This window comes from Ammospiza caudacuta, chromosome 6 (genome assembly GCF_027887145.1).
Source record: "Ammospiza caudacuta isolate bAmmCau1 chromosome 6, bAmmCau1.pri, whole genome shotgun sequence".
NCBI lineage: Eukaryota > Metazoa > Chordata > Aves > Passeriformes > Passerellidae > Ammospiza > Ammospiza caudacuta.
This window is the reverse complement of record NC_080598.1, coordinates 27,488,005-27,605,703: the sequence shown is the minus strand read 5'-3', so window position 1 is coordinate 27,605,703 and position 117,699 is coordinate 27,488,005. Positions and strand designations below refer to the sequence as shown.

General features: G+C 41.5%; 1 protein-coding gene across 3 annotated transcripts; it reads right to left on the bottom strand.

Moving 5' to 3' along the window:
• Nucleotides 1-2,397: 2,397 nt before the first annotated feature.
• AMBRA1 (autophagy and beclin 1 regulator 1) lies at nt 2,398-117,492 on the bottom strand. Of its 3 annotated transcripts, none has more exons than XM_058806323.1 (18): nt 117,271-117,492; nt 116,964-117,022; nt 116,044-116,227; nt 115,208-115,380; nt 114,372-114,438; nt 113,665-113,811; nt 112,352-113,436; nt 95,663-95,749; nt 91,151-91,333; nt 78,596-78,676; nt 77,945-78,045; nt 53,673-53,783; nt 44,692-44,880; nt 44,116-44,270; nt 30,640-30,779; nt 14,361-14,453; nt 12,627-12,820; nt 2,398-3,948 (listed from the first exon to the last, which is right to left on the bottom strand). In XM_058806323.1, exons 1-18 carry the CDS (start codon nt 117,403-117,405, stop codon nt 3,458-3,460), a joined length of 3,675 nt encoding a protein of 1,224 aa, XP_058662306.1. In that variant the 5' UTR covers nt 117,406-117,492; the 3' UTR covers nt 2,398-3,457. The 3 variants fall into 3 exon arrangements, with proteins under 3 accessions (XP_058662306.1, XP_058662307.1, XP_058662305.1); XM_058806324.1 differs by having other exon boundaries at nt 112,352-112,506; XM_058806322.1 differs by having other exon boundaries at nt 112,352-113,811.
• Between the last annotated feature and the right edge of the window lie 207 nt (nt 117,493-117,699).

The window sequence follows — 117,699 nt, the reverse complement described above, 5'->3', positions numbered from 1 at the left end:
TGAGGTGACTAAATTTCTTTAATAGCCTCTTGTGAGGGACTTTACCAAAAGAGCCTTTTGAAAGCTAAATAAAATTCTCTGCACTGTATTTCTCGTTTTCCTAGGATTTTGTTAGCACATTTAAAGGCTCCTGACAGTCTATGGCTGAGAAAAGCTTTCACTTTTTAAGATCATTTCCTTCTCCTACGCAGCAAAGCTCTCACTTTGCCTCCTAAATTGGGCCAGCAAGTATGCATAGCTCTGGTTTGGTTTCCTGAAGCAGCTCTTGTTGAATTTCCATGTTGCTCCTGGCACTGCATTTGCCTCAGTGCTGCATTGTCACACTGCAGTGAGCAGGTAAAGGTGCAAGGCTTGGGGAAGAGCCCTGAGCTGCTGTGCTGCTGTCCCTGGTGTGGGCAATCCCACTACCTGCTCTTCTCTGCAGGGCTCCAGGCCTCAGGTCACCACACAGACTCAGGGGTGTTGCTTGAGGATACAGTTACATCAGCCCTGCCTGAAACAACTGAGGAAAACTGCTGGGCTGGAGCAGGGTAGTCCAAAGCAGATAAAGACTTTTTTCCCACATGAAGCATGGGAGGCAAAATAAATAAATTGCATTGGGCTGGGTGTGGGTGAGCTCATTGCCTAAGTGGCTCAATTTTGCCTCCTGTCCCCTCCTCACCCATTCACCCACATAGCTCCATCAGGTCTCAGGCAGGGATAATCTGGGCTTTCTTAGGTCTGAAACAGAAAAGAAAAACACTGCTCTCTGTACACATAATCCCATCACCACTGAGGGCATCTACTCAGTTGTGTAGCAGGTCAGCCAAAAAGCATGTCTGAGGCAGCACCATAAGATTAAGCCTGTCCACACCCACTGTGCCCACGGCTCCTGCTTAAAGCCTGTAGGAAGGCAGGCTGCAGTCAGGCTCAGCTGATAGCAGCCTTTTGCCCACAGCTACAAAGCTGCCTGCTCTGACCAGGACTCCACTCTTACCTCAGGAAGAGCATCCCCTTCAAGTCTTGAACAGAAAAGTGCTTTAGAGCTTCAGAGACGTCCCATGCCAATGGCAAAGACAGTGGCTGTAGTTTGCTCTGGCTCCCACTGGAGCTCACCCCCTGCTCTGCCACAGTCTCCAGTGGGGGCAGGTCTGGACCAAGGGGAAGCCATGGGCAGAGCAGGCTTCAGGGCTCTGCACAGCAGCCCGGCCACAGCGCCCAGCAACAGCGCATGCCAGGCTCTGAGAATCTGCCAGCACAGGGCGAGGCAGCCCACAAGACACTTCTCCAACTGAGATGGAAATTTTTCTGTAGATAGCTTGGCTCATTCTGAAAATGGATATCTATAAATGCTCTGCAACACATCTACCAAGAATGGGCCTCAAGGTTCTTCCAGGAATCATGCAGGGAGAGGGAAGAAGTGATGTCAGGCTGAGCTGAAGCAGGTTTTTTTCCAGGTTCTGTTTGTTTTCAAGCAGAGCAATAAACAGCTCTGTCTAGACCTGCACTGCCTTGTCTGTCCATCTGAGACATAGCTCTTCTGGCTCCCAGCTGCCAGCACATCCTCAGGCCCCTCCACAGTAAGGCAAAACAGGGATGCATGAAACCTTCCTTGCCACACAAGGGAATCCCATTTTTCAGGCTGCTCTCCTGTCAGATCAGGGATGTGGTTGGCTTGGGGCAGGTTTTAGAGCCTCATTAACACTCAGCAATGAGGCCTGGCAGCAGCTGATTTGATTTAAGGTTCATCTCCAGGCTGTGATTTAAGGGAAGATTTGCTTAATGTTCTCTAACAGACTCTTCTGACTGGGAGCTTGAGTGCTGCCTAATGACAGACTTATTTATTGTAATGTCTTAGGAGCAGAGAATCTAGAGGAGCTGGGCAGGAGCACAGCAGCTGCTGGCAGGTGCTCAGACAGCACTGGAAACATCCCTCACACCACAGTAGTAACAGAGGACTGTGCATTCCTCTATCCAGAACAGCCAGATACTGCAACCCTCTTCTGCATCAAGGGGTCAGCAAGACAGACCACTCCCTGCTTGCCCAAGATGTTCAGTGCTGCACCTCTCCACAGCTTTTTACACAGGATAGGTGAAATGCTCTTCTTTCTCCTTAGTGCAGGACTTAAATGATGGGAAATGCAGAGGCCTGCTCATCTCCAGACTGGTTAAAATGTGATTTGCAAGTAAGACTCCCAAATGCACCTCCTTGTTTCCAGTTTTGGAGTTTCAACTCACAGGCTGAGTCTGCTTTCCTCTGGGGAAAGGGGTGGTCATCATCTGACATTTGCATGCTGCCTAGAGCTTCATAGATGAAAGTATCTGTCCCCAAGGCCAAAGACAGAGACAACCATCACACAAATGAAGACAGGAGGTCAAGCAAGGGTTTGTCATATTTTAATGACATTGATCTTTGGTGTTTCCCTCGTCAGCACTCACACTTTCCCCGTACTTCCTCCATAAGCCTGCTAGGGATGGAGAGTTACAAACGAAAAGGAAAATCACATTTGAGACTAAAAACAAAGTATCAGAGCCTTGACTTCTCCACTAGAAACTACATGTACAAGGTCAAGATTTCACATGCAACACCTTACATCACAGACCCATACCTCACACCCTGGCCTGGAGCTGAAAAGAGACTTCCTGCCCCCTGTTAAGGATGTGCAGCTCAGTCCTGGCACCATGAAACCACTGGAGTGGCTCATTCATGTTAATATTGGCACAGCTTAGAACATCCTTGTGAGAACTGCATCCTGACTAGAGAGCAGTAGCCCTTGTCCCTCTACCCGTCCATACGGCATCTCTGCTTCGGTTCCTGCCAAGTTCTAAACTAACTCTAAAAAGGAAAGATTCCACCTGTGAGCATATCCTGAGCCATGCATGTTCTGGTGAAGCCCAGCTCTTCCCAGAAAAGACCACAGCATAGGCAGGACTGGTCTCAGAACACCACACTCTGGGGGAGCAGTGCTGTGCTATGGAGAGGGACTGCGGCCTGGAAGACCCCTCCACTCCAGCAACAGAGCTGGAGCATCACGCCTGGGTTTGCCCAGTACTGCCTGTCTCCAGAAGGATGCTGCAGGCCCCCTTCCCTTTCTTCACTCTACTGATCAGCTCCATGGGTATAAAAGGGCAGGAAAAAGGAAAACAAAAAGGCTTTACAAAGGATGACACACCAAGTTGCAGGGCTTAGCTCTGGAGATGCCATGGGGCTTCAAAATTTGGCTGATGTGCAGCAAGTGTGGTTTGTATTCCTGTTAACTCTTCAGCAGTGGGAATGTTGGAAGTTAAGTATGCTTTCTTTCCCATGGTTTCCCCTGCAATTCTTATCCCTTCCCCCATCACCCAGGATAGAGAAGCCCTCTGAACCACCAGCATCCTGTAAGAGCCACCCATCCCTGCTCTTCCAGCTCCTGGCCAGCTGTGAGGTACAGGTCTCTGCTGAGCAGTACAAGGGTAGCACCAACACACAACTCAATCTCTACCTGTTCCGCGACTCCCCACTGGTGCTGTCATTACTATAGAAGTTGGTACTGTCAGAAAGATGGTTATTGTTAGTTAGGTCACTGTATTCAATTGGTCCCTCGGTGTCCATGGAGGACTGGGCCTGCTCTGGCAGATCCAGGTCACCAGCGCTTTGTCCTTCACTCCCACTAGGGGCTGTCCGTGGGCTCAGGCCACGCTCTGGCAGCTGCACGGACTCCGACAGGATCCGTCCCTCCAGCTCTGTGCCCAGCTGCTGAGAGGTGGACTGCTGTGCCGACGTGCCCTCAGCTCCAGTGGGCTCTGTGCCAGTCTGAGAGCTGCGGTGGATCCGGTGGCTCACAATGATGTTGTTGCCAAAGCCACCCATGGATGCCATGGTGGTGCTCTGCTCCCTCTGAACCACGGCAGTCATGCCACCTTCTGCCATCAGCCTTTGAATCCTGCTCAGGGCATCCTCCCCACTGGCCCCATATTCTGGACCTTCACCTGCAAAAGAAAGCAGAAGCAACTCTGGTGCACAAGGCAAACCATGACACAAAATAAAGCATGCTGAGTAGTTGCATCATGCAGTGTGCGTGTGTGGGACAGAAGATGAAGGTTCTATTCCACACAGAGCCCAGTATTTTATTTCCATAACTTGCCACTTGGTTAAGTGTCAAACAAAGGCACTGAATTCTGTCAAGAAAATATTGGTCATTTCCACGGGTAACCCTCAGAGACTTGCATGTCCAAGCCTTGGAAAAGCAGCTCTCATCTAGCCATAAAGATGGGGGAAGGGGTAGTAGCCAAAGAGGCAGGATGCTTTATCACAGCTGTAGAGATTATCTCTACCCACGGGGACAAGAAGAGAGACCTCAGTTTGCACTGCAATAAACCAAACAGTTCACCATGGTGTTTAAGAACCCCATGGCTTTTCCTACTTCACCTGTTTGAGAAGTAGGCAGATGACACACTGGCAATGTCTCCAGTGTCAATCTAGGGAGGACAAAAGAAGCTGGCCAACAGCAAACAGCAGCTACAGAACATGGTCTTCCACATTAGCTATGATCAAGTGTGTAGGCTCCTGCTCCCCTTGACTGATATCTTTCGAGGAATACAAAAAAACATCTCAAGACCTACAGTCTTTGTCTACTCTTATTTCTGAGGCTTCCCTTATTGTCAGGCTGTAGTGAGCTGAGAGAACCATCGTCACATACCTTGGTTGCTCAAGATTACTTCAGGAGAACAAAATCTCACCAAAGAATTGTCCATGTAGAAGATTAAAACACCATGACAGGGAAGTTCATTCCAGTTCAGTTTCTCAACATCCTCCTTTTGCTACAAACCCTACCCGGAGCATTTGGGGATAACAATCTGTAATAATAAACTGCTAGAAACATTCCACAGTGGGATCTTGCTGATTCTTATTAAAGAAATAAATCTCACTCCCACCTCTATGAAGCTATCATAGTGCTGATTTGAGGAGAAAGCCGTGAGCTCTCCTGGCACCAAGGAAATGAACACAAATGTCAACAAGGCTAGATGTAGGGAGGAGTTAGAACACAATAAAAAACAAAATGCCACACTGACTAGGAAAACAAAAATACTTGGGGCTGTGGAGTTTAATATCTTTATAAATGATTTGGATGAGGGGATTCTAGTGCACTCTCAGTGAGCTCACAGTTGACAGTAAGTTGGTTGGGAGTGTTGATATGCTGGAGGGTAGAAAGGGTCTGAGAAAGAATCTGGACAGGCTAGGTCAAAGGCAAAGACCAATTGCATGAGGTTCAACAAGGTACCCTTGAGTCACAACAGTCCCAGGTGGCACTACAGGCTGGGGAAAGGGGGGCTGGAAAGCTGCTCAGCAGAAAAGGTCCTGGGGGTGCTGGCTGACAGTGGCTGAGCATGATCCAGTGTGTGTCCAGGTGGCCAAGAAAGCCAATGGCCTGTATCAGCAATAGTGTGGCCAGCAGGATCAGGGAAGATTGTGTCCCTGTACTCAGCACTAGTGAGGCCACGCCTTGAACCCTGTGGCCAGTTTTGGGCCCCTCACAACAAGAAAGGTCATTGAGGTACTGGAGCACATCCAGAGAAGGGCAATGATGCTGGTGAAAGGTCTGGAGCACACGTCGTAAGAAGAGTAGCTAAGGGAACTGACGTTGTTTAGCCTGGAGAAAAGCAGGGTCAGGGGAGACCTTATCACTCCCTACAACTATCTGAAAGGAGGTGCAGCCAGTCTCTTACCCCAGTTAACCAGCAACAGGATAAGAGGAAATGGCCTCAAGATGCACCAGGGAAGGTTCAGGGTGGACATTAGCAAGAACTTTTTTCACTGAGACAGTGCTCACTCATTTTAACTGCCTAGGGAAGTGTGGAGTCACAATTCCTGGAACTATTTAATAAATGACAGGACATGGCAATTAGTGCTATAATTTAGTTACATAGTGGTGTTCAGCCAAAGGTTGGACTTGATGATCTTGGAAGTGTTCTCCAGCCTAAATGATTGGATGATCATGTATCCAGCATGAGAGCTAAGATACTCAGCAAAGTCCACACCATGCCACTTGAGAGACGCCATGTAGTCAGTCAGTGACAGCTCATTCCCTTTTCTCATGGGCTCAGTAGTACTTGCATCAAGCACTGCCAGCATCCCCTACCACAGGACACAGTTAATTTCATCCTCAAGGAAGTCTGCTGACATATTGTCCTCCTGCAGAAATATTATGGACATTAAGGGCAAATTTACATCTCACCAGTAGTGTAAGTAGATTCCTGCTAGGAATGCAGTAAACCTGCTACATGCACTATACCTTGGCCCTCAATGAGAGCATCAGTGGGACCCCAGAGATACCTGTAACCACATGAGAATCTGCAGCACAGCCTAAGAGGAGTGAGCAAGAATACCCCCTGGACAGAGCCTGACCCACGACTAGCAGAGAAATCCTATTCAGGATGTGGCTGATGCGCAAACTAGGAACTTGGCTGACCAGTACAAAGACTGAGGACAGAGGCAACTATTATATTGGAAAACTGCAGTGTGAAAAACATGCATGCCAAGGGATATTGAAACATTAATCATGAGCAGCACTAAGTGGAAGTTTTGAGAAGCATGGTTTTTGATTCAGTAATCACTTCCTTCTGAGGGCATAGTCGTACTTCATTACCAACCATCTGGCCAGGCTGGAATGGAAGCTTAAGAAAGCCAAGATTTGCAACCTGGTCTAGAGACATGCCAGACAGGCCTATCTACACAACTCCTGAAACAGCAGGTACTGTGCTCTTGATAGATCACTTACTATAAACGAGTCCAGTACAGAAGCACTGGAACAGCAAAACAGCAAGGACTCCCGGCCAGCCAATGCTCCTCAGCATTACAAACATATGCTTCACCACAGCATCCCTGGCTCTTCCCTGCCCCTAAATTACCATATGCCATGGCTGAATTTCCAACTGAGGCATCTCCTTCCTCAGAAGACAGGCAAGGGCTGATGCCACAGCAGGAATCAGTAAGGCATGAGCCTTCAGGTCCCAGAGATACAGCAATGTTGGAAATTTCCAGCCCATCAAGAGCCAGAAGTGAGCCTCACCATTCAAACAGCCAACAAACACCTCTGCTTTGGGGACTGTCCTCCCCTTTTCCTCTCTCAGGTTTCAACGATGACTTGGGCTGACTAGCTCAGAGCAAAGCTTGCTGTGCCATTTGCCTTGAGCTGAGCTACAGCACAGATTCACACACAGCCCGTTCCTACTGCCTGGTGACTCCCACACACATTCTTTCACCAGGCTGCCAATGCAGACTACATTAGTATTCAGAGCAAGTGAAATAAGCTGACTTCCATTTGGTGAAGGTTCAGGGTGGGCACACAGGCACTTACCCAAAACAACAGCAATGCTGTAAACCACACACATATCAGCTTGCTGCAGTGCTGTGCTCCTACAAATGTTTTCTACTGTAACCAAAGTGACCTTTCCAGAGGTCCAAACGCCTGTCTATTCCAAACACAGAACAAAACATTACTCTTGAGAGCAATTATCCCAAAGACCAGAGGATTTCTGTCAATGTAGCTGTCTCAAACATTTAGCTAAATATTCCCTAGCTAATGCATCTGTTTTTAAAAGTCCTCTATGCTACTCCAGCAAGACAAGAATTTGACACAGAAAACTATGCAGGCAAAACATCTTACAAACTTTTGATGGAGTTGGGCGTAAGGCAGGGTATTTCCACTTCTAAAGGAAGTGCACTCTGAAGTACTTATAGGGAGTACAACTTGTTTATCTCTGGGAATGGATGGCACACTCCTGATGGAATGCAAAGTCCACAGATGCAAGGATGAGATCAGACTACCCTGTATCTGTGCAATATACTGACACTGCTCTTGAATTTTCTTCTGTTTTCAACATTCTGCTTTGTAAAACCAGCAGTAGTTAGGAACCGTGTTTGCAAACAAAGCTTCAAAATTAGAACAGTAAGCACTGCGGAGATATCTAAGTCTTCAGAGAACATGAAATAATAGCTCTGAGGTGTGAGCTGCCCCACTAATTCAGATGCTTAAAGATAAAAATATCAGCATTTTTACATTAATTCACCCCTTGCATAAGAATAGAAAAGGGAGGGGCACACCACAGTATAACCAGCTATGAGTAATTATATCTCCCTTAATGCCACAATAATTACTTTTCTTTCCAACCCAGAAACATGTTCACACTTCCTTTCTGAGGTAGTTAATGCAAACAACTCCACAGAACTCAGAAAAAATACAACTGGCTTTAACTTGTAAGAATTTTCTTAGTAATATCTCGTCTTGGCTATACATATGAGTGAAACTTGCTTTTGTAATGAGAGTTTAAAAGTAGCCCACATAATTTAATCCCAAGAGACCCAAGTACTTGGAGTAGATCACGCTGTAAAGGCTTGCATAGTACATACTTCTAGAACCTAAGTCTATTTTTTGGTAGTGGTTTTCAGAGGATTTTAAAGAGAAACCAAAATTTGCAGTTCTATAGGACATATGACGCAGATTTTACAGATGGATGGGCAGATGAAAGGCTAAGGGATCTACCCACGTTTCTACTTGGAGGATGAGAAGCAGATTTGGAAGCTGATCCCTGGTGTCCCAGTTCCCATTTCCACACTAACTACACAAAAGTCACATCACACCTGACAAGAGCATTGCAAGAACGTGTTCAGCTAACATCAAACAACATGTTTCTTCTCCTTAGCGTTCATGAGGCTCGACTGGGGACAAAGTATTCCTGCCCAAGCAGCCCCTTGACACGTGTTCCTAATGTCTCAGATTAAATAAATTACATCACATGCAGGCACACTGATTGCTTCTAAGTGCTCCTCAGGCACTCCCAGGATCCTTTGCTTGTATCAGGAAAGTTTTGCTTGTATGTGCTGTCTTTTCACTACCAATAGTTTGAATCTCACAAACCCAAGCCTTCATGTTACAACCCTCTTCCCTCTCAAATGAATCTGCTGCAACATCTGAAAGCAGTTGGAACTGATGGAAATTTATATTGGCTGGTGATAAACACTTCAACCCAACAAGTTAAAAACTGTATATAGCATGACAGCATATGTTGCTCCCTCAAAGGCAGGCTAAGTAGCAATCCAGTGACAGCAAATATTCGGATGGCTACAATTTCAGTAACTCATGACATGTGCCTACATGCACAACAAGCACTGAGTTTTAAGCCCAAAAGACAATGCAGATGGTAGGAAATCAGATGACATCTGCTTTTCAGTTATTTGTTGTTGTTTTTTTTTTCCTCTTTAAAAACTAGATTACTTGAAAGACAGGTTATCTCCCAACAGCCAGGGGACAGCACGGGCCCACTATCAAACAAGTGTCCTGCAGCTCTGCAGAGGTCCCTCTCCCTCCGCCTGCAGCAGCTTTGGCAAATTGCAGACCCTGCAGTTACTGCTCCTTGCACTGTATTCCAAAGATCCAACAGCCTGAACAAGTGGCAGCCACAGCCTGACCCAGTCTGGACCGGGAATTACAATTTTTAAAGGTTAAAACTTTGGGCCATTAAATCTCATTAGGAATTTTTGTTGGGTTTTAAGTGAGATTCAATCTGCCAGCTGAATACAGATCCCACTCCCATTATGCCTGTCTATTTGCAAGGAAAACATAGTATAACGCCCAACAGATTGTTTCTAATTAAGGGTGCCTCAAAGTTACAACTCTATCACTATTTCCACTATGTCTGTCAGCTTAAAAGAAAATAGGAGACAGTTCAAACACTGTTTTAAGCGTTTCTTGGTACCTCTCCTAGTTTTCTCTCAACTCTAACTACCTTTCCTTTATGTGTGGCGTGGAAGCAGAGTTCACAAGTCCGCTATTAACTGCTGCAAAACAGAGAGATTTAGACATTAGAGGGATTCACTTCTAATAAAGTCATCATATACTCATTCCTCCAAAGAAGGCAGAAAGATAATCAGAGCAGCAAAGTCCCCGCAGAGCTTTGCATGAGAAAAGGAAACTATTTATACCCACACAGAACTTAATTAGATTTCTGCTGCAATTCTGCATACTCTCTTTTTTTTGTACAGTAAGCACATATCTGCAAGAAATGCCCTGAGCCAGAAGGGCTGACAGGACAGAGGACAGAAACCCACTCTCAGGGTGGCATTAGCCTTTCTCTTTTTTTTTTTCCTTTTTTTGTTTTTTTAACCTTACAAGGGGTTTTTTTCGTTTGGTTGGTCACTTGGGGCTTTTTCACCCCTCATGGCAGGGCAATAACTAGACCACTTTCCTTTACATTACTCGGAATCACACTTGATTTATCCATTGTGCTGATGATAATGCTGCTAAGCCTTTACATAGTGATTTCCATCTTCAAAGCCCCATACAAAACACTAATTAATCTCCACAGCCCCTGGTGTGCTGTACTATGGGAAGATTAATTCCTATTTAGTAGATGATTAATAATTTGCCCTGGGTCATACTCCAAGTTACTGGTAGCACATTTCTCACATTTCTTCTCCTTTTTTTTTTTTTTTTGCCTTTTTGCCCCTCACATCTAGATCACACTATTTGGAAACACGGTTTTCCTTCCAGCAGGCAGAGTTACGGCACATATGGTGGGTAAATTAGCCACCAGAAAAGCACCACAGCACCTGGTCTTGCCTGTTGCCTGCTGGAACACACTGGATGTGCATCACAAGAGTTGATGATGCTAGGAAAATGGCTGACTTACCATCACAACCAGCCAGTAATGCTCATGTGTAATGTGAAGCACAAAGATGAGCCAGACCACCAATGCCACAAGTACCTGGCTGACTGCCTAAGGTGTTGGGAAAAGGAGAAGAAAATTTGTCTCTCTGCTTCATGTCAATTCTTTGTACTATTCTTCTGTCATGTATTGCTATTGATTTTTTTGATCCTTCATGCTCCTGACCATTATAGTCTTCACAGTTCCCTGTTTCAAGTTACTTTTGAGCCCTTACACAGTAATTTCCACTGAGGATGCAACTGGCATAGGAACTGACCAACAACAGGTAAAAACACCTTGGCTCATCTCTGAGGCATGTGTTTAAACTGCAGTAGCTCCTTTGTTCTACAGGCCCCGATACAGCTGACAGGAGTGACAGCTCATTTTGCAGGTGTGGCCATTTGCAAGGGGACATGTGGTAAGTCAATGTCTGAGATGGAAATTGCTGATGTGGAACTTGCTGCTCTTCTTCCAAGCAAGAAAGAGAGATGAAGAGAAGTACCTGTCCTAGGCTTGTTATTTACACTCCTTTTCTTCCAAATGTTACACGTTTTTCTTCTTTGTAAAGATATCCTGCCAAGGCACTGGTAAAGAACAGCCCTTTCCCCGTCTCATTAACAGTCTAGTTAAAGCCTATGATCTAGATCTGGAAATTGAAAAGTTAAAAAGAACAAGATAAAGAAACTGTCAGATGATTGCAGAACAGCAGGAGAGAGAAGCAGTGTCAGAGAACTCTCCTGGTTTAACTGATTCCAAAAGCCTGCAGCATCAGCCATCATGGCCTTGATGCAAGAAGGTCCCACACTATCATGTTCTCAGTCTGTTCCACATTCAGTGGAAGAACCAGTTCCCATGAGTTCAGCATTTGTCCAGACAGTCTGTGCTCCAGTCTTATTCACACGCCATCAATTGTACCAACCTTCCAGAGAGGTTAATCTCAGCTCTGCTGAGATAAGCAGACGGAAACCCCAGTGGGCAGGAATTTCCCACTTAACTTTGTACAGAAGAGCTGAGATCAGAGAAACACAAAGCCATATCACACATGCTGGATACTACACAGCAGAAACCGTGGAAGAGTCACATACCAAAATGTAACTTTCAGAATGACAGAGAACAAGCAGGCATATAGGCACACACAGGCATGTTGTGGGCTACTTCCCAAAGCCAAGGAGGTTTATCATGAACCAACAACTTCAAAACTGTCTCCTTGATTTTCTCGTCTTTCCTATGTATATACTGCCCAACCCACACCTAGCCAAGCCTTCAGAGCTGAATGAAAGCACGAAGTTACAGTATTGAGACAAGAAGCTTGGATAAATCAATGTTTTCAACAGATTAGTGACTTTGTACAGGAATTGCACAGTAGCTGTTTCCAGCTCCTTACATATTGGTAAGTTTTCCTGGACTGCTAACCACTAGAGACATTTTTGTATAGCTGAACTGGGCACTCATCACGTACCTCATCAATCAAACTAAACAGTATTCTCAAAGATGCTTTGTGAGAAGTGATTTACAATGATTTACAGAAGTGATTTTATTTTGTATCAAAATGTTGAGCTTGTGAAGGCTGCAGACCTTTGGCATAAGTTGGAGGATCAAGCTGAACTCTTAAGACAGAGGCAGAAAGGATAACTCTGCAGCTTGCAGCCCTGCTGATGGTTAGGAGATCAGGACATGTGTGAGGAATGAAGGCAGTACAGGTGATTCTACAAAGAGACAATGATCTGGAGAAGAATGAAATTTCCTTCCTCAAAGCATGTGAAAAAGACAACTTTTCTATTCATATGGCCAGAGATTCACTCTCCTGATCATCTATGCCTGGCTACAGGCAAGTTAGGTGGGAGAAATCTTTGTTGAAGAGATAAAAGGAGTATCCAAACACACTGACAGGATGTGGACCATATGTGGAAACTCATAAATCACGAGGTAAACTCTGTCAGATGAACCACTGATTGACCTCCTACCTTCACCAGTCCCTGCAGAGGTGGATTCCTGCTCCTGTACCTCCCTCTCTGTCTGAGTCTCGGCATTCTGCAGCTGAGGTGCCAAGGTCTGGGTACCCTGTGATGTCACAGAGGTGGGGGGATTGCGGGGTTGTAGGCCTATGGCATTCATCAGGCCCATGTCCCTGTCTGTCCTCCACGTAGCTCTGCTGGTTCTGAAAAGAGAGAAAACCAATTAAGACCAGGATCACTGGAGGCAACATGCCCAAGCAAGATTGAAACACAAACGAGGGGCTCTTCTTGCCTCCGCTCCAACCAGGCACCTGCTTGCCAACATGAGGATGGGGATGACAGGAATTGTGACCTGCACTTATTTACACGCACTGGTCTCTTGAGTTTCAATGGAGTCTTAGAGTCCACTCACCCTTCCACAGAAGCAGCAAGTCTTACAGGCACTGAGAGATATCCCTGCAGCATCATTAAGCCTGCAGAACAACTGTCTTGGAGTCACTGCATTGAGGAGGCCCACAACGTGCAGTGTAGAAGCACAAACACACACAAAACCTTCTGCACAGCAGGGCAGTTTTAACTTCCATGGATGTGGCCTGTAGCCTTTCCCTCCTCAGGACTTCCCAGGTTGCCAGCATCGCACACGAATGCACTCCAGCAGGCATTTCTGCCCATTCCAGTCAGACAAGGGAAATCCTGTGTTCTCAAAAGCAAACAGGAACCACCTCAAGGTTCACTGGCTTCTCAGACTCAAACAGCTGAAGTGTACAATGCTACAGCTGAATCTTCACAATGCCACAACCCTGTTTTCTAAACTGACCCCTCAGTGCTGGGAACAGTCAAAAGATTCAAGGAAAGACTGCCTCATTTACAACCTTTTTTTCATAAGGCTTGGAAACCGGCTACACTTTTTTTTACTCTCTGTTTGACCTAGTTCATTCGGCACCAGTATTTCTGCCTTCAAGCTGCCATTATACCAGACTGAGTATGTACTGTCAGAAACTTAAGTAGTGGCAATATCCACTCATACAGCAGAGTAAAGAATCACTACTGCTTATTTTTCACCCACAATGAGACCAAGGCTGTAGGACAGCGCAGACATTTGCCCTGTAAACAAGCTCACAACTTCCTTGGTATGCTGAAGCTCACAACTCAGAAACACAACTACCACCCTCTTGCTGAGAACAGCTGGCTTACAGAGAAATACTTGTCACTATGGCAAGAAGCAATGGACTGCAGCATCACCCTTGTGCTCAGAACAACAACATGGGCATCACTGGACAGACTGAAACAGCCAATGGGGACATTAAGGGATTTAGCTTTATTTTTACACTTTATTACTGAGAAACAACTGTCCCATGACGAGTAATTAAAAAGATGAAAATCAATCACTGGGTAGGCACCATATACGTGCCCTTTTCTCTGCCAACTCCCCTGTTCTTCAGTTACCTTCCAAAGGCCATTTGCTTCACATGGTGTTGTTGATGCATCAAGCCCCACATGTTCCTCTCACAGCTGTGCTATGGGGGCCCTGAATGACACATGTACTTTACTATCACTGGCAGTTTTGGGCACTGAATGTCACTTCTGGAAGAAGGCCAGGTGACCCAAGCAGGCAATACCAAAGAGGGAGAAAATCGCCTACTTAAAGCTGCCAGTGGTAAGGGAACAAAGAAATGATGTCAGAGCTAACAAAAACAGCAAAAAGGGTCAGATCTCTCTAACCCAACACCCAGGAGGACTCACCCAGGCCGCTCAGTACTCCTGCTGCTGGAATGCACAGTGAAGACATTCTCATTCAGCTGGTCCCAGTGGTACTCAACTCCAGAGTTTAAGGCCCTTAAAATGCCAAAGAAGGAAAAAATATTAGTATGACAGGAAAGTGTTCAAGCCAGCACACATTACACACCCACAACATAAATAGTCTTGATTCCTGCCCTACAGAAACTGCAGATCTAGCTCACAGTTCACATTTTCATTAAAAGGATTCATTACCATAAACCACCTTGCAAACATAGTGTGCTGTATTACCAGATTACTCTGGAATATTCCATTCATTTCAATTCATTATTAGCACCAAGCCACAGCAGAGAGCAGAGAGATTTTCAGGAAATGAAGACATACAATTGTGCGTATAAAATCCAGTTACCCTAATTCCAAGTAACTAAACAAAGAACTGGAATGGAAAGGCCAATTCTCCCTGTGGTGTCTGCAAGCACCTCCTGCACTAGGTAATGGTCAGTAAGACACTGCCCTTATTCAACATTTAATTTCTTTGCAAATAATTCTCATTCTACCTATAGATAATCTCTATGCATCCCTCCCACTGTGGAGCAAGGACAGATGTAGAGGATATTTTAACAACTTTCCACAGAAGAGCTTGTACTGCATCAACAGCATGTGTGGCTGTTGATGAAAAATCCAAACTTCAATTTTACATTTAATGCTAAGTATAATGGAACCACCAATGCTCTGGAAACCTCTCACACAGCATTTCCCCAAAAGGTACACCAAGTCAGGGCTTACTACTCACAGGAACGGACAAGGGTATCAACCACTCCTGAAGACAACAAGCAATCACAGAAACATAACCACCATAATGCTGCAAGTACACATCCCACCAAGAAGAGGGTGAGAGCAAATCCAGCTTACTCTGTGCCATACAGGAATGTCACAGGACAGGCATTCACTATGCAGTCCCAGGCAGCATAGAGATCTCCCACCTACTGATGTGTTCCACCTTCAGAGGCACTCTGGGCTGCATTAGCATGGAAGGCACTTCCTGCAGTTTTTTTCCCACACCATGCTGACAGCTCACATGAGCTGCCTAGGAGTTTTGAAATGGTGCTGTGCACCACCACATGGTTGCTGGACTGCACACACCTGATGGTGCTGGGTGGAGAATCAGCAGTGCTGTGTAGTGGTCACAGAAAGGCAAGTGGGGGGAAAAAACCCGCAAACCAACAAAACAAAACCTGTGTAGACACAAGGGAACTCTGTCTGAAGAGCTGGACTTCCATCACCCTGCAGGCAGGCTCAGAACTAGGGGTAGTCCCATAATCTGAAGAAAGGATTCACGGCAAATAGTTGGTAGCTGGTTATGGCTCAGGCACAAACGAGATGTTTTACATACACATAAAAACTGTTGTCCCTGTAAAGAGATGCCTCAGCAGAATTGGCAAGAACCCCAGCTTAGAGGATGCTGCAGGTCACATATGCTGCAATGGGAAAGCAGTGTGTACTGGAGGCCTGGGGCTAGACTGCCAGGATGACAGCACTCCAGGTTAGGACCCAGGGTGAGAGATGAACAAAATTACGTCAACAAAATCACACATGGAGGCCATAAGAAGTAACCAGCCATTGCTTTTTCATTTTTTTTTTTGCATTATAACTCATGAAAGCAGCTGCCAGTGAGATGCTGATTTACAAAGGTTTCTGAGTTTACTGACAGATGGTAACTTGTCACTAAAACTGTGCCAGTCCCTCTGGCTGCTCCATCCCCTGCCTAATATACTGGCTGAGGATTAGCTGTCACACTTTGCTGTCTGCGAAGCAGCACAGTCCCTAGGCAAGAGAGACTTTCTGATGTCCTAGTCAAAATTTCCATTAAAAGTCTAGTGTACTTGGTATCTACAGCTATTACACAACAGAGCCAAGCTGACCTGTGCTCTTTTCCCTCTTCTTCCACACACCTTCATGTTTCCTAAAGAACAGGCATGGTCCCTCACAGCTACGTACATTATTAGTATTCCTTGTCAATGTGTGCCTTACTTGTCTTTGCCAGCTTGCCAGCTCTCAAGACAAGAAACCAGAAGACCACAAAGCTTCCCGCAGGCCAAGATGGGAGCTGACAATATCATGTTTCCTCTCTTCCCCCGAAACACCACGTTCCTGTAATACACAGAAAGTCCAGCTCCTACATACACTTCTACCTGCACTTCTTTGAGTGGATCAATTTTACTTCTACAAAAGCATCATGGTAGCAAGCTGACATGCAGTACACTCATAAAAAGCTGCTGACCATGTTCCTACCTATTCTGCAGTCTCACTACTGTACAATTAGGTTGTTGGACTGCAAAGTCCATTCCAACTTCATGCTGTCAGTTTGCACATGGTTAAATCAACAGGCATTCAATTTAATGCGTAACTTTTCATATTGGTTTTAAACACTGCCATTTATCAGCTGAGCTTCGCTGCCAGGGTCCTGTTAGCGATTTCTTTACTGCCAGAGAATCAAGGGCTTTGCCTTCCTTCCCTAGAAGGAGGACCTGTAGCAGATGGTGCCACTGCTCTGGCCGCTGACTCTGGGAACACCTACAAACAGGCTTAGGCCAAGGTCACTACACTTGGCCACGATGGGGGCTCAACATTCTCAGCACCACTTTGACCTGGCTTTTTAGTTTGGTGTGTCTCCCTGCTGGGCAAAAGAAGTGGCTCAGAATAAACAGCTGGCACTCCCTGCAGCAGTAAGCACCTTCACTGCTACCTTTCAGGAGTCTCTTCTTTGGCCAGCTACACAAATTACCCTTTCCCAAATCTACCTCTTGCAAAAGCCATAAGGCCCTCAGCACCATCTCTGTCCTCTTTTGTATGCATCTGGGTATCTCTGAGCTGGAATCTACATTGGTCTCTTTACAGCCCTAAGATCTGTATCATGATTGCTCCTGATTATGTTTTTCAGCCTTTAGATGACTGATTGAGCCTATAGAAGAGATGTTTCAGACTGCATCAAGATACAGTGAGGAGAGCATACACCTGAACTTACAGAGGGCACTGTTTGGGCACTACCTTTTATATGAAGATCATAATGTCTCTTCTTAATGAATCAAAATTTCATCAAAGAAATACTGCTATTGTGAAGGCTAAATGCCAGTTTTAACACCATGTTTGCATTAGAAACTTGATCACATAATCAGACCTTAAACCAACTTCAGTACACAACAAGATGTGTACAACAACCACAATTACCTTGGTTTAAATCAGATTTTCAATTAAGCTTACGATTTGCTCTGGTTTAGCCACACCTATTTAAAATAGTGCAATCTCCCTTCTCAGAAAGCCTAAAGGTTTTTTAGCTCCCATTGCAAAATACTGCTTGAATTTTGTAAATGAGTAGCCTTTCACAGTACGTTTCCCAGGAGATTTGCAAATCAAGGCCTGACGATTCATTCCAAAGAAGCAGAGCTTACACTGGAGAAATGAATATTTTCAGGTAATGTAAGCATTTAACTTTTGCTTCATCAAACTCTAGACATAGAAATGCTAGAAGCACTTTACATTTTCCAAGGCATAAGGTAGAAGCTCTGTGTAGCATGGAGCCACTTGGATGTGGATGCAGTAAAAAGGACATTTGTTGCCCAGGGCTTTAGGGTGAAAAATTGCAATTCTCCACACTGTGTCAGTCATGGACAGTGAAGTCCACTTAGTCAAGTTCTTACTTTCTTCCCTTTTATGGCTGTCACTAAGCTCTCTAAGCCCTCCCTGGAAATTTCCATTAGCTTTGTTACATGCAGAGCTGCTCACAGCCTGGATTTCCCAGCAGGGATCTGTTCTAAGATGGACTTTTCTTCACGCTTGTGTCCAGCTCACATTATTAACGAGCTTGGAGAGGATGAAGGGCACAGACTTGCAGGCTTTGCTGAAAGTCAAATAAGGATTCAGAGTGGAGCCTGTTAAGTATTAAGAGCCAACAACTTAGCACGCCTCTCCCTCTACATAGGGGTATTACCTAAACAGCTCAGTTATGTCTCCAGGAAGAAATTAGGACAAAGTACTAGGAATTAATGACAACATTATTAACAAATTACAAGAGAGCTGAAATGCAATTTAGTGCACTCGCTTAACCAGTACTTGAAGGGTAAATTGACAAAGCACAGGTCAGCACAACAGACTCAGACATGTGGGTAACCCCCCAGCTGGCATATCCAAAACTGGGAATTGAAGAGGAGAAAGGATTAGGATTAAAATTCCCCAACTCTATCATAACAATACAGTCAGGAGCATGACAGCAAGACAAAACAACCCATAATTAGCAAGTGCTGTATGCATGTCCAGGAAGGCATAAATAGCACTTACTACCTTTTCACTTGTATCATCAGGGGATGATTTAAGTGAAATCTGAAGACAGCAGCAATGAGCAAATGCACTGCTCTCCTCCTTCAAATCCTGCCACATGGAAAGGCCCAATAGCAGCCCACTTGTTTGCTCTTATACCGAATTAAATTTTGATTACAACATTGCTGCCTGCAATCCCATCCAAAAATATCAGCACAACCTCATTACCAAAATGTAGACTGTAGCAAGCCCAACACAGAAAGGAAGCTGCCTTTCTGATGTCATGCAATGCACCTAATTTTCATGCTGCCAAGTTTGCTTTCTCCACAAAAGGAAATATTCCTTAAAGCTGATTTCTCAAATATACTGTCCATTCAAGATCACTAAATGCAAGCACACAAAACCAGATTAGTTACAAAGATTTGAATTTCCCAAGACATGCTTTCTTCCCTTTGTGTAAACTTGTCATTTCTAAGCCATTCAAACTGTATCAAGGAAATAGAGTGAACTACAAGAGGGCAAGGTGACACTATGCTAAGGAACAGGAATCTATTGTCCTGGTTTGGGAAGGAAGAAGCAGCGCACAGTATCTCATGCAATGCAATGCAATACTGGCCATATTCCAGATGCATCCTTGTCAGCAGCTCATTATCTCTTCTGCCAGTGTGGTGATGATCAGCACAGCAAGCCCATCCCTAGCTCCCATGATTAGCTAGGCAACGGTATTGTTAGTACAAGGCGAGGTTTGGCACTCCCAGCAGCTGCCTGGATGGGAAAACAATAATTTCTAACGCCCTACTTCATAAATATTTAGCTTTCTGTGCAGGCGATGAACCACGTGCAGAGACAAATCCAAGTGAAACTGGCTGCTGTGCAAACTGTATGGAACCAAAGCAAAGGGGATTTCTGGAGTAATTCTGCAGGGCAGTAACTCCCTTTGACCAAGAAGAGGTGGCAGCTTCATTGGTGCCAGCCCATGTGTAACTAGCCAGGGGAAGGGCACAAGATCAAGTACAGGAATTCAAGGAACACAAGATCTGCAGTTTATGATTGACAACCACAGATATTAAAATGATGTATGACATCATCCTGTCCATCACATTGAGATGAATGATGCATCTAAGAGCAGCCTCATTTTCACTCCTCATACTGATACAACCCACTAATTTTCCAGAATCCTGCAAGTTTTGCCTGTGTGAAAACCAGCAACCATGCAGAAACATACCCTGATACCTACTTGAATTGTCCAAGGTGCTGCAGAAGCAGGACAGCAGCAGCTTGTGCAGCTGGTAGCTGTGTGCCTGCTTCAGGGAGGGTGCCAACTCAGCTTGGAACACTTTGCAAACAACTGGTCCTGCCAGCAGTCCTGCCAGCCAGGTTAAATATTTTGATTTTTGAAGATGCTGTATTCAAACACACCATTTGTATGAGGTCAGCCTTATAAAGCTGGTGGCACCAGTAGCTAATTCAGCAGCTCTTCTCTCTCAACAATGTAAACATATATGAGTTTGTTCTGTCTACCAGTGGACACTTAAGGCTGGATCCACTTCATGATCTTGTGGCCAGTGGATAGGATTTAGACAGAAGGCACATCCCTAACAGCCATCTTCCCTCAGTAAAATTTTGGTATCTCAGCTAATGAAGAGAGTCATCAGTCAGCTAAGCTCACAGATACTTCAGAGAAAAAGAAAAGAGAGATTAATACAATAAGAAGAACCCAAACAGAAGAGTTTCTTCTGATCCACAGGACCAGTATAGCTAAAAACTAAGTGACTTCCAGGAGTCACCATTTGCAACCTACCTACAGATTGCATGCAGAAGATAAGCAGACTCATAAAATAATTTGAAATGGATGAAACACACCACCAGAAAGCATTAAGAGAAATTTGTCTTATATTCTATGGGAGAAGTCTTCAATTAAGAATCAGTCTTCCAACAGATCCAACAGGAGTAACAAATGGAAATTTAGCACCAAGACAATGACAGAGCAGAAAGAAAAAAGTTTAGTATGAAAGTGTGGACATTTGATTATCTTAGGACTCAAGTAAAAATACTGCAGTTGAGAGTGCTGCCCATAAGGAATGCAAGGTTGAACAGAAAAAACAGTGTTGAGAATAAGGACAAGGAAAGTCCCTCTTAGACAGCCTTCATTCTTTTGCCAAAACACCAGAACAATTTTTAAAAGTGATTTTTTTAGAAATTTTTTATACTACAGTCATGTAAACACACTGTGTTTACACAGTGTGACATAGGAAGTTGTAACTTGTATCATGGTCATGAGAAAAAGAGCACAGCACCCAAGCCAAATAGCCGGGAACAAACAAGGCAGAAATAGACCAAATAAGAATTCCCTGAATTTTCACTTTCTTCTCACTAAATCTTGCCAGTATGCCACGGTATCCTTTACTATCTGGCTCCAACCACACCAAGTACCAGGTAGGGACACCTCTGGAAGGCAAATAACAGATTCCAGAAGACACAGCTTAAAGGTCTTCAAACAAGCACAGTTCAGCTTGATATTATCATCCACACAGCTCTAAAGATGGACAATTTACTTAAGTCCTCTAAAAATCTAAAGGCTCGTTAATTGCTTAAAGTGGTTACAGGCAGACTACACTCCAAAAAAGCTTTGAACCCTCAGAATATCTTAGGCTGTTTATGATCTATCAGCTCTTCCACTGGCTTAGACAATTTAGGATGCTAGAAGTGTTTGGAGGAGTGCAAATTGTTTATGCCTTCTAAGGCTTTAAAACATCTTAAACTGCTACAAGAGAGCTAAAGTCACTCTTAAGTCATATTTGAACTTTCATTACTGTTTTAGCAGAAGCTAACATTGATGAAATAGGGTTGTTTTGTAGATATTATGCCAGTAAACTAAACCATAAAAATACATCTAGAATGAGAGAAAGTAACATCAAAATAAAGTGCTTAAAATTAGCAAGCATAGCAAATGCTTATTTTTAATAGAACATTGGAATATGCACACACCAAGTTGCCAAGCTCCAGAACCAAGATCTTGGTTTGGTCAAGCCTCAGTGAGATCCACAGGGCAAGCAAAGTTTTATATTTTTAATCTTCAGCAGCTTTGAAATTATCCAACTAAAAAGTATTCTGTTTAGCATACAGGGGAAACTGCCTCCAAAAAAAAAGGAAAAAAAGGAAAAAAATCATCAAGAACCCCACATTGCAATTATTACTCCAATTATTCATAGTTTGTAGACATGAAGTTAAAATTATTGGCAGACAGATTTAAAATAGGGAACAAAAATGAAAAAAAAAAATTGGCTGTTTTATTTGCTAGCTGGATTCATTAGCAGAGTCCTGCTGGAAAAAAACAGGCATAAGGGACACCAAATAAAACTCCTCAAATAATATGGATTAAAAACTGGAAAATTAAAGAAAATCTTATTGGAAAGCCAAGGAAGTAAACAAGTGAACACGGAAGGTCTAGTACAGATCTGTGGAGTAAAAAAAGGTTATAAGGCAGGCGGGGAACTCGTGCTGCAAGGGAGGGAAAAGACATTCTAAAAATAAACATGAGGAAAATGGCATTAAAATGAAAAAAGGACTATTCGTTAGTGAGGCTAACGACAAAAATCAATGGTGTTTCAAAGTGGACAAGATATTGAACTCTCTTCTCTGAAGTCTCCACTTCTAAAATATCCAAGGGTACTTGTGTAATTAGGGACTAAGAAATATGCCAGACATAGCAGCTAGTTGCAATCATTTCAATTTTTTTAAAAAGTTAACTTTTTTGAGTCATTTGCACCTGTTTTTTAATACATTTCAAAAAAAAAAAAAAGAGGAAATGACAAAAGGGCAAAAAAGTCAACTTAGCAGCACTCTTCAAAAAGAAAGTCACACTTAAAACTGACTATTATTGTCTTCTAAGTGTAACTTTTATCTTTAAAGAGAGTAATATAACAAATAGAAAAAAGAAGATATATTGAAACAATGAAAGAGTGAGCCACATGCAGTAGGCAGTTAGTAAAATAATTGCTTGCATGAAATTTAACTGCTTTTGAAGACAGAATTAGAAAAAAGTACAGGAAGAAAAGGTGGCAGGTGTGATCTGAATAGATGTAACTGAAGCATTTGGTAACTGTTTTTACAGCACGTGGCTGTGCTCTTACAAAGAGCTCTACTGAAACTGAGAACTAGTTCGGGCCTGCAGATGACCAGTGATGCAGAGCACAAACTGGTAAATACCAGGCTATGATTTCTTAACACAGAGCTCTGTACCAAGTTCCCTTTCTCATGGTGCAAAATAAATGTCATTAAGGAGTCAGTCCTACAGTATTTCTTGAAGAATTGGGGGAGGGAAATGAGCTTGCTAGTAACTGAAGACTTAAAGCAGCTTTCAAAATTTATCTTTAGGAATCACAGATGTATTTAAGTGGAATTTTCTGAAGGCAACTTTCGCCTAATGCCATCAGTCATCCTGGATATCCCATTCACATACAAAAAGGGAAAAAAGAATAGAAAATGGTATTGGAATGGAAATACTGTTTCAAGCCTCCACATTAGCAGTCTACTTCAGCAACTGCAATGACCAAGCCTCTTGGCACTGAGGTTACCTAGGCTTCCTTGCAGAATTTGGAAATAATTAATTTAGTTTATCTTAAATGCAAGAATGACAAAATCCAAATGTATGCTTGCAGGATGCATCTATAATGCAAAATGGGCCATCTTTCCTTCTTTTCAGTCCTTTTATCAATCAAAAGCATCTTTTATCCTCCTTTAGATAATTCAATGTGTCTTTTGGTTAACAGGCAGCAGAAGTGCAGGACACACATTCACTTCCTTGTTAAAGGCCCTGTGCAGATGCTGCCATTCAAAAGGCCATTTGCTGGGAGGATGCAGGCATAAATAGTATCTCCAGCTACCCCAGTTATCAGTTGTGAGAACATTTCCTATGCAGGGCTGCTAACATTCCTTGGTTACACATGAAGGAAGACAGTTCCTCCTTCTGTCTCCTTGTTTACTCCATCCTCCAGAAGCTATTCTTAAGAGGCAAAGGATGTAGATTATGCTGCTGGGAGCATCATGGCTGGAGGCTGCAGAGCCTGAGGAACAGAGCCAGCCAGCAGGGAGACATGATGTGCCAGGCAGCTGCATAGATTACCATCTCTTTACCAACACTGATAACTAGATGTAGACACATTGTCCCCATCAGTAGATGGGAGGATATGCTATTCTCAGAGAAAAAAAAGATTGGCACAGACAGACAAATGCAGTGATCACTTGCAAAGCATAGGAATTTATCATAAAGATAATTTTCCTGGAATAATTTCATGTGAGAGAGATCTCACCCCAAAGAATTAAAATATGCACACTGCATCAGTTTGAGACTCTCCACACCTACTTCCCAATGAGAGAAATCTAAGGAATGCTGCCTCTGAACCAGATGCATCTTCAGGAGTATATTAATTCCATTACCAGAAGCTCTAACAGCTGAAGAAATCCTTCCTGTCTTGTGAATGCCTGCATTAAAAAGCTAGCCTTAAACAAGGTGTTTCAAGAGCTTGACATTTTCTCAGAACAGTGAGGTTTCTGTAACAGTATTTGCAAAAGCATGTGAGCACTGATCCCTTCCAGAACCTGCTTCTGAGCACAGGAGAGAGGACACTCCAGATGCAAAAACAAACAATTGATATTTGGATCCCCTGCCTTCTTCCCATGGTGTTCCTCCACAAGCAGAGACAGCAAAGGGCAGCATGCAGTCTGCTCCTCACTACTTTTGGTCTCACCTGCTTATGTTTTGCAAGACAGTTCATGTTTGAGATGCCCCACCAGGGATGTTTCTGAAGGGGAAAGCTCTTGTTGGGATGTGACAGGATAGGAAAGGTTGTGAACATTAAGAATCAAGTTCCTTTTTAATTCAGTAGAGGTGCTTCTACCACACAAGACAGACACAGAGGACTTCATTCCATTATGCAAATCCAAGGATTCAGAAACTGAATCAAACCTCGAAGTATGCAGAGTCAAGAAAGGGAGATTTACTGAAGATTATTACTGGTCACAGTTACAAAGGATGTCAAGTAGAATGTAGCAAGAGAAAAACATCCTTGGGGAGGCTAAAAAAGCACTAGCAGCCATGCAGAAAAGTCAGTGTGCAGCAGGACAACAGAGGAGTGGGGGAATTCACACTGCTGTATCACTTCCTGTGATGGACCTCCAGGCCACAGCTTAGTACATAGTAGCTCACTTTCTTCCGAAATGGAGCCTAAAGGCATTCCTGCGTATATCTGACATGGCTCTTCCACTGAATATCACTGTTATCAATTTAGTGTCTTGATTTAGCTCAGTGGTGCCCACCCTTGAAAACATGGCAGCCTCAGAGCCTTTCAATACCACACTTCTGCACTGAACACAAATTCATCTTAAATCCAAAAAGCACAGATTATCATGGGTTAATCTGAGGCCATGTGGAAGCAGACAGCAGACTCATGATCTAATGGGTATGCAAGTCTACCAGTTAGCAACCTTGACAAGAGTGAACTACAAGACCCTTGGAAAAGAAAAAGGCTGTCACAGCCTCATAAAGACTGCAACCTGTTCCCAAGCCACATCTGAGCTAACATTCTTTTATCAGCAGGATTTGCCTGTGAACCACAGACCTGAGTCCTCTTGCTCCAGCTCCAAGATCAGACTTGTGAACAGTAAATAGTTTCTCCTGTTGGTCACTTGTAGAGGAAGTTACTTCCAAAAGCTGGGTTCCTGCTGCAAAGTAATCCAGTCCCCTGGGTTCTTTCACACACACCATTCCTCAAAGACTTAGATTCAGAGGGTAAAGTACACAAAGTTTTTAACAGGTCACAGAGACCTGCTCTCACCTCCCCAGAGCACAACAGCTCCGAGAACCAACTTGTCAACACCTATTAAGATGGGAACCCTGGGTTTAGAATACCAAAACCTGCCTCATGGCTCAGCAGCTCAGTCTCACCCTCAGTCACAAGTATGCCAGTCAGCTTGTCTCTGCAAGCTGAGCTGCATTTCCAAACAGCTGAATCTTTTGCACCCATCCAACAAACATACAGGCTATTGCAGAAATCATCTGGTTGCCACCTTCTTCTAATTTGCAGTCACAACCTAATCAGTCAATTTGTGCCTCTTTGCTCTCTAATAAAAAAAAAAATATTTATTTATTTATTTATTTATTTATGTCTCTAGATCCAAACTGCTAGCCCCATTATCCCAGTGGGGTATGCAGCCAGGTGGCAATATGCTCACCCGGATGACAGCTGAAATATTTTCATTTATATCAGTGTCAGAAGTCACCATGGAACCACCAAAGGGAAACAAACCACTCTTAGCCAACCTGATTGCTTTCTCCAATGGGAATACTGGTTAGATAGGGGAGGGAAGAGAAGTGGATGTTGTCTACCTTGACTTTAGCAACCCTTTTAACACTGTCTCCCATGTTATCCTCACAGGCAAATGGGAGCTGCAGGAAGGATGCGAGGATGAAGCAGTGGATTGAGGTGGCTGAATGACAGGTCTCAGAGTCCTGCTGGAAGCCTGTAACTAGTGGTGTCCCCTAAGGGTTAATACTGGGCCCAGTACTGTTTAGTTTATTCATGAATGACTTAGATGAAGGGACAGATGCCTCCTCAGCAAGTTCAATGATGACACAAACCTGGGATGGCTGATATCCCTGCCATTCAGAAGGACCTTGACAGGAATGAGAGATGGGCAGAGAAGAACTGACTGAAATTCAAAAAAGGCATGTGCAGGTCCTGAACCTGGGAACCTGCACCAGCACAGGCCGAGGGGCTGATCTGCTGGAATGTGACTCTGTGGAGAAACACATGGGGGTCCTGGTGGCCAAACTGCCCATGAGCCAGCAGTGTCCTTGTGGCCAAGAAGGCCCCACAATCCTGGGGTGTATTAGAAAGAGCTTTAACAGCTCTTTTACAGGTCAAGGGAGGTGACCCTGCCCCTTTACCCAGCCCTGGTGAGGCCAAATCAGGAGCATTGTGTCCACTCCTGGACTTATCAAGACAAGAGAGACACGGAGCTCCTGGAGCAGGTCCAGTGGAGGGCTACACTGAGGACTAGGGGACTGAAGAGAGGGTGTCAAGAAGATGGAGCCAGGCTCTTCCTGACAGTGCTGACCAACAAGCAATGGGTAGAAACTGGAACACAAAGTTCCACCAAAACAAGAAGAAGGACTTTACTGTCCAGGTGACTGAGCACTGGAACAAATTGCTCAGTGAGATTTCACTATCTCCTTCCCTGGAAATATTAAAAAGCCATCTGGTCACTATCTGAGTTATGTGTTCTAAGGGATGCTGCTTGACCAGAGGTTGGACTAGATGACTTCCAATGGTCCCTTTCAACCTTGACCATTCTGTGATATACATTTAAATGGTTCTTGCTTCTTGGATATTTATGGAAGGCTATATAACCCCCTCCTTATCTTTCCTTTTTAGCCCTGATAAAGACTCCACACTGCAGATTTTCTTAGATAAAATGTTCCCCTGATCCCACTATCAAGCACTCTATGCTACTGTGCAAGTTAAAAGGCAAATTTTAAACTATTCCAGCTTATATATCTAGCTTCCTCTACACCCATATTAATATTTTGCCACCTCTGCTGTTAAGCATCTTGTATCTCATCCTAGAACAAATTTTTTTCTTACAGCCTCATGTATTGATGGCTTAATCACCTACAATCACCCAAAACCTCAGGTCTTTCCCCTCCTCCGTCATTTTATCTACTGAACTTAGTGTAATTAGTCACTAAGTGCACTTTGTACTGTTAAAGTCTCATTTCTATAGCTCCAGTCACTTTAACAGCAATGTGATTCCTTTGCAATACTTTGATTTTTCTCTGCAGTGACAAAGCTAATGTCACATCCTCAGCAAATTTATTCAGTGCACCCTTACCAGCCATTAATGTAAACAGTACTAATCAACCAGTTCCTGAACTGTTTTTTTGAAGAAGCCAAATGACCTCTTTTTTGACAGAGACCAGCTGTCAATAATGTTGTATTCTTTCCTTTTACCAGGACTTCACCCACTCTTTACCTGATCTTGTTCTAATTCTTTAGAAATTAACTAGATTTATTGTAGTTCCAATATAGGAACTGCCTTACTAAACCACAGATATGTTAGACCTAGAGCAAATCCCTGGCTGAGCCTTTAATTAGAAATAAAACCACAAAATTCTCAAGGACAGGTACACAACCTACTGTACTCTACTGCAAATCACAATGCATTTGATCCCACTTTACGTGTTTGGGGTTTTTTTTTACCTACCTTCAACATGTACCCTATAAATTTGTGTACTGAGATTACAAAAATGGACTGACAACATAATTTCCATTTCAATTTTTAACCAGTGTTTCTTTTGAACACTGGGAGGACTACTTGCATAGCATCCCATTATGAGTCCATGGAGCTTCAAAGTTAGGCCTTGTTTTTTTTCCTTTTTTTTGGTCAGTTTGTACTTCCAGTCTACTCATTTAAATCCTCTACTTGAGGAACAGCTGCTATTTCAATCTGTTTATATGATTCCTGTAGTACTTGGTTTCAAATGCCTCCACTGCATATGTGAATTAAGACCCAGGGAATTATAATAGTATCTGTTGTTTGTTACTGACCACAGCTTTCTTTGCCAAATTAGAACAGTCTGTGTGTGGGGGGGGGGGGGTCAGTAGTACAGTGTTTTCCTGCTGTTTGCTAGACTATCCTCCATATATCAATATATTCTCCTCTATCAATTGCTGAATCCTGCATTTAGTATTTGTCTTCCACTGTGTTACTGTGTATGGAAACCACACAAATATTTTTCATTTTCTCCCTCACTGCTCAAGTTAAAGCCAATATGCATACCAATCTCAAAACAAGTTTATTAAGCCAGGAACTACTGAGATGGCATGTCAGGATTTTTCCTTTCTCTAAGGATCTGTCAAGTAGATCTGGAACAGACACCACAGCTGCAAGCCACTTCTACTCTGATAGAGCCTCCTTCACCTTTGTGTTCTTATGTTAGTACCTCTATGCAAATTATACAGCTCAGTGAGTATCTACACCTTCATGCTGAGGTTAACAAGACACTCTTGACTCTTTTTAGTCTATAAAATGGTGCAGTTGAGAACAGAACACATCAGGTGTCCTGCTCCAGAAAGAACCCACCAGACCATGTGATGTTTACAATTATCACCAGAAGCATACAATCCACCAGCAGGAAACCTGCTGAAGCATTTTTGTCAACCCCCCAATAAATCTCCCACCTAATACAGCCACCTTGTTTCATGTTCACATACAAAACACCTATTTTCGTTGGAATAGTGCATAATTAAGACAGTGAGCTAAGAAGGTTGCACATGGATGTTGCAGAAGGGCTGATTGTGCTTCCATACCATATCATAAAAGTGTTCATATTGACTCTTTAATTAGTGAGGTGCCAAGAAGAGACATGCCTTTCAGCTTTGGGGTATACTGCAAGAACTGGAGTGGAAATCTAATGTGGGCTGCGTGAAGCCAGGACAGCTAGATCAAGCTTGACTGTGCAGCATTCAATCAAAGAATCCATCCTCAGGGAGACTTCATTTCCCTGGGTTCTCATCCAAGTTCATCTCACGAACCATAATCAGCAAACTAAATCTTAACCATTTTTCTATACCGAAAATAACTTAGAATATTCCCAAGTTCAAGAAATGAGCCATTATTCCTGAATAATTCTGCTTAGAAAATACAGCAACTTTTCTTAAAGAAATCCACTTATCCTGAAAGAGAGTGATTAGAGCTTATTCCATAACAGCATCTTATAGAATTTCATGTATAAATAAGGTCTTGATGAAAGATTATGTTCAAGAGAACAAGAGAGCTGCTTGAAAAGCACTGCCATTCTGTACTACCAAAACTGGTCCAATCTGATCTCCAACCAGACTTCACCAGAGGCTATGATGAATTAGTCACTGTTACAATTGTATATATTTATTCTGATTTCAGCTAGTGATTCTAAACTGACAATATGACTCTCCTCAAGCACCACATGCCTGATGTCATGGCACAACAGATGGAGTCCACATGCATGTGGTATGATCACCAGCAGTGCTGTAAGTTCCTAGCTGCCAGCTTTTAAGTTCCAAGGAACTTCAACATGTGAAGCACAACCCAAAAGAACACTAAGGTAGTTTACTACCAGGAAATAACTGAAGCAGAGAAACTTCTGAAGGGTCCCCGCAGCATAAAAGAAATGTGGTCCCAAAAGAACATTTGACCAACACAATGGAAAGAAGGGTTTCAACAAAGTAGGATGCAGACACTCCCCAGGAACACTGAAAGTATGTGTCACTGTCATCATCTGTGTCAGACCACAACTAAACTAGCTTGTGCATAATTGTAAGCTTATAAAAGGGGCAGTACACCTTTAACAGCTCTATACAAATTAAAGGGAACTGAAATGTATATGTCACACCACTGGACTTTAGGTGAGGACACCAAAATAATTCACTGGCTTGCTCATAATCATGACAAAAATCTTTGCAGTTCACAGAATCTCTTGCTTGAATACTGAAAAAAGTATTTGATAATTCTGGGTCAGCAACTTGCAACCTGGCTGGTGGTCTTCAAGAAGACCTTAAAAGCTGAGGAAAGCAAGCATATTACTAACTCAAATTTCCTGTCACTGTAAACCTTCAGAAATCTATAAATCCACAGAGGCTGAAAGACACTGCACTAGTCATTTGAGAAATAAAGGATCCAGAAATCCTAGTAGGACACGGGAAATAACATGAGCTAATGAGATGCACTTCAAACACTCTCTGAAGTTCACCATCAGCAAAACAAATACTGATTGTAAGAGACTCAGGTAAGCACTGTGGCAGTCCAAAGGAAGTATCAGGTATTGGGGTTTCAGGATGCCTCAAGCACAAGAAAAGCCATGTTATCCCCACTATCTGAGAACAGAATGGCTACAGCAGTTACAGCTCTCTGAAGTGTCCCCTAAAGCACTTACTCTGGCCGGCAAATCACCAGGTCCCCTTTGTTGGTGCCGTATGCCAGTCCCAGGCCGGGCTCGGGCAGCCAGCGAGCAGAGTTTATGCTGACGTGTCTCCTCTGGTCGGCGGGCATCGGGTACAGAACGTTGAAAACTCTCTGGAACAACAACAGGAGATTACTTGACAGGACAACATGAGGCAGGAGAGCCAAGAAGGCTCAAATTTCCCCACAGCAGCATAGGTGGCCATAGAGATATGTCACTTCACAGGATTGCAGGCCATCACTTAATCAGCAGTGAGAGTAAGCAGCTGCTAGAAATGCACATACATGTGCCCTTAAATCTTTAATAGGCTGACTGGCACACAGCTGTGAGGCATCCAGCAACCCAAACTGGGTATACTGACAACAACCCATTTAGCCCAAAAATATGACACATGGAAATCATAAAAATGAAGCCATGGGAAATAGAAAAAGCAGTAATGAATCAGTTTGGCTACTTGGAATAGAGAGGGACAAGATGCTTCAGTGTACTGGGCCATTCAAGTATCAGGACTTTGGAAGGGTAGGACTGAAAACTGCATTTACAAGACCAAATCATTAAGAGAATTTCTTCAAAAATTTAGCTAGTACACTGTCATTACCGCAAGTAACAGACTTTGAATCTGTATTTTCAATGGGATAAATCTAAGTGAAAGACTAGATTTTCTAGTGGGCAAGCATCCAACCATCACAAAACATTTCCTTCAGACTCCACAAAAAAGGGGATGGTGGTGAACCAGTGAGCAGAGAAGGGAATAATGTTATGCTGGAACAATAGGATGAATGTTGATCGGAATGCACATCAATCACTACTGCACTGCTGAGGTGACTTGAAGTAAATAATTAGAAGTCATTAGGATGGTACTTATCAGCTGTCTTAACAAACTGGGGCCATTTTACTCCATAGCTCTGTTGCCCACTGCATATCTTGTCTGTTTGACAATTTAACTTGAGAAGCATGAGTCAGGGAGTACTTAACTATGTGCCCTCCAATAGCTAGTACCCAGAACCTTCATCCTGAGCATTCTCTATGCACACAAAGCAAGTTAGAGCAAAACAATATAGCTGCATTATTTCCCATCACCAGTAACAAATTTAACTGCTCCTCTGAGCAGGTCACATTAGACAAGAAAAAAGGATTTCTCTGTATGGCAGAAGCTGGCCACTCTTTGCCTTGGCTGTATCACTCAGCAGTTAGTGCATTCAGAGAAGCTCAGCATTTGGGCAGAAGGAACAGGTCTCTAGGGGTTTAGCTATGTCCTACCCATCTCTGTCATATCAGTCCCATTCCCCTGCCCTGCCTTGCTTGCTGGGGCAGCAGGGAGGGAAGGGCAAGGGGAGAAACAGAAGGGGGGGGAATCAGCTGTACAATGGTTAACACCTGTTACCATGGAGATTAGGGTGCACTCTCAGATGGGAAGATTGGATTTGGAGGAGGAAGGAGGGGAAAGGGACATAAATTCATAAAATAAGCATTCTGAATCTCTCAAGACTGCAAGGGTCTTTCATTATATCCTTTGGCAAGTCAGAAGCAGTCAGTTTCTCTTCTACTGAGAATGACTTTGTCACATCTCAGGAAGCCACCACCTTCCTGGGCTAGCAGCAAGCTCTCCCAACTGGCAGGTCAGCTTGCACAGCTGTTCTCCCACATGCTCCATAACCAGTCACACCAAGACAGGAGACTTGCTGGCTACAGCCGAGCTTTACTGCTTTTACTGCTTTGCAGTAAACAGCACCCCATGGAAAATGCTCCTCTGAGGACATGAGTCTGGTTTTGACAACCTGCAAGTGCTGGCTGAGGGCTGAATCTCAGAGACAAGATAGCTTTAAAATTCTGCATCAGAATAGTTGCTTCATCATTCCACTCCATTCAATTCCAAACAGCTTGTCACGCTGAAGAGCTCCCCTCCCCTGCTGCTTCCCACTCCCACGCTAATGGGACAACTCCATGCAGTGTTAAGGGTGATGACATCCGTGCGTGTGGTAATTAGTACATAAAAAGAGAAAGCAGCTGTACTGGCATAATCACCACTCACAGCAGTAACCAGGACCCAGCTAATCAATCTGATGCAGTCATACAGACTGTCTGTTGCGATTGCATCCATTAACAAGACCCCCTACTCTATACACAGAGTGGAAAAAAAAATTAAATTCCTTCAACAGCAGCAGGTCCTTCTCTTCAAAGAAGGTCAGAACTCTGCCAGGAAGCATTATTTGCCATAGATCACAGCTAATTCCTTTTGGATTTTTTTTCTGTCTTCTTGTTTTGATCGTTAAATCTTATAAAAAGTTACTGAGATATTTCAACCAAAGTAGCCAGCCTGAAAACATACCACAGACTGACCACACCTCTTTGCTGTGGATTGTTCAGGCTTTGTAATTCTGAACTTCTAGGAAAAATGCTCAGGTTACAACAGGAATCCTACATAAACACAACTCTCCAGCTTCTAGGTCAAGTGATTGGTGCCAACCCTCAAAATCTTAAAATTAACAATACAGATGCATAAAGCTGAAAATTCAAGAGTTTCTTTTCATTAGGGCTGGTCCACACATTAATTGCAGGCCACATGTAACAGCCATGTTGTTGGCCAAGGGTTCAGTTTAGAAACACTGTTGTAAAAGTGCAACGATTGATTTTTAAAGGTGCCCACCATACTCCCAGAGTTTCCAAATAGCTTATTTTTAATAGTGTGGCACTTTCAGTTAAAAGATATCATATTGCACCACACCTTATCAGCCCATAATCACCATCAGCAGTCACAAAAAGCTTCCATGCTTTTCACCATAACCAATGTCAGACTTGCTCTTAACATCACTATACTCCCAATTCAATAATACATGGCCACACCATTAGACATGGCAATTCAGCATTTTAGAAAGTTGACAGCTGCCTTTATGTCCAGATGCTCTTCTGAAATAGTTTTGAATGGTATGTTTCTCTAACAACAAACACTGTGAAGTCTGAGGTGAGTGAGCTTCAGAACATACCTATGGAAGCTTAAGCCCTAGCAGGTAACACAAGTATAGCAAGCTGTTCTCTTCTTGCAACAACAAAAACATATAAATATCATTTCAGTACACATGGCAGGTCCTACTCCTTCCCTTTAGGGCCCCATGATCCAGCCTGAATTACACAGAGCAGTTGCTTGACCTGTAGTTATGTTTGTAAAAAACTCTGTCTCTGGTGATCTTTCCACACTCCACCAGGGATTCCAGCAGTCTCCTGTCATTTAAAGGAGTCCATCTCTCCTTGAGTTCAGGGCATGTCAGAAAAGTAAAAAACTTTTGTCTAGAAAAACCAAAACTGTCTAGGTAGCTAAACATCCACACAAAATGCAATTTGTACCAAGGGAAAGCAATAGGCAGTAAAGAAACAGGTTGGTTGCTTCCATTTTACATCCCTGTAATCATGAAGCATGGGGAAAGATTTGGTTGATTTTTGTTTGCACTTTTCTATTTCCAAAAAATGTACTAGAAGCAACAACTTATCCCTTTGGTGCATCTTTTCCATCCTCACTCAACAGGAGTGGGCATGTACATCATGCACTGAACTCTCTAAAGCTGGTTCCACTGCCTCATAGCCACAGGAAAAGACAGCTCAAAGAAAGCAGGGCTATAATGCATGAAGATAAGGAAAAAATAGGTCCTCAAATTATTTAAACAAGCTGCATTTGGAGTGCAAAGGCCACCTCAAGCCCACTGTTGCTGCTTCCCTTCCAACATGTCATTGCTGTCACATCAGTACTGTCACAGCCACTAACTTAGGTATTTACTTATGGCAGAGTGCCAGGAGAGGCTGCATGACAATCAACAGCCTCAAGGAATCTTTCTCAATGATCTCTTCCTCAATGTCAAGCTGACAGGCCCAGGGCACAATACATAAGCATAGAGCTAGACAGTTAATTTATACCTGCCCTGGAGAGGTAAGAAAACTTTTTGCTAGAAGTCTCTGCTACATCCTCATTATTGAGCTAGTTCTTCTGTCTTCCCCTCCCATTCTGTACTAGGGAAGCTGCTGCTTTTTAATAACAAATTAAATTCCACCTTTCCCCCCCGTTTCTGGGATGTGCCAACACTAAAAGCTGGACAGAGCAATTGCCAGGATGCTGTCAGTCACCAAAGCAGCAGCAGGCTGCCCCAGGTCTGCGCTCCTGCTGCCAGCTGGCCACGGTGCTGCACTCGCCGATCCAGGCGGCGCCGTGCCTGGCCAGAGCAGAGGCAGGGCATCATCTGCACAGCCACTGCTTCGCTCCAGGCCTTCCCACCTCTAAGGAGAGCAATGAAAAGCAGGGGAGTGCTGAACACCACTTGCTTGGCAGAGTGAGACCTTTCTTCTCTCTGGCACTCAAGAAAGAACAAACATGTTTTGAAGCTGGAGAAGAGAAAGTTTTGGCACAAGCAGTAGGAAAACTCAGCAGGAACTCTTGCTTTTTATCTTTTTTTAATTCAATAGAGACACTTCTGCTCTCAACTAGATGCATCTGCCTTCGAGATGCCAATAAATTTCAAGCCATTACCTTTGCTTAGGCCAAGCAGTAAGCTGGCTATTAGATCAGCCTTGATAAGGACTCCTGGGGGGGTGGGGGTGCAGCTGTTGTCTCCTTTACATGGGGAGATCTTGCCATCCCTGAAGCAGATAAGGTGGGTTTTTAAAATCACAAAAAAGCCTAAAACATAATTAGGAATTTTCAAATTAATTACATTGTCACCAAAGGCTGAGAGACAATGAAAACACACAGGGAAAGAAATATCTTTAGTTAAACACTAAGGAAACCTCTTGGAGGACTGGTAAAATACACAGTTTTGCAGCTACTCTGACCTGGGTTGCCAAGAAAGAGCTTCAGACCATTTATCTATGCTAGATGAGTACAACTATAAGGGTAGCCAATAAATGTACTTCTCACCTCCACAGATGCAAAGCTTGTTTTGGTAAACAAAGTGCTCTTCATATGAGTACAGGTTGTACTACCAATGCAGCCCTAAAATCACAGTCAATCCACAACACTGTATTAAGTTCACTGAAAGTACATCTCCAAGCAAGTCCTACATACAGTCTGAAACTACTCAAAGAGCATTAAAACAAATGCAGAAAATTATGAACTCTAATTGTATTTGCCAGAGCAGCAGATAAGATGCAGTGAGAGCATGAAAGCATAAGCAGAGCAAGTTTGACTTAATTTTTTTTGATTGCAAGAACCTTGTCAAGAGATAATTTAAATTAAATTAATTATCCTTTTTTTTGCCTCCTCCTACTAATACTGTGTTACCACTGAAAGACCTTACCTGACATTTTTATAATGCCAATGTTTTGACTAGCTTACCTCTGACACCAAGGTATCAGGTAAGTTTCTATAAAGTATCTACCACTCCACTGAATACACCACATGCCCTTGGCCAGTAAGCCTGAATCACTGACTTGTACTATGCATTCAATGAGTTTGTGTTTTTTGAAGGCCCAGAAGCACCATAAGAAAAAGACATTCTAACCTGATCTCCTTAATAAACAGCACAATATTTTGGCTTACATTTTTTACTTTGCTGTCTATTAATGAATTTCACAAAATATGATGAAATTCAGGTTTAAGACTTGCACTGTTACAAACTCCAGAACTCTCCACAGCAAAATTCAAACCTAGCTTGTCTAAAGCAGAGCAAAGCAAAGCAAAACAAACACTCCTTGGGATAACTAATTGATTGCTCAATACATTTATTCATAAGACAATGTATACCAGCATTTTGAAACATAGAAAGTCTCCCTTTTGTTTGGAAGGAGTCTCTGTGCCTATATGCAGATGCAAAGAAAAAGGCGCCTATTTTCCATGATGAGATGGGGGAAAAGATTTGCCTTCTTGCTCCCAGTCTCTCTCTATCAGGCAGGTTGGTCTATGCTGCTCAACCCCTCCCCCAGAGCTGATTCCTGCTAACAACATACACATCTTTCCAATAGACCTTCTCTGTTAAAATGGAAGAAGTGAAAAATAATGCACTTATCTTTTCGGATTTGTCAGTCCTATCCTCAAATGGATTTTATCGTCCAGTGCTCAGCACAAATAAAATTTCTTTCACCTCCATTTATCTTCCTCAGATGCAATAGGATTATATATAAAATTATTCTTCAGTCTTTACCAATATAACAAACCTCTCTCTGCCTTTTTCTGCACCTGTTTTCCATGCAGAAAATCCTAGCTTTGCTTTCTGAGCCACAGCAAATTAAATGAAAACTCTTAATTTTCAACAACTGAAACCTTTCTGTGGATAGTTCATGCAATTCCTAAAACAGGCTAGCACCAGAAAATCCTGTTGGATGGATTGCAAAATTTTCTGCAAACATAAAAGATTCTTGGTTCTTCCTGATCCTGGTTGATTACATAATTTGCTGCTGATATTTCAAATTCAGAGAAGTCTCATTAAAGCTCACCTAATCCTTTCTTTCTTTAGGTGAGTTCTTCGCATTATCAGCTGGTACTTCATTTCACAAGCCTGCCATGCAACTACTACATTTAAAATTAACTAATGGGAACAAAGTCTTACGAAGAAATGGATCATCTTAGGTGACAAAGCTCTCACTCAGGAAAATAACACACTTGCAGTGAAGTGGTTTGTTATTTTACTACCTGTCTTTCAAATGCTGTAAAACCAGGGTAATAGCTCCAAAAACCTCCTTAGGGGACTGGTCCAAACTGGGATCTGAAACCAAGGGTTGAGTAAGCAAGAAATTGTTGAACAAAACAATTATCTTTTCATTTGCACATGCAGATGGTTGGAAAAGATGAAAGAAGAGAAACAGGAATGCCAAAGGGATTGGAGTGGCAGAAGACAGATACACGTGTATGTATACTCAGCACAGATGCACAAAAAAACAGAACTGTGCAAACAGGACTGTATCCCACTGCTGCTCTCTCTTCCAAAAATCACCAACAGCTCTCAATGCTGCATCCATCTAATAGACATACCGCCATTTCTCTGGCAAAAGGAACGGCAACCTTTTTTTATTTTTGCCCTTAACTCAGACTGCAAACCAAAACCAGTATCTGTGAATTCTTCATTAAATGTCATGCTGAGACTGTAACAGCAACATCTACAATATGTTAAAAATCCAATGACAAGAGCAAAGGATTTGTGCACAGCTGCCATTCCATCCGTTCTCTGTCTGCTGAGCCTCAGTGGAATGGCATACAAGATCAAATGTCAAAAATATGTTGATGACAGAGCTACATGCATCCTCATCTAGGTGAAAAGAGGCTGACATCCAGCTGCCTACATGTCTGGAAGGAATAAATACAAGAGGAAAGAGTTGGTTCAAATTTAATTAAATGAAGATGGTAGGAAGAAGTACTGGAAAAAGTTTTTGTGAAATAGCAAACAGCAATTTCTTCTCAGCCCATGCACAGTTCAATACAAATTGCTAAGAATTCACTTTGGCTCCCTTCCAACTAAATTACTTGGGCAAGATGATTGCACATAAATAATCTCATATGTAGAATCATGTTTGCTATAATTTCTTAAATCTAGTTAAAACTACATACCAAACTGCAACAAAGCTAACAGTAGCTACTGTGGGGCAAATAGGCTCAAGGCCTTACCTGAACTGCAAGAGCTCTGCTCTCCAAATACTGGACCTCATACTAAACAAAATGTCTTGGCTCTCAGTTTCACATCCCATTAAGTAAAAACATCCTGAAGAGATGTCATTTGCTTTTTCTTCACACCAGTCTGCTAAAAGGGATGGTTAAACATTGCTCCCATGTTTAACCATCATGTGAGATATTAACACAGTATCTTATGAAGGATTCTAATGAGCTTTTAGCTTCCTCTAAGCTATGTCTTAGCAGACTTCAAGCAGACACAGCTGAATTGGTCAACACAGAAATATATCTAAGTCTTACAACAAACTATTTCCTGCACATTTCCGCATCCATACTCAAATGTGCACATCTCTGCAAATCTTCATGCCATCTGCACCCCCAAGGTTGTGCTGCATTTACCAGTGATGTTGGATACAGCTCTCTTTACAGTATCCTACATAAGCAGTGTTTACCAACATGGGTTTTGGATATTATCTGTTTTCCTAAAGACACCTGACAGAATCTGCCAATACACAGAATATATAAACTACTAGGTCTCAACCAGATAATTATGCTCCACTCTGTTAAAAGGAGGAACTTCCCATTTCAGTCAAACAAGGGCTCTGTTTCCATGTCCTTTTTCTAGTATCAACAAGTGCCTGCAGTCTGTGACTTTGCATGGCCTTTCAAAAGGCTAAAAAAACATCTATGTGGTTTGACTTCTGCCAAGAGTGAAAAATTTCTTTGGGCAGTAATTGGATATATTATTTGCAGTTCTACTTGGAGTCATCAGAAGATCACTCTGTTGACCTGAAGATGTCAAATATTTCTCAAAAGAAGACCCAAAGGACCATAGCAACACATTCTTCAACAACACAGCAAGAAGCTGGTACTTTCTTGAACACTACTCTTGTTCTCAGAAATATGTTAGTTCACATGAACTCTTTCACTGGAGGCAATGTGTTGCAGTAAGCCATCTCCTCATACCAATTTATTTTCACATGACCAAGGTTTCTGATAAAACTAACCTGTGCCCCCCAGTGAAACAGATGTGCAGGGTGTTTGCTTTCAGGATTAAAGTTTGGTTGCTTATGGCTGCAGCAGCTTGCACAGCTCACCCAGAGAGTCAGTGAGTGACCTTTGCAGACAATGCTGGATACATTTTACTGACACTTGCATGAAGCTCAGAACGCAACAGCACTCAGGAAAACTCTGCATCTTTTCACCGTGCATTGTACTCATTAAGAGTTAATATGCTAGAACAAAAAAAGCTTGGCTTTGTGCTAAAACTCTGCAAGTCTTTCTGTTTCAGGCCCTTCTTCCTGTGGTATTTGGAATGCTCCATCTGTTTACAATGGAAATGTACAAATACTCTGTTCCATCCAGGCTATTGACCGACCACTTAATCAGAATGTTTCCCAAATACCAGCAGTCTTGTCAAGAACTAATTCTGCATCTCCACAGCCTGAATTTTTCCACATTCAAAGCAAGTGCAGCACTTGAGATGGGGATTGATTAAGTCACCTTATTATATGTCCCCACAAATTATATGATTTGCCCTTCAGCTCCATGTCAATCAAATTTTTCTATCACCTACCTCACTTTTTGTAGCTCAAAAGCTACTTTCAAGGTTTCACTTTAATTTGGATTCCAGTAATCATGTTTTGCTGATATTCCCAAGTTATCTTCCTCTGGGTAGAATGAAAAACACTAAACATTGCAAGGGCATCAGCATTTGTGAATGCTAGAAATAAAACTACCTTCTGGCTGCCTTTCTCACTAGTACCCACTGCTATCAGATCCAGGGCAATATGATCCTTACTCTTCCCATGTTTCTAAGGACCTTCAGCTCCATACAAGAATCTAATTTCACATTCTTCTAAGTCATTTAATGTCCATATATGCTGGGAAGCACGTGGAATTCAAAAATCACTCTAAACCAAATAGCTTGAAAACAGACATGCTTTATTTAGAAGCAAATTCCACCTATGTTTTCAAAACAGGCTACAAAACCTATCCTTACTCCACATTTGGAGTTCTGTCTCCAAGCTTTCTATCTCTGAAACTCAAATTGCAGACAATTGCCAGCATCACTGCTATCTGTACCACCCCCAAACTAGATATCTGCTAAAAGCAATTCCTTCCCTGTTCTCTCCAGCTACAGATACATTTCAGAGATTTGGAAAAAAATCCCCCAAGAACACAAGCAACAAACACTTGATGTTCATGCATATCCCTCCTGTTAAAAGTCAACACTACTAGAAAGATTTTGTTTTTCAGACTGAAGTTTAAAAATTGTTCTTTAGCAGAGTGAGGTTTCCATGTGAAATGCTAATCAGCCCAATCTGAAGGGAGTGAGCAGAAAAAGCATAAACCTCTACCTCACAACTACCACATCTGATGATAATTCATGACTTTATTTCTGAACAAAATTCGTAACTGTCAAATCACGACAGCCCTGACCTGTTGTGAACTCTACCCAATCTCTCTGAAACACTGGCAGCAAGATGCATACAGACAATGTACTCTTGTACCACCAAGGTGCTCCTTAGTACAATCCAAAATAGCTGTAGTTCTCAGAAAATTTCATCAAGAGCCAGTGAATTTCTACCACAATTAAATGTATTAAAGTTTCATGTAATAAAATCAATTAACTGCATCTTCAAATCTCTCTTTTAACAGCAAGATGGAAGAAACTCTCCAAGCAATAGAAATCTACATTCCATTGACTGCTAGTTAAGGATGTGGAAGAAGGGTTAATCTGAATCAGAAATAATCAGAAACAATCATTGCACTGGTCAGCAGCAGCTTGGAGGCCATGTTGCCAAGCCTTACTCTTACAGCTCATTGACTGCAAATCCAAAGCCAAGAGGGAGGCAGGGAGGAAGGCAGGCAGGCAGGCAGAAGAACTGTCAAAATTTATGAGAATTCTCAAAGAATATAATGTAGCATTTCTTTTGGGAGTTTTGGAGTAGGGTATAATTAAAATATCCACAAAATATTGCTTCAAACATGGCTCTGACTCATTTTTAATTAAGAGTTTGAGTAACAAGTACTTTGTATTACAAGCTGTTGGCAGAGAGGCAACAAAAATGCTTTCTGATTCTCTCTAAGGTGCATATTAAATTAGATATTAAAGAATACAGTTTCACCAGGTTTCCTAAACCTTTTTGTTCTGCATGCTGGCCAAACTATAAACAGATTTTTATTCAACTGAATATCAATATATCAGCTGTGGTAAGGTCAGTGTGCTAAGAATATGATGAAGTTTCCTACTTAAAACTCTATTTTCATTTGCATGCCTTGAAAAGCATTACAAACTTATGAAGGAGTCTTACTGCAAAATTCAAGGCAGAATAAATACCTGTGGTGGATGCACTAGTTTTTACAACTAGACATAGGAGCGGTATTAACAAAATTGACAGCTGTATGCTTTCTAAGCTTGGTTCTGTGGACTGCACAAAGACAACCAGCAGCACACCAAAATGCTGAAACAGTATTCAACATCACTCAAGAGGAAAGTTCTTTAACCAAATTAATTCAAACTGATCTAGCTGTGACCCTGTCACACATGCATAAAGCTCCAAGTCCAAAGCTGTCAGAAATAAGATATTTTTAACATCTTTAAACATTATTTGGAATAGGGGAAACCAGCAAAATAGTTAGCAAATCCTGCTAGACTGGATGGATTTCAAAACGTGGGGGAAAGGTTTTGGAAGCTATAAATACATGTGCAAGAAAGATGAAAAAAGCAACCTTTAGAATACATGCAATCCATCTGGAGGAAAAAATCCAGAACTACAGCAGATGAGAAAGACAGAAGTGCAATGATGTGGAGCAAGTCTGAGAAGCAAGAGTGGGAAAAAATGGTAGAAAATTTTCAGTGCACCAAAACAGCAAACCCCCTGAAAACTAACCCAGCCCTCAATGGTTTCTGACTGCATAAATAAAGGCTGCTATCCAAAAGGAAAATAACTACCCTCTGTGGGCTTCTGGTAAAACTATGCTTATCACATTATGTACATTTAAACACATCCCAGAACAAGGGGGGGAAAAAAAGAAGAAAAAAAAAAAAAAGAAAAAAAAAGAAAATAAAGGTTTTTTGGAGAGAGTTCAAAAGAAAAAAAAAGGAAGTTGTAAGATTAAATTACAAGAGAAGATTAAAGAATACAAAGCATTACTTCACTAAATGGTGACTAAGAGCAGGGGTACAAGCATTTGAAGACATGGAGATGAAATATAAATGAAACATTTAGACAGTGAGCTTGCTGATTTAGCTGGCTACAGAAAAATGTCTCCAAAAGACAAGGGCTAGAAGCCATAGCAACTGGAGCTTAGAGCAAATGTAAAGGAGAGATGAGAGGAAGATGTGATTTTTGCTAATAGGACTTCTCTGTCTTAACTTATGATATGGTAAAAAGACTGTAGGAAGGGCTACTCCAGTTTCTGGCAGAAAAAAATATGCATTTCACTAGGATCTTAAAATAGATGAAAAAGAAACAGTACTAGGGCAAACTAGAATTTTCAAATGATCTTACAGGATAGTGATTCCATGTACTTTGTGATCTTATATCAATGCAGCTTTTACCAACTTTACCTGTAAACCAAATTGTACTTTTTTTCTTAAATACATTTTAATTTCTGTCTCTTACTTTGAGAGGCTTGTACCAGAATGGTAGCTCAGAACCACGTCTGAAAAAGTGCTGACTGGTGCACCAAAGAATACCTTCATCATTTATCTTCCCTTGCCTTATAATATGGAGCAGATCATGACAACAAACAAGAGTTTCAGATCAGGTGAATCAAGGTATTTCACCCAGCAACAAGTCTGTCCCGTGTCAGGTCACTAGACAAATGCCTCACTGCAACCCTTGTACACCGAGAAAACAGTGTATGGCCAAAAGTAATAATAATTAGAGAGGCCTTTAAGAAAAAAAGAAAAAAAATTTAGAAAAGAAAACAACAGGAAAAAAAGATTTCTCATGGAATGAGTTCCACAATGGTAAAGTTATCCCTCAAAGTGAAAATTCTGAAGATTTGTTTTTCATCTCCTAAAACAAGTCACCTGAATACATGGTCTAGAACTTGAATCCAACCCAAATTTCAGCTTTAGAAATTACTTAGTTCTGACTCCGTAATTCTCTTTGTGCATTATGAACTAGACACGGCTTTTAGTACCTAGAACTATCACTGAACAGCTGTTGTGCTTCACTTATTAAGAAAGCAAGACACATATGTTCTCAACTCTGGCATTTAGTGAAAAGATGAAGGTTTTCCCTCAGGTACTAAATGAGTCAAAGTGGATCACAGTTCAGCTGCCACACAAAGCAGAACATAAAGATAATTCCATTGCCAAATATCCTTACATATGCATTAAGAGCTAACTTATAAATAGCTGGCAAAGCCTGTTTGGGAAAAGCATGATCAACTTCAGTTTGCACGTAGGATATGAAGCTTGGCCCCCACCCTTCCTGAAACTGTTGATGGCTGCTATCCCAGAGGTCAGTTGCTTTTAGGAATGATAGAAAATGATCCTGAAGCCTCAGCTGATATGCTGCCTCAGCAAAATCAACTGTAGTACTACAAGCAAGATGCATATTACCTGAAAAGGTACAAAAGACCTACTAGGTCCTCTGAATGATGTCTAGCTCTAGGAATGTATTACAACACAGAATGTATTTGTTCATCATCATATTTGAAACAAGAGGAAAGTTTCACAGTTCTGTTGTATTTACATTCTCCTGCCACGTTTGCATACGTCTGCAATAAATTCCTTTGTGTGTTTATTATTCAGTGCTTCTGGAGCGTTCTGTCTCTGTTGTAAGAACCCAACAACTAACTACTAGGCTGGAGCCAAACACACACAAACAGGATACACATATACTCACCCTCATAGAGGTTTCTCCACCATGGGGCTGTTGCAGCCTGAAAACTTGAGCAACCATGTGTTCTGTAGTGGGGTGCAACAGGATACGTCGGGAAGCCAGTCCCACCATAACATATCTGCCCATTGGAGACAGGCTCACAGAAATGGCATTAGGTCCTATGAAGAGAAGAGGGGTTATTTCTTTCATGGGTTAACATCCTGCCCCTTGTTTCATCCTCACATAATGTATGCCATATTAATCTCATTCTTACAAGGGGTAGAGAATAGGGAGACCTGCACAAGTTACAAATTTTATAAGACATTTCCTTGTTGTAGGTGTTCTGTCACTAAGACAATGAAGTCCTTTAAGGAATTAAAAACTATCCTTCAGCAGCTCCCCCATACCAGCACTGTACTTGTCCAGACCATATCACAAGCCTCTCCCCAGCAGTACTGTGTCCGTGGCTGGCTAGACAGCCAATCAAATGTTTCCTGCTGCTACAATTACTGATGCTCAATCTATTGCATTTTTTACTGATGGCTGAAGTTCTGAGGTTGTCACACCCCCACCCACCCTGACTTCTAGCTGTATGCTTACCAAATCGCTTTGTGTATAGCATCTCGCCCAAGTTGTGGGGTGCCAGAGAATATACAGCCAGTATTCCTTCATCAGGGAAGCCTCTCTGACTGCTGGGAATGAAGGCTGCCAGCAGCTGCCCGTCAGCAGAGATATCACAGCTAGCATCATTGTAAATCTTGCAGTTTTGGACAAGCACATTCACAGAGGCTGCAAAGAAAGAAATGAATAGTGATTATAGTACTAAAGTTGAACAGAATACAGTAAGATGTAAACTTAATGTTGGACAATGGACAGTACATGCAAAAGGCACTCAAGACATTTAGCTTCCTCCAGAAGTTTATGAAATGTTAAAACCCTGATTAATGTATAACTTGCTCCAAAACGGAGATAAGACACTGCAACGAGCCCAGGAAATTAAATTTATTCACCTCCTGAAGCATTCAGCCAAGAAATAATAGCAATTGCACTTTATCAAACACTGCCCTTTGTTAAGCATAACAGCATCCTTTGCAAAGGACAGCACAGTTTAAACAAGTCTCAAATCATGACACTGACAAACTCCAGCAGCATTCTCATTAGAAACAGTATATCTTAATTCATTTCCCCTTCTCTCTCAGAGCGCCTACTTCCCACTCTTCTCATCTCCAATAAACAGATGAGTGAAAAACTCCTCCCTGCAGATACAGACATTCATTTCTTACTGCTGATTTCCATACTCATCTTGGATAAAGTCAGTGAGAAAGGGCAGAGACTCCTCCAGCCAGTCCTCCATTTAATTATTCCAGTATCTGAGACACTCATGCATATCAGTGAAGTAACTATACAGCAGATTAGTGAGCAGCAATCCACAAAACAATATTTGATTTTAATCCCTGCTGGTAAGTTGCTGGGTGACCTCATCCAAGTGTTTTCCCCTTCATATCTCACATATGAAGACTACAAGGTCTAGTACAATGAGGTTCCAAGCCTCCAAGTACCATCTACACCAACAGTTCAGTGGCACCTTGTTAAGACATGGCTGGAGTGATGTCTACTCTACCAGCCTAACCTAACTGCAGTTCAGTTTTTCAGGAGGTTTGAAGCTGAACCTATATATACTATTTTTGGGATAGGGAAATTTCAGGTTCTAGTATTTTCAAACTCAAGAGTATAGAGATATTAAAAAATAATAGAAATAAGGCCCACGTTTGCAATATAGAAAGTTTGCATGGTAGAAGATGGAACATCCTGTCTCACATGTTTGAAGCTACAGCACCATGTAGAACACTGTTGATTTCTACAGTCTAGAAATGATCTTCAGATGAAAAAAAAACATCAGACAGACCACGCTTAGCCCAGAAGAGGCCTTAATATGTTCAGCTACAATTGCAAGCAAGTTTATGAAGGCATTTCTTAGTCAAGATTCCTTATTAGTTTAGCAAGGAATAGTACCGATGGCACCAACAGTACCGTTCTTGTACTAACAGTACAAGAATGCTTTGTGCATATTTCTGAAAGCCCAAACTTGTAAATAAAATTAAGGCTGTAACTCAATACTTCGACAAATCCTACCCCTTGTTTCCAACACCTGCATAGAAGAACTCTGCATCAGGGAACTGCTATGAGAAATTACTGATTGCAGTCTAGGACATTTTTTAACCAGAACACTTTCCCAACCCAGTACACCCCATGGCTGCATAGCTGCTTGCAGCAGCACAAAAAATACTCATGAGAGGGAAGCAGACAGGACTGCCCTTCATGCAGCATTGCTGATTTAAAGCATTCACTGAACCTCATCTTTAATTCTTCTGGTCTCAAAGACCTTTCTCCTGGGAACTTCTTTCCCCTGTGGCTGAGTATCAACTTCTATCTACTGCTCTATTTAGGAAACTCTGATGAAAAAGAAGATGAGGATTAAAAGTGGACTATGTAATTACATTCTGTACTAAACCACCTACACCTGTACCCTAAATTTATTCCACCAATTTTTCAGTCTTGAAGCTGCTAAAAACAGTACTTTTCAGCCTAGTATAAACAGAAAGGTGCTCAACAGAAAAAGGTAAATAATTGTAGTCACTATCAAGGCTGCAATACCAGTACATGAAATATACATGGCCCTTAAAGAACAGGTGGTTCAAAAGATGACAAAATTCCTCAGTGCTTAGTCTGAAGATAGTTGAACAGAAAGACAAGAGAATTTAAAGATTAAAGACTATACTGCTTAATTTTAAAAAATGGATAGAATTAAAATGCATCCTTTTAAAAAGAATCTAGGCTTTATTTAAATACTCATTATGTCACCACGAGAGAAGATGGGCATCAACTCAACACAAGAACTGCAGTACGTGCTTCGAACCAGCTAAAGGATACATGACAACAGCTTGTACCATTGCAATCCCAGTCAAACTGGGAGGATTCCTGCTGAGTGACTCATTCCAAAACCAGTCTTATTTATACTCTAGGAGCTCTAGGTTGTGTTGACATTTATATACTTCTGCTTCAGCCAGGAACTTGAAAACATGAGAGAATTAACTTTGGTTATTGTAGCAAAAACTGAGCCATTATCCAGTGTAAGAGTGAAAGTGACAGCAATCCTGAACTGCACTAGGGAGCACAATTCCAGAAGAAATATCAGTGCTGGTACACAGCCTTGTGCTGAGACCACACACAGGACCCCTGGGCACAGTTTGGGCCAGCCACGTTCAAGAGCGATTAAACCCTAACTGATAACATGTCCAGCAAAGACGACTGGGGAAAATGAAACATTCATTTTATGTTCAAACAAACACAAAACACCAACACCACCCCTCCCAAATAAAGGGAGGGGAGGAAATGCAATTGTGTACTGTATTTTCAAAAACTACAGAAAGTAAGTGCCAGAAAAACATCAGTTTTCTACAAATAATGTTGAAAACTGATCACTACTCAGGTAAGTGGGTAAAAAAAAGCATTGAGTTTGGAGATTAAAAGGTTTCAACAAAAATAGCAAGATTCTAGAACAGTCTTTTCAATAGACATTAAAGGACCAAAGAATTTAACCAATCAGAAGACAGAATTTTAGGAACTACAGTATGTGATTCTCTAAGGCAACAGTGAGCTACTCTTCTTGGATAAGGGGTCCTTTCTCATCAATTCCTTTGTAGTGGTACTCTAATCAGCAGTGTTGTAAAAAATTGAGAGAAAAAAAAGGGGGAATGGGAACATACTAAAAAGTAAGTATTGGGACTCTCACAGCCACAAGACTTTACTTAAAAGAAAGCCAAGCAAAAAGACAACAAACAGCAAAAAAACATAGCACACATACATGCACAGCAGTTGCTAAAGATACATCTATGAAACATTCCCACCACCAACCCTGCAAAAAAACTTTGATTATTGGGGGAAAAAAAATCAACATAGTCCAGTCCATTTCTGGGGGTCTAAGAACTGTTCTTATTCCTATTCTGCAAGATACAAAATTTTGTCCTGCATCTCTGGGGTCTGGCTGCATTTTCCATGAGATAGCCAAGGCTTCTCAATATTCTTAATTACTGTCATTTGATGCTCAATATTAGAAGTCACAAGGACATAGACTTGCTTCCTCAGAGCACAGGTATGGGTGTCATTTAATCATAGGATAGTTTGAGTTGGAAGGGACCTTTAAAATCACATCATTTCAACCCTCCTGCTATGGGCAGGGACACCTTTGATGACATCAAGCTGCTTAGGGTCCCATCACACATTGCCTTGAACATTTCCAGGGATGGGGCATCCACCACTTCTCTGGGCAACTTCTTTCAGTATCTCACCACCCTCCAAGCAAAGAATTTTCTCCTAATACCCAACCTAACTATTCCCTCTTTTAGTAAAGATCATTCTCCCTTGTCCTGACATTATCTGCTCAAACAAAAAGTCTCTCTCCACTTTTTTCCTAATATCCATTTAAGTACCAAAAGGCTGCCTTCTCCAGGTTAAACAAAACCAGCTCTCGCAGCCTGTCTTCACAGTAGAGGTTCAGCAGCCCTCTGATCATCCTCATGCCCCTCCTGTGGATTTGTTCCAGCAAGTCCAGGGACAGATCCTAAACAGGACCTATTTAGCCCACGGACCATTCTGTACTAATGAACTCCTGCTTTCAAAGAGGTACAGGAAGTTATAGAGAGGAAAGATACTGATTTCTCTGTAACTACTGAAAAATCATGGTCTAGAGAATCCATGCTCTTCTCAGCTTTTGAAGTTTGTTTTAGTTTTTTAATCCAATGCAAACTTGGATATTCCTAAGATAAAATTCCACACTTTAATTTTTGCAAGTTAAGAAATGTTTATATTCTGTACCATTTACTGATTTGGAGATATTGCCATGTTTTGTATATATCCTCACAGTTCCATGGCCATTCCTTTCATTTCCAGGTTTCTAATTCTCTTCCTCATCTAGGATTTACTCTATGTCTTTTACAACAATGTTGGGTTTGGATCAGCAGTCACCCAGAGTTGATCACACAGCACATGTTCACTCATTTTCTATCTAAAGGATTTTCCCCACACACCTGCTCCTTTTCCAGCACAGCAAAGAGGTTTTTGGTGAGCAGTCCACAATGAAGACCAACATGAATGGATATCATCCTGTTTTTAAAGTTTGTTGCATATATTGAATGTCTCTTAGCAAAACATAATATGTGAGCCCTCCTGCCAAAAGAGAACTGTCCTTCCACCTTGATGTGTGCTGGGAACATAAAACATTACAGATGCAAATTGTGCTTAACAGGAAAGAGTGCTATTTATTTCAGTCTTTCATCACCTGATTCACACTGGCATTATTGTTCTTTGCTTTGCCCTCGTTTACAAAGGATGAGGATTCAAGTAGCACCTACATCTGGAACCAAGAGAGCCTACTGTGCAAGCAGAAAAAGTCTAAATATGACAGGTGGAAATCTCAGCAAGGTTTCATTTTAAGGACAGCATTTACAAGGTTCTCAAGAGATGAGAAAGATAAACATACCCATGCATTCGACAAACCCAGAGGTTATTTGATTTCTTTGAGCTTGCAGCCTGATCTATGAAGATGAAGCCAATAAGGAAGATTTTAGGGGGAAAATTATTGCTATTTTTGGAAAACTACTGCAAGAAGACTGCCCTTTCATCTCCTGTTTTCTTTTGTTGTTAATGCAACCACAGAACTGACAAAACAGACCAAAAGAAACATCAGAGAACAAATTAATCAAGCTGTTGTGCCAACTTGGACATTAATTATGCTTGAAGCTGGGGAAGGCCTGGAATGCCAGCAGCAGTTCCACAGTTTGCCAAAGGAAAACTGCTGGACACATCATCCACTCCTAGCCACTCTCAGAGATAGCTCCCAACTCTCCTAACAGCTGCTCCTATTTAAAAATTTGTTTAATATTTCTTTTTTCTTCTACTAAGCTACCCTGCATTCCACTGTGGATCAGTAACTATTGATCAAATCACATTCCTCAAGACCCAAGCAGTGTTAGAACAGGATGAACTCCAGATTCCTAAATGAGACTGGTTCAACACCAGAAACTGAAATTATCAGCAGTGAGTAGCATGAGAGAAACTACATTAAAATATAAACCAGAGAGAAAGCCTTCAACTATATTATGAAAAGCCTATATTCTACACTATTTTCAATACTTAGTTGCAGAAATTTTAAGGATATGCATCACTCACTAGAAGAATATTAAATAAATGCAGAAATAGCAGTGTCTCTGCTGTCAAATAAATTCTCCACCCCAATGCTGATATGACTGACAATTTCAATATAAGACCGGGTCATGTTTATTTCAGAGCTATTAAAAGCAAAACTGGCAAAAGGAGAGAAGAAATCTGAAGCAATCTTTTTGCATTTTGCAATTAACAGAGAAAGACAGGGCTGATACTAAAATCCCACAGGTCCATGCACAGCCACGTTTCCAGGACTGCCAGGATCTGCTTTTGTGTGCTCTTGCTGGACTGAGCCTCAGGGAGGTTGCTGCTGCAGAGGCACATCCTGAGCCCAAGGTTTCCAAGGGTGCTGGGGCCCAGACACTGAGATCACAGGACTGCGCTAATCTCACTTCTGTCACCTACTCAGATGCATCCGCTTCAGTGGAAAACATCCTACTTCCAACTATCTTTTCTTTGTTTAATTGTTACAGGAAGAAGAGCTGTGCAGAGATGGAGGTTGGCCACAGAGTCATTGCTTTGATGGAGAGAGGAGCTGGCAGGCAGTCCCAAACTTCAGCTGCATCATTTCATCTGCCTGAACTCCAAAGCAGTTGTGGCTTAAGCCAGTCCCAGGAGGTACAATAGACCTCTCTGTGTAAGCAGATTATCTCACAGGACCACCTCTGAATTACAGGAAACAATGGGAAGAAAAAGAGGAGTTACTGAAGTCACATACCTTATTGAGAAAATGTTTTATTTTCAACATCATGAAGAATCACAAAAAACTCATCCAATTCACTGTTCCTCATTTGAGAATATGAGAATCCCAAATATTCTGAGTTGGAAGGGACCCACAAGGATCATCAAGCCCAACTCTGAAGTGAATGGCCCATATGGGGATTGAACACACAACACTGATGTTCTCAGCACCATGCTCTCCTATCTCTAAGTCGTGCACCTTGGCAAACTTGCAGCTTGCCTTTGGTCTGTGCCTAGGCGAGCTTGGCAAATACCTGGCTTAGTATAAACACAGCTGCTACATCTTCATACATCCCTACTACACTCTGGCAGAAGGAGATAAGGTTAACAGACTAGAAATGCCAGGATTGCACTCAGCATATAAAAGAAGAGTAAAAATGAACATTTCCAAATGGTCATAAGACAAAATGGACAAGCCAAAAACAATGAAGCACAGCATGGTGAGTCGGAAGGGCTGGGGATGGACTTGTAGCTGGAATGTGGCCCACAAGAAGGACACAATGACGACAGAAACCATACCCACTTTCCAGCTAACTGGAAGCTTTTTCAGAATAAAAGCATCCTGGTAGGTGAAAGGGAGAAGATTGAAACACTGATGTATTGAGCAGCAGATGGTTCCTAATTTCTATGGAATGTTATAAATTATAAACAAACATCTTATGTTGTTTGTTTTTTTTGTTGTTGTTTCTTTTTAATTAACAGCCTTCTCCTCAGCAGCCAGATGAGGCAAAAAAAATAAGCTATGAGCAGCTGAAGCACTTTTCAATCACTCTACACCTCACAGAGAAGTCCCTACAAATTTAAGTTGCTTTCCCCTCTGACTTCATCTTTATTCTCTTCCAGAGTCTGGCAGGACCTCCAAAAATATTGCCACCATGTGGCAAAACTTTGCCTTGAGCAGCGACCCTTACAAGAAACCAGGAGGGAATATGGTCCAGACGGGTGATCCACACTGTTCAAAGGGATCTTCCACACCACAGAACATCACACCCAGCCTACAAATTGGGGGTCTGCCACAAGGGGCCAATCGTTCTTTGGGAATGGGATGGGCACTGGTCAGTGGGTGGTGAGTTGTGCACCATTTGTTTTCCTTGGGTTTTATTCCTTGCCTCACTTCCCCTCTGTCTCCTCTCACCCTTCCTCATCCCCTCTTTTCATCACTAGTATTGCTATTGTTATTATTAACTTTATTTCAATTATACACTGGTTTTATTTCAACCCTCGAGTTTTACCTTCTTCTGCTTGCCCTTCCTATCCTGAGGGGGCAGGAAGGAAGGAAGTGGCTGCAGACTGGGTGAAGCTTTCAACAATCTGATCTATTGAAAGATGTTTCTGTTCACAGAAGGGGAGGTGAATGAGACAATGTTTAAAATTCCATTCCAGCCAAAACTATTCTTTGATTCTGTGATTTTGATTCTCTGCATCTCTCCTACTGCAGTGCCACCATACATTCTCCTTTTGTGGGTTCTTTAAGCAGCAGGACACTAAGCCACAGAGAGATCTATTGTCAAATATGCAATTTCTGGAAATGCAGAACACACAGATCTGGGACTGAGAGCTCTTCTCAATTAATTTTAGTGACTACCTGTAAAAGCAGAAGTCTTTCTGAAAACAAAATCAATCCCTGTTCTCCCTAAAAAAGTCAATCCCTTAAAGTAGAACCCAGTCTGGCTTTTGCTGAGAAATCAAGCAGTGAGTTGCATCTATGCACAGAGATAGCCTAAGCTAAAAATCACTTGCACAAAGGAACATTCATGAATATCCACCTCTTATCTTCATCCCAGGCTGCCACAAACATTTCTGCAGCTGTGCAACAAGCTATATCAGGATCTCATTCTGGGTTAAAAATAGCCTTTCTAGTCAAGTTGGTTTTAGCCCTGAAAATGTCATTCTTTGATCAGCTGACCACAAGTATCAAACATGCTTGTGCCTGCATAAGGAAGTCTTTTCCAATGTGAGAGCTAGCTTATGCCATAGAACACATATGAAACTGTGGTTTAATTTTCACGAAATGAATGAGAAAATAAATTAAATCAGCAATATTGCTCAGATATTGCTCAAATACTGCTGATTCAAAAATAGCTTTTACCTGAGAAACAGGACTGATCACTGCTTTTGCAATGACTAGAAGGTACATCTAGTTCCCTGGGCTTGTAACACTCTGGTAAGCAACAGACTAGGGTCCTGATTCCCAAAATGTATTGCAGCACTTTAACACACACTGATGTGAGTAACTTAGAGTAATCACACACAGTTCATGCACAGGTTCTAATTTAAAGTTATAAAGACAATATTTCTCTAGGAACTTGTTGGTAAGAGAATGAAGACATTGAATACAGAATTCTAAGTGAATGGTACATGCCTGTGAAAAGGCTCAAAAAAACAAGCCCTGTTTGAACATGGATTTGCTGATTGCAAGAATACACAAGGCAGATGGAGTGGAACAGCTATACAAGCTTTGAGTCAACTTCCTCGAAGGACTAAGCATTTTACAGTTCCCAACGCAACACGACAAACAAGACCTGCAACATACAGCTGCCTTTGAAAGATCCTAGAGCTTATCCTAGCTCTGGTTAGCATTGACTTAAAATAAGGCACTGGTGTCTTTTCCAACTTACCATTGCTGATTTCAGGCAGATCAAACTTAGTGAAGTCCCACCACTGCAGCCGGTAGGTGGTGTTGGCAATGTTGCTGGCCACAGCTGACTGTCCATCCCCAATCACAGCACCTACAGAAAAGGGGGAAATAATTAGCAATTTAACCTCTACAAGAATAACCAGGAAAAAAAAAAAGCTGGGGAGACAAAACCACAGAAAACCTTTCAAAGTCCAATACTCAAAAATCTAGATTCTTAAAGTAACCTTATTTACAGAAATGGCAGCACATCCTCAATAAGCCACAGAGAACAGGAAATTAACAGGAAAGCATCTCCCTGCAACACATTTCTGAAAGAAAATAAAGTTGATAAGAGATAAGAGTTGCCCAGGAACACAAGGCAAAATCCTAATCAATTCATTTGGTGCAAATGCATTCTACTTATCAACAGTGAAGCTGCATTTTCAGAGACCCAAAACTGTCTAGTACAGCTATGAAGGCATATCAGAATACAAACGGAGGAAAAGCACTGCCCTGGGAAATTACACAGATTTGTGGACATAATCACTGCTCCTACTGTAAACTTCACTCAGAAGATAGAGGCTGCTTACAGTATTTGTCACATAGTAAGGGTTGTAACAACATATGGGCCTGGAAAACCTAGGAGCTGGCCCTTTGCTGCTTTGTGTGGTTCAGCCTACAGCAGGCAAGGGCTGCTCTGACACCATGACCCTTCCTAACTGCCCAGGGTTTGGTCAGCAGCCTAAAATCAGAAGGTTAAGCATTATTCTTCAGAAACTATCATAAAGAACCTATATTTCCCAGCACAAAAGAACAGCCATTGGTTACTCTCAAGTCGGCACACATTTGAGAAAGCTGAGACACATCAAATGGGATTCCCAGGAAGACAAACAGAGACAAGAGACAGCTAATCCATGGTAGTACTACAGTCAAAAATGTCATGCTATTTGCAGTCTCTAAGGCCTTCATGGACAGGCAGCCCGTGTCCTACACACACATCCTGGCAACCAGAGAAATTCAGCGTCATAGAATTTGGTAAGGGAGAGCAAAGCGGGATCATTGCCAAGCACAACTGACTAAAGGCAAAGCCTCCAGTGCCTACACAGTCTGGATTTCAGCATCTCCGCACTCCAGTGCGAAGTACACAGCAAAGTCAGTGCCTTCACTCTCCTAGAAGGGTTGGCTCAGGACACTGCTGCCACAGCAGCAGTAATAGAAGAGACATCGTTTAGACAACTCTGTCAGACACCTGTGCAGAGTTAAGAGCCTGTTAACTGCTACTAAGTTAAACTGGTGTGGAGGAAGATGGAGAGAGCAGGATGGCTGGATAGTTATTTTTCTTATAAAATCCCAAAAGATCACTCAGGCATGAGAGGGGAAGGGAAGGAAAAAGGGAAAGGAAAAAAAAAGAAAAGAAAGAAACCCAAAATACCTGAACACACAAACACACCAACAGGTTTTGTGCTTTCTCAGCAAAGCAAAGAACAAGGTGGGCAGGGCAAAGTAAGTAAGCAAATTCTAAACTGGTGCTGATAAACAAATAAACCAAGAAAGCCATTTGAGTCCTGATTTTTGCTTCTAGGGAAAGCTCAGAAAAATACAAAGAAGAAGACTTCTGAGCACACAGCTTTACCCTGTGCAGTCAACTCTGTCAGGCCTCCAGCAATCAACCAACCTCCATTGTACATTTGCTCCATCTCTGTACCTGCCTCTGTCAGACATGCATGGATCACTTGGAGAGCAAAATTAAAAACATTTCCATTGCTGTAACATATGCCCAAGGCCTTGTTTTCTATATCCCTCAAAACAAAGGGCTCCTCTGAAGAGAAGATATGCACCGGAGAAAGCAGGTTCAATGAATTAATGAAATTATACTTGGCAACCAGAAGTAGGACAATTGAATTTTATGTTGCTTCATCTTTAAAAGTCTTCTCACTGCAAGCCTGGATTTGGTACACAAAAGCAGCTCTTCTACTGTCTTGCCTTCAGCCCTCAGGAAGGGAAGAGAAAAACAGGTGCCCTACAAATGTGAAGCAGTGGGACTTCCTGCAGGGAAACAGTGCAAGGTAGCAGCTGCCTTATAGGACTGAGTCAGGCAGGGAAAACACACTGTGAAGACAGGCAACAGAAGTTCTACAGAGGGCACATAATTCCAGAATATTGATCTTATAACTGATGATTGCTACAAAGTTACATCATCTGTTTTGCAATGAGAACAACCTTCATAGGTGTAACAAGCAATACATAAAATGGAGAACTTACCTTAGGAGAACAATCATGCCCTCCCTCTACATCAGAGAAGCTTAGCAAAATCATTAACTGCTCTACAAACAGTAAATTCATCTGGCTCATACAATTGCTACACCTACTGCTAAAAGTACCATAAAAAGCAGCTGGCAAGCAGATTTGATCTTTTTTCTGTAAAATTTCTCATCTTTGCATCCCTTTCCCTGTAAGGTGAGGAGGATGCAAGGTTTAAATAAACACCATAACTAGCCTTCAAGTTATGGTGTACATTTGAACCTTTCACCCTCTTCACCTCCAAAGACAGTCACATCATATGCAGAGAAATTAACAATGGAAAAAAGCAGTACTGCCCCATCTACAGGACAGCCCCACACAGATTTCAGAGCCAGCACAAGCTATCGAGTAATGCTAATGCTTCAGGTAATAGATACCTTTATCAAAAAGATTAGGACACAGGCAAACACAGTTCTTAGTGTGAAAGGTCATGTTCAGAAAAACTTGGTCCATTTCTTGAAGGCTTCAAACCTGTGTAACTAACACTAATTAGAAACCCATGATCTACATCTTTTATTAAGTAATTATCTCCACTTATACTAATTAAGTAATTGAGGAGTGCAATTATTAAATTATACCTATATACATATAACAAAGTGTAATAACAAGTCTTGCCAGATGCCTCCCACGTGCATGCATGCACTGTGCTACAGTAAAAATTATTAAAAGCATGTAAACATTTCAGACAATGAATTAAGGGAGGAAAATACCCTGTAACACAGAAATATGCCATCCTAACCTGTGTTGTCCTCTTTGGCTTATGGGAAACATTTTAGACCACACCTGGAAGACTGAGAAAAGTTAAAATCCTCACTAGAGAGCTTTTGTTCACCGTGCAGCATGAGAATTCATTCTCAGCTGGCTTTGCCCAGTCAGGGTTTCAGTCTGTATGAGAGGAGAAGGTGCTGTTGCTTGTCAACTGTATGTAACCTAGAGGCAAACAACACAGTGTATCTTAAATTCGGGCAGCAACAGATCAGCTCTTACAAGGAGCTGTTCTCACCAAGCTCCTGACGGTCCTGATTCCTGGGTCTTCCACTGTTTGATGGGATCACAAATGACTGCAGTGGTACCCAAGGGTCTTGGGCTTGTCATCCTCACGAACAGAACAACCTTTTTCTGCAGAGATGATGTAGATTTCAAAATGCTGAAATCCAAAGCAAGGGCCAATTGAAATGCAGTGAATGTAGGTTTGATTGGCAGCTTTCCTGCGTCTGTCTATCACTGCGTAATAAACACTGGATGATGGCAGAAATGAAGATAAATGCTTTCAGCAGCCCCCCATTTTCCCTCCACCACCCTGAACTCCATCCACCCCCACTCAGCACATGACAGAAGAGTTTAAAGAGCTGGGGGGGAAGAAAGTATTAACAAAGACTTTAATAAAAAAATCCTCAAATCTTTTCTTATAGGCCACCTACACGTGACAGATATTTATCCATCAGTCTCAACCTCCTCAGAGGATCCAACATATCTTGGCATATGGAGAAATGAACCTTTGCCAGTCAACTATTGCTCATTTATGAATCAAGCCATGCAAGCCAATGTCTGAGTTCAGACTGAAAGGGAAAAGAGGGGTGCAAAACCAGTTCCCTTGGCACTCCAGCACTCCCTCAGTGAAAAGTAGGCTAACTTCAGACTACTACTATCAAACTTTCAGAAGAACAACTAATACTCTAGAGCTACACAGGCTTTGAGGTACACATTTTCGAACATGAAACATCTACATGGTATGGGAATTTCTTTTCCATGTATTTAACAGAAACCAGAATTCAATTTTTTTTTCTAGGCTAGATCCTTTAGCCTTAATTTGTTAGTGTCTGGCAGGTCCCCTTGTAATAAGAGAAAAATTTATTATAATGCTTACAGATAAACTTGAGGAAGCCGGAGAAACCCCTTAGCTAATTTGTGACTCAGTTTGAGGGAGTGATTAGTCCCTGGTATAAAATTCCCCCTAGATTAGTACTCGAATCTCAAAGCATGAGTACCTTTGAAAAGTAATTTCTCTTTATGAAACCATTTGCAACTGTAGCTGACACTGGGTTAATCTATACTTGTAGAAAGGATCTGTCAGAACTGATGGGTTTTACTTTTACTTATTCTAGATTTACTACAATCCAGGCTCCAGAAGTCCAAAACACAGAACAAATCAATTTGACAAACCAAGGATAAGACACTCTGCTGCAAGAATACACCAGATTTTCTCAATCAGTTCTGAAACAATTTGAACTCCAGCAAAATGATTACTAAAGTCTAGTGGAGATGCAACATGCTCTTATACATTTCCAACCCTGAAGTATTTTATGGGACAGCCTAGTTTGGGGGACCACATTTGAAGACAGTAAATGTATTAAATTCTGAACGTGAATTTGGTCCCAGTAAATCTCTGTTCCAGGCTACCTCAAAGGCACAGCCTTTGAAGTGGATGAGCTATCTATCTCAAACTGGGCTAATGCTGTAGAAACACTATGCAGAGCAACCTGGTATTTTCAACCATTTCTTTTGCTTGTTCTTCAATGTACAAGCAAGCTGTAAATAGGAAATGGACAAAATGATTTTCATGAATGGATGCACAATATGCTACTAAGAGTAGTTCAGCATACGCTAAGCACTGAAAGGATCTTAGATTCAACATTAACTGAGAAAGCCTCTAAGAGGTCTATGCTCTCTGAAGGATGAACCTTCAAAAGGCTATTATTTTTTCTTTATTCCAGATGTATAAAATAAGAAGTGTAATTTCCCATTCATGTTCATTCCCACTGCAAAATTTCCTTTCAAAAGGGGCAAGGCTTAGCATGCCAAGTTCCGCAGACGTATCAGCTATGGGAATTGGAGCAGGGCTCAGCTGTAGGTAAGTGAAGATGACCATCTTAATAGGAGCCAGTCAATTACCCAAGGGGTCCACTTACATTGAGAACAATGCAAATATCATATAGGGGAGGGAATTTTGCAGCCACAAGTTTTAGACTTCAAAAGAAAATCAGTTAATTTGCAACAAGCACAAATAAAAAAACAGATGCCTGGCCAAAAGCTTCCACCTCCATGATGGCTTCTTGACATCTTACCTTCCTGTATTTTATTTCTTTGTCTGATCATCTAACAATTAATAGAGGAATGTATCTAGCAAGCATTTGTCTTTGATGGTAGAGTCCAGTTTTCCCACACAGAAACTAGAAGACATTAAGATCCTTTTCAAATGCATCCCTTCTTATCTGTATTGCTTGCATCTCATCAAGCAAGCTGGAAATTCTTCTCCTTTAGAGAATTCACACTCTGTTGCTGTTCACTGTAGAGATTCTCCACCTCATGTCACCCTGCTACACATGAAAATTGGAAAATATGACATGCAACAGCACGGACAGTTTCCTGAAAAGGCAAAAGTTGAGCCAATAATATCTGCACAGAATTGAGGATGAGGAAAATTCTATACTCTGTGAAAAATAAATTTTCTTATTACAGCCTTTGTGTAAACATATTGGAGTAGGCAAATGTCTCTGTTTAGGATGGTCTCATCCTACTCAGGGTGACCAATAAAGAACAAGCAGTTTCATTTCCTTGCTGTAGCTACATCAAACCTCTCAGCTTCTGGTAGCAACAGATTGTGGCCTAAGTCTCCCAGCTGACAAGAACTTTCTCCAACCATCCAATATCGGGTATGCACTGCTGAACAGAAAAAAAACCCAAACAAACCATGAGGAATATATGGAATTCCTTCCTTCTATGACCCACATCTCTACCAATCAGCACCCCAAGTACAGCACTACCACAATAAAAGACTGACAGGATTTAAACAGTATCTGCACACTATCTTTAATCTGCAAGATTCATAATCTGTTATGCCATAGGAAAAAAAAAAAAAAGGCAAAAAAAACCAACCCCAAAACACAACAAAACAGAGAGATATACCACCTGAATCATGGGCAGGCCAGAGTACACATCACCTTAGTGCTAGAAAGGAGAAGGGATGAATGAGACAAGTGAGATCTTGATTTTGGCAAGAAACAAAGTAAGTGAACAGAAAGTAACAGTTGTATATTGTTAGTGATACATAATTATTTAGCTTATCCACAGTTCATTCTCGCAGGGTAGCAAGTACAATTCACAGGAGAGCCAAAAATCCTACTTGCAAAACAAGCAGAGCTCTAAGTCTTAGTGATGCTCTTACATCTGTACAACTCAAATGGAGGTGTTAAATGCTACTTTCTTCTTTATAAGAAAATCCTCTTTAGGTTCAGCTATTTGTGTTCTCATTAGTCATTTATGATGGATGGGAAGTTCCTTGGGAAGGCTCCACTACACTATTGCTTTACACCATGTAACAGCAGGTACGCATACACATTCAAAGGTGCAAAACACCAGTTGTTTAGGGACCATCATGAAACTCCTGGGACTCTGATGCTGGATACAGTACTGGAATGGCATGTAGAGATACAGGTGCTCCACGAAGCCCTCAAGTAAAAATAAATGTCATGGGTCTAGACAAGTGAAAAGAAATCTTTCTGCAAATTGAGATGCTGCGACATAGAAAGAGTTTAGCAGGAAAACATGATGAATATAAAAGAAACACCTATTACACTTGGCTGAAACAATTTGCAAGCTGTTTGAGAAGTGGCTGGTCAAACAAGCTCTCTTTTTTTTCATTTAGGCCCCTTGCTGGGAAGGACAGTCAACGCTGGAGTCTTCCTATCAGCAAACTGCTGGAGCTGCTAAACTTGTTTTGAGATCCCTTCTTTATTTCCATGCGGTAGCGGCATGTGTTAAAAGCATGCCTCACACTACCATATGATTCAGGCAGTAAAACATGTTTCCTTCAGTACAGCCTTTTAGGGAAAAGATTCAAGCACTAAAAATATATTCCAATCTGCATTTCATTTAACTAATGTTTTGGTTTGACCTTTTCTGCATACTTGCAGCCTTTTATGCGTTTTGTCTGTATGCATTTAAGAACCACTAACATAAAACAATGAGTAAATTGTTGGAGAAAGGGATTTACACTTTCTTCATCATTTCTATTACAAAATTCTCTGAAATCTTAAGAAATCAGCTGTAGAACCATGAAGCTACTGCCCAGGAATGAAATCAACTAACTGGAAAATACTGGGAAAATGAAGACAGTCTTTATCTTGTCAGTGTGAGGATAAACAATAATTTGGGATGCAGGCATTTCTGCATCTGGAGGTCCACATCAATCTACTAAAAAACCAATAAGATAATACATTTGAAATCTGCTCCAAAGCAACTGATTCTGCAAAGGACAAAGGGTTTTGCAAATTAATGAAGGGCAGGGTGGGGAGAGTAGTGAATGAGTCCAAGACATGCTGATAGATGAAAAGGCAGAAGAGAGCTGAACTCTGCAGTTTCTAAAGAAATGTGTATTCACTTCCTTCACCTCTGAACCCACACATGCAGGCATGTTCACACCTCTGCTTCCTTGTCAATTTTCAGAAATAGAAGATGACTCTCCAAATCAAAATGCCGTATCTCTCCTGCCAGAATTCAATGAAATCCCTGGCAATATGAACTAGGAAGGTCTCAATAGCTAATGTGTGGTCTGTGTGTCTGGGGTTCCTCCCTCTGCTTACTCTTGCAACTCGTGATGCCTCTGCTCTCTCCCATCACTAAGTCCCTTGCACCATTACCAAGCCTGTCATTAAATGCTTTTGGAAGTCCGCTTTTTAACCTTCACATCTGTGTTTATTCTCTGCATAAAACCAGAGTGGAATCTGTGCCTGGCAGGCATTTCCTTTTGTAAAACTCCTTCTTCTTTCCTTTTCTGACTTTTCAGAGCATGAAATGTGCCTGCTAATCCTAATTGCTGCAGATGGAGAGTCTCGCAGAGACCAGACAAAGGGGGCATCCTTCCACCAAGCAGCTGTGAGCAGGCACCAGACTCCAGTTTCCAGAGCTCCCATCTCACTTTGTCACATTTCTGAAGAACACAAGGACAAACTTCCACAAGTAGCTATACCAGAAAGAGGGACTTGCCTTCCAAGACTTACCCTCTCCTGCCTAAATGGTCCTCCCAGTCCAAGAGCATACCTTAGCTTATTGTGTGACCTGACTCAGGGTGGGCAGTCCTCAAATACTGCTGCTATATGTCAAAGAAAAAAGCAAAAGCTCTGTCTTTTAAGGGTCATTTGCCTGTCTATATCCCAACATCAGCTCTCTTACCAAAGAAAAACTTTTTAAGGTCCCACTGGCATATCCACACAGTTGCCCCTTCCATTAGCAGCATCTCAGCCAGTAACAGAGGCACTGAGAAACTGAATCAGTATGCTACTAAGACATTTTTGTTGCCAATAGCCATTGAAGAAGTTGCCTTTCTAGCTTAGCAGTGTTTGGATTCCAGTATAGCAACAAAAAACTGCTTCAGAGGGTTGCTGCCACCTAACCAGAATATCCTTACTATCCAAGGCTAATGCTTGGACCCTCCACAGTTGCCACATCGCACTGTCTATGACGGCTACTGCAGTTCACTCATCTACCATAGATGTTAACATGTATCAGACTGATCCAGTGTTGCCAAAACTGTTGTATATAATTTAAGATAATTGAGAGGTTTTGCAATTTCTTGTCATGTGTGCCAAGAGCGTAGCCACCTCTAGCCCATATATTCCACTCAGGTTATACTTTATCTATCAATTCCATAGTTTGTTAGTGTGGCCACAGTTTTAGTTCACACTAAGTAATTCCCCTTCCAAAGAGGCTCAAATAATGTTGTAACAGCACTCCTATCTAACCAATATAGCTACACCAACAGACAGATGTAGAATAGACACAAAAATAACAAGTCAAACTGCTTTCTACAGAAAAGCCTTTTCCATTGTGAGTGTGCATTTTAACTACATGAAAACCTATTAATCCAAACAAATCAGCAAGCCAAATTCCTGCTACCGCCTCTGCAGCTCTTACTGCAGGAATGTGTGCTTAGCACAACTTGAAATGTGCATGTCTTATACCAAAACACCCATCTGCAATTGAGAGAAAACCCCAGCAATGTCTTTGTAGAGCACCTGCATGCCTTATCAACCATCGCATTGCAAAAATACAAAGTTTTACTAATTCAAGAAGCAGTACGTTCCCTGGAAGGGTTTGAATTCTGCAGGTTTAACAGTGTATCAGTACAACAACAAGCTTCCACACTGGAGCCACTTTTCATTGTGGAAATAGCAGTATATAGTATTAATAGAAGTGCCAAGCACAAAAATGTATACAAAGGCTTGTACTTACCAGTGAATGGAAGACTTGCAAAAGTTATTCCTATCCTTAAACATATTTCAGGACTGCTGTACTACAGCACCAGTCCTGTGCACCCCTACTTGTAATGAAAATGCTGTGTCAGTTTAGTGACACAGACTGAATCTGCACAACACAGAGCACTAGCTAAACATGGTCAGTGGTGGATTTTCACAGGAATAATATCCTCTGAGCAGGACACATCATAAAGTATCGCCAATCTGAAGAGCAAGAAGAAAAGGCAGGAAGGAACAAAGTAAGTAGACAGACTTGCTGTTAGCTGGGTAAAGCAGTGAACAGACACACAACCTAAAGAAAGCAGAAAATGAGCAAGCTGAGAAAACACAAAATGTAATAGGAGTTTAACTCATGTGAAGGCAGATTAAAATAGATTAAAGCATGGTGAGATGGAAAGTAGAGAGCCCAGGCTGGAAGAATGTAATAAGGAGACCACATTATTCCAACTGAAACAGAACAAAGTAAAAGAAACCTACAGCAAATAAAGTACTTTGCTATCACAATGTTCTGAACACTTTCTCATGGAACACCCACTTTGAGGGTGGTTTGGCATGATGTAGATGACAGCAATGGAAACAAGACTCACTCCTCATTGCCACTAGCTTTAATGCATAAAGCAGGTTGCTGCACCCCAGCAAGTGCACAGGGATCTCTGTCTGAAGCCAGTGCAGAGACTCAGGCTCCAGGGGTGACCCAGATCCCAGAGTATGCAGAGCAGGACTGACACAGTATGATAGTCCACAACTCGACAGAACAAGTGTAACAATGTGGAAGTAACCATGCAACATTTGGAACAGTGACATAGCATAAGGTCTCCCAGAAGTCAGGACTCCACCAAGAAGTTTGGCCAAACTCATAACCTTGCAGTGACTTCTGTAAAATCGGTGCCCCAGCTCAGCTCATCACAGACAGGTCCAACCCACTGCAATTACAAAACTGACTCCAAGATTAAAGGTGACTACCACTGTATTCCATTGTTTTAAAGAAGTGTTAAAAGGCAAACTCAAAGACACATCCAGAGGCAGCAGAAATACTTAGACACTCAGCATGAAGGTCTTGCACTGCACAGTGAATGGATACTTAAATGGGTTTTATTTCTTTTTCAGGGCAGACTTGACGTTAATCTATCTTGAATTAGCTCATAATGCTTCCAGAAGGTCCTAAGTAGACCTCCCCAAGATGCTGCTGTACAAAATAACCACCACAGCCACTCCAAACAGCATTTACAAGCAAAAGTGGAGGGAAATTTCATATGATGAAAATACAGCAATGACAACTGGTCTACAGTAAAATTTTCAATTATATACAATCAAGATTTGGAGTAAGCCGTGCTTTACTGGAGGACAGGGGCCACAAACTAAAAAGGAACTGTGGTGAAATGTTCCAGGATCTCACCCTCACAGCAAAATGCTTTCTCACCTTACTTTTCAAAATCTTTGTAAATCTGCTCACTCCATTTGGCCCATGAGATTTTTCTCTAAACTTTATTACTGAGTCCCTCTCTGTCACAACTTAATATCTTCTCTTCTATTTAATCTTGTTATGATTTCCAATCCATAAGCACTGTCAGTTATCAGTCTCCCCTCAGCCTTGTTTCTCCTGTGCCTTCTTTTCCTTCCACTCTGGCAAAGTACTTTTGGATTTCCTTTACCCTTTTCAATGTCCTCATAATGGGGTTGTGGGGATGTATATGTACATGCTGGGTATTTGCCTCCTTCTCTCCCTACCAGATTTTGAGCCTGACCCACCTGTGATACCAGTACCCATTCCTCCATCTACTGCAAGACAACACCAATGAAAACTGCCACCAGACCAATTCCCTCCACTACACTTTTCTACTCTGACACCTCGAAGAAGCTTTGAGATCTTGCTTGGTTGGTCTGTGGTGAACCAAAAGACAGATCCTCAAACAGCCTCTGTGTGCAGCAACCAGGAGACAGCACATGGATGGGTGCATGCATGCCCACACCATGAATGCTAATACGAACAATTGTTTGAAAGAAGACAAAGTGTTTCTCCAGCTTAACTGAAGCCCACGCCTGCAATCCCAGCTACCTTTGACTCATTCCTCAAACCCTCCCCTCCTCCAGCTTCCATTTGTCTCTGCGCAGAATCTCAGCTGCTTGTAAGAAAATTACCAAGTGACATTACTTCCTCTACCTTTTCAACCTTCCCTTCCCCTCCTGCAATTCTTCCCATAACAGACACAAGCATGTTCCCAGTCCTTTTAAGCACTCCACCAGCCTCTATGATTTTTCCCTCTTTTCTATCAATTTCTATCCCTTGGCATTTGTCAGTAAATGTGTATGCTCTTCTTCTCCCTCTCACAATATAAATATACATCAATTTCTTGCATCTCTAAATTTCTCAATGACTCTCTGGATCACAGTTTGGATGTCTAAGATGAGAAGAGGAAATGCATTGTCCCATATGTCCTTATCACCTCTAGCTCTCAAACTGTATATGAAACTCTGGGCAGTCACTCTTCTTTTTCCACTCCAGCATATCTTCCATCTCAACTACTACTGAATCAGCTCTACTTCTAGTGACCCCCCTGCTGGTCAAAACCCAGTACTAGTAGTCTAACTACTCTCATTGGCTCTTTCTTAGCAAAGGGACTAACATTTTTGATTATTTGACTGCTCTTCCCTTGCCTTCTGTGATGGCTTCTACCTACCACTACCACTCTAACCAACCCCAAAGATGCTGAAAGAGACAACCAAGAAATTATGACCATCACTACGACTTCTTCCATACTCTGCTGCTGGCCCTGAAGTTATCTAAAGGGCCATGAGCCACACCTACCTACTCCTTCCCACCTATTGCTGCAAAACCTGGTGGGTTGAAGCACATTAATACAGCTGAAATTGCACCTTGTTTCAGGCAGTGCTTGAAGCACGGGGAAGAGATGTGAATCTGGTTCCCAGAGCAGCAAGAGTAGAACTCAGAAGCCAGGCAATGGGGGAACTCGGAGTCCAGAGCTGTTATATTTGCAGAGGCTGGCTCACAGCTCTCACTGATTTTGAACTCTCAGAAACATAACAGCTCCTGCCTGCCAGGGCTTTTGGATTACAGCCCACACTGAGCTCAACAGGAGAGTGTGTCAAACCTACTGCTCAAGAAAGCAAAATACAGCTTCCTTCAGTAGCACTACATTGCATCTCTTGCTTAGTTCAAAACCAGCACTGAGCTCCTGCAGACACTGGAGACCATTACCACTTCAGCCACATTCCAGAGGTGATGGTTGCACCCATTTAAAAAAAAAAACAAGGCATGGAGGGACACATATGAGGTATGCCTTTGGGTCCTGTTTATATTTTCTAGTGTACAGAATCTCCTGCTGTCTGCATTTACTTTTGAGTTCCGAGGCAAAGAGTTAAAAAGCTAATATGAACTCACCTAGTGCTCTTATCCTGACTAGAGACTGTTTGCTACTGCACAAATGCTATTTGGCTTCTCTGCTCTGTTTTTTTTCAAGAACTTCCCCATCTCAAGCAAGACACTTAACACCTTCCACATTTTTAACAATCCAAAAGCACTGACAAATCCAGCCTTTATGTTTTGGGGAAAGTCTGAAGCCTAAATTTATTTCCTAGGCTCTGCCCTTGCCACAGGTATTTCTAAAACTCCTCCAGGTTCCACACAAGGGGCAACTTATAACGGCTCATGTTAAGGTAAAATACCAGGTAAGATAAACCCACAAGTCAAAAGTAACTCTGAGAAAGCAAGTTGTTACTAACCCTGCCAAGATCTTCCCATACATCTTCCCCCACAATCAAGGAAAGCCAGCAGATCAGGAGCATAAAACCAACAGTACCAGATGAGTAATGATACTATGTGGAGGAAAAACCACTACTGTAGAACCTAATAGCTAACACAACCTTTGATTTTATGCATTAAGTGATAACAGATTGAGACTTTAATGCCCAATTACAAATAAAACACCCAATGGTACAAACCTATCTACCTGCAAAAGGGACCAGGAGATCATCACACGGCATTCTTACCAGATCCATTATTCAACACACAACCATGCTGCCATAGCAAAACTTCTACCATCTTTATGTCAAGGTAGCTATAAAAATGTCTATGAAAATATTCTATACTGGGCACAGCAAATCTGTCTTAGGATTTGCTTTGTGGGATTGGGTCCCCCCCGCCCCATAAAACACACTAGTGAAAATCATGACTAATCTCTTCGAAGATGACAGCCAAACGTGGCAGGCCACTGAGGATTCCTACCCCTCTGCACAGCACGGGTTCCTGCCTCCCCTCTGCGCTCTGGAACATGGGTAATTTTTTTTTTTTTCCCTTTTAAGAGGAGGCAGCAAGCTCTGGGAAAATACTTTTATGGCTAAGTGAGTTTTACCACCCACAAAGAGACAGGTCCCCAAGGGGCCTCACCGCCCACAAAAGATGAGCACTTCTGCAAAGCCTTACCCATTCTGATATAATGATATCTAGAAATTCATCTCTTTAACAATGCACACAAAAGGAATCAGCCTGCACCCTTCACTTTTAAGAACATGATCACTTGTCTCCAATGCCTTTCTGAATCTCAAAGGCAGCTTTAGATTCACAGCCACCAATACAAAGAAAGGCTTACTGGGACAGCTTTCATGAGAAAACACATTATACAAGCTTTCTCAGAGGCAGCTCTTGCTTCCAGTCCTGCAGCACTTGTGACACGAGGCAAATGGCTGGAAGAACCTCTCCAGCAAAGGGACCCCTAAAGGCACCCTATGAAAAATCCTGCACATGCACCAGGAACTTTGAGACCAGTACTACGATCATAAATTTTCCTTTGAGACTAGGCAATAATTTTGCTAGTTTAAACACCTCATGTACTGGGAAAAAAACCTGTTTCAGCAATCAGTTACCTCAAGGCAAGTGGTGAACTTTACGTGGCAGGACTTCAAGAAATTAAAAACTCCCAACACTATTGCTCAAGTATCGCTTTTTCTTCCAAGCTAAATTGATATCAGGTTCTGCATCTTTCTATGCCTTTTGTCTACTGTATTAAAGGGTGCTCTATCAGACATCTTTCCCCCACTGCTGTATCTATACCAATCAAGTAACAACTACCTACTACTTCTTTGATTAGCTAAATACATAAAGCTTATGTCATTCTATAGCTGAAGTTTTCCTCAGCTGATTTTTCCTTCAGCTATACTAAGTCCTTCTGAAATGTAGACACAAAGAGCTACACGTGGACTTGAACATCATCTGGAATGATGTCACTAAGACTATATAAAAAAGATAACAGTAGTTTCATACTCCCTGATATTGCCTGCCTACATAAGGTTGTAGAGCTGTAGCATCCTGACAGGAATTCATATTCTATGGGTTCAGCCACAGCTCCCCAAAGCCATCTGCAAAGTTGCTACATTGCCCAGAACAAGATTTCACAAAATGCAAATGGGATACACATTATTGGTCCCTAAGTACCTTATCTCACTCTGGGCTGTAATAATAGTCACAATGGCATCACTGCTTGGATCACCACTGGGAACAAAGCAACGACAGGAAAGATCAGCCCTCCAAGCAAATAGATTTCGACTGCCATTCTAACATTCCATATTTTACTGTGTACAGTCAGAAGTGGATTGACCCCAGATCCAAACACCTCTGAAAAGTCAACAACAATTAAGAGATCTTAACTGCTGGTTTGTTCACATACATCTCTCCAGTCAAACTTGGATATCTCCAAAGATAAGAGACCACATAATGTCCACATGCAAACTGTTCCAGAATTTAACCACTCTCACAGAAAGAAAAAGTTTTCTTCAAATGGAATTTCAATTTGTGTTGATTGCCTTTGTCCTTTCACTGGGCATCCCTGGGCATCTGTCTCTCTTCATTCCCTCAGTTATTTATACATATTGACAAGATGCAGTCCAAGCCCATTCCCTCAGTTATTTATACATATTGACAAGATGCAGTCCAAACCCTCTCTTCCCCAGGCTGAAGAGTTCCAGGCTGAATCTCTCTCAACCTATTTTCTCAAGTCAGTCTTTGTGGCCCTTCACTGCACTTACTCCAGTATGTCCCATGCCTTTCCTGCACTGGGGTCCAGAAATGTAGTACAAATGTGGCCTTAGCAGGCCTGAAGAAAAGGATCACCTCCCTCAGTCTGCTGGCAATGTCTTCCTAATTCAACACAGTACACTGATGGCCTTAATTTCTGAAGGGCACGTTTGCTGGCCCATGTTCAAGTTGCTGTCCACAGAACCCCCAGGTCATTCACTGCACAGCTCCTTTCCAGACAGTCCACAGCCTGTCCTGGTGCATGGGGTCATTCTCCCTCAGATGTAGGACTCGGCATCTCTCTCTTCACTGAACTTAATGAGATTTGCTGGTCCATTTCCCAGTCTATGAAAGTCCCACTGAACAGCAGCATAACTTTCTGGTTCATCCTCTACTCCTCCCAGTTTTGCTGAGGGTGTACTCTGATCCCTCATCCAAGTGATGAATGAAGGTCTCCTCTTCTAGATAACATCCTTTCTACCATCAGAGCAGGATGTAGCCTGTCTAATTTTAGACATCTAAGTAACCCACAGCAGAAAAGTACTCTTCCAAAACTCCCTATCTGATCAGTGTTAGATATATTGTCAGCTCCACAGAATATTCAGAGCACCTCATTTCAGCTCACTGCAGGTGATGAATCCTCAGAGCAGAGGTTTTTTTTTCTTCTGCTAACTATGCAGGAAGCTTGGCCTCCCAAGTCAGATGACCCCAAAATTACAGTGCAAATACCTCCCATAGTGCACGTAGCTGCGGATTCTTATTTCCAGTTGACTCACAGTCCTCTCAATTAACACATTCCCAGACTTAGCACATCGTGATAAACTATGGCTTGAGTTACAAAAGCATAAAGGAAAGACAAGAACAAAAAGGACCGAGCAATAGTAGGCTTTAAAGTGCTAATAGTACAATTTTGACTCTTTAGCTCCCCTTTACTGTGCAATATTTAAGAGATTCATGGAAAATCTCTAGTTCTCAGGTGTGCAGGTTCTTTGCATACAAAAAAATTGATACACAAAATCTGTTTCAGAAATTAAACTGATTTTGTAATCACTCAAGCATTAGAGTACTCTCGTCTCTGGAACCAAATAGGGGATAACATTTTACAAGGGTTGTGATGCAAGTTCATTCCATATGCCCCACAATCTCTAGTGTTTTGCACTCTTAATGTCCCAGCCAAAGAATTCAAACTGTACCTGTTCACAGATGTAAACAGAGAAGTCTTTGTGACCACAGAGCAGGTCTGCTGCTAAGTGGAAGATGCAAGTGAACAGTGACACAGAGTAAGCAGGGCATAATAAGCAGACAGCCAGAGTAAAGTTATTCCATACAGAAAGTACCCCAACACCTTCTGGCTGTTTGTGCTTTGTGTATGACAGCGTACAGCAGGAGCAGACAGCAAAATAAGGATGAGTAACTGCTCAGAGGCTCAATGCAGAATTTGGTATTTTGAATGGGAGGGAAAGGCTAACTGGAAACAATACACACAAAATCTTCATACATGCATATATTAATGGTTTTCTCTTAACACCACCTATCACCAACTTTCAGGAGACATCTAGATACACAGATAGATACTAAATCCCGTTTAGTTCAGAGGAGTATTTATCTACATAAAAATGAATGCCAACAGCTTAGGAACATTTGTGGGGGTCTCTGCACTGGACTGGCATTTCAGAAGAGATTGCCTGTAGGTCATACAAAGGCTAATTGCATCAACTACCTATCAGCCTTCACTGTGCCAAGGTACAACATCCAGGATGACACAGATTACAGCTCCAGAAAAGAGGCAGCTGGACTGCCAATTAAAGCACAGAGCCGGAAAAAACAAACTCACTGGTGTCCTGCAATACAGGGAAAAATTACTTAAGTACTATAAAGATGGACCTGCTAGGAAGAATGTAGCATCTGTGGATCAGCTATCTGATCCCAGTGTCACCACAAAGTTGTGTATTAAGAGTTGTTTTCTAGACTTGTTTTTTTAAGCATTAACAAACTGTCTTCCATCTTCTGGGAGAGGGATTTAATTTGAAGAATGTTTGATAAGAAGTTCACCTTCTGACCATAATCATGATGTTGTAAAATCCCGTAGCCACAGCTACAGAATCCATGAACTGGAAGTCAAGAAGGGATCTAATACTATGAGAAAGTTAACTCATGACTTTATTCTGCACAAAGGACACCGAACTACCAGGAGATTTTATTTGAGATACTCTACTGTAATTGAGCAGCAACAGAAAAAGCTTTCATGGTTGAAGGCTGATCGAGGAAAACACCAGCTGGTGAGAGACAAAGGCAGATAAGAGCTGAGGTGCCGCAACAAACCTTTGTGAAAGCTCAAGGCCTGCAAGTGTGTTTTTAGAATACATGAAGCAAATTTTTAAGTGAACACTTAGATAAGAGGACGTCATGCAATTAAAGTCTTTGCCACATTTCCAAAATCCTACCACAAAATCTTCAAAAGCTTAAGTACCATGTTGAGGAAACCAACAACTCTGAGGATAACTCTCACCAGTCCCATGAAGGGACACTCCATCATTTCCTCCTGTAAGAAGGAAATGAATTCATTTGCAATTCAGTCATACAGCCTCTTTTTTTCCTTACATTTCTTCATGAAAGGCTGCACTTTCACAGAAATCATAAACTGTTCTCAAGTCTGTGATGGTGACATGTATCTATAGCTCTCAAGTCACAGAAGAATATGAGGCATATTTTAAGCCTCTTATATCATTTAGTGTCCACTGACGTAGACCACAGAAAGACCATAAAAATAAAGTTACCTAAAGCTTCACATCTTTCCATATTTAGCAGTACCAAATAGACTTATAAAAGAAACAAGCAGCACAGAAAGCCACACGGCTATGTTCATTGATTCTATTATTCTACAGAACTCTCTACTGTGAAAAGCAGGATTAGATCAGGACACTAATTCAAATTCATACAGCTGTCTCGGATGAAAAGGCAGAAGCAAGCCAATATCAATAAGCCAGTGATGGACAGCTAAAGGTACAGATTCAGAATAACACTCAAATCTCAGGGAACTGTACAAAAAATACATAACTACTAATAATGAGAAAAACATGGGTACATCGGAGACAACTGGCAGCGAGTCTTCCTATCAACTTTTGCTGGTCTTATGGAGCTCTCAAGTTATCTTTGTCTTACCCTGCCCTGAGGGATGAGAGCATCTTAGAACAAAATTAACAGCATACTGTACATGACAGAACAGGATTAGGTCAAGATGACCTGAGCCACAGGAGGAAATCACACCTGAAATGCCAGAGGAACTGGAAATCTGCCTTCAACATGGTTTTGAAGGCAAAGAAACCTTTTATCATGATCACTTCTATCATTAGAGTAGAAGTGAAAGGTTACTGTAGGGCTAACTCAACTTGCAATGGCAACCAATAGTCTATGCAGCTGCATCTACCACAGGCTCAATGATATCCATTTAGCTGGCTTTAGGTTAGAGCCACTCACTTGTGAACGTCAGCCCTAAATACAGCTAGAGTGATTAATAGATTGGGAATGTGCACCAGAAGGTACCTTAACTAGTGCATGTCACTGGTGAGGGGCCATCTTCATAATTCTTATTAGGAGAACTATTGCATGCTCAATCACATCCTTCCTGTCCCAGAAGGATGACATTACCCATCTTAGCTAATTTTCACCACGATGAAACTTCATACACTCTAACAATTGTGTGTCAGCAGTTGCTGGCTGAAGAATATAAATTCATCAGAAGACACGTGATCGAATTCTCCCACGAAGTAAAGCTCTAAAGAACAGCATAGCTTATAAGATTTTGGGGAAACAACAGCCAGACTTCCCACTTCAAAATTCTAGACTCCCATTAAAGGAATCAACTGATTCTTAGCTTCATCAATGGCTTCACCCCCACCCCAGTGTAAGAAGCCTACAGACAGCTTGCTTTGGCAACTCCGGCAGAGATATCCAAAGCTGAACCATTACTGCTCTTGTGGCAGGCTATACCCTGGACAGGTGTGAGATATGGAAAAATCTATAATCAAGCTCCCTCTTTGACTACATTTAAGTGTTCAGTCTTTGGTCTGAATATTTTACCCTGAGATAGCAACGAAATCATTCAGAAACTGTAAATGTAGAATTTGTATCACTCAAAACTTAAACTCTGTGGAATCTGGATCTCCCTACAAGGTGGAAGACTCAAAGCAACTGTGCTGGATTATGTTTTAGTAGATATAAGTCTGGTGGCTAAGCCAGAACAGATAAACATTACCTATGACCACACAAAGAAAAATATTTTGTTTGTTGAGATACACATAACTGAATAGAAGTTATGTGTATCAACACAAAGTGAGGCAAGACAGAAACATTTCACAAAGCTAGGTAACTCCATCATAAACTTTCATCTGTATGTCGCCTAATGAGTAACAGAAATGCCAACAAAATGGTATTTGTGTCAATTTTTAAAGCCTTCTGCAAAGTTCCTTGGGAAACACTGATTCTCTTCTTCCCCTAAGTTTCCACTGAACTGAAACTAAAGTCTTCTTTGTTTCACTATACTATTAGCATGTCTCTGTTCATCCCAAAGCAGTCAATTACTATAAAGCCTGAGGCAAAAGTTCACGGAGGGGAACAAGAGGTCACAAGCACTTCAGCGGCAACGATGCAGACCTTTTCTTTTGAATGTATCTATGGATTTAAAAGAAGATATTAAAATGGACATCCTGGTCTGTGCTACCAGATGCCAAAAGATATCTGTAACTTGCCCATCACAACAGTGTCCTGCTTCCCAATGCAACTTAGGACAAAGAGAAGTTTATTTAAAAAAACAAACAAAAAACCAAACCAAAACCAACAAATAAATGAACCAAAGAAGCAAACAAACAACAAACCCAAACAAAACAGTGGGCAGAAATACTCAGCTTACAGAAACATTTCAAAAAAGCAGTAAGAAGTAGTAAACACAATACTGAGCTGTGTGTTCCTTGGAAATATTAACGCTGCTGAGCTTTGCAGCAGTACTAACTCCCACTAGAAAAGGTGTAATCTCAACCCCCAGAACATCTTTTTGGTATCTCCTGGGAAGTGTAGAAGGGAGAAAGACATTCAAAAAAAGAAAGGAAAAGAAAACCAAACCAAAAATCAAATCCCCACTCTGTTGGCCCACAAATGGCAAAGAACCCAAGAGACCTTTAAGACTGAAATGGCCCCAAGATGCAGTATTCCACCTACATTGTCACATGCAATCAATCATCCATATGAAGTGAGAAACCAAAATATATTTACTGCTTTCATCATCACTTTAGCAACCAACCACTTCAACTAGCTTTCACTGTATGGATGTTTCCTTGGAGACCACAACTCCATCACTTAGGGCAGTTCACCAAGGAGAGGAGAGTGCAGAGGGTGGCTTGCAGCCCACACTACCAAAAACCTTAAAAAAGCTGCGAAATGAACTCTCGGGTTTCTTGATGAGTCTTGAAATACAGGGGAATATGGAAGATTGAAAAATATGCTAGTGTTATACCAGTATTTTAAAAGGTTGAAATAGGATGAGACTGTCAGTCTTGACATTGATTCCAGACAAAATAATGAAAAAGCTGATATAAGACTCAGTTAATAAAGGATTAAAGGAGGACAGTGTAATTACTGCCAATCAACGTAGACTTTACAGAAAAATATAACTTGTCAAACTACCAACACTTTTTGGTGTGATTACAAGTTTCAATGCTAAAGGTAACAATGTTGATGTAATATATTTTCACATGGTGTTTTACTTGGTGCCAGAAACAGAGTGATGCAGCACTCTGTATCAGCTGAGAGATCTGAACTACACTGGCAGATAATGAGGCAGGCAGGTGCTACTGGGGGGAGTTGCTGTTCTAGTGCTCCATGCAAATTAGGCTGCTGGCATGGAGATCTCCCTGTCTGTCATGTTGACTGGTATCTCTTCATTCTCCCCCTGGGCTCCCACCTACTCTACCCATCTGTTGCTACCATTCCCATGCTTCGCTGGGAAGTGCCTTGGCACAAGGATGGCCACCAGTCCCGAACAGGACAAAGGGCTCTGATTTGACCTAAGCAAGTTAGTCATTCTGCCCAACCCACTGCACTGCTGGACTAGTCCATCTGCAGAGACAACCTGCAATTTTTAGGGGTTCATTAAATTTGACTGTAAGGATTCAGTCTCAAGGCAGTCCTCCCTAGCGTGCAGCAGTTGTCTGTGTAACACTTGCATGAGAAGACACTTAAACAACAGAAAGCTCCTCACATCAAGCAGAGAGCTGAAAGTAAACGGACAGAACCTGACAGTAAGAGCTCTGACATTAAGAAATTTAGTCAGCACACCACAGTAATTCACACACTAAGATCTCCATCTGCTCCTTTGATTTCCTCTCAGTATATAGCAGTAAATGGGACAGTGGACAGGAGCAGAAGTACAATTGGATGTATTTTTCCAAACAGCAGCTCTCAGTTTTACTTGATCACAGAAGTCTACTGTCAGTTTTTAGAAAACTGTCAAGTTAGCAATACAGGGGTTTTTGGTATCTCTTCTCAAATGCTGTAGAGGTTACATAATACATTTGGCATTTTTGCATTTAAACATAATTCAAAAACGACAGTCTGGATACATGGTAGAATGAAGCAATTCTAAGCATTCAAGCTTAGATTAGCCTTTGTTAATGGGAAAATAGATGACTGATTTTTTCTTCAGCCAAGGCTGTCAACCTCACCCATAACTACTAGGCCAGGGTTAAAGTACTTTTGAGTTTGAATAGAGGTTTTTCAGCATGATACTGAAGAAAGAGCTACCACGAGCCTTGGCACAGGCTAAATATAAAGGAAAGTATACTATCAGCACTGTAACATTCAATGGCTCTGAAATACATTACTGAAAATTACAATGCTGCTGACCAACATAATGGGTGTAAGAAATTCTCTGGCTATTCCACAATTGCAACCTCATCTTCTAGTTCTTGCCTGTCATGCCTCCACCTAGAATTTTCAATTTCAAGTCTCCTTTTTCCCACAACATATGAAGAAGTTTTTGAGCATGGATGTATAAAAGCATTTTGAAAGCTGAAAGCATGGGTAAAATAAACCAAATACTAAACCAACATAACACAAGCAGTTACTGTATTTGAAGAATAAATTTTATATTTAGATCAATGAAAGCCTTTACTGTGGAGTCCCAGCCATTCCCAGTGTGAGGTTCCACAACACTGCCAGAGTGAATAAACTTTGCCTTACAAAGGCTAAGTACAGCATCACACAGAAAAAACTGATCTTGATTTTTGAAACCTCCACGATTAAAGTTTCTGTCTTTCTTTGTTATTCCTGGCATATGTGCAAGAAACAGCAAGCATATGTGTTTTGGGGCTCAAATTCCCCAAAAAGCATAGATGAAAAAGCCAACTATTTCCCAGCCACAGCAGAACAGGCAAACTCCAAGGAGGCCTGGAGGAGGGATGAAGGCAGGTGTCTCCAGCAAAGCTGGGCAACACAAGAGTTCTGCAATGTTGCCTGGCAGCAAGTAATTATCTGCCAGTGTGCTGCTTCCACGTGCCAACAGCCAAAGCCCACACAGACAGCAAGCGCAGGCAAGTACATGCGTCAGCTAACACTACAGGTTAGCTCCACTGTTCCCTGAGGGATACAAGCACAGGTCCTTTGGATGAGACTTTGGCTGAGTTCTTATGACTCAACAGCACTGGGAATCACTCAGCCCAAAATGTCCAGGGAGACAGAAGTCTGGAAGATGATGGAAATCTACTATCAAAGACAAGACCACTGCCATACTGAACCAGCACTGCAAAACCAGCAACAGTTCTACCCCAAAATGATTGGGAAATCTCCAATAAAATCAGGTTAGATAAATCCTGTCAAAAATGACTTAGGCATAGTTGATTGAGCCTTAGGATAAGATAAAGAGTCATGCAGCCTCTTGAAAAACCTTTCAGCACTCCTTTCAGTGATGGTCCTGTGATTACCTAAAGGAAGGAGAAAAACCACATCCCAACCTACCTGTCCATACATCATCTCTTGTTATTCTCCAAGCTTCAAAATTACTCCCCCGCACCGGGGTTAATTAGAGAGCAACTCAGACCCAGCCAAAAAAGACTCACCCTCAAGATATGTGTCATCTATAACCATCTCATTCATGAACTGCCAGACTGCCATACTCCTCCTCCTCTTTCCCCCACCTCCCTTTCCACCTCCGCTTGCCCTCTAAGGCTCCCAAATGCCTGTGTGCTGTATGTGGTGGCAGCTGAGTTTTTTAATATGCACTTATTAAGATCCTAATTGAATCCCACATTGCCTTGTGTGCGTCTTCCTAGCCGGAACATGAACAAGGCACCCTATAATTCAATTAGAAGGACCTGCAGCAAGCCGATCATTAGTCTGTCAGGTTGTTTAAAAAAAGATATCTAGGAATAGGGAAAGAAGTTAAATAAAGGGAGAATTGTTAATACCCGTCCCCAATTCATGCAGACACTTCCACATATACCAGAAGCATGGAATCTGCAATGCTCAAGCACTTGAATGACAGCTAACTACATCAATCCAACAGTCCTTTCTCTTGCTTCAGACAACTTAAATAGAACCTCAAAAGTTGGAATTAATTCTCCTCATCAATCCTTCTCTGTTCAGATTATAAGAAAACACCACTAACATACATGACTACTGCAAATAAGGAAATCTCATTACCTGCCAAGACCCTGTTGACAGAGGAATGGGTGGCTAAGCCAGGCTGTCCTCGTTCATGGAAAATCCCAGCATAAGGCAAATACTCTGGCAGCAAGAAGCGTCTGCAAAACAAAGAGAGTAAAACATGGAGAAAGCCATCCTGTGTACTACAGCCCTGAAGAGCCACTGCAATTATTTTGAGGAAATATGACTACATTCCAGCAGACCACAGTAGAGGGAAGGCTGGAATCCTCTGCTTAGCCAACCACTTCCCTGCTTCAAACAAAAAGTAAATTACAGATTAGATCCTCCTCTGACCAACGTGGCTGCAAAGATCAGCACTAAACAAATCCTCTACCTCCCACAATAGTTTCCTCATCTCAAACCAGCACATTGTGCTGAGAATCTCTGATCAGATTCTTTTCTCCTCCTATTCTGCATTCACACTGTGACCTCAGCCTGTAAGTAAAAAGCACTAAGACCATGCTATCTTTCAAACATCACAGGACGAGCAGCTCATACTAACACACCATCCCAGGATCCCAGAAAGTACAAACAATGGATAAAGAAGCCCTGTCCAAGAAAAGGACTCCACCTGAAAGAACCAGAGAGCTGTACTGCTGGTAACTCCAGGATTTCCACACATTTTGCTCTTACCCACAGATGCCTTACCTCGGGACGAAGCGCCCCAGTGATGGCGCAGACATGCGGGCGTTCCGGGGAGCTCGGTGCCTGGATCGGTCTCCATTGTCCCTTCAGCAAAAGAAAGAAAATTACTGTACATTAAAAATACTACGTAATAAAAGCATTTTCCAAGAAAACAAAACACCAGTGACATCACCTAGTCAACCTGAGTATGCTACAGAGACTCAACAGCTCTTACGCTGCCAATGTCCCAAATTCACACAAGTAACTGTACCAAATCCTCTGCCGGTTTTATACAAGGATAACCTTAAAGTTCACTTTCTTCATTGTTTGACAATGTCTCAAAAGTATCAACAAAACCACAGAGAGTCAATGAATCAATGTCAGCACCTGAGCAAATGAAAGAGAAACATCAGAATTTTGACCAGGAAAGCAAAAGGCAAGCTCACCCCAGTCCTCAGAAGAACCTCCTGTTAGTCAAAGAGATCTGTTAAAGTTCACATTTTCATTCCCAGGAGTTCAGGCAAAAGAGCAAAATCTGCAGAGTACTCTTTTGTGTTCCTTCCCTGAAGGTCCAGTTTAAGTGTCATCAGATCTTAAAACTATCTCACTTTTCATAAGCTCTTCCAGTTAAATCAGAAGTGTTAGGTGGTGTCAAACAAAATTGCATCTCCTTAACAACATCTCATTCTGTTTCACAACAACAATACTCTTTCTGGGCCTTGGGGAACAAGGGGAAAGGGTCTAGCACCTATTGTCCTACAGCAGACACAGGCAGGCACTTCCCCAGCAGTGTAACACTGAACAAGCTTTCATGGAGAGGCTGCAGAGCTGCTGTCCTTGTAAGTCTCAAGATAAGAGCTAGAAAAACTCAAGGGTGGCCCAGTCCGGTTTTGGTAATGACAGCTGTACAACGAGCAGGAGATCAAACTGGAGGACCTTCAGAATCCCCATCACACAAAATTCCTGATATTGCATTCCTAGGCCACAAGGTGTCTTATAATTATACAGCACTAAAACTGCAAGGAAAATAATGAGACTCCATTAGTGACTCTGGAGTTCTGAAAGAGACCTTAAACAGTGCTTTCTTCTCTGTTCAGAAATCTACTCTCTGTATGACCTTGCACAAGTAACAAATCTGCTCCCCATGGATTCCAAATCCCCATCTATAATTGCAGCCCTGTCTCCTTCCCAAGCAGTTGAAGGGGGAATATTACTTGCAGAGCCTTGAAATCACTAGGAAACTAAATATTCCTTATGCAATGCACTAGCAGCACATTTCTAACCCACTCCAGCAAGCTGCGCATTTTATAATTTTTCTTCGTTTTGCTTTTATGAAGCCAGTGAGCAAGAAACGTGGGCTGAGAAGAAAGTCTATTACGTGGCTGTTTCCCACACACTTGAGGAACTCAGGAACACAAAAGCAGAGGTTCTTCTGCAAAGCTCGTTAGTGTTTCAAGCTATTTCACCAAAACCAAATTTGAATCCAAGCTCAAAGCTTCCATTTCTCCTCCCACTGTAGATGCAGCATTTGCAGTTCACAGCCAAAGCCGCACCTCACCCTCAGGATTTTGTGTAACCAGCAGGGTTCCTGAGATCAGAAATGTAAAAGCTACTGCTGTTCTTTTATCACAGGCCTCCAGCCTATTAAGATGGAGATCAATAACAGAAGGAATCCTGCAAACTTGAGTGCTGACATATCAACTTTTGTTGCTAAAGAGAAAAGACCAAAGGAAAAAGAAATGTCATGCTCCAGATCTTATCACACACAGTAAGAGCTAGCAGAAGACAAGAAATACTTTTTAAAAACCTCCATGTAGCAGCTTTTGAAATGACACAGATATGCAACCCTGTGAGAAAAGCAACAAAACCATTTTCAGGATTTTTATTTACTTTGGACATTTATTGGAATTGGAAGACACTTTTGTAATGGACAAATATCAGCAAGAGCACCAACAGCAGGACTACACTCTACAGAACTCTCCAGTTGAAGAGAATCTCAGCAGCAGGTTTCAAAATGAATGAAAAATTAGCTCCAGCAAACATAAGGAGATAAAAGGGCAAAGTCTACAGACTAAATCAAGAGACCTAGAGGAACTAATTGTTCAAGTTTTTTTAATTGCTACTAGCCACAACTCTTAGCATCCACAAAAACATTTTCAGACACATTTTCTAACCAAGGCAACTTTCTGATGTGAGAAATCCATCTTGTACTTTCCTATTTATTTACTGCATACACAATCTCCTGACAATATGGGAAAATGCCTAAAAGGGAAAAATATAGACTAGGATTTTTTTTCAGTTTTCACCATGACAGAGACAGCCTCTACTAACGCAAAAGACAGACACATTTTTAACATCCCTTTAAAAAAACAAACAAAAACCACAAACTCACATCCCAGTGGCCACCTGTCCTATAACTCAAGACTGAAGGGAGTAAGAAAAGTGGCTATCCTTCAAGAATGCTAGAATTCCTATTTACTGTAAGCAGAAGTGTAAGCTATACTCTCCTGGGATAAAGAAGAATATTACTAAACATTACTCTGAATTACTAATTTACAGAGTCATTTATATCTAAACTCCCATGCTCAAGAACTACATGAAAGTGTCTAGTCTAGTGTTGCAAAGCTAGAACTGCTGATATTACCCTGGCGCCAGCTGAAGATTATTTCTGCACCCTCTAAAAAGGAAAATAAAGAATGCCCTACAGATCAGTGAAAATGGGTGGCACTTTGTGTTATTTCTGTACCACATACAGCCTGCTGACAGAGGGAGGAGAGCAGATGTTAGCACACTGCAGTGCCAGCGTGAAGCACTCCAGCAAGAAATGAGAAGTTTCCAAGGCTCCCTAAAGTACTGATGAAGATCTAATGCTCTATTTTCTATTTAGTGTCAACTACCTACAGATTCATTAGCTAATGATTCACACTGGATAGTTTAATTAACATTACCTGCAGAAGTGGAAAGCAAATTCCTCAGTGTGTGTATGAATCTACACTAAAAAAAGCCTCTGCTATAAAGCAACTCAATAACCTTGCTAAAGTAAATGAAATAAACCATAGCAAGGCGACAAGGGAAATGTAATACTCTAATTATTAACAGACTAATTTGTCTCAGCAGGAAAACTGGAAGAACCAACAAATGGACAAAATAACTTTTAAGGTCTGGCTCAAAATTCAGGTTATTCATCATTTGTTCAGATACCATGGTGGCACAAATCAAAACAGTGATGTGGAGAATAAGAGCTGGTAGGGGAGAAATAATATTAACACCAACCTACAATGGAGCATGAAAAGAAAGCAATTCCCAAGCATTCAGGAGAAATATGGACATTTAATAGGGCATAAGAAGGATGCAAGTTTATCCTAAATTGGATAAGATAGTCAAATCCCCTTGGATTTTTCTTTTGTTGCCTTGTTTGATTGTTGAGAGAAAAAATTGACTAACGTAAATTTAATGGACCAGCAATACCAGCTCTGAAAACAGAGAAAGCGATACAAAATTTTGCATCCTAAAGTTTGGAGAAAAAGGCATTCTTTTTCATCTGGTAACTTGGCTACTGCACTAATAACAGTGGATACAGAAGACAGTAAGGACAAAAAAAGCGCCATGTTCTGCTTTTCTGTCTTGGCAAGAATTCACTTTAATATTTAGAGATTGTTGTATCAGGAAGTGAAATTAAACACACAGCATGGGATTTCTAATGCAATCTGTTGGACTAACTGTTCCCATTGTAGTCAATATTAAAACTCCCACTGACTACACTGCCAATAGAATTAGGTCAACAATGACCATTTTGAAAAGCCATTTAATTATCAAGGCCAGCACCAGTAAGCCATGTAAGTTCAGAGGAATCAAATTGTATCACATCAAGCCAATTCTTTCATATTTTAAGCATTTTATCATGTTTCATGCAATCCAATTTAAAATGCAGAGGTTAGACACTCACATACAATAGAAATGCTAAATAATTGTTTGAGTGGCATCTACTACTTTCCTTTAAGGTCAACACTAGAAGTTGCACCATCTTCATGTAGCAGAAAAAAACCAACATTTGAAGCACTGAGAAAATGTTAACTATCTGTACTGACTTGCTGTATTTTTTTGCTAATTGCAGCAGGTTACTTCAGAGGAGATAGGACAGAGGGCAGGAGCAGCCCAAAGGTCATACCAAGAGCTCAGAGGAGGTTACCAGACACTGCAAACTCATTTGGCTTTACTGGTTGGTCAGGTCTCACTGCAAGTCCTCTAAAGTGGGTTCCTGGAAGATGTCATATTAAAATGGCCATACTAAAGCAGAAGCAGATCCTGAAATCTTGCAACACACTTCACAGGATTCACTGCTGATTTGGATGAAAACACATGACATGTATCTTTAGAAGAGTGTACTCTTCTAGAGTTACATAGCACTCCAAGACAAAGCGTGTACTGTGTTTTAGAAAGGGTACAGAAGTAGGAAAAAAGATGAGGAAGAGAACATGACTTTTGCTGGTGGTTCTAAGAACATGTTGATTACTTTCCAGCACCGTCCTGCTGGGTAAGGTAACATACAGTGTTGGGAACACTATGACAGAAAGTTAACTACTAACTTCACCACTCAGAGAAGCAGCAAATACCAGATATTAACACTTTAATCCATCTGATCCTGCAAGATCCTGAGCACCTAACAGAAATCAATTTAGAGAAAAATGGGAGCACTTCCAGTAAATAAGCCTCTCAAAATAGAGAGGTAAACACCAATATAAAACATTGTCATTCTGAATGTTTTTGTGAGCAACAGGCATCCTAGTAGACAAAAGGAAAAGCCACACTGCAAGATGGTTGCAATTCTGCATAGGGGCATAGTAGCTAAAATAGTATCTCCTGGATGAGTTAGACTAGTGTCTTATTCAAAAATTAAGGTTCCATACAGTATGTGCTACTTTACTCAAAATCCTCAAGGCTTGGAGAAGTTACAAACTCAAACCAGGAAAAGGGGATCACCCTACTTCTGGCTCCTTGGACAAATGTATCTCACCTAAAACCAGGTTATGTTAAAAGTGAAACATTAAAGACAACTAACTTATCTAAGAGGAGAGTTATTTCCATAAGTAGATACAAAGAAGGAAGCCAGGAGCATAGGTTCTATCAAAAAGGGTACAAATATTGACATCCACAGATTTAAATGACTACTGTACAGTTTTTTTAAAGTATATCTAAAAGAACACACATAATCTGGTAAAAAAAAGTTATACATTTATAAACCCATCTCTGAAGCACACAGTCATTACTGAAGAAGTACTTGAGGCAGAACTGAGGGAAACAACAAGAAACAAGAAAAACAAGAAAAATGCGCATTTGTTACACAAAAATACATTCCTGGCACTAAATGTATGGTTGTGGAGTGAGGTCCCAAGTGCAAGACTGGAAGCCAAAACCAACTGAAAAATAAAAATAGTAGGGAAACTACCAAGAGTGACAGTGGCCAGCTGGAGAGACAGGAACTAGAATAAATTTTTAACACAGTAATTGATAAAGAAGTTAGACAAGTCACTCAAGCCTTTCCATCATTCTGCATTCTTCTGAAGGCTGAAATGCCAATCTCTCACTAGGAGCTTTTGGAAAGGACCAGCAGAGAAAATGTGTATCTATTTATCAACTAAAACTTCCTATAAAATAGCAGACTATTGAGTTACTGATGGCTTTGCTGACTGAAGAGAAACAAACCCCCCAGTCTTGATTACCACTCAAAGCACTGCTCAGGGGAAAATGTATTTACAAGATTAAAAAATGGCACTTCAGAAGATCAAGTGTTTCAGAAAAGTATCACATATGAGAGGTCAAGAGAAATAGCAGTACTAGCCTGTAAAATGCCAAGGATTAAATGCTTCAGAAAAAGACTAATTTCTAACTAGAATGAAGCACTCACTCTTTTCTAGGCACATGATCCAGTTATTTCTATTTTAATCAGCTCACTGTGTGGTGGGCTCACAAACTGATAATGCTGTTTTAGAATAAGACTGATACACTTCATAGCTACAGTGAATCATTAGAAAGCAGAAACATCAGCAGCCAGACAAAGCTAGAGAGGCATCAACTTTTGTCTCTTTTTAAAAAAATACATTGCACTGTTATGCTTGCAAAGGAAACAGAATTGAAACCATAACTTCACAAGCAACACTAATCTGTTAGACCTATGGGCTTCAAGAATGCAGACCACTACCTGCTTGCATGGCCAGCAACAAATCAGTAACAGCTTGCTTCCTAATTACTCTCTTTAACAGTGGACTTCACCTACTAGGTGACCTAGTTTGATTTCTGAGTTGCACAGACACAAAATAAAAGCAAAAGGAAAACAATGGACAGAGTTCAGATTTGTTAGAAAAACTCAGAATTACCATCTTGACATCGAATTGTTTCTATGGACTCAGGCAACCAACAGTATGGAGTATGACGGGCACTTTTCTGGCAACTGCCATCTTTCTAAAGGCACACATTCTTTCACCACCCTGATATGAAAACACTTGCCTTGCTGGGATGTGACTTAATGGTAAAGCAACATTATGCTGGAGAGATTAGCAAAATCCTGCAGTACTGCTGCAAGGAAACAGTTATTGCCTGTTCACTGCATCGATGCAACATTACTAGACATTATGACCAAGATAAGGGTACAAAAGATAAAAGATTAAAAGAATAGGGAAAGTGAAGCTGCAGGCTACTATGAGTAGATCACAAGACAAGCTAACACTCTAACTAATCCTTGAAATATTAAGTTCAGAGTAGGTACAGTATCACTCCCATTCAACCAGCACCTGTAACTGTCTTGCCTGAAATTGTGTTTAAGATTATGAATATAGTTAACATAAGTTGCTGTGTATCTGGAAGAAACAACCCAGTGGTAACTGCTGCAGAATCCTCTAGCAGAGAAGAAAAAAACCCAGAAAGTGACCACCAAGTTACACATATTTGCATCTGCTTTGAAAGCCAGTTTTGTAAAGGCTCATCTTCATCACAAACAATGATGCAGTGCCATGTGAGGCAAGAAACAAAGGCAGATGAAAAAACCACAAAAACAGATAAAGGAGCTCTGGGAAGAAAGAAACAAATAGCGATCCTGCTTTATGTGAACTCAAATAGCAAATTGCTAGCAAGAACATTATTTGTAGATGCTCAAGAAAGATAAACTGTCTCATCTAAGACTTCCAGGAAAAAATGCTACATTTTCTGCAGTATAATGACCTGTCATGGACCCTAAAAATCCATTTCCATCAGCACTTGAATGACATGAAGAGCCTATTAAGATTCTCACATCTCCTATATGTGTCTTTTTAACTGCAGATGTAAACATCAGGATGGCAAGGAGAAAAATGAAAAAACCCACCCTAATTGCTTTTAGAAGTCTTGTAGTTTGGAAATGATATCACTATTTCTAGAACAAAAGCACACCACTGATCAAGTCATCTCTCTTATCCACCTTCACTATGTCCTATGAGAGCTTAACACTTGGCATACCATCAACCTACAGACCCCCAACAAAGTAAACCTCCTTCTTTACCTCTGGGATTCCTCATGCTTCTCTCTCCATAATGACAGAGCTTGTCTCAGTATACTGGAGCTGTAGATCAAAAGCTCTATACTTATTTAAAGTGTCACAAAAAAGCTTTAATCGTTCCAATCTCTCCTCTCTCTTGACAAGAAAACCTGGCTACTATTTGAAGAAGTTTCTTTTGCAGAAAATGAAGGTTGTCAGATAGGAAAAAAACCACTCAGAAATAAATGAGTGCACAGTGGACAGCTGTAAAGGAGGGCAGTAAAGATTGAGACTTTACAAAAAGAGTCCAAGCTCTACCCATGTGCTCTTAGTAGATGGTGTGCTAAGGGAAGCCAGAAGGTGCACAGTGAATTGATTGCACTGCTGCAGGTTAGTACTCCCATTGCACTGTGTCTCTAGCAAACAATGATATACAATCAGACTAAAAAGGCAGAGACTGGACTTAAACACACGCATGGACTTCTGTCACAAGGGTAAGGAAGAAGTAATTTCAGTAACTGGCAATCTCCAACCTCTCCCTTCACTCAAACTTACCAAAATCTTTCTGTGTCAACCATCAAGCAAACCACATGCTTATTCTCACCATGATACACAAATCCCTGCTCTAAACCCACTTCTACCATTCCACTAGATGATCAATAAACAGAATCCAAACCCAAACCTTTTACCCAAATACACACTACTGAGTAACCACATTGCCACAGCCATTGTCTTCCCTTTTCTCTCACAGTGCTTTATGTTAGTTCAGACATGATTGCATCCAGACAGTTACTAATTAGTATTGTTAAGTATCAGTGTCCCAGTTAAGGTTCCTAAAGAAGCTAACAACAAAATATACTTTAAATGAAGACTTTCCAAAAGAAGAGTGATTGCCTGGATATCTCACACAAAAATATCTAATCAGACATGCACTTTTCTTCTTAACACAGAAAGTTAAACCAGAATGCCAGCTGGAAGTGGAGCACTAACTATGACAAAAACTGGATTCCCAAACCAAACATTTCACCTATAAGAGGTCAAAAAGAATCTACAATACTATTCTCCAAAATGAATGAAAATTGCATACAAGACACTGGAAGTAAGACTTGCAGCTTCAATACAGTGGCAGTTGGCTGGCAGGTCGTCTCTTCGAGACAAGAGGCTGTTGGAAGAACTTAGATTTGGCAGTTCTTGCCAAGACAGTGTCAATAAATCAACCAAAAATGGCAGGAGGCAAGTATGATGGATACTCATGTATCTCATGCACTCATGAGGAGACCCTTGCAAGATGCCCATCTGAGAAACCCCAACTTTTGGTCCAGAACTTACCTTAAACAAAAGGATTTTAAGGTGACAAATAAAGCCAAATAACATCACTCTCAATCTTGTAAGCTTTTCCTAAGTGATTAATCATCTTTACAAAGCAAGAGCCTGCTTCCAATAAAACTAGAAGGTCCATTAGGGCCAGTAAAACAGTGCCAACAGTTCTCATATTTTCTGTCTCGATGCTCACGGTGTCTCAAAAGAAATTAAACAGATGAAGCACTAAAACAAGACTTCAGGCCTGTGAGGTTAAGCCCATCTTGTTATAGAGACACAAAAAAGACCTTCCTAGCCTGTGAGAATGGCACAACTGAGTGCATCCATGCCAGCACAAACCCTCCTACAGGGAAGGAGAAAGGATAAAACAGAATAGGGAAAAGTTGGAGACATGAAAATAGTGTTATCTCCAAGCTCCTCCTTATCTATATTCTGTCAGGCAGCCCTCACTCAAAAATAGACAGAGGAGTCAGCCACAGTCACACCTGTAGCCTTAGCTTGAAAGCCTTTTTTGAACTGCAGTGAAGGGTTTGACTCAGGCTTTAAGAGCTGGTACACTGTCCTATATCTGCTTTTCAGTCTGACAGATGAAACAAACCTGTACTTCTGTATTTGCTCCCATAGTTACTTCAGACAAAAAGGGACATAGATGGCCAAAATTCACCTCCAGAAACACCTCCACATTCTTATTATGGTGACAAATTCAGAATTACAAATGAAATAACAGAGATTGCACTATCTAAGGAGTCCTAGAATCATAACCCACAGGCTTCAACATCAGAGCTGTTCTAGACTAAAGGAAATCTATAGAAGAGACCACATCAAAATTCTTGAAAAAGTCAAAATTGTTTAGCTTTAAAAATATCAATTTACTATGTGATGCAAACATGAGATATTCAAATAAGAACTTGAAATTAGAAAGTTCAACATGTATAATTTGTCTATAAAGAATCTATTTTTACCAGTTATGCTGGAAGACTAAAATTATGTCATTCTTCATTCAGAGATTCTTATTCCACAACTCAGGAAGTCTTTTCATTTTAGCTTAGGATTCTACTAAAGCTAACCTTAAAACCCACTCATATCAATCTATCTGGCAATAACCTAATATTACAATCTGTATATATATTACAAACTGTATTAAATGCTTTTATGTAGACATGACTAAGTTTACAGTTGACAGTTGCATTCAATAAGCAGTAAGATGACAACAGTGACAGGTTAAACACAGGGAGCACATATAGAGAAAGAACATCTTCTTAGACTGAAAAACACAGGTATAGTGTGTCTCCCTCCTCTACTGTCCATAAAAGCTGGTGTAAAAGAAGGATACTACTAACACTTATACAAAACACTACTTCAGATTCTTATACCAACACTACTTCTATTGTCATCACAAACTAAATGTATTTATGAATGAATTCATCCTTGACTGAGACGCAGGAGAGGCTTTAACTTAAATTTAGAGGCCATAAACACATAAACAGTACATAGGCCCAGTTCTTTCCTTACTAGGCCATTAGGTAAAGAAAACTGAAAAAAAAGACAAAATGAATTTTTGAAGAGAAAAAATCTCTGAATCCCAAAAAATATGAAAGCAGAGGAAGCTTGTCTCCCAAGCATCCTGCACAAGCACAGGATTCACTCTATGCACAATAAAAGGCACTGGTGTTTAATGTCCCTTACACCCTTCTCCTTATCTCTGGGAAACAAAAAGAGATTATTTATCCATTATATTAGTCAGATTAGAAAGATAAAGCACCAAGGCAATTTTCTGGCTTTTATGGAAAAAAAAGTTCCCTGTATTTCAGGAGAAAAGCATGAGCTGCAGAGAGCCAGACACAGCGGCAACACCACCCTTCCCCATATCAAATCTGGAGACACAGGGAAGTCAGGGCATCTGAACCACAGCAAGAAAAATCATCCATGAAGTAATACATGACTGTACAGGTGAACAAGCAAGGAAGGAGGGATACAGGAGCCAAAGGAGAAGCAAGAACTCTGTAAGACATCTAATTGTGAAGTCTCAGCAGAAGAAATCAAATGAGTCACGAGAAGTTCCAGCTCTAAGGACCCCTGCATAGCAGCCCTCTCTAATCAGCCAAGAGAAATAATGAAGCAGAGAAGTAAAAAGGCAGCAGGTCTTGAATGCACAGACCACAATTTGATATGAAATATTCAACCAACAAATTCAGGCACTGCACTTTAAGGAATAAACACTTTTTTCTCAGTATGAAATGAAAGACAACCTCAGTATGGCTGATTGAATTGCTTTCCTGACTGGGTGCTCTTACTGTGTGAACATTATCTTCAGGGGAACACACTTCTCTACAGGCATTTGCCTGGCTCTGTGAACAAAGAACATACCATCTTTTACTTCTCTAGCAGAACAAGCTACCCCAGACAAATAAAATGGAATAATGGAAATAGTAAGGTCTATGCTTGCAACACACCCACTTCCCAAAAACAGGCCCAGCAGCCACTGTATTTCTGCTCTTCCAGACCACAAGGATGCTTGAGAAAACACAGAAGAGTCACTGCCTAATAGTTTATCTGCCCTCATTTACATTTTACACAAACAAAGCCACAATGAGAGGGAAAGACATTCTCTGACCCTGTACTTCAGAATATTCAATTGCTGGAGCATGAAATGACAGCTTCACAGAACAACTTTCAAGGAAAAAAATAGTCTACCACCACTTGAAAGTCTAAAAGGGATTAATATCTTGCTTTTGGGAATAGCTAGTGCAACTAGTATCCTTCAGAAAGGGACTTTATCCTGAAACAAAGGACATGGAGCTTTAATAACATGTCATCTCAATTATGTGTCACTGCAGCAAGTGAACGTGCAAATTAAAATAGTAGGGAAGTTGACAGCATCCTTTGCTGGCAGCTGCAACATACAACCCAGATTTTTTTGAGGAGTTCACAGCTCCCATCAAACACACCACCCTACTATACTACAGTATAACAATAGACTACTTCTACAACCCTGCTCAGAATTATCCTTTGTTTTAATTGCAGTATACACAAATGGGGGAAAATTCAGTGAAATACTTAAGGCTACTCAGGAATTATCCCATATTTAAAAAGAAATTACTGAAGACAGGCTAGAAAAGTTATAGTCTCTTTGCTGCTAGAATGAATTTTAATCTAAATTCCTGTGCTTTTGGTCTATATGCCATGTAAGGAATACATTACTATACTCTTCCATTTATTAAAAATTTGCAATAAATTTTTTGCTGGAATTACACTGTGTATCACCAGAAGTCCAAAAGCAGATGCTGGAGAACAAATTTTAAAAGTTCGTCAGCAGAACCACTCAGAACATGGGACATGTCTGTGGGTCTCCTACAGCCTTAGATCAAAGAACTAAGTCTTGCAAAGCCTCTTAGTGACTCTTGTTCTGTCTCAAGGTTTGTCTCAAGTAAAACTCTTGGCTCCCCATCTGTTCTACTGGAGAAAAAGAATCTAATTTTCTTTATTTAACCAGTCTTCTAAATGTGGTTGAGATACCTAATGTGTTGAAGGTAGCCCTACAACATCCTTAATTTTCATAATAGAAATAACCAGACCTATTTCTAGCAATCAATGCTCTAATTATTGATTGAATTACTTAATCTGTTCCTACAAGAAGCCTAAGGTGACTTTGACTGATAAACAATATGGTTTATTTCCAAGTAGGAAACCAGAAAGCAGACCTGTGCTGACAACAGTGGCAAGCAAGAGGGCTAGGCAGCACACACACTTACTCAAAATCTTCAAATTCCAGATCATTTCCCTCCACAGATGGGCTTGAGTTCTCTGAAGTGGAAGCAGAGGAGGAGGAAGAGCGGAGACGGTTTTGCTGATATCGCATAGAGCGTTGTCGAATACTGTCCCTCCGGGAAAGATACTGGATCATCCTCTGGGCATAATATGCAGCAGGAGACAACCTGAGCAAGAAAAGATACACAAATACTCATTACATAAATTTAGAATGACAGCCAGCCCTATTTTTCCTTTTGAACTCCAAGTGCCAGGCCAGTAACAGCCTATCACAAGGCTGACTGTTTGCATTTTATCTGTAAGATGGATTAAATACAGAAAGCAAGGAAAAGTAATTTTCCCTTTATATGCTACAATTCCACATGATCCCCTTTGCAAACAGAAGCACCACACAGTACCTACAGACAAAAAGCTCATCCACAGAAGAGAGAAATTTGCTTCTCAGTACTCTCTGGAGCTCACTGATTCATTTATTACCAGTTCACTCTAGTAAGCTCAGCAAGCATCCCTTAAAAGAACCAAGCCCAGTCTCAATGTGAACTCTGCCTGCAATGCCAAACAGCAGCACTGTTCAAATAAACACCGAAGGAAAGTGCTGTTGTCTTGATGGTAGTTAGGGAGTACCACAGAATATCAATCAGGAGAAAAAAAGTTTCACATCTTTAACTACTTTGTAATCTAAATGGTAGGGTTTTTATATAGCAGCAATTTTATCAGATCCACTAGGTATATGCTAAGTGGAGCTTTAAAAGCCTTGCATCCCACCTGAAAGGAAACCTTTCCTCTGTTATTAACTCTTAATTCTCTCTCATGCATAACCTAGCATTTGTTTGCATCAGCTATCACAAACCAGCATTACTCTCTTGAGAGTGAACACATACTCTCTTTTCCCACCCTGTATATCCACAGCTCCTCACACATGTTTCCTGTGACACACTTACTCAGTGTTAAAATCCAGACACTTCAGATGCTTGATTTACCATTTAATTAGCCTTATTTGGTTAGACTTGAATTCTAATTTGGGGGGAGGACAAGTTTAGGAGACAGATTACATGTTCAGAGGTGTTAAAACTTAAGCCAAAAAACATCAAAAGGGTAAGAGGAACAACATACTCAGCTTGATTCCTCCTGAATCTTTTATGCAGTTTAATGAGGTAAACCTGTTCATGCCTACATAAAGAAGAAGGCTTTGCTGGACAAACACATCACTTCTCTCTACTCCCCATAAGACTTAATAGGCCAAATACAAAAAAGCAAGGCATTACAGATGCACATTAATAAATGTGCTGGTCTCTTCTCTGGGCTTTTCCATAAGCCAAAGCCTTTGTGCATGCCTAAAAAAAAACTACACCAAAATATGTACAGAGAAAAAATAAAAAAAAGAAACACAGGAACAAGGCAAACACTGGCAAACATGAACAGTGGTCGCAGCAGTCCAGCAGTGTAACCACTGAAACTTTTATTTTCCCTAGTATCACACAAAGGGAGAATTTTACAGAAGAATATGAAGAATGACTTTCGCAGTCTTCTAAAATTCTGCAGGACACCGGAAGAAAAAACATGGTGATACCTGTTAGAAGAAAGAGTAGGCAATAAAGAGTGGCCATAACCGATGACAAGATGTCACATTCAGCTTCCTAACAGCACACGGTGTGTGCACTGAATAGACTGTGAAAAAGATCTCAAAGACAACACAAGAAGCTTAAGTCTGATACACAGAGAGAAAGGTGTAAGGAATAAAATACTTTCTAGCTGCTTAGATTTTTTTCTAGACATATATCCAACAAACACTGTGATGCTTTATACATACATATATATATGGAGTCTAGGAGCATATGTAATTCTTATTGAGTATTTCTATTTAAAAAACCCATTATTGTAGGTGTTCTTTGATGACAGTCTAATTTAATTCTTCTGTAGATTATTTTCTGAGCCCAGTACATATGGAAACTGTGGAGAATGACAGAACAGCCAAGTTGACCTTAGTGAAGTTCAGTAAGGCCACTGAAAAATACTGCTGCAGTCTACATCAAAATATTCATTCTAAATCTCAGGGAACTTCAAAAAATATTCTCCCCGCCTCCCTGCTGACCTAGGTTATTCAAACATAGCACCATTACAGACAGTAAACGCAGAAACAAAACTAACACATACACATGCTCTCAAAAATAAATTTTTCAGATCATGTAGTTTATGTACTCTTTAAAAAAAGACTCCATTGGAAACAGTGTGGTCTTAAGGAGGTATACATATTTAATATATATTTAAAACACACACACAGACACATACAGATGTTTATTAATAGATACAGATGTGTTTATTTCACCTTTCACTTCTCCACCTTGTTATTTAGCTTCTCAAAGAGATTACATTTGGAACTTATGATGCTACCAAAAAACCCTTCAAAATGCAGTAACACTCTTTCTAGTCACTTTTCAAATTTCCAACAAGTTAAAGGGACAGTTAAAAATATCCTACTAGCCCAGCAAACCAGTAAGGTTTATGGAGGAAGACTCTAATCCTATCCCACTCAAACTTCTAGCTGGTACTGATCACGCCTCCATGAATCTCATTCTCTGAAAAGGACAGTGACATTTACCAGAACAAATTAACCTTCTTAGAAGAGTTTCAAAACGGGACTTTTCTTCCAAAGCTCTTTATAAACTCCAGCTACTATAGCTTCTACCATAACCTAAAACCACTTGAACTGTCACATGAAGAGCACCGCATCAGTTCTAAAATAGCTTCAAGTAGAAAAATATCTTTGACCATACCCCTTATGCTAGGAAATGATTCAGGCATTGATCCATTTTCTTACATTTTATTCTTACAAATACTTACATTTTCTTACATCACAGTAGACATTTATAAAAGGGGAAAACAAAATTCAGACAGCTAGGCAGGCCCTCCTTTTCTTTTTTAAAAGGTAGCTCCCAGAGAGCTAGAACGAGATCTTAAAATTTCTGCTCTATCAATCTGCCTGCTTTGGACGAGGCATTCCAGGAACAATGAATGGTGCACTTCCAGCAATAAAGCAGCTTTTGGCATTCAAAAATAAACCTGAATGTAATAAGAGCTTTAAATTAACATTTGTAGAATATAATCCTCCTCCTTCCAGGTAAATCAATCCCTTTCCCTGCCATTTAACCAACTGCCATTTAGAAGCTTTTACATCTAACAGCATTTCTGACAGGCAGTTGCCAAGACCTTCAGCAGTCACCTAGGTTGGTTTCCCAAGGATCTTATACACAAGCCGCATACTCCACCTCACTTTTACTTCACTACAGTTTTGTTTACATCATTTCTAAGCCTTTGAATTAACTTCACAAGGCAACTTTCTTCACAATAAATGGAAAAAAAAGCCAAATATAAGATTTCACCTCTACAAGGCTTTACCAACAGAGACAGTTAGCAAGGAGTTATTTACCAACACAATTATACCATCTGGCCAGTTTGCAACCTTTTATTTCAGAACTTGTACTTAAGAGTATTATCTGTACAAAAATGCACATTTTTGGGTTAATGATGAAGAAAACAACCCCCTCCCCCACCCCAAACCTCACAAAACAACAAACATCCTTCAGCAACTCAGGATTTAATTTTCAGTGGCATTCCTGTACTCTTCTTTATGATAAATCCTAGTAGCCTTCAATTCACACAACTATGCAAGAAGTTCCCCAAAAGGCTAAATCAGATATAGCTTACACTTACTGAATTTCCTCATTCATAGCTTTCCTAAACCCATCTAAAGATCTATTTGTCATGATTTATTCTTTCAAAGTTTCCAAAGCCACTTGCTGTTCACGATTCTATCATTTCTTCTGACAGAGTCTTTGGGTCACATTATCCCATCTGTTGCTTTATTAATACACTAAATAGAAACTGCAAAGATCACTTCTTTCCATTTTTGATAACTGCCACATTTGCTTTTTCTAGTCCTCTGAAACACTCCCACCTCTTTTGAAGATTAAGCAGCACTACAGGTGTTTCTATGCCTAATGTCAATGATTCATGACTTTTCAAAAATAATTGTCAGTATTTTGTTCTTAATTAAGTATACATAGCCTTCTGGCTATGCTCTCTCTTGTACAGATACATTTATGCAATTCATGCTTCTAAGCACGTTGTCTGCTCACACTACCTCCTAATTCCCTTTACTGCATTCAAGACTATTTGTTTTTTAATTCATTTTTCTTCAAAAGAGATTTTTAATACATTGATACAGCTCATTTACTGTTAGAACCTGTTTGCCACCTAGTGTTCTCCACCCCAAACGATTTCATGAATTCTTATGTGTTTACTTCAACAGTAATTCCTTCCTGTTTTCCTCACTTCCCCCCAGACTTAACAGCATCTGCTCACTTGTTTTGCTCTTTCCCCATGGCAGATCATTAAGAAGGAGATAAGCCCAATTTCCAGAGGTTTCAGTCACTTATACTGAAGTTATGCTTTAGCATGTAAAACTTAAATGCCTTTAGACCGCATTTAGATCTTACCTGGCTGGATCTGGGTAGATTGGATGTTCCCGGGATCCTGCTCCATCATAGCGAGATAATGAAATGAGGGAAGACTCCAGCAACCTCCTGGAAAGGCAAAACAAATTACAACATCAAAGACCATTCAGGAACATCCTTCCTATATATGACCTATTTTCTGAAACCTCTTAAGACTATTTCTATCACTAGTGCAGAGAATTCTGCAACATACTGAACCACTCACTGATGGCATACCTGGTTTTGGTATTCAAAGTTTTATATTCTCACTGCACAGGAGAAAGAACACCTCAGGTAAGGAAGAAGAGTGCTCCCATAGCCATTTCCAAGTTCCAAGAGAAAGATGTAGATGTCACTTCTCTGGAGACAACCCACCCCAATATATTAGGTCCATAAACACTACCACTGCACTGGCCATCTGTCAAATTCTTACCTACTCAGAGGTGGCTACACATGGAATGGGCAAGGGAGCAGGGGACAAAGAACACACATGTTAACATGTGGACTTTAAGGGCACCACTGCTGTCTATCCATAGTAAGATCTTGAATCTTAGTCTCAGGCTCTGAAAGAGAGATTTTCTACAAAACTGCAAAAATTTAAAGTGTTCTTTTCCTCTGTACTGTAATCAGCCACAGGGAGAGATAACAAATATTCACTCAAGAAATAAATGTATGCAAATGCAGCCAGACAGCCTGAATATACGAGAAGTGAGACTGAGTCATGAAGGCAGCAGAATCAGAAGTATATAGCAGGAATATGTCCCCCACCCTGGCTTCTACATGCACCTCTGTCTAGCTTCTGTCATAAACCAGAGGACAGCACTGTTTCAAGACTGACTCATGGCCTGTTGCAGCCATTAGATTAACACAAGAGAGATGATTTGGGGCAGGTACAGAAAGTGGAAAAAACAACTCTCACGTTTATAAGATTGCTGAGTTCCCTTTCAAGTCTTTCTACCTCAGAACTCCTGCTAAATTTTGTTTTCTAGTCTGTAACTTAATGAAAGTTGTTGTGGTTTGAAAATCAAAGAGGTCCAACACCACATCTGTTCTACTCACTCACACGTACAGCTGCTGAGAAAGATTTGAATCCTTAGCCCCACACTCATAATAATCCAAGTATTAACACAGGAAGCAGGAAGAAGGACCAGATAAAATCCACACCCAACCTCCCATTTCTAGCCACATAAAGACAGCAGAATTCCAAATGAGATGTCTTTTTTCCTAGCAGCAGCCTACCCATCAGTATCTCAAGAAAAATATTTACTGTCTTCCAGCAATTAAAAGAAAAATACTTCAATTTACATTATAGATCAAGAATACAGGAAACAGTGAGAGATTGCTTCAGTCTCCCAGTTGGAAAGGTGTGTGTCAGCTTGAGAAACTTGCTGCAAAGCACTGAGACTATGCATAAGACAAGAAATCCTGTCCTTTCTAGCACAAATTTGTTTGGCAACCATTTGTCTTATTCAAGAACAGTTACTGAATCTCTCAAAGTTTGAGTTTGATTAATTCTCCTGGTTCCTAGGTTATTGAGTCAAAAACTCTAATATTCAATACTGCCAGATATTATGAATCCCTTGGTTACCCAAAAAGTCCTTATACTTTAATTCTGTCTTACCAAACCCTTCCTTCTGCTCCAAGTACATATGTGCAAAAAGAGCCAATCCAGAATGAACAGTGTTTCAGCTTTATGAGATATACCTGAAGTCCTATACCTGTGAGGTATACAGGTATACCTATTAGTTGCATCACATATAAACTGCTTTAATTCCTTCTAGGGGAAAGACAGACAGATTAAAATTAGCAGAAGGGATATTCTACCTACTCAAGCAGCTGGTCCCTTTTAAACCACTGTCTCTGAGACCAGGTTACTGCCACTGCAGTATCAACATGCTTTTGAGAAATCTGCTTTTCTAAGCTGCTCCAAACCCAGCATTTTGCAAGCAACTTGGATATGTCAAGGCTGGAACATCCTGCCTGATCATTGGACTTAACCAAGGAGAAAGAGCTTCCAGAGCATGCAGATTCTGACAGGGTCACAACTTGAAACAGAAACAGCAGCTTCCTCCTAATGCGAGCAATGCCTATGGTGTTTTGATAATATGTACACACAAATAATCATCAAACTCACCCCTGTAAAAAGTCTTGATGCCTACACACTACATATCCCATCTCCTTTCTATCTGCCCACTAAGTGACACAGTAAAATCAAAGCCACAAGGGAAGATGACTAGTACATGCTGCACAGCCTAGCAAACACTATTAGAAAGAAGTTTCCTGGTATTGTCCCCCCATAATTGTCTTCTCCCCTTTAAAAAACCTGGCAACTGCCTAAGATGACCATTGACTTTGAGGGATCACCTTCAGAAAGCATCTAGCAGCTATGCTGAAAGAAATCAAAACCCTTACTAAGCAGAGGACACCACAAGGGTGCAGGGGCAGGGCACACATCACTGTAACTTGGTGTGGGTCTGCCAGGAGACCCTCTGCTTGGCTTGGGAACAGCACTTTCAGCAATCTATAATTCTCGCCACCACACTGCAACAGATCCTTGAAATATATATTTGAAGAGTCTTGCTATAGCAGTTACTTGGGACCTCAGATGAGAATGGGTACAGGTTACCTTAGTAACCAGCAGTTCCGTGAGCCCAGGATGGCCAAGTGTCCAGGTAAAGAGACTTCCTCCAGGCTTCAACAGCCCTGTGACATTCCCTGAACAGGCTGCAACTCCATCCCTGCAGCAACAGAAGCTGCTACACCAGAAGGGCTCCCTTGGAAGACCAGTAGTTACTGGGTTGTAAGGAAGAGGATTACAAACACTCCAATAAATACATCCCCCAGAACCCTTTCTAAGCTTGCACTGTCCAAGTTGAATGGTCTCAGTCAAAATGGCCTTTCCAGTAGAGCCTTCCAAGGCTGACAAAAACAAATCCAGCTCCTGCACTACCTCACACAGAGGCACACAGGCCACATACTAGGGCCACATTCAGATCATGTGCACAAAGATAATTAATTCAGTTAACAGTAACTGCTAAAAGCCAGAGCTGATTTAAAGTCTGATTAGTAGTTAATTATCCTACAACCGTGCCCTCTCAGATCACAGAGCAATGAACAGAGAGATTTAGATACACATAAAGGGCAAAACATCCAAACCAAGGCAACAAGCAAGCTCATGAGATCCAGACAGACCATCTCTGCTTTATGCTCCACAGAATAACAATACCTGTACTGAGGCAGAGTACTAAGCACACATAAAATCCATTTTTAACCAACTCATTCTAGACTTAGCCCTTGAGCCCCAAAGTTACAAATCCAAATGCATTTAGTACTGTCAAATGGGTTCAATAATAGATACTCTGCTATAATAACCAAAGTGTCTCATCTGTGTCACTGGTAATGTAACCTACTGTCCCTCAGGAAGGTACAGATAAAGATTCTTAAAGTAAGTCATGCTGCAATCTGCCAAGTCTTTGGTGTTACACTCAGCTTCTGGCACCCGAAATCCCAAAAGAGACACAGACTATTTTCAGTAAAGCCAAAGTGTAAGGTAGTCCAATAGTCCAATTCACTACCACAGTAAATGTAAGGTTGGGAGCAATTCTGCTAAGGAGGACAAACATAATCCACAGATGAAGAGAAGTAGCTCTGTTGCTGTAAACTGTTAGCCACTAAACATTTAAGTTTCCAACAGAGAAGCATGAAAAGAGAGAACAGAAATGCATATTGCTTGCATCTCCTTTTGAAACATTTCAGCAGATCATGCTTGACTCCTGAATCCTTTCTGCAGCTTAAAGCAACCTCCTCCTCTCCCACATCCCCCATTTCTGCTATCCAGATATGTAACAGGCTAACACTAGGTTCTATGGAAGCAATTGCTCCACTATCTCTGTCTAGACAATATGAAATTGTCACAAATGACATATAAAGTACAATTAGCAGAGAAACTGCAATTTCTACTCTCTTCCCCCGCTTACCAAGGAAAAAAAAATCGCCCATTATCAACCTCCAGGTTGTCAGTCAATCCTGCAAATGATGAAAATTAACTCTGCTCACCCTAGGAGATGCTTCTGTTCCAGCTTGCTAAATTAGAAGGAGAGGGATTGTAGTTCTTGTTGGGTTTATTTTTTTTTATTAAAACTACTACAAGATACAAATTGCGTCTGTTCAGCAGCATTGAAATCTCAACTCTCTGATTAAAATCAGGCTCCTTTTCCGTCAGACATCAACAACTCTGGAACTGCTGCTCTACACTTGCTCTGGTAACTCAGGTCTGCAGCAATCACTAGCAAGGGGTAAAGGAAGCAGACTTCAAGTCACAGGACACCTATAGGCAAGGGAAAGAGAAGGAATTCACAGATACAAGACATTATAAGCAGAAAAGGGATCATTTTCAGGAATGAAGCTGAATGCCAGAAGCATAAAGCAATCTCCTCATAGCACATCAGCCACTGGACTATACCCCCATTCTCCCCACGGGGATGAGCATCGCCACCAAAGCCTTTTGGGACAGAGGGACTGATTTCAGCAGGCTTCAAGAAGATACTTAACTGCAGCAAATTCCACTTTTCAGTAATAGTTTCTAAGGATATGCAGCCCTACACCACATCTCAAATTTGCTGTCACAGCATGAGCGTTACTGAGTAATGCTACTCCAAGAGACATGGAGGGAAGGGTTTTCTTCCCCAAAAAGGGAGGTGTTAACAAACAGCACTGAGGTTGTTTCCTTAGAATCAAAGGGGTGTTCAGTCAGCTGCCATCCTCCTAAGCTGCTCTACACCAACAACCAGGGCAAACCAGTAAAATGAAGCACTCTAAGGACAGCAATCACACCTACCCCTCCCCTACTCCCAGTCTTCAGATACGAGCAGAGCTTTAAAAAGAAAATTCCTAGTTATCCTTTGAAGGAAAAGTATATTGATGACTCTTGGCAGCCTCTGATTTTCCTCTCCTGGCTTTATGTCTTCCCTGAAAAGACTTTTATATTGCATACTGCCCATTTGGAGGTGAAAATTATCACACTACATATTACATCCCTTTTTCAGTCCTCCAACTTACAGTCAGTTCTCAGTTCCCCTGAGTACTCATCCCTGGGAATGTGTTCCTGTGGTTTCTCATAAGAAGGTAAAGAATAGCAACAGTTTAAAACTAGATTCCCTTCAATCATCTTCCTCTTAGAGCCAGGCGACGCGTAACCTAAAGATTATAAGAAAGCTAAAGCATGAAAACAGCTGAATGTTCTTCAGTGTCCAATAACACCAATACCCTCCCTCAAACCCTGAGCTCAATTAACTGTTAACGAACCAAATTCATTCCTGGAGATCAATTATAGCCTTGATAGAGCACTAGAAAACTATTTTAAATAAAAATCTCAAACAATCAAATGCATTGGCTTGGATATACTTTCTGTCCCTTTTCTCAGAGGAATAGGAAAAAAATATTTCAGACATCTGTACTGTGTTTCCTACTTTCAAAAAGCAAATGAAAATCATGTAAGCAGAAACCATCAAGTATTTTGTTCCATAGCTTCATTTTTCATAAAAGTTTTGTAGTCCTTGTCGAACAGAAAAACACTATTGCTCTTCACCAGTTTCATATTTAAGCTTAAAATAAAAAAGCAATCAGTATGCTGCTCTAAAGATTGCCTGAAAAAATGAGTTCTAAAATTAAGTTCTTAACATAATCTGCTCTGATACCTCTAAGCTAACATTTCTAGACTGCTTCAGCTTTCACGTGGTTATGGTTGGACATATTTAGCCTGGCATCAAGACCGGATTAAGACAGGTCAGAAACAGACAACCAAGAGAGAAAATATAGTCAAACAAAAGGATCAAGCTTTTCTTAAGATAGTTCTAACCATCTGCAAGAGATAAATAACCTGAAAATATCACTATTCATTAAAACCTCAACAGTCACTTTTACACTTCGGAGGGAGCTCCTCCATCCCCTTGTTCACATCTGTGCCAAACAACCCATGATCAGTGAGGAACTACAGTTGGTGGCTGTCCTTCTATCCAAACCCTGTTAGGCAGCCTTTTCATCACCTTTTTTTTTTTTAATTACTCCATACAATAAGAAGCCTTTATAACATAATTTCCTTTTTTTAGAGAAACCAAAGATGCAATATGTGATCAGAGATAACTTCCAAACACAGCCTTGTAGAACACTTTGGCCTGCTTGTGGGAAAGAACTTGTGTTAACTCTGAAGCTGCAACTAGGGACAGAGAAGACATCCTTCCCAGCTGGAGGTGCAGAGGAGTACATCTGATACAAGGCAGAAGTTATCACAGAAAGTGATTGTTTCCCCTTCACTGATTCTGGGCAAGAATCCTGTAGAAAACAAACTGGTTTTCTCAGTCAGAAAAGAGACAGCACATAAGGTCTTCAGCCAACATGGGAAGGAGTGCAGAGAAAAACAAGGAAGTGTCAGTAAGAGTTTGAACAGCAGAAATGAGCACTGCAAGAACTACACAGCAACTTTAGAGCTCATCACAGGGAAAGAGAGTCACTTTACTGAAAATGTCAGATTCTTTTATGAAGACTCAAGGCTGCACTGTTAATCTATTACTTCACCTGCTGAAAAAGGCCATGCATCAGAACAAAATATGAATGAGCATTATGGAGAGGTCCTTATCATACAGCATCTGGGTAATGATTAGTTCATCATTTCAACAAGCAAGAGGGAGCACACATCCATGACAGACATTAGAAGGGTCAAGACCAGCTACAACAAGAAGCATTGATCAGTTTTGGCAGTTAAGTCCAACATGAAAAAAACAATGAAAGGGCTTGCACTTTCATTTTGCAGGGGCAAATCTTGAGGGACAGGAGGGGGAAAGAAATTAAAATCAGTTCAGGTACTGCACATGCTATTTTGCTCTACAGTGGCAGTTTCACACCAGTGCTCAGTATGGGGCAGGTACCTGCACCAAGCTGAAGACAGACATGGCATTTTTCCACCTAGACACTTAACAACATGCCATTATACCAGAAATTCAGCTAGAGGGTATGGGTTTCTAGTTATCATAAGTTTAAAAGCATAGCCAGAACAGAGCCAATACACTGAACTCCCTCAGCCTGCACACAGCTTTACTCTTCTGAGGGCTCTTCTGCCTACCTTCATCTGTATGACTCCTTCAAATTCTCCTTGTTCTGGGAGTTCCCAACACCACAGACTCTGTGGCCAGCAGAAATCTCTGCTTACCCACACACACAGATCTGCATCAGCTTCTGGGATAATTACATATAACTCATGTTTCTCCATGGGGAATTGAAGAGGAGGTGTCTTTCTTGAGGGGGCAGAAGCCATACTGTTATCTCCATAGCTTTCTAATGCTATGAAAACATAGGTCTCATCACAAATCAAGCGATCCCTTTAAAATGCTCTTGTTCACACTGGAGTAAAAAAGAAAGTCAGGTCAACAAATGACTGCCAGGGTAGTTCAGTCACTTAGTCCAGCCTTCCCACTTCAGGAAGACGGGAATGATTTCATACTAATGCATTTCAAGCAGAAAAATGAGTCAGTTTCCTGGCAGATAAAGAACCCTGTTTATTTACAGCCTTCAGTTCCAGCAGGTGCTCTCTCAAGAAGAGCAAGGGAGGAGGTCACTTACATCATCACACAAACAGCCATTTGGTGCAATCAGTTAAATATGTATGTGGAAAATGTTTAAAATGCATGCTAGCTATTCAACAGACCAGAACAGCTCAACTGGAGAAATCCAGAGTCATCGTTCTTTTGCTTAGTTGTATTAATGAGTCAAATCACAGGTCTCCCTCTCTCCTCTTGGCCCAGGCCCACAGATTAGATGAATGCTGCCCTACTGCAAGTTCTCCAGCCCAGATTCTCATTGTAATAAGAAGCAAATAATTTGATATGGGCACTTTGTCTCTAGACACACCACACTGTGAGTATTTCTAAAGAGCATGAAGAGTGAGTGCACACATGGAGTACATGTAAACTGAATGCATATCTAAAAATTCCAGGGTTGTATTATAATAAAAAGGCACACTACAATGCCAACATCTCCAGCTCTTCCCCACAGTGAAGAAAGCCACAGAGAGCTTTTAGATGAGCAAGCAAAGTTGAAACAGTAGGTCTGAGAGCCTCCCCAAAACTTGTTTCTTGGCAAAAACCAAAACCAAATTGAAACTTAGACACTGTTTTAATGTGACTTATCTGAAGCCAGACTATAAACTCTAAAAATCACAGCTCTAGATAGTTTAAGCACGTCACAGACCTCCATTAATCATAAGCTGAGCATCATCCCCTAGACAGAATACAATCACATGAACTCGAGACACATAGGTACAAGAACAGAAACAGGAGCAATTGTACCTGGTCAAGTGAGCCTGTCTGGACATGCTGCCACCCTGCAGCAGCTGGATCAGGTGGCTGCAGGGAAAGTATGTGCAGACAACAGAGGAGACAGACACCCTAACAAAGGATGGCTTTCAAGAGCAGGAAGCTATTCACACTTCTTCCCTCTCTGCAGGAAAGTTGAGAACTGATATGTTTTATGGTATCCTCAAATAGCTATCTGTTTGAAGTCAGCTGTCTTTAAACTTCTGAGCAATGTGTGTTTATTCAAGATCTTTGGTCTACAGTCCTCTAATATGCATTCCTCAAAAAAACAAACAACCCCCCCAAAAAACCTGCCCAAAACAACAACAATCAACACTCACCCACCCAAATAACAAAAACAAAAAAACCCCCCCAACCCAATAAAAATCCCATACATACATACACAAAACCATCACCAAAAAAGCCCCAAACCCCACACAACTCTAGATGTCAACAGAAGCAAAAATAATAGCCAGTTTGGAAGCATATACCTCTTCTATTCTCACTAAAACATCACTTTAATTCAAATTTAGTAAGCTTCTTTGCTGTCACACTGCACAGGTGAAACTCCAGAACAGTTCCCATAGAAAAGACATTTGTAGGAAAAGATGTTTCTATTATCTGGAGATTGCAGAAGAACAAACTTTACCCATTTCTTTTATAGGTGAACTTCTCATTGCTGTGCCTGGACTAAGAAGAGGGGTGGAATAAGGGCAGTGGTTCAAATGGGAAAATATTATGAAGGTATTTCAGAAGGAGTTATTTTATACCTGCATTTTACACCTTTATAGTTTGCAAGTTAAGCTGCTACAAGAGGAACACAGGGAAATTAATTTATTTTAGTCTGCTACAGTCATTGCTGCATATTTAAATTCAGGCCAAGAAAAAGAAAAAAAAAAGCAGCTTAAGCCTTTCTGCAAGTTTGGCGGAGGCTGCAGGTACATGTCCAGCCTCCTAGAGCACCGGGGGAAACTCAGCAGCAGAGAGTGACCTCCATCAGTTACTGCAAGAAGGGAAAGCACAAGGCATCATCCTTCTTGCCCACCTACTCTCAGTGAAGAAGAATAGGGCTCTAGCAACCTTACATTATTCTTAAATCAGGAAACTAGCAAAGGCAGGGGAAGGAATATTTGTGCAAGAAAACAGGCACTTCTTTCACTTGTTTTTCCACGTAACTAGCAGCATACTAAAGAGCCCAAACTTTTAGAACTTCAGTAAAAGAGTCTGTCCTGCCCACACAGAGACAGTAGGCTTAGTCTGGGGAAAAACCACAAAGCTGGAAGGGTGACTGTAATTACCCAGAGCTCACAAAGGCATCAACTGACCATTTAGATACCATGGCAGCTTCTCCTATAGTTCAGGCTATGTTTACAGTCTCATGATAAAATGAATTTGTATTTTCCAGTTGTTGTTAAGGCCAAACAAACAATATACACCAAGTTTGTCCACAGCCTGCACATCTCACACATAAACAATGCTAATTATCATGTTTGAATGCTCATGACACCTTCAGACTATCATTTCACTTTATGCTCACAACAGACAACAAATTAGGTCTTTGTTCACTCTAACATGTCCTGGCTAACGTTTACAGAAATCATTCCCATATCACACAGTTCTGGCTTTCTCTCCTCAAGCACATCTTCCCAAGCACAAACCCAAATCTCTTCTCTCTGCTGGCAAATCAATTTATAATTTCTATTTACCCCAATACTCTCACTAACTTCTGAGATATTACTTATCTCTGTCACCACCATTTTCAAGAACAGTAACAAAGCATCTTTGGAATTATTTCTTACCAAGTCTGATAGCAGCCCAGCATAAACTCTTCCAAAACTATCAGAGTGCACATGGAGCCTACTAGGCTTGTCAGAAAAATCCTTCTTTCCACAGCACCAGTAAGGTCTACACACCATAACTTTAAACAAAATACTGAGTCAAACTACAAATGGCAGGACACAAGGCTAGCAAGGTTCCCACAACTAATGGGTCTGAACAAAAAGAGTCAAGAAAATTATGTTGGGTATGTCTAGATTTAGCACAGGCCACATTCCCACAGATGTGCAGTCTGAGCCAGTCTCTTCTCCACAGCTCAGGTGTGCCCTTCTGCTTAAGCCTCCCTTTCTCTGTGAGCTCAACACCACTGCCACAATATATATTAATAACTTGAATAAGCAAGCCACAACTGTTGTAAGCAATTAGGAAAAAAATAGCAACTACAAAGATTTTGAAAAATAAGGAACGGAACAAAAGGCAGAATACACTAGGTATGTGTTCTGTCTTCACCATAAGAGACATTTGTAGCTTTATATAAGGTAATTCCCTCCTGTTTTAGTTCCTGTCCCCCAAAAAGTAAAGTGAGTAGCACTACCCTCCTCTCTGATTTTGATGATAAATGTCAGTCACAGAACTGTCTTCCCAGGCAATTCTGTATCCATGGCAGGAGACAAGGAAGTGTTCTGGTTGTTTAGTTGTTAAAGCAAGGATATTAGTGACATACTCCCTTTCATTCAGCACTTTGCACAGTGAGAAAGTTACCAGAACTCAGTACATGCAGAGATCCGATCAGTCTTGGTCATTTACACCAAAAACCAGAACTGCACAAAAGAAGCTCAGGCTCCACCAGCATGAACTCAGAAAAAAAAGCTGCAAAAGTGACTGTAGTCTTTTCCATTTCATACACAGCACTGATCACTGGTGGGCAGGAATGGGGTTGCTCCTACCCTGTCAATCTACTTCAACAATAGACTGGTCCCAATTCGATCACAAGTGAGCACTGTGTCTACAACTTTGAGCAGGAAGAGGCATCCCCTCAAGGCATTGAGCAAACCATACCCATCTGCACTAGGAAAAAAAATCAAATCCAACACAAAAAAATCCCCAAACATACTCTTTGCCTTATGGAAAAGCTCCAAAATGCAGGTAATAGCTCAAGGCATACTTGAAGAAGAGAATAAACAGAGCCCTCCAACCAACATCTGCCAAGCAATTCTCCAGAAAACAAGCTCCATATTACAAAAGTCCGAGGAGGAGGTGAACAGCCATTAAAATGAAAACAAAACCTTTGAGAAGGGAGACTCCAAAGACAGGCTTGGTAGGCAGTAAGCAAGAAGTCCAGACGAAGTCTACAAGACTGCCGAGGTCTCTTAGAGCTCTAACTCATGAGCATTTACATATCAGATCCCTAGATCCACATCTGTCTTTTTCAAACCCTTACAAAAGCCAAAAGGATAAGCTCCTCCCTTGCTTGCATTCTGTAACAGAGCCATTTCCCGTCTGGATCCCTGCATTTACGCCTTTCTCCAAACACTAGAGAACTTGCAATTGTATGGTAACTACAGAGATAAGCTGTCGTTTGGGAATGGGGAAGGTCCCCAAGCTACCCTTAGTACAAGAACTTGGAAACTTTCAGGTTAGGAAAGGAGACAGAAAGGAGCAGAAGCAACATTACCCCCTTGTGGCAGAAAAAGTAATATGGAAATAAGGTCAGAAATTCAAAACGGAACAGACTAGGTGTTTCTCTTCATAGTTGCTGTAAGGAGAACTGTATGCTGCCAGAAGGTGATCAGCACTGAGGAGATGAGCTGGAGTCACTGTACTACATGTGGCCGGGTTCACATCACACTGCAAGAACAAGGCAGGAGGGACCAGAGTCCTCAAACAAGACCTGACAAAATGAAAGACACAGATTTGTCCCTGGACCCTGGTACGTGGTTCCAGGGAAGATGGTTTCACATGTCACTTGTGCACAGTGCATCCAACAGACTAAAATACAACAAAGCCTTGGGTAAGCTGTGCCAACTTCAACAGGTCAAATATTTGCACAGTACAGTGGCCTCTGCCTTTCATACCCTCACAAACAAACTAAAGGAATTTATACAAGGGTCCTCAGACAAGAATTTCCCCACTTCACACACACTCACTACTTTCTGCCTGTATGCATGACATAAGTGTCACTCACGATGGTTCAAAAGACATTTCAGATTTTCAGGTAACTTCAATAATGTATCTTGTCTGTCAAACTAAATAGGTGAGGCCAGGTGAAAACATTATGTATTTATAAAATGCAGGCACAGAATTACTCATACCACAACCTACAGAATTTGACCTCTGGAATGAGTGCAGTGGAGTGGTTAGAGAAGTTTAACATAATTGCCAGACAAAGCTTCTTCATGGAAGAATAAGGATAATAAGCATTTCCTTGTGAAACTTAAGTTTCATGCAAACCTGCCTGACAATAGAACAGGGCAGACCTTTCATTTGCAGTAATGTACTCAAATCTCTAGACAAAATAAACAGGTAAACCATATAAAAATTGTCCTCCCATGTATTACAAGCAGCTAAATCTATAGAGAACAATTTTCCACTTCCTTTTTTTCCCCATCTGTAGGAACTGTTTCACTGAATAAGGTTTGAAATATGTTAGCAGGGACACACATCACTACTTGCTCCTTGCATCCAGAACTCAATAACAAAAGTTAATTTATAACCTAATTATTTTCCTTTTTTTTTCCTAAAAAACCCACATTAATTCCGCAGATGTCACGTGTGTCATACTAAAATAGCCAAAGAGAAAATCTGAATCAGTTTTATTAGCCAGCATTGCACCATACTAGCATTAACTGCTGAATTGATACATATTTCAGCAGAGATCACTGCTAGGTTCTGTGTATCACTGTCTTAAGAAAGTGGCACCAGCTCCTCTCAAACAAGCAGCTGACTAGAATCCTCTTTCATGCCCCTTTCAACTTTTCATTATCAACCTGAATTGACCCACAAAGCAACAATGGCTTTAAGTACTTAGAGGATCGTTTCCCTCACTGAGATTACAGTATTAATACAAGACCTCCTCAACCCATTTTTAAATTAACTGGTAGTTATAAAAAAATTAAACTAGCTAACATCTGTTGCTCAGTTATCCTTCCTTCATCCACATCTTTCCAACAGCTTCTATGACCAATTTTATGCAGCACATTTCACATGGCAACTTCAGAGATTTCTGGGATTCTTTTCACTTCGATGTTAAAAGTGAGGCAAAGACATCCAGAGGGGAAAACTCCCTACATTTGAATTAATGAGATCAGGAGAAACTCAGAAAAGCTGAAGCTCAGTCTCACAAACTTGTGCTTAACCTAGACCATAAACCTTCGCCAAATTCATGCCTCACCAGCACAGCTTCAAAAAGTACACAGCTCAATGCCACACTGCTTTCAGGCCAGGCTGAATGTGATGGGATTCCTTGTATTGCTGAGGCCCCCAGTGACATGCTTCTCCTAACAGAGGTGCCAGAACTGTTAGTGAGGAATAGTGCCATTACATGCTCATTAATGGCTTTGTGATTTGTCCAAGATAATTAGCCTAGGACCATCAGAAAGAGCAGAATTCTCTCCTTACCCAGGTGACATAGTTGCATCAACAGAATTCAAAGAATAGCCTTCACTAAACTACCCTCTTAACTTAACTGACCCTCAATGGCAATGTTTCCCAGAAAGCTATTTCTCTACTAGGAAGGTCATGTCAGGGAAGGAATCCTGCCCATGGACAGGGAATGAGAACATACACAGTTTCAAGATACAATTTTTATCTCACGTTTTTCGGCTGACCTTAGAATATAGAGCTCAATTGCCCAATGAGGACATCTAATGGAGAGACAAAGAAGAACAGAATTATAAAACAGGTTATGAGCACATCTTGGATTCCAACACTAAGAATTAACCAGACTGTGATAGGCACAAAATTACATTGATTGGAAGTGTGTATACAGTTACCACTTCTACCCTCAGAAGCGGGTAGAAGCCTTTGAAGGCTTATCCTCTCCCTTGTATTTCATCAGCACTTTCAGCATTACATAGCTTATATCTCAGGACCCTCAGACCCCATCTGTGCATGCTTCTGTAGCTCCAAAGGTTAAAAGACATTTGGGACTCTGCTGTGTAGAACTGGTTTCAGCACTTCCCACTGTGAAAGCATGCCCTAGGTCTTGGGAGACATGAAGGCTTGGTACGAGATGCTCACTCTATGCAAAATTTAGGCAAGTGGGTGCTTGGTGACTTGTAAATAAATTCACAGGATATTCTGAGTTGGAAAGGAACCACAAGGATGATCAAGCCCAACTCTTAAGTAAACAGCCTGTATGGGGATTGAACCCACAACCTTGGTGCTATTAGCACCATGCTCTAACCCAACTGAGCTAATCTCATCTCCCATGTTCTATAAAGAAAAATATAAACAGCTAATTTGAGAATGGCAGAAAATTACACCTGCAGGATAGAGCTATTCTGCATGCAGGGTTCCTTTTAAGGGAAAAGATTTCATAAAGCCCCAAGCCCACCCAATGTGTTTAACAAGAAAGGAAAAAAGTTTTACTTCAAGGAAATTACCACAAGGATTTAATACCAGACTACCCATTGCTGCCAGCTTCTTGCTTCAGAACTCTACACAAAACCTTAACTTCAGTTAGAAGGGAAGCTGAAACCCCTGCAGTGCCTGTTCTTTAGAAAGGCCTGATAACAGAAGCAGGAGATTGGGAAAACAAAAGAGTGCCTAGGAGATTCTCAACAACCTCTGCCAGAAAGGTTTCACTAAAGGTTTCATCTTACAGGAATTCCTCTGGAATTAAGCTCATGCATCAAACTACCACTCCAAATCAGAAGCCTCGGCAAAAAGCACCTGTTTGCTCAGCTGATCAGGTAGGCAAATAACCCTTCATAAATGCTGCAGCCACTGGAGCAGGCAGCAGCAATCATCATGGATGACAGGCAAAGTGACCCAGAGATTTAGTCATAGGACTCTCCTTAGACTCCTGCAGCCTGGGGTGGATCAATTATATGCCTCAGGACATTTTAAAATTACATTATCACAGAAAAGATCCTATCTACACATCCCACTACATCTCATTGTCCAAACACGTGCCAAGTGCCCAATCAATAAGAAGGTTATTTGCCCTGTAATTTCTGACACTACAGTGACTCATCCCAGAAAACAAGACACAGTGGAGATGACATAAGTATGTACCACTGTTTCAAAAGAAAGATAACACAAGACTTACTCAAGTGCCATTTAAAAGCTAAATTTGTCAGCTCCTTCTTACTCTTATGCCCTTCAATAGGAGACAAGAGGATACCTGACTTAAATTAACAGTAGGTAAGTTCAGGCCCAAAAAGTAGCTCCCATGTAATCAGCTTGAGACTCTCATTATGGCAGGCTATTAAAAAAAAAAGCAAAAACTGGGGCAAGGATTTAGAAACTGATTAATAATTTTATGACCACCACCACTTATTTGCTATGCAACGACAACAACAAGAAAGGCAGTCACTGTTCCAGCCTCAGTATAATCAGCTTATCTGCAGGACAGAGGAAAGAATTCCCTTTCCTCAAGCACTCCTGTGTACAAAGCCTTCTTATTAGTTACATCTGCATCCAACCTGGAAATTTTGCTTTTCTACACTCAAAGCATCTGTTTCAGAGAAACAGAAAGACTGAACCTTTCCTCTGGTGAGAGCACAAACCACTTGACAGAGAAAATGTGAAACTGAAACCCAGTGTGGAAACCCCATTCAAAGTACCAATGTAGCTGTATCATCCACACAAGCCAGTGAAGACCCTCTGACACAAAGGATAGGTCTTTCCTGACACAAGTTCAATTTAGCTTATCCAGTTTCTTGTATCATATCTGAAGCAGAAGAAAAATATCCTTCCAAAAAAAAGAATCACCTAAAAAAGAAGACAGCAAAGCCTAAAATTTTCAGTGATCAGCATGTCTCCAACCAGCTCAGGTCAATGGGAGCCACTATAAAAACTAACCTCTCTTACCAGCAGTAAACCAACTGCATATACCCAAACCACTGACAAAGGGCTTTGACTTTTTTCCCCTCTGGGCAACTCTAAGGAAATTATTGTTAACCCTTTTATCTTAACAACTTACTCATGCCCAGTTTTCCATGCCAACCCTGGGCAGATTCTCCATGCATAGCACGTGATGACAGGGTGTGTGACAGGGAGCACAAAGGACAGCATTAACATATCCTGAGTTTCCATGCTTCTGCAGGGTCTCGGAAACACCAGGAACACAGTTCACCCCAGATATCTGCTAAAAGAGCCCATCCTTTTGCCTGTCTGTACTACCATTGAGAGGTCCAGTCTCCGCCCTTACAATATTCAGAACGTATTTGCAGCATGACAATGGCAGCCATGAACACATCAACACCAACATCTCTACTTTCGTCTACATGAACAGCACACGGCCGTATGAGAAAAGGTTTTTAATTCTGAAAATGTTGAAAAACCTCAGACTAGATGGGAAAGGTTTAAGAAAAAATAGAGGAGGAAGAGCAAGCATGTATCTTACCTCCTGAGTGAATCCTCCTCTGAGCTTTCCTCAGGCATTTCCTGGTTTAAGGCCTCCTGTGATACATTCCCAGGTCTGCTTGAAGCCGACTGGCTGTAAACTCTTTCCCAGTGTCCCGTCTCCTGGTTAAAGACCACTCCCACGGTCCTCTCCTCCTGCGGGGTGGAAGAGCTGCCCAGCTGCAGTCTGCTAGAGGCAGGAGCTCTGCCCTCGGTTCTCTCTGCAGGCTGCACCTGGCTGGTATTTGGAGGCACACCCTCAAATGTGCTTTGGACCTGCCCTGGTGTGTAGCTAGGCGTGCTTCTTTCCCAGCGCAGCGTGTCATTGTTAAAGGTCAGCAGGTTATGACAAGCACGACAGCGGTTCAGGTGACCCCGGGACAAATTGGAACTGTTTTCACTGCTTTGTGGAGTCTGCTGATGGGAGGGACCGGGTCGATCAGGCTCAATGTTGTTGTTGAGCATTTCTTGAGCCTGCTGCGACTGGCTGGGCTCCCCACCAATCCCCTGATCTAACTCCTGAAGCCGGTCATATTCCAGGAAGAATCGCCTCAAATCACACTGGAGCTCATTACGAATGCTGGCCTGATTGCTCGGGCCAGCACTACTACCACTGTTCACCTCAGCCCCTGTGGCCAGAAAGCCCCTCCCTTCTGTTGCAGAGGTATAGACTGAAGCCTGGGAACCTCCCTCCTGCTGTCTGAGCACGGACAGCAAGCTCACGGAGGAGGCACTGGTCCTAGGGGGAGGCATGGCTTCCAGCTCGGACCGAGAGCTCATGTTCAGCACTGTCCTGGACCAGTCAGACCCACCCAAGCCTGAAGCCATCTCTCTCGCAGACTGTTGGTACCGGGACTGGTGGCCTGCCAAGGACCCGCTGAGGGACCGCCGCGTGGGGCCCAGGCTAAGGTTGCGCAGGGTGTTGCCAGCAGTGCTGCTCTGAACTGTGCTGAAAGCAGAGGGCCTGTTAAGTATCCCCTGCTCCTCCTGCGCTACGGATGCCTGCTCTGGGGGTTGATAAGGCTCTGTCTGCACAGAGGAGAAGGAAGTGCCAGTGGCCCCAGAAGACGTGGAGGGTGCGTTTTCCTGGTGTGGGAAGAGAGAAGAAGGAAGTCTTGCACTAGAGCATCGGCTGCAAAGGCACAACATCCCCAGGTGCTGGCAGCACTCTGCTGTGGGATAGCTGACTCGCTCCCGGAGCCTGTTATAGACAGATGCCCTTGTGTTCTCACTGGCTGGAGGCGGAGGTGGTGGTGGTGGAGGCGGTGGAGGGGATGGGGTAGCAGAGTCTTGAACACTGTTTTGCTCTCCCACCTGTATGCCAGAGGAGCGGGAGGACAACATATGCAGGAAGTTGTGGAGGAGGGGTGTGCGCCTCACAGGCTGAGATGGAAGGATAGCACGCTGACGATAATGCGGCATCTCTGTGCTGTCCACGGAGATTTCCACTTCCTCATCGCTCTGCAGAAGGAAACAGGCAAAGTTCAGTCACTTCAAGGCAAAATCCCATACTTCCAAATAAACGGCAGAAAGTCATGTGATAAATCCCTTCCTAAAGGCCTTGACTTGGAGGAAATTAGTTGAAATGATTTCTCAGTTCATTTTATAGATCTAGACAACCTCTTCCTACAGCTCAGTGAGCTTTCACAATACACGGCTCATGCAAACAGAAGTATCAGCGTCTCAGAGTCAAAAGCTGAGGAAAGAATTGTTAATACCTCAAATAGCTTCAAATCCAAAAGAACATCACAACTGAAAGAACAGGACCACTGAGATCTCTTCCCACCATTAGTCAGACAGAGAGGGCAAAACAAACACATTTTGGAAAGCATTTTGTTAGCCATGCACATAAGAACATGTTACGTTGTTACTGTATCACCAAACAAGGTGAGACAGAACTCAGCTTAAAAAGACTTCAGGTTTTCAGAAAAACACAAGTCTGCTTAGAAACAGACTAGGGCTAAAGTACATAGAGCACCTTTTAACTAGCCAGTCAATACAAGCCCTGACATTCCCCTTACCTGCTGGTTAGAAGGATTAACTATTGCTGTGAGCAAGTAGTGTCCCAAGGGATCAAACCGTACCAGCCTAAAACAAAAGAAGTGCCAGAATATCAATCATGAGTTCACATTCCACATTGACACAAGAAGCTGAACACAGCAGGGAAGAAAACCCCACATGACATGTTTGCAGTGAGAATATTACTATATTATCACCATATTTTTATGAAGGACAGAGTTTATGCATTAAGAAGAACAAAATGTACCTATCTAGCTGAAGACTGCAGTTATTTTATAGTCCACAGCAACACTACACCAAAGTTAAAAGCTGGATGTAAGTACTGCTGTATCAATTGAAATAGCCAGAAATTTTAAAGGAATACAAGTGTTTAGATTAAAAAATGCAATTGGTACAAAGGGAGAGATTAACGTGCCTTGATGCCACATCTTTATCTTATTTTAAATTGCTCAAAAGCAGCCATTAGGTTTCCAGCAATCCAGTTTCCTCTACAAGTGTGCTAAATAGCTCAGCATTTTGTTCCAGCAGTTCTGGGTTTTCTCATCCTTATGGCTGACAAGTTTAATTACTAAGCTTACAATTCAACACGAAGTAGATTCTGGATATTTAATGGACACATGCCATATTACAAATATGAACAACCAAGCTGATCTATGAATTTCAATTGCTTTTCTTTCTGCCCACAGAACTGGTTTTCTACCAGCTGAATCAAGGAGCTGCAAGCAACACTTTACTACCTGAGTGCACAGGGTGTAGCATCCCACAAGAACCTGACACACTTTCTAAACCTGACCATTTTTCACACACAAGTTCTTTTCACCCAGAAGCAGGAGCTCACCTGACCCGCTCCATTTCACTGGCTGTTTTCACCACTGCAAAAGGCTCCCGACGACTCCAGTCCCAGAAATGTATCTCATTGGCAGTGGCAATCAGCAAGAGCTGAGCCGTAGGATGAAAAGCAAGTGATGCAATGGCATTGTTGCTGTCTGTGAACCAGCTCTCACTTCCACCCTAGAGTGAGGAGACAACAACCACAAGCAGTTTGTCACAAAGTTTGCTATCATTAAGTTTACATGTACTTGCCATGAGTCCCAGCCCGCCTACAGCATCGCAAGTGAGGCGCTCCCTTGGCAACAACAGCTGTTCCTATACAAGGTCTGCGCCACGTCTAAAATGTAATGCTACTTGCAACAATGACCACAGATGTATTTTTGTAGGTAAGTGTCTCAAGCAGCCTGTAAAAATCCTTCATTAAAAACAAAACAAACAAGCCCATGTGTTTTGTCTCTGTGCCATTTACCAAACTAGGTAGAGCAGTAGCTTCTCTAATGAACAGTTCAGATGGGCTCAGTGGAATAACAAACAGCATGTCTCTCACAAAGGCTAAACAGGCACCTTGCAGAATGTTCTCCAGAATTACCTGTACCACTGCAATCAATAAAACTGGTGCTGCTAAGAAGCATGACCTACCTGGCAGGACTGAATGAAGGAGCTGTCACCTCCTCTCTAGAGAGAAGAGGATGGCTATGGTCTGTTCTATGCTTTTACACACAGGTCTCAGAAAAGCTTCCAAACAGCTCTCTTACCAGGTAACATTACCAGGTAACAAACTCAGCCAAAAAAAGTCACCACCCACCAAATATCAAAGGAACATATGTTTCAGGAAAGACTTACATGCAAATCCCAAATTCTGACCTCCCCGTCCAGGCATCCTGAAGCAATGAGGCCTGGGATGGTGGGATGGAAGGTGACACACCAGGGAGTGCGGCGATGTCCAACCAAGGAATGAACACACTTGCCCGTTTTCACCTCTGTGATGTAGATGTTGTGGTTCACATGTGTGGAGGCCATTAGGGTCCTGGGAATGCAGAAGGTATGACAAATATCAGCATGAGAAGAAATCAGCAAAATTAGACCATAGTTAACTTCATCTCAACAGGGTCTGTTCACACTTAACCCAGCAGCTCTCCCACACAGAGCTCAAAGGGTAAGAGGCTACTGTTGCACCAATGTCACAAAGCTTTCTGAGCCAGATTTCAGGGTCCATGCAAACATGAGCTCATCTGAATCTGCAAGCACAAACTTGACCTTGAACGTCAGAGTGAACACGCAGCTCAGAAGGCACTCCTGACTAACAGTCTGGGGCAAATAAATATTCCCAACTCTCCACACTGTCTCAACCCCTGTCAAATCAAGTGATACTATGAGAGATCCCACCTCCATTTCTGCTTCCAATAGACATATCATCCTGCTCTGTTCTTTATTCCTAGATATCCCAGTGAATGTGTCACATCATTTGGGCATGTTGTATTAAAATATCCTTTACTGCCTTTAGTTTCTTATGAAATCCCATGGTGTCTGCACAGATCCTTTTTCCTTACAATTTTGTATCACCTGGGTACCTCAGAAATTAAACACCAACTATGCTCGAAGCTGTGAGATTTGGAAGGTGCACACATTCCATCCATGCTTGTCAGGAACCAGAAGTTTCATTCGGCTGCTCAGGACTGGACAACTCAATGGGCACCAGCCTCCATCACTTTTGTAAGTGTAGGGAGACTGCTGAAACAGGGAATGAACTAGGAGTTAATTACCTGTCTGGACTAAACGCCAGCAAGAAGGTGGAGCGTGGACTGTCTGGTAACTCAACTTTCTGAAAAAGCCAACAAAGCAGGAAGTGTTGCAAGAGTCATATGATAATACTTTAACTGTAAGCCACACAGACAACAAGGGGAACCTGCTGCAGGAACATATCTAGTATCACATCACTGCAGGAACTGAACAGAGCCAGAGAGCATATCAACTGTAACACATCAAAGGTATAATCACAAGACAATTTATTTCAAATCCCTGCCTCCCTTCCCCCATTCCAAGCTATGCAGCTCTATCCCACAACCTTACCTTGCCCTCCCATTTCATCCATCGGGTTTTATCCTCCACCAGCTCCTGCAGAAGCCGCTGAGCACCCAAGGCTTGGGTGCCCCGTTCCCTACCCCAAAGGATGCGGACAGCATTCTTCTCTGGGACAACCTTCATGGCTCTCAGCTGCCAACAGCACGCCTGCTACTGAGAGGAGACACCAGCACGTTCCAGATGACAACCACCACCAAGCTACAAATAAGCTATCCACATTTCAGTTGTTTATCTTCATGGAAACCTAAAAAGATAAGAGACTGATAAGGAAGGCAGCTTTTACCTCAATTACCCCGATGAAGTAAAAGCTTTCAATCCCAAAAATACTAGATTTGAGAGACACATCTTTCTTCTTACACAGCCTTTGTTACCTGCTTCCATTATCAAGGCCTCACTTTGACATTTCTGCAGCCAAAG

Coding starts and splice junctions, on each gene's coding strand:
- AMBRA1 (XM_058806322.1), bottom strand. CDS start 117,405: ATGAAGGTTGTCCCAGAGAAGAATGCTGTCCGCATCCTTTGGGGTAGG. Junction 115,381..116,043: donor TCAGAATTTGGGATTTGCAT/GTAAGTCTTTCC, acceptor TCCTCACTCTAG/GGTGGAAGTGAGAGCTGGTT. Junction 3,949..12,626: donor CTCTGCAGGGACTGGTGAAG/GTAGGAGGTCAA, acceptor TTTCTTTTGCAG/GTGAAGGTCCAGAATATGGG.